The sequence below is a fragment of the Lycorma delicatula genome, chromosome 4, assembly GCF_047948215.1.
Source record: "Lycorma delicatula isolate Av1 chromosome 4, ASM4794821v1, whole genome shotgun sequence".
In the NCBI taxonomy this organism is placed as follows: Eukaryota; Metazoa; Arthropoda; class Insecta; order Hemiptera; family Fulgoridae; genus Lycorma; species Lycorma delicatula.
The window spans coordinates 113,462,913-113,584,808 of record NC_134458.1 but is presented as its reverse complement, the minus strand read 5'-3'; the positions used below and the strand labels follow the sequence as shown (position 1 = coordinate 113,584,808).

Sequence of the window (121,896 nt, the reverse complement as noted above, 5' to 3'; positions counted from 1 at the left end):
TAAACTACTACTAATTAAGATCAATATTTTTTATATTACACAAAAAAAATAATCAGGTATATTTTTTTATTAAAAAAAGGAGTAAAAAAATTTAACATAAAAAATGTCTGTAGAAATATTATCAACATTTTTTTAAAACTAAGTGACACAATTAAATCTTTGATTATTGTCTATATTGCATAACATATGTTTCTTTAAATGAAACAAAAATACATTTAAACTACAAAATAGTAAATTATTATAATATTTAACTGATACAATAATTTATTGAAAATAGTATAATTTTACAATACAATTAATGACTATTGTTCAATTTCAGATGAACATAGTTTATAAAAAAAAAAAAAAACAATTCAAAGTTAAACAATTACACTAAATATTTATAATGCATATATATGTTGTTAAAAGTAAATTTACAATATACTTGTATGTTACGAATATATTTAATATATAAATAAAATAAAAATTACCAGAAGAGTCAAAAAAAGTAAAGCTTTCATAATTTTTAATATAGGGGTTCTTCTGACATTATAATCTGATCAATAAATTACTATTATGAGATTGCAAACTACTGTGAACATTCTTCTTTCACCTTCTTTCAAGTTTTTATTCTGGCCTAACCTGTTTCTACTATAACCACAGCCAAATGCAGTGTGTAAAATCAAAATATATAATACAGTACAGAGAAAAAAGTTATTTATAATCTATGCAAGAATCAGGTGATATTTACATGAGTAGAAATGAAGAAAAGTGACGATTATATAATGTTTAACAATGTAATATGTATTATTTTGACCATGAAAATATACAATGATAAAAGCTAAACAGTAACTACATGCAAAACAAATTGTAAATGAATACATTCTATAAATTTTGGACTTTCATTACAGTTTTTAAAAAATAATTATTATTATTTTTTCAGTAAAGCCTTTCAAAAGGATCATTTAATGTTCAGGAGCAATTTAGTAAAAAATGATAACTAAAATCTATTACCATGTAAAATACTGAGCACCATATTTGTTGTACAAAACATAAGCTGGAGTGCAGTTAGTACTAGCTTGCAGTTAACTTAATTTATTCTGTTTTCAGTTTACAACCATAATGTTATAATGCAAGTAATATCTAATACGGCTGATACATAATTATCTTTTTATCCAGAAAAAAATAATATGAACAATTTGAAACCACCACTACTTTAATATTAAATAATACAATTGTGTCATTTGTATAGTAATTTATTCCAGAATGAAAGAGTGCAATATGTTTTTCAGTTATGTTTTAAAGATTTAGAATATAGTTTAGTTAAAACTGCACCCTTCAAAAGGTCTTACTGATCAAATAAATTCTATAAAAAATTAAATAAAAAAAAGTATTTTTTTAAAATAAATAAACTAATTCAATAAGAAACTGCAATAAAAAGTCTAAAAGAAACCACAGTTTTTTTAACAATATTAAAGAATTACTAATTAAGACAAAATGATATAAGTGTAGTATTTAAATCATAAATAATAAGTGTAGTCTATCTGTAATCAAGAAACTAAATTTTTAGGAAATAAGATACTGAATGTTACATCTGGTCTTACCTAAAATGATTTTTATCTAATGTAGCAAACAATGCAAAAGTATATCTAAAAAAGAAAAGCTAATTATGTATAATTTATATAATTACATGCACAAGAACAAATTTAAAATTAGAATAAAAAAAGTATATATTTTAATTACACAGCTAATTGTAAATCATTTGCACTTATTGTTAGAAAAAAAAAATAATAAAATAAAGGAAAGTTATTCATTACAACCCTGTATTTTTGTAATAACTATATTAGGCTAGACAGCTTTGTACAGAAAGGAAATCAACTACGCAAGTAGCTCATCAGATATTTACAATGAAAACACATCTCTTTTTTTATAATCTTAAGTAAACGTTTGATTTTATTTAATATCTGATTAGACACTACAATAACACACATATTTATACTATATTATATAATTATACTTAAAAATAAAAATATTGTTCTCTGTGGAACATATAATCGTGTGGTCACAGCGTTTTATAGTGAAGTGGCTAGAGCAATGGTGTGTAGTCAGATCTAGCGTAATAAGAAATTTTTTATGTAAAAGTAACACCTGCTAAATGTGAACCAATAGTCAGAAATAGTAATCTTTTTTCTTTCAAAAGTCATATTGTAAGTAATACATTCATCTTACCAAAATAATGATATCTACAATAAAGGTAATAGTAAATTATTGAAAGAAATCCAATGAATAAATAAAGTGGCTCAGTTCAAATGTCACCTGCTCATAACATTGAATACTGTTTATTGTAAGTTATTTGCTAACATGTCAATAGACATGGTCATGTTTGCACTTCTTTTTGACACCTGGAATATTTTTATTTTTAGAAATACAAATTGTATTAATGTCAGAGAAATATAGCAGAAAAAGATCTCAGGGTACGTTTAAAAAAAAATTAATATAGTAACAATTTTTTTTTAAACTTTACAGACAATACCTATCATTATACATGAATTTATCTATAATATACCATTATAATAATAATAATAATAGCACTACTTTATAAAATATTCTGTAATGAGCTTATATAAATATTGTATACTGATGCTGGTTAATAATTTTATGCACATCACACAATGAAAACAGCAGGCATTAATTCTTTTATAAGTAGATTATAATGAACCCTTTGTTAATTGAAATGGTAGGCTAACAATTGCCAGTAGATATAGATACAATTCTGTAGTAACATTTTTATCTGTTTAATATTTTAGTAATTAGCTTTTAGTGTAGGCTACTATCAGTAAAGTAATGCTGGTAAATTTTAACCTTTTATATCTCTTCAGTAATATTTAAATTAACAGGTAATATACTGCCAAAGGTAAAATCTTCATTCAGCCTCATAACTACACACAACAAATTAGATACAGTTTATAGTGAGAAGCCAATAGGTACCACCTAGAATGGTAGTACAGTATCCCTCACCAGTAGGTGTTACATAAATAAATAAATAATACTATTTTGATGAGATTTTGTTTATTAAATCAACACTTTACATCTGTACTTTTTAAATTTTATTAATTAACAGAACAATATAGATATACCCGATTTTCTATTACATAAGCAGTAGTTAAGTAGGATTAGCATAATAGCATGAAGGATTTTATGGTTCTGCAACATCTGGTATGTCTCTTAGCGTACTGGAACGGAAAATGAAAGCCATGAAGGAAGTAAAAGAAACTAAAACGCCAAAGCTTAATTACGCGGTTTCTGTAGTGACCAAAGTTAAATAATGCCAGATATATTTGTTAGCGGCTATTGACCATATTAGTCAGTTAATAACATTGAAAAGCAAAATAAGACTTAAAAACAAATAATTAATTGAAACAGTACATACAATAAAATATAAGGGAGGTTGTTAAAATAAAAACAGGAATTCTCTTATTCTGTTTTTCAAATAGTAAACTTACTGGACAATATGAAGAACGTTTGCGTGTGAATTTTTCATCAGTAGTATTAACTTCCTTTTCTTTCCTTTCCTATTATCTGTAACTATAATTTCTCTGAGCAAGTACTATTGAGTAACAAATTAAAATAATTTCTCAAAATTATTCAATTTTTGATTAATTAATTAGTTATTTCACCCTAAATTTATATCGGATTTAAAAATCAGTTTGAGGATAAGTAGTATCTTTCTCAGCCAAGAGTAAATGGTGTAAATCATGCAAAGAGGATAGGAAGATAATTGAAGTGAACTGCATGCTTGTCAGTCTCAGTCACTGAAGATAAATAAATCTAAACTGCATTTATTTGAGAAAAATCTGTTTATATTATGGAAATCACTAAAAAAAACAAAAATAGTCATAAAAATGGGAATGTAGAAACAATAGTATGAGATTATCTCAAATTTAGCAAAGTGAATGCTGGGCGAGTTCCCTGCGTGTCATGGCCTGAACGTACAAAAAGATCAGTTGTTATACAACTTCTGAAGAAATATGAAATACATTGAAATGAATTTTTACATATAGTGAAACATGGTTCACTATTTCACACCAAATTCAAAAAAAGCAGTTATGCAGTGTTGACAATCAAGCTCTCACCATTGGAGAAACCAAAAAACATACTTTCACCTATGAAAACAATGGAAATCTTCTTTTGATATTATTGGGAAATGACTATACCTGTCTTCTTAAGAACAAAGAACTATCACTGTTTTACTGTTCTATTCCATTTTCTAAAAAATAAAATGATGCTTTTAATTTATTTCAAGAGCAGTTACTAAGTCTTTTATTTATTTATTTCAGAAGAATGGTTACTCATATCTACTGCTTTATCTACAATAAAACATCATGGAGCTCAAGCAGGATATACTACTCCAATCTCCATACAGCCCAGATTTAGTAGCAGCATCAGACTATCTACTGTTTAACTATTCAAGGTTCTGTTGAAGAAGGTTCATACAAGTTCTGGTAAAAGAAATATATAAACTGTATCTTCTCTAATAAAAGCTGTTCAAAATGGACATATATCAAAATAAAAATATAATTTATTGCATTTTTCTTATACGTTAAAGCCTTCATTTTGAAATAAAAGACAGCTATTATATTAATTGAAAATTAATTAATAATTTTAAAAACACTATTTTTTACACAAATATTCCATTTTTAATTTCTAAAGAATACGTTATAAACAATTCATAATTGTGTTGAAGCAAAATTTATATATCAGGTAAATACCTCTTCTTTGTTGGAAAAACCAAAGTGAATTAAAAAAAAAATGCTGAATAGAATGAATTTATTTCTAGGAGAGAAATTTTTTTAAATAAAAAAGTATAAAACAAAAGAAAAAAAATTGAATTAATTATTATATACAGGAACACAACGTACCAGAAGATGCAACATTTTGTTATAAAGACAGTAAATTAATAATGGATAAAGTAGATAGGGCAAAAACTTTCATGCAAAGAATAAGCTAGCTAGTGTAAAATATATATCTATAATCAGAAAGAATTCCTTGAAAATGTTTATGGAGCACAGCATCTTAAGGCAATGAAAACATTGATAATAAAAAAATAAAAAGGGAAATCAGAAATTTTTTAAAGTATAGTGCTACAGATAAATAATATGATTTAAACTGACAGACAATACAAAGAGTTGGTGGACCAATTTCAAATGATGTTTAACTATTGAGAAACTGTGAGATACAATAAACATCATGGAGAACTAAACATACTGAGTGTGGAATATACATAATGTATTTGGTCATTGACTTCTATATCAAGGAAGAATAAACACTGTCGTAAGTCAAGTCAAGTCAGGTATTTTTAATACCTCATGTAATAACAACTAATTCCAACAAGCCCATACTTGTTAGAACAGTTCAGTCTACAAAGAGCAACGTAGGCTGTATTCATTTCACATTTGGTCTTAACTGCCCTCTCTAAAGGATACTCTAATAGACCAAACAATATGAAGGAAAAATCTTTTTTTTATTATTATTGAACTAGTGTAAAAATAATCAAAATTCTAGCAAAAGTGACAGCTATTAAATGAATAATTTAAAAATTACTATTAAGAACATTATTTTATTACTTTTTTGAACTGACATTCTATCAGTAGTGCATTCAGCCAATCAGAATAATGATATTTATAATGTAAATATCATTACTATTACTGTTACTCTTAACAGTATTTTATATAACACCTCTGGATAAATAAAGAAAATAGTTGAACTAAAATTCTAATTACTCATAACATTGGATATTATGCACAGAATATTACACAATTCCTCAGCCATGTACTGTGTGAAACAGACCACGTATACATGCTTGCAGTTTTTGACAACTGGTATGTTATTATTTATGAAAAAATAAATTATAGTTTCAGCAAAAACAATATTAGCTGAAAAGAATAAATTAATGTTTGCGTTAACTTCTTTGACTCTACACCAACAGTCAATGTGTGAATGCGAATGTGTACTTGACAGTCTACTCAGAATCACACACTATTCAATTGTAATTAAAAACTCATTGTATGTCAAAATGAATTTGTGTGTTAATGTATCTAATTGTATACAGTGTTAACTAATATAAAATAGAATAGGAAATACACTAAATAAGAATAAAAACCTTTCATTTTATGTAATTTTGTTAAGACAGAAATCACAGTCAATCCATAATGTTGATAAATCAGTTACAAATAGATGGGAGTAAGTTGTAATAATTAAATACATAAATCATAAAATCAGAATTAAAAAAAAAAAGTTCAATTGAAGAATAAACCACATTACACTTTATTAAAACATATGCATTTATTTTACATTTCATCAAAAAGTAACTTGCTGTTACTGTTTAGTTTAAACAGAATCCTAAAAATGGATCATTGACAACCTCACACTCAGTAAATCTACCAGATATTTATTTGTTCCAGTACAGGTTGTGCCCAATTACAGCAACCTTCTCCCGCTTTTATTTATGATAAATATTTTTGCATGAAAAAACTAACCTTCCAGATAAAAAACAAAGATGATATTGCTCTACCATAAGTCACAGTACAGTCAGTTATTGAATTAAATTTATATCACACCATAATTATACAGTATGATATAAATGCAGTGAGTAACGTAAGCTAAATTAAACTTAATGGCAGTTAAATCTTTATATATATAAAAAAAAAAATCTGTAAATATTATAATCATTGAGAAGGGTGGCAGTCCATAGTTATCCTTTATGTTATACTATATATACATATATATATATATATATATATATATATTAATATGTAGTGTAACATTTACAATATTTTTTAAAAAATTTATATATCCATTTATTTTCATTTCACCAAACATTATTTGTTTTGTTAATATTCTTATATCCGTTAAAAATATTTGATTATAATACAAATCACCACTCTTAATTGAAATTAGAGCTGAACATCCTAAAAAGATATGATGTTTTTGTATTTAATAGAAATTTAACTTACATGAATACATTGATATGCATGTGATTTTGAATGAATTTCAATTAACAGTTGCTATAAATTATAATCACCTTCACGAGACAGAAATCATCTTAAAAAAAGAAATTGAAAATAGATAATGCACCCAACAGTTAGGAACATAGCCAAAAGGGAAATTCATGGGGGTGGGGTGGTCATGACCACCACTCAAATATAAAGACAGAAAATGAAAAATAATTCATTTTTACTATTTTTAGAATAAATTACCGCACATTTATATGAATAAAATTGAGAGTAAAGGAGAAAGTTTAGGTAAAATATGTCAACCATGAGTACATTTAGACAAGGAAATATAATATAAGAACAAATTATTAAGATAACAAATAAATCACAAAAAAATGAACTTAAAAAACATTTTTGTATAATGGTGATTTAATAAAAAGCAGCACAGAAGGCTTTTTTAAACATCAAATTAATGAAATTTATTTACAATTAATCCTTATCACTAACAACAGTAGTTAAAAACTATAAAATGGTATGATAATATTTAGGTATATAATATATTTGATAATTTTTTAATACAACACTTAATAATATATTTACATCAGCAACAAGTAACGTAAGCTAAAGTAACCTTAATGACAATTATATAAAAAAACAAAAAAAAACTGAATATTATTATCAATGGATAGGGCTGCCAGTCTACAGTTATCCCTAATTATGACTATTGATATTAAATACTACTAATACTTTTGTACTATTGAATGCAAGGCAAAATTATATTTTATCTATTATTACCTCAGACATATTACACAAGAATTTTAACAAGGAAGATGAGACGGATGAAATGACGGGGAAAAATGTCAGGGTACCAGTAACTGAACTCGAAACAGATTAACCTAAAAAGTAGTTTGCTAACTAACTACACCAACAGGTTCTGGCCAGTGATTATCTGGTAAATACAAAATTCAAATAATAATTCTCTGATATACTGAAATTATAGTATCGCTTTTCCGAGTTAAAGAAAATATTTTTACTTCAATTTTACCTAAAAGATTCATTAATTTGTCAAGGGAAGGTTTGTTATAAAGTTTTTTTTATAATTATCTGAAAATCCTTTCAAAAGTAATTAATGGATTTTGCATATGGGTTGCTAATTATTATTTAAAATGAATTTTAATACAAATATAATACAGTACATAATTCTTTTCATTCCAACTTTTAAAAATGTTTCCGTTATTATTTGGAAATATATGTTTTCCTTTTCATGTGCAACACAATCTTTTTTTTTAAAACCAGAAAAACAAAGATTTCTATCAATTTTCACTTAAATAATAATTTAAATCGGATTATGTTTTAGCTTAGATTTCTTCAGAGTAATGAAAATTAATTATTATTTATAATTCTATAATAAATCTATATTATTTATAGATTGACACAAGATAAAATGTAAGTATACTCTGGCTATCTTTTTTCCTTTAAAAAAAAAAAAAAATGACCAATACAATTCCATCCCAATTAATCTAATTAACTGGATGCCACTCTATTGTTTATTTAACAAAAAATGACTGGCAGAAAATTGATCCCTAACACCTCCAAATTCCATAATCTGGTATCAGCACCATTAATTATAAAACAAAGCAATAAAACTAAGTTGAATAATATGCTTAGCATTTCTGTACTTTTTTTTCTTTTAGATTATATTTCTCAGAACTTATTAAGCATGTGTAGAAACTAATATTTACAGAAATAAGTGGTAAATAGTATATACAGTGCTACTTGAAGTACACAGGGTCTATGCTCAGTTAAAATAAAATATGTTTCTTTTAAGGGTGTCATGTTTTTTTTATGATAAAACTCATGAAAGAAGCATTTTGTACAGTTAATTGGTTTTTGGTTCAATTTAATATAAAATAGCACAATAACATCAAAACGTAACATACATAAGAGCCAATAATCTATCAACTTTAAGATAAATTTTGCACCAATATTTTCTACTACTGTTATAAAATCTAAATAAAAAAAAATTTTTATATTAATAATTACTTTATAAAGTAAAATATATAACTAGCTGTTATTACTTAAATTTTCAAAAACCTAATCTTAAACTACAAACTACTTAAGGCACCATTATGAAATGTTTGAAACTGTCAAATATAATTTCAAATAAACAACACATTCAAAAGAATATTAACAAATATAAACATATATATGATACAAAATATAAAAATATACAATAATTATTTTCTTTTTTAATAAATGTAATTATTAATTTTAAATGTAAAAATACAAACTGATATACATAATAAATAAATTACATATAGAAAATAATGAAAAGATAAATAACAAACTATCTTTTAGTTGTGTTAAAAAATTTTAGAACAACAAATCCAACAGTTGCAAGTAAAGTTATACCTAATCCAGCTTTCCAAAGAACAGAATCTCCAGCCAATAAGTTTACATCTTTTAAGTGGCTAAAAAAGAGAGTAGAAAAAAATTAAAATAAATATTAATTCTTATAAAAGCAACTACACAATGATAACAATATTAAATAAAATACATAATTATTAACAAATCAAAATTAATGTAAACATTTAATTATATTAAAATAAGTATAAATATCAGTATCGCAATAAAAAGAAATATGGTGTATATTACATGACAATAGTATGGGTCATGAAAGAAAAATGTTATCTTTTTATTTTAAAATTTATATGCAAGCAATCTAATGAAAGTAGTTTAATTTTATACTACATTGAACCTTGTTAATTTTGCTGTACTGTTGTAAGTTGGAATTCATTTGAGGAAAACTTAAATTAAATAAATTATGGGTAAAAGATCTCTATTTTTCAATACTTCAATATTCTATTTTGTTAAAAAATTAAATGAATAATTAGCATTAAAGTATTTGTAAAAACAGAGAATTATCTGTTGGAGTATTGAAAAAATGTTTTCTGAAAGTCAGTTCCAAATTGGCAGTTAATAAAAAAAATTGCTTTTTTGGATCTCATTAAAGAAAGAATTCTTTTTTTACTGAACTGTCTTTTAACAACATTATTATAATAAATACATAGTATGATGATTTCAATCGTCATCAGAATGGAAATAAAAAGTACCTCTATTAAAACAAAATAGATATGAAACTTCAGTGTCAATTAGAAATAAGGGCAGTCAATTCATATAAGTTTTTTACAATACAAACTTCATACCTATTCAAATATCTGACTCACAAACAATAACAATGACTGTACGCTTTTATAAACTGGTAAGCTTAGATTCCCATCTACTTTAATGGAATTCTTTTTTCACAACTGTTCATCTACCCTACTGTTAATTAAAATTATAAACGTATACATCCTATAATAATGTAGTTAAAACATACTGTTCACTACAAAAGACAATTTTCTGTTAACTAAATACATAAATATTTGTTCTGATAGGAAAGGAATAGTATATTATATAAATCACATCAATTTAAGACAAATTACAAATATAAATACAAATTTTAAGAAAAAAAATGGTTGTATTTACAGTCAATATTAATTATTTAAATACAAACACATGAAATAATGTTAGGTAAGTACATTAAATATAAAAAAGTATTATAAAATAATTCACAATTCAGAAGCCACCATTGAAAATTATTTTGAGCACATGTTTATGTTCATGCTGAACAGGATGCAGATAAGTTGTGTTTGTTTTTAGTTTTTAATTAGTATTATTTAAAGTCATCAACAATGTAATACTGATTCCATAAAATAAAATCTTTTAATTTTATTATAAATAACTAGTGGGGGGGATTTTCCAAACAGTTCAATACTTTATTAAAAATAAAACTCCCCTTCTCATAAACTGAACTACTGCGTTGAGGTATAAGAAAACAGTTTGTCACCTGGCTACATAAAGGTGAATATTTGTTATTTTTTAAAAATAAGTGACCATTCTTTTTAGCAAAGATTATATATTCATAAATATAAACACAAAGATAAGTTAACATATTTAACTTTCTAAACATAGATCTCAACAATTCATAGTTATGGGCACTAGATAATAAGACAGCTCATTTCTGTATCTAAAAACTTGTTCTGACCTTTATACGTAGGTGTAATAAATATTTAATAATGTCAAGCTTAGCGCTTTATTAAGATGCATTAGAGCAAAACAGTATGGTTTGATTTTATTATAAATAAAATCAACTTTATCATCCCACAAGAACATATCTAATAAAACTCCCAGAAGTTTCACTTTGTGGGCAGTACTATCATTATCATTATCATTATATCCATGCGATCAGCAATGTTACAGCTACCTGAAAATCACAATGGTTTTATGCATACTTCAAGTTGATGGTTACAGTCTAGTGAACAATTTCTTTGAGCAGCTATCGTACAATTTTCAATTCTGTTTAAATAAATATCTTCAAATATAAATACAGTTAAATCATCTGTGAAAAAGATAATGAGTGGCTCAAGATTTTGAAGCAGATCTTAAACCCTCTTCCGTCACATTGTATTACCAAGAGTGCAATGTTTTGAAGATGTAAATGTTCAAATTGTCCATGGACCAGAGCAAAGCAAATTACTTCCGGATTAAAAAGAAAACCATTGCATATAAAGAATTTTCCAATGCATGTGAGTGATTTGTAAACAAATGTGTATTATAAATAAAGCATGCCAAGAACAGTAAAATAAAAAAAATTTAAACACATTAAAAAATCTAACACATGAAAGGTGTTAGATTACAATCTAACATATTAAACATAAAATGCAAAATGCATTTTAATGAAAGAAATTGACAATAATAGCTTTCTAAACCTCAGTGTATTTTTTTGTTCAAAAGGCTTTATTACTAGTTTATGAATAATTTTCTATAACTCCTACAGGGCTTTCTTAAGAAGAATTTCAACTCACAACAATAACATAGAGAACAAGCTCTAACAGCATTATTCCAGAACGTTTTGCCTTTATATTTTTATAGTAATCTACAGAATTTTACACACAGACATACTCACAGAAGCAGTTTCTGGTAAATGCATGAACATTAAAATATAAAAAATACATAGAATTTGTTCAGTTTTCTCTTCTATGTAACTGCATTATTAAAAATTTTATGCACTCCATAAAAAAATTTTAATTAATGACAACAATTACAAGGTAACTACTGCAAAAATCTAGAATTACATAAATAAAAACTGATGTAAAAAAGTTCATAAATATATATTTAATTAATTCAAAAGTAAGGCTATGTATTTAGCACAACTTTTACTTGCCAAAAAAAAAACAGACAGTAGGGCTGATTTACAACAGTTAAAAGAAGAATATAGTTAATAAAAATGTTGGTTTATGGTACCCATATCACATTAGAAATAAAAAATTCACAGTACTTTATCTGTCATGTGACTTCATTGATGCATAATTAAAATAAATCTTAAAATGCACTTTCCATTAGATTTAACAGAAAACTATTATGCACAATAATAAATTTTAAATCTAATAATTTAAATTATTTTTAATAACTAGGTTTAAAGTTCTGATATTTAAATTAGGTTATTTTTTACATAATCTTGTGTTAAAAAAATAAATAAAACACAAACATAAATGGTATATATGTACATACACAAATTAGCATAATTTCACACTCTCAGAAAAAACCACTTTAATTATACCTTAAATTCTTTACGTGATTGCAGGTATATTAAAGACTGTGATAGAGAGTTTAATGAAACAAATAAATGCACCTCTCTGAGTTGGGAAAACATAGATACACATATGGGATTTAAAAAAAAAAAATTATATATATATATGTAGGTACATAAAAGCTAATTGTAATTATAAGCTTAAGCTAATTATACAATTAACCCCAGTGGCTTAAATGAAGTTTAACATATATATATATAAATACACGCACACATGCAGATTGTATCATGAAGTTCTTCCACGACTTTCATAATCTATACTACTTGAGAAAATTATGAAAAAATATCTTATAAACATGTGTTTTAAAATGCTTTGTTTGCGAGTTATGGCTAGTGAAAGATTTCACTCAGATTTTAGCTACTCCAGTGAAATGAGGTCATACTGAAATTTTTAAGATGTTAATTACGGGGCAGAATTTGTGATTTCTTACGTTCTTTGACCTGAAAAATAAAATGAAATAGGTCCCCGAACCCTATCTGCAGTAACTTTAAAGAAAGCTGAGGTGAAAAACAGCAAATTGGGGTAAAAACAGTTTTTTATGTTTGACATAAAATAACTTTGTTAAATGGGTAAGAATATAAAACCTTCAAGCAAAACTTGTATATAATTTAATTCTGAACAAAATGATGTAAGATAAGTTGAATAAAACAGAGAAAAGTTAGAAAAATACAAATTTTATTAAGAAACAATGCATAACTACATTTGTTGGAAATGTACTTATTTAATGTAAACAAAAGCCAAATTATTTTTTTTGGTGATGTGAAAAATTTGTAAAAACAAAATTTTCTGTTAAAACACTTAAAATTACACAATTGTAAAATAAAAATTACTTTGATAATATTTATTAATGACAGAAATACAACACATTATTTGAAAAATTATTATTTCAAAGTTGGCAATAAAATAACAACAGCTGACCAACAATGCGCGATTACTGTGTTAGTGTTTAAATCATTTCATAAGGCAAAGTGTATCAAGTATGTGAACTATGCTGTTGTTACCAAAAGTTTTCTGTGAATTTTAGTTTGAATGTGATAGATTTGACATTGAAGTAATGCTGTACTTATTTACAACAGAAGAATACACTGTTATGGTATTTATTTTGGGTGCGTGTTGGTAATGCTACAGTTGCTGCAGTAGAATATGAAATACATTTTCTGAATCGCAGGATTCCAAATCCCAAAACAATTAGCGTAACTTTTCGCAATCTTTTGGAAATAGGTTCACTACCTAGTATTTGTAACAGCTACGAACGATCTGCCCAACACGATGTTGTTATTGATGCAGTTCAGCACAGTGCAGGCATCAGTATATGTCGTCTTTCTAAGCGGATCGAAGTTTCACATTCAATGGTTTGGAGAATGCTTAAACAAAACAAGTTTTACCCTTATCATAAACATCCAGTTCAACATCTACACCAAGGAGATGGTCCACTTCGCTTGGAGTTCTGCAACTAGTGGAATACAAATCGAAAACTCAACAAGTATTTTTTGTTTACTGACAAGGCAAATTTCCCTTGAGATGGTGTCAACAATTTACTCAATGAGCATACATGGGCAGAAGTAAATCCTCATGAAATAGTGGAAGGCAATTTTCAATAGATTTAGCGTCAACATATGGAGCAGCCAGCTTTCTTCACAATCAGTGTTTGAACCGTTCATATTACCTGGCAGCTTAAATATTGAGATCTACTTATCACTTTCTTCAAAAAGAATTGCCACAGCTGCTTGAAGATATTCCTCTATAGTGCTGAGATGATAAAGTTTACTTCCACCTAGATGATGCACCTCCCCACTTCTGTTGGGCTGTTTCCATTCACTTAAATTATCATTTCCCTAAGAAATGGATCGGTCATGGTGAACCACATTCCTGGTTACCAAGAGGGGCTGTCTAACACCTTTAGATTTTTGCATCTGGGGATGGATGAAAAATATTGTATACAAAATAAAAATACATTCTCTTGAGAAATTAATTGTCCACATTATGAATGTAGCTGAACAATTTATTTGTTTAAAATTAAATTTTTGTCATATCCTTTGTGATGTGGAGGACCATAAAACCTTTGCGGTAGGTTTTAGAGCGAGTATGAACTGTAGATGTATAGGTGATAAATTGAAACAACACCTTGTTGCGTATTGAATTATTTAATTTCTTGTTGTCTTGACATTTTGATAACATATAATTGAACATCTAACATATAACGTAACACATATAATTTAACTTAATAACATATACGTATACAAATAAAATAAGCATTCATCCGACATTAGTATGCATATCCATCTGGACTGAATGTACAACACAACCACTCTGGGTCAGATTCTGGCGCCGAATGAATAGAAATTGCTACATCATAATGACCACTCCTTGCGGTATTATGACATAGGACATTGTATGACCATAGCTTGCTGGAGAGCTCTAGCCCTTGTTAGGTAGCAGCACCCAACGGCAAAAGTGGAACATAACACATCGCCTACCAATTATAATTTTATAACATTATAAATTGACTTAACATACAAATAAAGCATGATACATAAAATTATTTTCATATAAGTTTTATATTAACGTTAGTTCAACAATACAATGTTGATAGAGCAAAAATTAAAAGGAAAATAAATTAACGAATGAACAATTAAATTAAGATGAAGTTTAAGTATTATTGATTGCATTGAGAATGACTCATGTCATCACAATCATTTAAATTTGGAAGGACAATCAATTTGTTAATGGTTCTTTTTATTATGGTATTACTGGTTTTTACATCTGCTAATTTAACGAGTCCATCCTTACCTTGATGTACTTGAATAATTACTCCTAATTTCCACATCAGTGGAGGAAGGTTATTTTCCTTAATTATAACTACATTACCAACACAAATGTTAGTATTTGAAATTTTGCACTTATTTCTCTGTTGCAGAGAATTTAAGTAATCATTAGACCATGCTTTCCAAAAACCCTTCAGTAATTTTTGTATAAGCTGCCACCTAGTGAGCTTATTTACATTAATACCTGAGAAATCAGGATCAGGCAGGGAAGTTAAAGGAGCGAAAATTAAAAAAATGTCCAGGAGTAAGTGGAGCTGGATCAGATGAAGGTAAATATAATGGTCTGGAATTTAAACATGGTTCTATCTGGATTAACAAGGTGGATAACTCTTCGCAATTTAGAACAGAATTTTTCATGACTCTTCGCAGGTGAAATTTCATGCTCTTCACAGCAGCTTCCCATAAACCAACCCAACTAGGAGAGTAAGGAGGAATGAAAGACCATTTTATGTTATTTGAGGTGCAGAAAAATTTAATTTTGGAACTAGCAGTATCGATTTTAAGAAAATCATACATTTCTTGAAGATAACGATTTGCACCGCAGAAGTTTTTCCATTATCAGAAAAAATATGAGAGGGCAATCCTCGGCGTCCTACAAATCTTTGTAGGGCAGCTATAAATCTTTCTGTAGATAAATCAGTCACAAGTTCAAGGTGTACTGCTTTGGTGCTGAGTGAGACATACAAATAATGCAATGTAAGCCTAATAGTCAAAGGATTGGTAGATCGAGTACGCCACCCACCATCACGGATAAGTATTGGGCCAGCATAATCAACACCAGTTTACTGGAATGTTATGGAAATTGTAACTCTTTCTTTTGGCAGTTGACCAAGTAACTGACTCTGAGGTTGAGCTCTAAAACGAAAACAAGTTAAACATTTATGTATGACAGACCAAACTATGATTTTGGAATTGACGATCCAATATTTCTGCCTAAGTGAAGAATGAATTAACTGTAAGTTAAACTACTAACTGTAATCTTAAACTCCATGGAATAATCTTAAATGTTCATGAGAAATAATTAATCGAGTGAGATGACTATGAGGACTTAAAATCATAGGACTTTTAGCAATTAAAGACAAGTTTGAAAAACTTAAACGACCTCCAACGTGAATAATACCATTTTGATCTAAAAATGGGTTAAGAGAAACTAATTTACTTTTCCTTAATACAGCAGAATTTTTCCTTAAATCGCTTAATTCTTTAGTAAAATATAATTCTTGTGCTTGACGAACAAGAACTTCTAACGTGGAATTGATTTCTTCCAGAGAAAGATCTGACAATATACAATTATTTTTATTTCTTAAATTATAAATGAAATGACGACAATATGAAAATACGTTTACTGTTTGTACAAATGAAGAAAATGGTTTTGAAAGTTCTAAAGTTTCTGTTGTTTGAAGAGCAACTGAAAACACATTAGTTTTGCTAGACTTCTTCTCTTCCTTCAGCGAATCTGGCGGAATCATAGAAATGGTAGATTGATTGGATGGCCAGATGTTCTCATCTTATTTCAGAAAAGACGGACCATTCCACCAAAGTTATAATGAAGTTAATGCATCCGGCATACAACCACGTGATGAGATGTCTGCGGGCTTATCCCTTGAAGAAACGTGCTTCCATAAGTATTCCTTAGTTAACTCTTGAATTTCGCAAACCCTATTTGCGACGAATATCTTCCACCTATCAGGAAGCGATGACAACATGAATGACAATGATAAAGTACTACTTTATTGGATTCCAACCAAAAATGGATTGAATGAAATCTTATACCTAAAATACATTTAACCTTATTGAACAAATGAGATAAAAGAAGAGCAGCGTTCAACTCAAGCCTTGGAATAGAGATTTGCTTGACAGGAGCAACTCTAGATTTTGAACACAGTAAGTGAATTTCAACATGCTCATTACTATCAACAGATCTGATAAAAAGACAAGCACCATATGCGCTACTACTTGCATCACAAAATCCGTGTAATTGATAACTCTTACTTAAATTAATTTTAACTAATCTAGGAATCTTAAATTACTTGACAATTGAGTTGAGAATACAGAGAATTCCATTTTTCAGCTAGTGAAGCAGGAAGAACTTCATCCCATTGAAGGTTGGCGCACCATAACTCTTGTATGAACACTTTAAATGGAACGATTGCAGGAGCAAGTAGACCTAAGGGATCGAACAATGAGGAAATAATTGACAAAACAGAACATTTGGTGTAAGAAGCATTATTATCGTTTGGTTTGATTTGATAAATGAAATTATCCTCTTGAGGATTCCAATATAACCCAAGTGTCTTGATATTTTCATCTTTGTCTAATCTGATGAAGGAATCAGAATTGTCAAACATATCAGGCACGCTTGAATGACATTTATGCAGCAAAAGTCTGTATTTGTTAAGCAATAATGAAATATCATTGTATAATTGTTTTAACTGATCGATGCTGTCACAACCAGTAAGCAAATCATCAACGTAAAAATCTTGCTTGATTGATTGGCAAGCTTGAGGAAAGGAGGCTTCATTTTTATTTGAAATTTCAATCAAACATCTAGTTGCTAGAAAATTTGAAGGTGCTAAACCATAAGTAACTGTTTGTAAATTGTATGGAATGATTGATGAGTTGTCATTATCATACCAGAGGATTCTTTTCAATGGGAAATCTTGAGGATTAATGTGAATTTGTCTGTACATTTTAGGAATGTCTCCTGAGAGCACATAACTGTGAGTTTTAAAACTAATTATAATCAAAAATAAATCCTGTTGTACTACTGGACCTGTAGGAAGAACTGAATTGAGCGATTGGCCATCTGAAGTTTTTGCACTACCGTCAAATACTACTCTAGTTTTGGTAATGGTGGAAGATTCACGAAATACTGCGTGGAGGCAAATAAAAGGTTTCAGATGGAACCTTAAACTGAGATGAACCTACAGGTTGCATGTGATCTAATTCTTGATATTCCTTCATGAAATGGAAGTAATCTTCCTTAAGTTTAGCGTTTTCTGAAATCTACGATGTAACAAATTGAAACAATGCCTTGCATTCGCATACGCATCTCATAAGACACAGTTTTCGTTATGAGGAAGAGACAAAACAAATTTGCCTTGTTGATCACAAAAGGTATTTTCAACAAAATGTTTTTCGCAGAAGGATTCCTCTTTAGTCGGTAAGTGATCATCGATCTCTTCAGATTTCCAAAATGACTCTAATTGAGGGGAAAGTTGTTCGTTACTTACAAAAAGTGATACTGAATTTTAATTATTTTTCCGTTTACTAGATTTAGTAGGAATTTGACCAGAGACTATGAAACCAAGACGAGTTTCTTGAAGTATGGTATGACTGGAATTATGAGTCAATTGAACAGGCTTAAGTAGAGAAAGATAGTATTGAGCGCCAAAGAGAATATCGATTTGCCCAGGAATATTAAAATGAGGTTTGGTGAGAAAAAGGTGAGAAGGAATTTCCCAGTTAGTTATGTTTACAAAATCATTAGGTAACAGACCTGAAGTAGATGGCAATACATGACAATTAAAATTAAAGTTTTCATAGCTAGAATTAATGTTTAAATCAACATTTAGCTTAGATTTAGTAACAACATTACTAATACCTGTGACTGGCATTAAAACAAATTTGGTTTGAAGCCCAAGTTAAGCAGCAAACCTTTCAGTACAAAATGAAATCACAAAGCAGTATCAAGTAAGACCCTGGCTTAGATGACATTACCTTTTTTATGTTTTACATTAACTACAGCTGTTGCAAGTAAACCAGACTTGCTAGGTTCTGATTTTAAAGTACAGTATGAACTATTAGCCGGAGGAGCTTGATTCGGCTTAGAAGATTTAATGGATGCCTCTTGCAACTTTATCTAAATGAATTAGCGTATGATGCTTTTGTGAGCATTTTTTATATTTACAATTTTTCACAATATGCTGTTTACTTAAACAATTAAGACATAATTTTTCTTGAAATAAAACATTTTTCCTTTCATTAACATTATAACTTAAAAATTTATCACATTGATACAATTTATGGTTGTTAATTTTATATAATGGGTACATAAAATTATTAGAATTACTTACATAAAATACATTTTTACCAGAACTAGGTTTCCAATAGTCATATTTTTTTACCGCTAAATCCTACATTAGATAGCTGAGCCTTTTCATTACTTTGAATCGTGTCAGTGGATTCAAGTAATTTATGCTTACATTCTAAAAAAACATAAGTTGTTCTAACTTAGGGAATTCATTACCTTGTAATGTTTTTTCCCAGTCTCTTAAAGTATTTAAATTTAAATTTTAAGTAATTAACTGTATTATAATAAATTCTAAATAATTAATATTTAAATTCTTCAGTGCATTAATGTTTGAATTAATTTGGTCAATGAATTTAGGTAAATTTTTCCTTTTTAATGGTTTTAAATTAATAATTCAAAGCATGTTTAGCTGCAATAAGCCTTTTGTTATCATAATGAATTTTAAGTAATTTTACTGCAGTTTCATAATTACTGTTCAGTCCATTTATTATTATACATTATATACCATTTATTATACATTAATGTTCAGTTTATTACAGTTTCAGACATTACTGATAAATTTTTTCTTAGATCTAAAGCATTACCCGTTAAGAAGTTTGTAAGGTAGTAAAATTTTTCAACCTCAGAAAATTCTTCTCAGTTGTGAACTAAACTATTAAAAAGATCAAAGAATTTATGCCAAGCTCTCACATCACTGTGAAAGGGCTCAGTTTGTATAGGTTTTAACATAACTGGATTAGGTTTATTAATCATTTTATTATTTAACTCAGTTACCTCTGAAATTTTGAAACAATTTTCTCATTTTTATGTTTTAATTTAAGTTTGTCAAAAATATTACCATATGTGTGCCTATCCTGTAGGTTTTTATCTGTTACATCTTTGTGCAATTCTATTTCAGATTGAGCTTCAAAAAATGCTTTTTCGTATTCTAATAGTTTGTTGAATTTAATAGTAAACAGATTGTAATCGTCTGATTTGGGGTTTAAGTTGTCAATGAATGTTTTTAATCTTGTTATGATATTTTTTTATAATGCCTCTTTTCGTAATTAAATATTTAAATTCCATTTTGCTAGAATAATATTAACAGAGATAATATTGAATCTGTATGAAATGAAATTATCATAAAGTAATATTAGAAAAGATAAAGTTGTATACCGCTAAATTATTGACTATGTGTAAAGTTGAATGAACAAAATAACTTGTACATATATTTAATACGATTTATATCAGCTAACATCTATCTGTCCAGGTCATCGAACAATGTGAAATTTGAACTGTGAGTGTGAGCGTGCATGCTCGGTACAGCTTTAACACAACAAATCTTACCAAAACTGGTATGGAAGTTTACTTCGTACACCTGCTATCTTCATAGCCACAAACTTAACTGTATTGCAAACCATTGAAATATTTAATCTGAATATTTCACTAATGTTAATTGTATCATTAATGCACTTTTAATGTACACTTTTATGTTTTAAATACACTGCTTATAAATAAATTATAAATACCACTTAATCCAGTGGCTTGATTTGACCTTACAAAACTTGCATTGAATCTTGTTCTTCGATCCAACTACTTGACTGTCCGGTGACTTGACCATGGGTAATGCTGTAGCGGCAAAATCCGGCTCTTGAATCCGGTGACTTGACTATCAGACTGTATGGTCCAGGAGGACCATAAAAAGTATGTTATATCCTTTGCAATGTGGAGGATCATAAAACCTTTGTGGTAGGTTTTAGAGCGAGTATGAACTGTAGGTGCATAGGTGATGAATTGAAACAATGCCTTATCTTATTGAATTATTTAATTTCTTGTCGTCTTAGCATTTTGATAACATATAATTGAACACCTAATATATAACGTAACACATATAATTGAACTTAATAACATCTAAGTATACAAATAAAATAAGCGTTCATCTGAACATTAGTATTTGTGTGCATCTGGAGTGAAAGTACAACACGACCGCTCTGGGTCAGATTCTGGCGCCAAATGAATAGAAGTTGCTACATCATAATGACCACTCCTTGCCGTATTATGACGTAGGACACTGTATGACCATAGCTTGCCGGAGAACTCTAGTCCTCACTAAGTAGCAGCACCTGATGGTAAAAGTGGACCATAACAATTCTCTACAAGTTTTGTTTAAAAACTTTTATGTGATTATTTCTTATTTAACAATGTTATTGTACATCAAGGCGCAAGTATAAGGCTGAGAGATGCCTTTTGCTGAGGGTCTGAAGATGACCTCTGGTAAAGCCCATAAGGGCTAGGTATGGAGGGGTGGTGTGGTGACCACAACTGTCACATGATGGGCATCTTCCCCTATGGGATCAGGATGTATGTCAAACATAAAAAAAAGGGTTTTTACCCCTATATTTCTCAAAAGCTACATCAGATAACGTTCTGGGACCTATTTTATTCTATTTTCAGGTCAAAGGCCCATAAAATATCACTAATTCTGCCTCTTAATTAACATCCTAAAAATTTCAGTATGACCTCATTTCACTAGGGTAGTTGAAATCTGAGTGAAGTCTTTCAGTACAAAAACTTGCAAACAAAGTATTTTAGGACATATGTTTATATTAACTTATTCCATTATTTTTATGAGTATAACAGGTCATGAAATTCCTGGGAGAACTTCATGATACACTCTTTATACAGAATACATTAGCATTTCTTAAATCCACCACCAAGTAAATAACTATGATTTAAACAAATAATGTAAATACAACAAAAACAGAAATCTTAAGCAATATATAATTAAAAACACAGGTGAAAAAATTAAGAAGTGTTAGTATACTATGCAAGAACAAAAAGAAGCTGAAAGAAAGAAAGAAAAGTAAATTATTTAAGAAGAAACCTACTTAAATGATAATAACTGTACCAAAGTATAAGCTTGATAAAAAGGTACATGGATAAAGGAAGCAGTATCAATTTCACTTCATAGTTCATAGGTCACAATATGTAGTTTGGTTCACAATAAACGTGACTATTCCATTTTCTGCATTAATGAATATGAAATTTCATTACAGCTAAATTAAATGGACTTCTTCTAAAACATTATAAATTTTAGCCAGAGTTGGAATCTAACCATAAAAAGTTTATATTTTTAAAGTAATAATAGAAATAACAGTTACTCCCTTTAATGATATAAAAATATTGACCAAATAACTGTATAGTGGTTAGGAAATGAGCAAGTTCTACGATTGATTCAGGATATGATTGTACAGCATTCTTATTAGATAATTAATTTTTATTATTAATACACAAGATTTCAAAGTAAGGAATTTTCAGTTTTTTGTTGGTAGTTATTTTTATTTATTTTATAAAATAAAAATTGAAAAAGTATTATTTTTTAGTTTTTAGATCAGTTTTTATTTAATTCTACATTTTTTTTTACTATTTTTATTTAAAATATGGACAGGCCTACAAAAAATGCAGCCCATATAAAATCAGATCATTCAAAACATAAAGGAGGGAAACCTACACTTGGATAAAAATAAGACAGGGATGCAAAAAAACAAAGTTAAACAAGTGCTACTAAGTGTGAAGCTATAGGAAGTTTGACAAGATGTGTAATTTTTTTACTTTAACTTTTAAAACTAATTTTCTTAAATGTTTGGAAAAAAGTATTTTGAACATCAGATGACAACAGCCTGTACATCAAAAAATCTTAATAATACAATCTTATAGATGTCAAAAAAATAAATTTTGAAACTGTATATAAACAGCGTAATTTTTCATTTAAAAAAAAATTCACATTTAGTTATCTGGAGAAAATTATAAAAGGCCACAACAAAGTAAAATTATTCCATTAAAATTTTATATCTAAGATTAGCAAATTAATATAACTAAATAGGAAAAATTACACACCTTCTTGGCTGCTTCGCGTGACAAGATTTCTTACAAAGAAATTTTACACTGAAAAAAATTAAGTAATTTTTAAATACTTATAAAAAGGTTAATGTTATTAAAAAACAATTTTAGAAACTTTGTAAAGAAAATATGCAATGAAAAAACATTGTTATAACAAAAAACCTATTAACATTTTCAGCACGTCATATGAAATAAATTAAAAAAATATTAAATATGAAATAAACTGACAATGAATTTGTTACATGAGATTCATAAAAAAATCTAAAACTACCATTCAGTTCAATTTTTTATTACAGAAAACTATAAAGAATAAGAAGAATCAAACAAAAAGAAATTGCACACTATTTATACACAAAAAATTTACAATACAGACAAAATCCTCGTAAGAAAAAAAAAGAAAAGAAAAGTTATTTAAAAGACTTATCACAAAAACTAGATATGTATAAATAAATAAATAAAATGTAGGGCAAAAGATGTCATAATAAGGTTCAGTTTGAATAAGTGAGATTATAAAAGAGAATTTTAACATTCAGATTAATCTTGAAAGGGTGAAGAAAAACTAAACTGCATTTACAGATTTAGAGAAGGAAGGCATTCTATTATATGAAAAGTTAAATTTTTTATGGAGAATATTGAAGATTATTTATTAAAATATAGCAAGAAAAGATAATACCTGCATAAAAATCATGTAGCTATAATGAGTTGGCAACCAGGAATGGCAAATTCTAGAGCAGAGTGTAATGATCCAATTTTAATTTTGAATAATAGTATAGTTAACAAAGAATTCAAAAGAATCATTAGTCAGTAATAAAAATCCAAGATGAAAAAATTAACATGTTAGGATGGAATATTACAATAGAAGACAATGTATCAAAGAAAAGTCCTGGGTAAGACTGTAAACTTGCCCAGATAAACACCTGATAGTTTTGCAATACGTAATAGATCTCAAGGGTAACGTTCTGAAAATCGAGAGAAATAAAATAATGTATAATGCCAACAGTCAAACCCACATTTAATAAGCGTTCTGTACAGGACTAAACAAATCGTTAGGTGCAATTTGACATAATAACACATAATTCATAATGTAAAGAAAAGATAAAAAGCAAGTCCTTATGAACAAGGAGAATAAAAAGGTACTTATTAGATTTATTAGTATTTAACATAAATATTAGAATAAGAAATGCCATTTTTATCAATATTATTATGAAAAAAGTTACTTTATGGCAGTGAAACATAAATGATAAGAAATAAAAGGGAAAAAGTAATTTAGAAAAAGAGCAAAGTTCAAGAAATAGTGGTATAGAAAGAAGTTAAAAATCAAATGGCTTAATAGTACAAAATGAACAGATTCTGGAATTAATCAAGAAAAAACCACAGAAAAATTCAAATTAGTAAAAACATATGTCAGGAGATCATAAATTAAGATAATAGGGTTCATCCATTTAGTAAAGAAAGGAAGCTTACAAAATAAAAAATGTAAAAGGAAAAATATTGAAATGTATAAAAATAAAGAGGAGCAAATAAAGATTAACATAAAATACTACGTTCTGTAGAAATGAAAACAGTCATATCATAGATGACATCAAAAAGATTTACTTTTAAAAGCTAGAACACAATAATACAATTCTAATAAAAAAAGTGGAGTAAAGTTTAGACACACAGTTAGAACAAGTGAGTAAATTAATAGAACAGGAATTAAACATGCAAAGTACATATACTAAACAAAGAAAAATAAAATAAAAAATACTGAAGTTAAAAAGGAAACTACAAGAAGAAACATTTAATAAAGTGTTTCAAACAGTGCAAGTGACAAACAATTACAGACCTGGTATGACGATAAAACAACATCCAAGCTGCATGGAATCGACTGAAGAAAAAAATAAAAATAAAAATTAACTTTAAAATCCAAATAAAATAATTATTTAAATCATTATCATACAATAAGTACCACACACACAGACATGGATGAGAATATTAAGTATTTATTACATTTATTACGTAAAATAATGAAAACAAAACACCAACTGATTTGAGATTTACCTTCCCATTTGTAATTTTTTAGAGGAATATCCAGAGCTCGACCTATAACTATGAATCAAGTTGCAGGATAGTGTAAAACCAATTAAGAAATAATAAGGTAACTATAATAAGGTAACTGTGTCAAGAAAGCTTGACAGAGATTTTATTAGAAATATATATTTTGTTACAATACTGTACTATATAACACAACCATATTTCGTAAACAAGTAAACAACTAACTGATGTTGACAGTTTTTTGGTTTCATGATCAGTAGAAACCATATTGTAATAAATGTTGGCAACCATACTCATCTCAACTGTTATGCTCAGTAAAGAATAATTTGGTCAATAAGAAGAGTTGACAATGTATTAGATAGAACATTTGTATCAGGTCATGTGATAAGCAGGTATATATTTTTGGAAAAAAAAAAAATACCAATTCCTTTAGCTAATGTTGGGCCATGTTTTCTACTTAGTTTATAATATAGGCTTTATAGCATGAAGTTTTTTTGAATTAATAAGTCTGTATTTAATTAATAGGTCTTCTGAGAATTGTATATATTTTTTTATATTTTATTCATTTTTTGATTTTTGCAATAATTTGTTCTAAAACATATTAACATTACGATGATTGCCCAAAACGTAACAAACGTTTTGATACAGAAAAATCAACATAAAAATTAATCAAAAATTTTTATTTTATACTTACTGCAACCCTTCAACTACGTTTCAAAATAGTCATCACACAGATTCACACTTGTCATAGCATGGTTCCATTTTTGCTAAACCTTCATTGTACACTTCTGCTGCCAAGTTCTTCAACCATTCACTGACAACTTCTTTCAACTCAACATTGTTTTGAAAGTGCCTACCTCTAAAAAACTCTTTCAACTTGGGGAATAAATGATAGTCGCTAGATGCCAAGTCACTGCGTAAGGTGAATGTTGAAAAACATTCCACTGAAAACGCTGAAGCAAAGCTCAAGTTGCTGCAGCTAAGTGTGGGCAAGCATTATCATAGATGAAGATGACACCGCTGGACAACCTACTGCTGTTTTGTATGATAGCGCATTGGAGTGGTGGATCATCTGACAGCATGACTCTTGAGTTTATTGTCTGTTCTCTGGACAAGAAATCAACCAACAGGATGCTCTTTCAATCCCCAAATATAGTTGACATCAGCTTATGTATGCTGAAACTTGTTTTGCTTTGTTAGTAATTTGGAATAATACCATTCCACTGACTGAATATATTCTCCAGGTATTTTGTGACAGGCCATTTCTCATCACTGATAACAAAGTGATCCAAAAGTCTCATCATCTTGAGCATAACAACTGAGAAATGTCAAAGCAGCTTTCCTTCTTTGATTTTTGTGAACATCAAACAATTTGCCGATCTCTATGGTGATGGTGGAGTGGGAGCCGTCTTGGCCTTTCATCTGGAGGTCACAGGTTCAAATGCTGGTCAGGAACGGCAGTTTTCATATGCTACAAAATTTCCATTTCATATTCTCATTCACAAGCTTCCAGCTTATATGGTGAATTAATCATAAAAAAAATCACTCATTTGGCACACATTTTTTGTATCAAGATGGATTGTTACAATTTCATGAAATAAAACTGTTGAAATTTCAGTAAAGAAAGTGTGTAAACTATCAATGTGAAACGTCTATCCTCCTGCAGTCATCAACTTTTTTTTGAGTTCTTCAGTAATGAGGGATGGTTGACCAGAATGTTCATATCATGAACATTAGTTTGTTTCTCTTAATGCAGCATTTCCTAACTGATGCTTCATTCATTACGTTATCACCAGAAAATTATGTTTATTTGTCACTAAATTTCAATGGGCCAAAATTTTTTTGCATTAAAAAAAATAAATTACACTATGCACTTTACATTTGGCAAGATTTCTATTTTGTTACACATTTTGAAAGAATGTAAAAAAATACAAACATTCATAAAACGTCGCAGTTTAGCTCATACTAAATGTTCTGTGAAGGGAGTTCAATGACATGCCCATAATGGCCAGTGGATTAGAGACATGTGCCAAGGTCAAATGATCTTTACTTTCTGAACAACACTTGTATTTTAACACATGTTTCTCTAGAAAAATGCCATTCAGTCTCTTTCTCTCTTTTTTAACTTTTCTCTATTTCCAAATCTTTTTACTGTCTGAATTTTTATGATTACTTTTAGACTGATTTATTCACATTAAGTAATTACAAATCAATGCCACAATACCTAATATTTAAAAAATATTTCTAAAGATTAATTCTGCCAAATTGATAATCATTCTGTTCAGTTTCTCATTCTGATAATTTCTATTTCCATTGCTTGGTCTTCTGTATATTTATATAAATCAGAAACACATTTTTTTGATTATTTTCATGGAAAATATTTACCTAAAAATATTAATGAACTAATATTCAATTCTAATACTACACACATTTACTTAAATTGCTTCAGACTTACACTAGTTTAAGAATAAATTAGTTATTAATTTAAAAACCTACGTTTTTGTTATATACACATTACTGAAGATTCATGAGGTTGAAATGCCTTATATGCAGGATACACACCTGCCAAAGAGTGAACATTCTATTCTAACAAACAAATATAAACATTGTTTATCATTTTTTGCCACGAATAACATATTCTTTTCTTTTTCATGCCTTTTCTGGGCTGGAAATAATTGTTTACATCAAATGGTAATATACCATTCAATTTGATTATGAGAAACTAATACTTTACATGGTATACAGAATAAATAAAAAAGAGTTATAGTCTCCTTATCTTGTAATTAAAAATTTTAAGAAGAAACAAAAACTTAATAAAGAGGTGATCAGAAAACAAATGATATTCCCATAAAATGATGTCAAGTGAATAATTTCATAATGAAAATAATCATGCAGGAGCCAAATTAAATAACACAAATCACATAAAACTGCTGTTTGATAAGTAAATTACTCCCTCCCCCCCATATTCAAAACACGTATTCACATGTACTCAACGTATTCACGTATTAAAAAATTAAATGAACAGCTTGTTAAAACAAACAATAAATACAATAATCTGTTTATGTTTAATAAACAAAATAAAATTTAGATTAACATTCAGTTCTAAAGGATGTAAGAATTACTTTCTCTACTATTAATAATGTAAACTTTATATATCAACACACATAAGTAAAATAATTAAAAAAAAAACATAAATAAAGTTGATAATAACCCAACATAAAAAATGACATAAAATTATACCAATAAATTTACTTACGGAAAAGAAGACATGGTAGCTAACTTGACAAAAAGTTCTTTTTGCCTTTGAGGTTGATGTGAAAATAAATGTGGTGGTGCAAGGCATTTTTTATCACAGAATACATTTGGTTGTACTTTATAATCCTGAGTAACTACAACCTTGTCAACTTTATTACCAACAACCAATACAGGAATTTTGTTCTTTGAATAATACTTCTGAAAAATTAAATGAAAAATTAATTAAAAACTAAACTGAACAAATATTTAACCCATAACTGGATCTCAGCTCATTCAACTACAACAGGTTTTCTTCTTCATTGACAAAAGGAATTAAAAATAATTATGGGGTGTGGTTTTATTCATATCAATCTTTATGTAGTTATGAAAAAAGTAGGTCTATTGGTTTTTAAACATATGCTAATACTTAAATATAATTATCTAACAAGATATTAAAGAGTGACAAAAAACCTTTCAAAACAGTCTAGCAAACTAAGTAAACTCAACTATAAAAAAATAAAATATATAATTTGTATGAAAATTAAGTGATTTCAAATAGCAGGATTCCTTATAATATTGGAAATAACTATAAGATTTATTAATTTAAAATTATACATCTGAAGATTTTTAAACTTTAACATCATAAATGTTAGTTTAACTTATAAAATGTGATTTTTATTCAGTACCAATTTTCAACATCTCCATAAGCTTTAATGATTCAATTAAAATGCTATTTTAAATAAATTAGTCATATTAATTTTCATAAATATAATTTATTAAATAATTTCCAAATTTATTTTAATTATTTTTGTTAATAGTTTCTTGACTATTTCAATTATTTTTTATTTTGGGAATTACAAATCACTGGATTGGATTGTTGCTACTTTTCTATTCTGTTCTAATATTTTAAACTCGCATAACAACTACATGGTACATTCTCATCTGTTTTACACATCCTAATCTATGTCTTATTGAATAATCTTATAAAAAAACAATTTAATCTTAAAAAACTTACAGAAATTTTACTTCCATAAATCTTTAAAAATTACTTTCACTAAAATTAAAAAATCAAAACTTCACACTTCAATCTATAATATGAATAATATTAAACGATTTTTATGAAAAAGTAGTCTAAGTAAAAAAATATTACAAATAAAAATCTAAAACCAACCTTATATATGGAAGCAATATAACTAAAAGATTTACGATTTGAACAATCATAAACTAAGCAGACTACATCACAATTAATATCATTATTCAATAATGAACTGTGAACATTCTGCACATCCATATCCTTGAGTACTAAAAATTTTTCTTGCCCGTAAACACTAACCACATTAACTGTGCACGGAGACAATGAACGGGTATCACTGCTAATCCATTCAGCCTGAAATAAAAATAAATTAACATTTAAATGTATAGTAGACTCTAGTTTAAACTGACTGTTTTGTAAATAAACTTCTGTCTATTAAGATTTAAATAAATTTGTTAATGAATAAATATCTTGGTAACAGTGACAAAGTATTCAAATATTTTAATGATAAAACAATAGATAAAAAGAAATGTCTGACCACTGACTGAAGGGAATTGAAAACCAAAGGCCAGCACACTAATCATCAAACCACTTGATACCCAGTTATGAGAATATAAAATATACCTTTTAAAAGAGGATTGATTTATCTTTCATTCTGTAAAGTTACTTTTTTATATATTTTATGGTTTTTCAGATATAACAGCATTAACCCTAAAAAAGCAGCCTGAAAACTGCTGAATCTCTCAATACAAAATTTGTTTATATTAATCTACACAAAAAAGGGCTTCTATGAAAAAAAATCAGCTGGTTTAGAAATTTTGAGAATTTTATTACTTGCTTTTCTTTAACTCACAATGGTTTTTTTTTTCGTTTGTCCTTAAATCTTGCATCCTTAATTTAACATACTCCCTGAAACTGCCTATGGATGAAATTTTGCAGTTACTAAGGCCGGGTGACAATACAATATTCCACCAATACTTTTGCAAACATCCTCCATATGGGGATAAATTAAGGATATGGGTGAAAAAAATTGCAAACTCTACAAAATGGCTATGCAGGGTTTTTGAAATTGCAGATGACAAACCCGATAGCCGTGACATAAAAAAAAAGACAAAAACTAGGTATGGGAGTTTTTGCGGTTTTGAATTTGACATTTCATCACACACGCACATGCGCGCACACACACACACACACACACATTGTTTTTGATGTTCTCTACTGTTCCAAAATGGTGTCCTTTGAGGAGCTTTTTTAAAGTCTGGAACAGGAAAAGTCACAGGGACTCAAAGTCATATGAATAAGGTGATTGAGGAACTACAAGAATGTTTTTCTTTGCCAGAAACTGATTAATTGAAAGTACAGTTTGACAAGGTGCATTGTCATGATGCAGCATCCAATTGTCTTTGATGGCTGGTCTCATGTGGGTAACTCTTTTCCGCAGTCTTTCAAGAATTTCTTCGTAAACATATTGATCTACAGTCTGTTCTGTAGGCAAAAACTCCTTATGGGCAATTCCATTACTGTCAAAGAAACAAATTAGCATAGTTTTGATTTTTGATTTGCCCATTTTTGCTTTTTTGGGACGTGGTGACTTTGAAGTGTGCCACTCCTTGCTCTGGTATTTATTTCTGGGTCATACTCAAATATACAAGATTCATCACCAGTAATAAGATTTTTTAGAGAAACAGGATCAGTTTCAATTCGCCCTAGAAGATCGCGGCACACCTCCACCCTGTTGTTTTTCTGTTCAACAGTGAGGTTTTTTGGGACTAATTTTGCACAAACTTTTTTCACGTCCAATTCACTTGTCAAAATTTGATGGACAATGGTATGATTCATACTCAATTGTACTGCAATTATTCTCATAGTTAATCGCCGGTTGTACCGTATCAAGTCTCTGATTTGTTCAACACTGTCATCACTTTTTGATGTTAAGTCTTCCAGAGTGTGGATTGTCTGCAACTGATTCCCAGCCATCTGAAAATGCTTTAAACTACCTAAAAACTTGGGCTCGTGACAGAGTGTCATCTCCATAAGCTCTTTTTAATTTTGAAAAAGTTTCAGTAGCATTCTCACAAAGTTTTACACAAAACTTGATTACACAATGTTGCTCATAATTAGTATCACTCATTTTTGTAACACAACAAAATCTTATTTCATGAAAAGCTTGTTTACGTCTCACAACAATAGACTATAAAATTAATTAATGTAAGCAATCTAATTTAAGTAAATTAAAAGTTAAAGTAAGTAAATTTAAGTAATTTAATTAAGTAATGAAATAAAAACTTCACCTTTTTGTAACTTTGTACAGTAAATGTCTGATTAAAACTTTGTTTGATATTTTATAAATATATTACAAATTTCAATATATGATATCTTTTGAAATCCAAATTTTTAACCTACTAATTAAACTCATGCAATGTATAATAATAATTTTATTAAAGGATGACTAAAAAGTATAAAGCAAGTTTTTAAAAATTTTGAAAACTTTTTTTAATATTATTTTGCAACTTAACATTTTATCTTAACATCTTTATTACAAATGAGGTGTGTAATACTGAATTACAGAAAATACAGCAATATATATTTTATTTTTTAAATTTACGTGTCTTATTAAAAAATAAATAAATCTAATTTTCTGAAAATACAAAATACAAATAAAACTCTCCTCCTTAAAGAAAAAAACGTTATTTATTTATTAATAACCTTGACATGCATTTAAAACATATTTTAATAAAGAAGCATGAATAAGAATAGGCTAAATTAATACATCAGAATATATTAATATTATCGTATCTAATGGCATATAACACACTTCAAAATATTTTTACAACAAAAATAAAGTAAATAAACACATATGAAATAACATGAAATCAATGGCGAGACAACTAAACACAAATCTATGTTAATAAATTTCATTTAAATAAATATCACACATCATTAATATTTAAAGATATAAAAACATTCAAGCATGTTAACGTATATTTCTTTTCAACATGCAGATCATTTTAAAATGAAAAATCAAAAATTTACAATAAAATATGGAATAGAAAAAAAATTATTTAAACAAAAATTATTATTCTGCATATGAAGTGAAACGTAAGTAAAAATCAGTTGCTGCAGTAAAAAGTAAAAGAAAGAAAAAGCATTCACATGGTTTACAGAGATAAAGCCTATACATAATAAGAAATAGAGGTCTATGTTACATTGTTATATTAATGCTAATAAATTTCTGTAATCTGCTTAATAATCAATCAAAGAAAATAGGAAGTTAGAAAACGTTTTCAAGAAAAAGGAAACAGATCAGATGACAACAGATGAATTTTATTTTTTAAATCAATTATAAACTAATTAACATTTTTTAACAGCTCTGAGGAAAAATTATATAATTTTAATTCAATTAATTAATAAAATATTCAAAACGTTTTTTGATACAGTAAATATTACATAAATTTTTCTTAAATGAAGACTAAATACAACTAGAACGATACAGGATACATAAAAGAACAAAGTAGTTTATTAATGTAGAAAAATGAACAATGTATTAATTAATTAACAATGTATCCTTAACAAGGTGCAGATAATTATAAGAAAAATACACATATAATTTGTGTTTAAGTTGATCAGATTTCAGAAGTTTCAGTTGAACTCAACTTATCTAAAATCTGATCAACTAAAACTCAGATAATACGTGTGTGTATGTTATGTACTGCAACTGTTATGATTAGGGCACGTGCACACAAATATGCAATATTTGTGAAATAAATATTATGAAAAATAATCTCACTGAAGATTTATGGCTGCAGGGTTAACAGCTTTTCTTTACAAAGAACACAATAATTTATAAGTACAAAAATAAAACTAATGCATCTGTACAAAAGTAATATCTGTAGTTAAGAGATTACATTAAAAAATGTTCACTTCTTTTTGCCAACTGCCACAACATGTAACTTTGTTTACATCATTGATCCACATATTACATTAGATTGTAAAAAAAAATTACACAATACAAGTTTATGTAGAAGAATTGTTTAAGTTAAAATATGAAACTGTATTTCATTAAATCTTTATACAGTCTGTCAAATATTTCACAAAATACTTAAAAAAATGCAAAATTACAGGCAGTTATTAATATCCAAAATGATACTGAAAAATAAAACTGCGATCAAATGCCTACAATCCTTCGTAATTAATGACACAATCCTGTTTTCTAATGATAAAATCCAACTGTTAACAGAGATCTATCACATAGTCAAAGCTAAAGTTAATAATGACTGTGAAAAAAAAATTTACGAGTACAAACATGAAAATTAAATTAATTCTTTGAGATGGGAGCTCTCCTGTGTCTTTTCTGCTCCCCTATTACATTTAATGTTGTTTCTTATCTTTTTTATAATGTATGTTTACTGGTAAACATTTTTATTGAGCACTGAAAACCTCTGATGTTTTAACTGCTCATACTTCCACAGACTATGCTGTTATGTTGCTTTATTCCTATTGCCTGTATGCAGCTGTCATCCTTTTAAGATTAAAAATAATTATCATATAACTGATAAATGTTTTTGATAAATGCTGATACAATTTCAACCTGTTTTAATTTCAATATTTATTATTATAGTTTTTATTTCAATATTGTTTATTATTTAAAATGAAATTTGGTGTAAATTATGAATACTGTCTGTAATTCTTTAAATAACTTTTAAAACCTTTTTTAATTGGAAATTTGATTTTAGTAATTCTGAAATTTACGATAATTTCAATTTTCTTTAAATTACATTTTTTCACTAAAATTCAAAATGTTTTGTATTTTATTTGAGCTTTTGTCTATATAACACTTCACATGATACTGAAAGAGATAAAATAATAAACTAAAAAAAAATATATATTAGCAGATACCACAAAATAATCAGTAGTTTTGTTAATATGAATTTATATGAATAAAAATTATTGAATAATTTATTGATAGTAAGCAAAGTAAATTATTACTGCTATAAAATAATTAAGCAGTTTCATTAAAAAAAAAAAGCAAAAACAACAAAAATTACATCACAGTATCACAATTAAATTACTATAGAAAGCAAAACAGACCTGTTGCATAATCACACTACAAAGTCGATGAATATATATTATCTTCTTTTGCAATTACTCTAAGATTAATTATCAAGTAAAATCACCCAAAATAAATCATATATCAAATTAATAACATTTTTATTAATATGGCCAAATTTAGCTTTGTATCTTCTAAAGTAAACAATTAGAACTCATTAAAAATTATTTTTCCTTTTTAACTTAATTAGATTTATATAGAAACAGAATGTAGTAGTAGTAATTTTATATTGTAAAATATAAGATATAACTATCAAAGAATAAAAAGAAATAAAGAGATTTAAGTTTAATATTTGCATTGGTTATACAAAACACTATAAAAACTGTCCATCCATATATCTACACTCTGCCATATTTTAACTGATTACAGTTTTTATTTTATTTCTAAATTACATAGTCTTTGATCTTTTTTTTAATTATAAATTAACAATCTGAAGTTAGGGGTAGCTTCATCTGTTCTATTTTATAAAAAGAACTCACTTTATGCAAAATTAATTAGTTTGTATAAATGATTTATTCATAATTTTAAGATATAACAAGAGGAGTAAACAAATACAATCTAAAAATGATGTGTAGTCAATAGCTTAAGGGGAAATTATAACTATAACAGGTTTTATTGCCATATTTAAAACAACAAAAAATTAAATATTACTTATATAAATGTAATATATCTAATTAGTTACCTCTGCACTTGTACGCCCAATTAGACTTTGACAAATAGTTGTTTTTCCAACACCTTTAGCACCAAAAACATGACATTCGTACACATTACGTGTTGACTGCTTTTTAATTAAATCGACATGTTTTTCTCTCGTTACTGTTAAAATAAAATAAAAAATATCAATAGTACTTAATTATTTTACTGAAATTTAAGATTCACATTATTCCTCTGTATTGTTGAATTGCATATTTAAATACTATTAAATAAACCACCTAGTACAAAATATTGAGATAAGATAATCTTACCTTAATTTTTCCATGAAGGTACTTTTTCAGGATCCCACATTCTCAGTCATGACTGAAGTAATTTCATTACTTAATAATACAAATTTTTAAATAAAAATACTAAAACAATGAAAATTGCATATCTTATACGAGTGCTTTATACTACAACAGATAGAAGCACTTGTATAAATTAATACACAATTTTCAGTGGTATTTTTATTTTTAAATTTTTATTACGTATAATGAAATTATTACAATCATGACTGAAGATGTGGGATTCTGTGAAAGTACTTTCATGAAAAATTTAGGTAAGATAAGTCTTATCTCAATATTTTGTACTAGGTGGTTTATTTAATAGAATTTATATATTAATACTTAATATCTTAAATAAAAGAAAGCAGATATTTTTTTAATAAAATTCCTATAGAATAATACAAAATCATTCATGATACTAAAATCAATATCCAAATAAAAAAAGGATCATAAAAAGAAATTCTAATTAAAATAAGAACTAGAGTAAAATAAACTGTAACACATAAAAACTTAAGAGTAACTATGAATAAAAACAAAACAAATAACAAAAAGCGGGAATATTTTTGTAAACACTTAGAAAGAAAAGTGGGAAAAGAGTAAAAGAAAAATGAAACAGAAGAGCAAAGAAATGTTTCTTGTATTTATGAGGAAATATTACAAGAGTTTAACATACAGTGATACAATGAAGAGTGTAACTTACAGTGATAAGGGGGAAAAGAACAGAAAATAATTTAGAAATTACAGTAATTAAGAAAGAGAACAATACGACTGTTATTATGGTAATGTAAATAATAATTTTAAAAAGAATATATATACACACACACACAGACAGAGGTTATTTTAACATAAGTATTATACCTTGTATAGCACTTGTTTGATTTTCACTTTCTGTGATAACATAACCTAAATGCGCTAAATATTCTAATGTAGTATTTGGATCATGGAGTGTAGTTAGAATCCAAAAACAAAGAAATCCCTGGGCAGTGATCCATCCCTGTACAAAAAAAAGGTCATACAAATAATGATAAGACCAAAGTGTAACAAAAAAAATTACGATATAAGAAATATTTTGGTAGATATCCACAAAATACTTATAACATGAAAATTAATAATGTTAACTTATCTGTGTGAAAAATATCAGTTATTCTTAAAAAAAAAATTAATTTCTATCACACCATTCAAAAGTCTTCATCTTCCTACAAATTTATTTTTAAAATATAACATTTTATATTTCAAAACAATATTATTCTGTTAATGAGTTTTTATAATAGCATTAAAAACTTGAATTTTCTGCAGATTTGTATAAAAGTATCAAGAAAAAATGTCAATATATCATTTGATATAAATGAAATAAAACTCTCATTACAAGTATGTAAGTATGGCCAGAAGCTGCCACACCCGATGCACATATTATTTATGCTTAGTCTGTAGCTACCAGATGCTGATGATGAAAATGAAATTTTTAATCAATCCAAAGCCAACCTTTCCCCTACCAGACAACATTAATGATATACTGGCACTATCAAAATCACAGTATTCTCAGCCTGAAAGATCTAGCAGGGCCTAAAGAACTGATACTGGGGAATAAGATATCAAGCGTAAGGAAACTAAGTGGTGATGAAATATTTAACAGTCTTTTCCAGGAATCAAAATTTAAAGACTTCAAAACTTAAGTTTTTTAAAATACTTTTTTTGGAAATGAGTCATCTTTTTTACTCCCTTTATTGAACATTATAAACTGATTCAATAAATAAGTAATCATTAAATAGTTCCATTAAGTATTTTGATTCAGTTAATTTAAAAAATTTAAAAACTGCAGCATTGAAGTCTTAAGTGTTACGCTCAAAAAAAAATTATTTTTTACATTGAGATTACATAATCTGTATATATAAATAGTGAAATATGAAGGTGGGGTGAAAAGTTATAAGCCTCACAAAGAGATGGCATTAGTATGCTAAATTTCTTGATTGTGTTGCAAGATTCCATTCTTCATTAGTTAACTATAAGTGTTTCAAGTCCCTGTATCTCTTAGTATAGTATTTACAGTTCCTCAAAGTGGAGAATTAGGGTGTTTTTTAAAAATTGGAAAACTGGAAATGCAGTGATTAAATACTTTTTTCTGAAAGGCTAAGTGCAAAGGAAATTAAAGAAGAGCTTGATACAATACTGGGAGACTCTTTTCCACCAAAAACAGTTAAACATTGGGTCGCAGAGTTTAAAATGGATCGAACATAGACTAACAATGAACCTTGCAGTGGATGCCCTACTGAAGTGACTACACCAGAAATGATAAAAAAAGTGCATAGAATCGTTTTGATAGACTGATAAGTGACAGTGAATGAGTTAGCAGAATCTGCAAGCATGTCACAATGCTTATGCAATATTTTGCACCCACATTTGGGCATCAACAAGCTGTGCGCTAGATGGGTGCCGCGTTTGCTCATGCCCAATCAAAAACAGTACCAAAAAAAAACCACTTCAAGTGGTTATCTCGAGCTCTTTTGGCACAATCCAGAGGAATTTTTACATTGATTTGTGACAGTTCATGAGACTTGGGTTCATCACTACACTTCTGAGACAAACAGCAGTCAAAACAATGGGTTGAAAAAGGTCAACCTGATCCATAAAAAAATGAAAACAACTTTGTTCTTTAACAAAGTTATGGCAACTTTTTACTGGGATGCATAAGGAATAATTTTCAATGATGAGTGAAACAATAAATGGCAAATATTATGTAACCCTACTGCAGAGTACCAGCAATGAAATTAAGGAAAAACTGCATTTGGCAAAATAAAGTGCTTTTTCATCAAGACAATGCTCCAGCTCACACTTCAGTCATTGGAATGGCAAAAATCCATGAATTACGGTTCAAATTGCTCAACACCCTCCATATTCACCTGATCTGGCTCCCAGTGACTATCACTTGTTTCCTAACCTAAAAAAAAATGGCTTGGAGGGAAGAGATTTTCGATCAATAGTGAAGTTATTGCCACCATAGATGGTTATTTTAAGGAGTTGAATAAATCGACGTACTGAACTGGCATAAGCTCTCTTGTGCTGGGCTAAGTGTGCAGAACTTAATGGTGACTAAGTTGAAAAATAAATTAAAATATACCCAGAACAATTTTGTTTCCTTATCCAGATCAAGAACTTTTCACCCTACCCTCATAAGTGATTATCATTATCTGGAGATAGAATAAACAAATTAGGGTTGAATTAAAGGATTATATAATTCAAAAAAATCCTTCACAGCAGAGATTTCTATTTTCACAAAATATCATGAAGTCTTTAATTTAACAAAATATGGTACACAACTTAGAAGAGTTGGTTTTTAAAATTTTATTAACCCTTTCAGTGCCAGGATATTTTCTTATATACTACCTTAAAGTGCTATTATACAACTGTTATTAAATAATATTATAGCTATTATATAACTATATAATAGCTATATATAACTATATATAGTTATATAATAGCTACCATATGCATATGGTAACTTTATGTAACTATATGCATATGGGTATGCATATAGTGCTAACCCATATTTTTACAATATGCAACTTTTTGAAATTGTTAATTTATGTCAGAGTTGCATAGTTTTTTATTTCATCAATAATAAAATGCAATAAATTAAAAAATAAAAATATATTTTCATTCAATTTAAAAAAAAAATGCAAAAATCTTTACTTACCAAAAATATATTTTTTTTCAAATTTTTCAATTTTCTATCGTTAAAAAAAAATTTACCTTTTTTTTGGTCACAGTATGCTGAACTACATTTAATTTTCTGAACAGTAACAAATTTTTGGACCCCCTTTTCCACAAATAACAAATTTTTCTAAAATTGTGCAGTTTATAAATTTTAACACTATTTTCAAGCAAATAGTATTGTAATGAGTTAAAAAAAAAAAAAGTATAAAGAATATTACTTTCTCCCCTGATAAAACGCTAGCGATGTAGTCAGTAGACTGTTCTTGTCAATACAGATCATCTAATAAAACAGACTTGTCATGGGATTAAAATCCAAAAGAAACACAATATAGCAAGGGTGTAAATGGTCCTTGCCACTTAAAAACAAACCATTTCTAACGAAATGTTGTCAAATATTCAATTCACTTCAAATAAGCACTATAAAAAATAACATTACAATATATTCACTCATATAAAAAATATTTAACACAATGACAAAAGTGTAGTGGCCCTTGCCACTTAACAACACACAGATCACTTCAATCAAAGTTATTATAAATTCTTCATGTCATGCAAAAATTAAAATATTCATACTTTCATTAAAATTTGTCAAAACACTTATAAATAAACATCAACTTTTATTTTTTGTTTAACCTCCAGGTTTGCAGTCAAGCAATTCTTTCCGCAGAGGATGAGATGAATGTTGTGTAGCATGTAAAAAATGCCATGCATGACTGGGATTCGACCTTCAGGTAAAAGGCTGAGACACCGGCTAATGCCTATCGCCTAGGTTTTCCCTTAGGCCACCCTTTTTTGTTCTTCTTCTCCATCTTTCTAAAGGCCTCGATGTCAAATTCTGAGGTATCTGAGGCCATGGAGATGGAACCTTCAGTTCCCCTGTCGGAAATCACAGAGGATCTCCTGCTGCCAGCATCAGATGACACTAGCTTCTGTGGCACGATGAGAAGTACAACCCAGTCCAGACTAGATGCACTCACCACTAGAACGGCTGGAGTGGCCGAAGTCCTCACCCTCTCTGCTAAAGACCTCTTTGCTTTTGGGGACTCCATTTTTGTTTTTTCTAAGTCTTCTTTTTCTAAGATTTTCAGATCTATATTCTCAGTTACCTACGTGTGGATTTTGGTAATCTCAACTGTGGGCTCAGGTTTCTTCTCTTGGGAGTATTCACTGTCTTTTGCCTTGGAGCTGGTCGAAGGTTCATTTCTCAAAGGAGACAAACTCTTTTGCTTAAAAGCTCCCATTTTCCTCTCCAGTTTTAGGCTATCTTCTCCGGTTGGACAATCTCTAAGTTTGTTGTTCAACCATACTTGCTAATGCCAGTGCTAGTTCTGCAATCACATCCTTTGCATTGAAAGAAAATAGAAGAAATGATATAGCTTTTGCGTATGACAATAACTTTGACAATCTATTTCTAACGATTTTCTTTGCTTCGAAGTAGCTCACCTTTTGAATGGTCTTAATCTCTTGGACTGCTACCTCTTCTTTATATATTGGACAATTTCTAGATCATGCTAAATGATTTCCCTGACAATTGACGCAAACAGGTGGATCCCTGTATGGTTCATCAGGATAGAGCGGTTCACCACAAACACAATCTGTTTCCTAATGCAACGCGCTGCTGTGTGACCATTCCTCTGACATACAAAGCATCGCAATGGAGTTGGGATGAATGAACAGAGATCTAATCTGTGAAAGCCAGCCTTAATTTTTTCTGGGCACTTTGGCTTGTTGAATGTCAATATATGCAATGCATAGGGTTGAACTTCTCCATTGCGTCAGGTGTTCAATCATCGACAAGCTATGACTTCTTGTTCACAGAGTTCCTCGACGATTTCCTCTTCGGTGCAGTTCAGAAAGTCCCTGCACACAACTACACCCTTCGACATATTTAGAGTTCCATGTGGTGATACTTCAACATCTAATGGCCCAATCTTCTTTGCCTTTAACAACAGTAAGGACTGTAAATCGTTGACAGTTTCAACGAGCAGTCCTACTGCAGTCTTCGTTACATCCTTTACCGGTCCACCAACAGCTTCTGTGATGCCTCAGGCTATCACGAAAGAAGTTGTCTTGCTAAAATATCCTTCTTTTCTTTTGATTACCAAATATTTTGGTGTCATTAAACTACCTTTTGGTCGAAACTTGGTTCGATCAGTCTTCTCGATTCCCAAAAACTCAACACTCTTCCTACTCTTCGCTTACAAAGACAGAGGCTCTCCAGGACGAGAGTTTTTACGTGGATCCTCTGTCATGGATGTTGATAAATTCATAGCCTATATTTTATCAGTTGATATGTCACAAGGTGTGACACATCAACAGACAGTTGGGCGTGCCCTGGATCATAGATCCTGCCTGGGTTTCCCCAATCAGCTGCCTAATTTAACTCAGGCCAGGGAGTCAGGTACTGCATGACCCATGATACTGACATCCTAGGGATTGCAGATAGCAGTAAAAGGCCTCTGATACCCTTACCCATGGGACAATCCCTGCCAAGTACCAAAGTGACTGACACACGCAGAGTGGCGCAAGACTTCGGCAGAGCTCGGCTCACAGCAGCCCACCATAGACCAAGCCCCACAACTGGAAAGGGGATGGGCACTCCCCATCCGCATTCCACATAGCGGAGGTAAAAAACAGATCACGGTCATGCCTCCTGCCGTGGCTGGAAACAGCGAAACCAAGAAGCACAACAGCAATCAGTTCAAACAGTCCTCTCATACTCCACAGGGGAGCTCCTGAGCAAGACCATTGCCAATTTGCCAACATAAGTGAAGGCACCATGTCATTGCTGGTCCCCGACATGTGCATAGATGTTATTGCATGGACATGGGCTTGGATTTGTCCATAGCTTTATTGTTATTGTTATAGTATTATATTATTATTGTTGTTATAAACATTATTATTGTTTATATTATTATATTGACAGAAATAATAATTTATAATTAAAATTTATTGTTTGATAAATTCCTAAGCTAATATTACTATTTTACACAATAAATAAACACACAAATTCTTCCTAACATGTATGCAAAGAGTAGCATTTGGTGTAAATTCCTTTTTTGCATTTTTTGCACATGCAGATTTGTTTCTTTTTTTTCACTTTTAGTACTTGCTGCCACTCCTGACATAGCAATTCTTTGTTTGTCTTGTGGAATTTTTTCAAAGAATTTATTGGACCTGCAACATCACCACCACCATGTCTAGCTACTTGGTTGGCAGGAAAAGAACACATGCATTACGTCTGTATTCTTTATTTTGGAGCCACTCTTTGGATAATTTCTCAACTAATGAGACAGTAGTAAAGTCCAGTCTGGAAAGAGGTTTTGTAGAATTACACTTATATAGAATATATGAATTCAGCAGCATGTGACAAAATATGTTAATGTCAATGTTTTTTCTAAAACGTCATTGTTTTATGGTCATCTAAGTATTGATATAGTATTTGACCATTAGCATCTACTACCTCTATAAAAGCATTACAGTCCCTTATTATTTTAGGTTTATCTGTAACACAAATATGGTTTCCCCTTTGCTTATTTTACATTCACTCACTGCAATGGAATTCATCAATAACCACAGTATTTGTTTCCTCTGGGTTTTTTCTTTGCACTTTTCTTTGTACCCCAATATTAGCAAGACATATTTTCTTTTATACTTTGTTGTACCAATTGCAAATGTTTGTTTATCTGGTGTAGTACCTTTTTCATTTATATACAGTGAACTAGTTACAGAAATGGACTTTACAAATACTCAGCCAAATTGATGGAATTAAAAAAATTATCTACAAAGACATGGTATACTTTATTTAAAAGATCTGGTAATTCCAATAATTTAACTATAAATTCCAATCTTTTTCTTGCAATTTATTGTTTTTTAGACCCTTGAGACAATTAAACACAAAAATTTTAAACAATAGTGTGATACAGTAACACATAACATCGAAAGTTTTACATTAAACCTGTGGTGTTTCTTCAGCATGTATTGGAGCATTTGACTGTCTTCTTGTCCCAATTGTGGTCTCATCAGTAAAAACAAACTTGTCTGGAGTAAAATAATATTTGGATGTACGATCAATATGGTCTGTAAGAGGCTGCAACAGAAGGATTATAGTTTGCTTGCCCTGGAGTAGGCATGCCAGCTGTATACATCATTTAAAAGAACCAATGCAGCTTCAAACAGATTCCTAGAAAACATATCCCCAAACCAGGATATGGCACTGACTGTTGCTGGCACCAGCAACTGAAAATTGTGGGCTTTCTATTTAGATTCTTGTTTAATAACCGCAACAAAACTTACATTTCAAGAGCAATAATAGGCTTCCATTGTTTTATGCAACTTTGTGCCTTCACGTGATGTGCAATGGCCGCAATAAATTTTTCAGCAAATAAATAGGTGTATTTTAGAAATACTACAAACAGGGCAGTGGTAAAAAAACAGCCTGAAATATGGTATTGGTGCTGAATCAAGTGGTGGATAATGTTTTACACCAGACAATTCCAAAAATGAAAAATTACGATTGTAAGCAGTAGCCTACCAAGTCATTACTATCACTTTCATCACTAGTGTTACTGATATGATAGACAAAATATTGCCATAGTCAGCCACTACCCTTAGGAGCAGTTAGGCCTATATTTGCTGTACTACTACTGTCAGTAACACCAGTATCACTTCCTTCATCAGAGTCAGAATCACTGTAAATAATATTCTGTGATGTACCTGATGTTGAGGATGCACTGATATCAATAAGGGGATCGAATATAGGATCAGAATCAGTATCGTTAATATCAAAAGGATCAGATCAGAACCCTCAGAATCGATTTTGATGTCAGAAACTAAACTATCACTCAAACAGTCATCAATTTTAAAACTCTCAGTAACATATTATCACTCATAGGCAATTGTGCTCGCTTCATTCTATTTAAACATATTTTAGAAGAATTGCACTAATAACCAAAGACATTGACAACACAAAAAAACAATAACCTAATACAGCTGATGAACATAAACAACATGTGTGCCAGCATACAAGCGGAAAAATATAACAAACCTAAATCAGTTAACTGTACCTGAAACAGTGTAATGATGTTATATTTGTGTTTAAAACAATGAGAAAAGTATTTTTTATATGACTAAAGTATTAATAAATATGACTAAAGAAAAGTATTTCTAATCAGATGTTTTAAAAACATTTTCCTTGTATCCTGTTTTCAGGATGGTGGCTCTTTAGCAAGAATTAAAAATGTCTTATTTTCAGGACACTGGCACTATAAGAGTTAGTTAAACTAATACCACTAAATTTACTTCTTCGTTACAAAATAAAAAATCAAATTTTTGTAGCACATGACATCAACTCTTTTTACTTCCTTGTATGAAGTAAAGGAAGTATTGTGATCGTGAAAAATTTTGGTTTTCAGATTTCAATGGAAATATTCATTTTGACCATCCCTGAATCCATTTTAAATAGTTTAGCTTGATGTCTAAGTATGTATGTATGCACATATGTATGTATCTCTCACAACTCAAAAACGATTAGCCGTAGGATGTTGAAATTTCGGATTTAGGACTGTTGTAACATCTAGATGTGCATATCCCCTTTTGATTGCAATTGACTGAACCAAAAAAGCCCAAAATCCAAGAAAATCTGGATTTTGAACTATTTCTTAACTGCAGTAATAAGCCCTCATTGAGAGCTTTTCAACGATATGTCATACGTTGTATTTATTTTCATTGGTTCCAAAGTTATAGTGGTGTCCGATTGTGTGAGCGAGCATTTCCCCCTTCCTGAAGTAATAGTGCATAAGCAGTTTCCAGAAGGGGTGGAGGATTTAGTCGGTAGTGCGCAGGAACACATATACACCTAATAATATCTTGTGGAACCTGTTAGCGAGCCCGACACTGCCTAGGCACCTGTAAATGGGGTACCTCCAGTATCTCCTTTAGTATTTTCTTGTGTTTTATTTCTTTGTGTTGAGTATGTGATGGTATTTGTGTTCCTTGATTGCAGTATCCGATTGTGTAAGCGGGTGTTTCCCCCTTCCTGAAGTAATGCTGCATAAGCGGTTTCCAGGAGGGGCGGATAGCCAGGGGTGGCGGTTTAGTCGGTAGTGCGCAGGAACACATACGCACCTAATATCTTGCGGAACCTGTTAGCGAGCCCGACACTGCCTAGGCACCTGTAAATGGGGTACCTCCACCTTTATATAAAAAAAAAAGTTATAGCCAAATGAAATTCTAATTAATGAAACATATGGATCTTATGAGGACACATTGGTTCAAATCAGACTTCATCTTCTTTTTTAATTTTTAATTTATATATTGATTTATTACTTATTATTAACCTCCAATTGTAAACAAAATTTTACAATAAATAATTCAATAATAACAATAAAAATAAATAACAAAAATATGAAAAAATATCAGAGGTTATTAATGAAATAACATTTTACGTACTTTTCATTTAAAAAAATAAATGTTTATGTGTAATTTAATAAGTGTAGAAGGAAGTTATGTGGTGTACACATCCGATTTTTTTATTTACTAACAGCAGATATTCCAAAAAGTATAATCACAGAAACACAAATATCTTTATTTTACTTCTTATTGGCACAAACTTATTACCATTAAGATAACAAAAATAAAATAATTACAGGTACGAAAAAAACAAACCTGAGAATTGGTAGGTACAATATGAACAATTTCAGAGCCCCATGGTTGAGAAGGGCAAATAGAAAATAAATGTTCTTGTTCACACGGTGATAAAGCACCATCTTTGTCTCTATCAAATCTTTCAAACAAACTTGTAAAAAATTGTTGACCTTTATAATTTAGCTCAGTTGTACAACCAGAAGGCACATGTAATCTACAAGAAAAAAAAATTTTTTTATCATGAAAATAAAAATTTATTTTTAATTATAATCTTGCTAAAATACATTGCATAATTGAAAAATGAGTCTTTTACCTAGGTAATAAATAATTACATCTGCACACTACTAAATTAAGTAAATGCAAAAAAAAATTGCCTTAAAAAAGTCAACATTAAAAAACATTTGTCAAAAGAAAAGATTATCAAAAAAATATTTTACAAGTAACACACCTGTATGTTACAAGTATATAAGTATGGCCAGAGGCTGGCAAAACTAAGTGATAGTTTGAAGGTACTTAAACTACTGAGTACTTTAATGCTTGTTAATAATTTAACTATTTATTAACAAGAATAAATGTTTTAAAAAATATATTAAAAACAATAATTCATTCAAAATAAAAACTACTTCTTAGGATAAAGAAATAAATATGTGATAAAAGAAGTCTCAAGTCATATTAAAAAAAAAAAAAAATTAGCAACACTAAAAATTCCATTTCAAAATACACAAACAGTTCTCTTCAATAAATAAAAGAAAATCATTAATATCTAAAAACAAATAATAAAACTTAAACTGTACAGTATATTATTTGGAACTACAAATATGTAAGTAAAATAGGCAATAAAATTGTATAGCAATTGATAAATTGTAATTTAATCCTAATACTGACAAATGTTGTAACATTAGTAACTATGACCAAATTGTATAACTATTTTGCATGTAAATGAAAAAACTAATTTGACATTAATGTAATTCTTACATTAATGGCAAGTTTTGATTCAAACACATTTTTTTATTTTTAATATTAATTCCTACAGCCAACACTTGTTTTTATATGATGCTGTTATTCTAATTTATCTTTAATAACAATCCACCACAGTTTTGTCTTTAAATTTCAAAAAAAAAGAAAAAAGTATTATATTTAACCACATATCCATGATTTCTTTAATTGTTTGTTCATTGCTTAATTTCTTTCAGAGTTTCTCCATTGTTTACACTTATTTCAGAGTGTTTCACACGTAATTTTTCATAGTTACAAATAATTTAATATTTCTTTGCTAAGTATAAAAATAGTGCATGTAAGAATTAATATAAAATGACTTAATTATGTTAATCAGAAATATTAGGATAATATTGTGCATGCACAACATTAACATTATGTATTACTAATAATAACATCCTTAACTCTTTTCTTATCTAAGATAGTGCTTTTTATTTACTTTGAGTAATTATATGAGGGTCATTCAATAATAAAATAGAAAAATGACTATGGATTATTCATTTAATGACAATAAAACTGTTAACATAATCTCTGGCTGTATTTAGGCACTTGACCCATCTTTTTGTGAGCTTTTCTAATTCCAATAGTAAAGAGAATTGTTCTCCGTTGTATCTCAAACACTCTTGTGTACTGCATTTTTGACTGTTCATCATTACCACATAAAAAAACTTTGAGAGATCCAAACAAAAAAAATTTGATGGTGTGAGATTGGGAATATAAGGTGAATGTGGTAACACCTCCCAACCCAATTTTTAAACCGCTTCCCATGTCTTTTGAGTGGTACAGGAGTATGCATTATCACACAGAAGAATTACGCCCTTTGAGAAAGAACTAGGACATTTCCTTTTTTGGTGAGTTTCACTTTATTTTCTAGCAGGTTACAATAATGTTTTCTGTTGATTATACATTGTTGTTCTACATAATCACAATAAATTGGGCTTTTATAGTTCCAAAACACCATTACAATTACTGATGCAAAGGTTTTGAATATTCAAAACCTTTGAATATTCAAAAAAATATTTCCTTTGAATTTTCTTGTTTTCATTTCATATGCTGATGTTTCAGCTCAAAATGATGAATTCAAGTTTCATCACAAGCAATTATGTGATCTAAATAAAAAAAAAAAAAAAAAAAAAGGTAACCTTTCCCTAAAAACTGCCATTTAAGTTCTAGAGAAATGAGAATTCAGGTGTCTGTGATTTTAAATCAACAATCTTTGAATTCACCTCAAACACATATTGCAATACACTAGCTTATCATGATACGGGAAATAGACAGTGCTGATACTTGCACTACAAATTTCACCCATTTCACAATTTTAATGTATCTGCCCTTGCAAATAAGATTACTAATGCAATTTTGTAAAGCATCAGTCAAAATTGCAATTGGTTTTTTGATGTGCTGAAAAACAGTGACACTTGTTCTGCACAATTTAAACTCCTCAATCCACTTATAAAAAATTGCTTGATTAATAATACGCTTTCTACTTTTTACCATCCACTATGAATTTCAGCTGATTTTTACATTTTCAGAAAAAAAACCTGATCACAGCTTGCTGTTCTTCCACAGTATACGTTTCAAGTGAAGCCAACATTTTAAAATAAACAAAATAGGTTGTAATAATGGAAATTCTTTTCAAACAGCTGATACTTTTTACATCAGGAGATGGCCAACTTGAATGTCAGACAATTTTAGTTTATTCTATTAAATAATTTTTTCACTGTTGAGATTTGTGTCTTGGATTAATGAGCAATCCTCACGTAAAGCAACAGTCAAATTAAGTGATTTTCATTCTATATCACATTCAGAATATGACTTTAATAAACAAAATGCTATATATAAATTTTCTGTGATTTTTTTTTAAATAAAAAAAAAACTTGCATGAAGCTAAAAATAATACTTGCCAGTTGAAGGCAATACGATTGCCACTAACAAGGTTAATTCTTCAGTTATTAATTATATCATAAGTAGTAAACTAAAATTAATAATTTTTAAATTTATTTATAAGGTACCACTGCAATATGCTTTTCAGGTAGTCATACCATTGCTCCATATTGTGTTGGATATGTATAAGAACTGTAGTATTTTAATAAGTAGGCTAGTTAATCCTGCTTTAAGAAACAAGCATACAAGCCTGGATGCAATTCAAACAGAAGATTTAATTATTTCTAAAATAAATTCTTACTAATAGAAATGTAGGATGTATGATAAGGCTAAGAGGGTGCATTTGATTAGTCACTTAAGTCACCTCCACTACAAAAGATTCAAGATTAAATAATTACAGTAAAATTGGTTATTTTTTGTAAACTCTAAAAGCCTGGAAAACTTCACAATATAAAATTGAAAATGTTAAAATGAGGTCAGAATAAAGATATACAAATTTTAGAAAAGCTACAAATGAGCAGGATCAAACTGAGATCTGAGATTGATAGTCCTTTGTTTATATCCTTTAACGCATTTTTAACTTATTTTAAATACTATTTATAAAAATAACTCTATATACGTACTTTGGATATAAATAACGGCTATCCATTCGCAGATGATCATTGTAACCAAAATTCCGTAACACAGCCCACGTAGTATTACTACGGCCTCTTTGTAAGAATAAACAATGAAGGAATAAAAAACCTGTAAAGAATAATAATATGTTAATGCTTTTTATAACTTCACAAAATATCCAAAATTAATCATAGAATAAATTGTTATTACTTAGCATTAGATAAGGATAAAACCACTGTAATAGCTTTTCAGGTAGTCATAGCATTGCCCCATTAATGATAATAATAGTCATCTGTTGCTCATAATGTACAATTTCTATGCATCTTGTTAGATGATAAATTTTCATGAGCTGGTTCAATCATATAGTTTGCAGCAAGATCATACCATATTGTTTTCCTCTGAAGCATCTTAATAAATTTCTAAATTTTATAATATTTTTTAGGCTTATTGATTTTGCCACATAAGCTTGAAGCTTGTGCGTAGGAAATGGCATTTTGTAGCGTATGAAAAACACCAAGCCTGACTGGGATTTGAACCTGGGACCTCCAAACAAAAGGCTGAAACACTACCACTCTGGCATAAAGATTGGCATTTGTCATCAATGTTAAAAATTATGTCCTGTACACTCCCTGCCAGAATATAATTTTATATAGTGGAGCTATTTAAAAATGTCAAAACAAATTTCCATCATAAAAAATAGGCTGTCAGATCTTTACTTGTAGGCAGTAAATATAAGATAGACCAAATTTTACTAAAAATAAAGCTGTATTAACATTTACATTCTACAACTATTTTCACATAACACAGCATAATAGTTTAGTTTTGAAAAAGTTTTAAATTTTAACTAACTGAACAAACATTAAAATTATTTTATTTAAAATTAAATGAATTCCTTTATAGATACAATATTACTAAATTTATTTTTAAATAAAGTGAAACACCAATTATTCAAACTGACCTTTGCAAGGCCAAATCCAGATAACTGGAAAATTAAAAGGTTTATCACACATACTGGACATATAATTATAATGTTTGATGGGAATCATACTTGATATAAAAAATAAATGTATTTAAGTAAAATTTAAAAAAATTCTCAGAACATATATTACAATATAATAAAAAACAGATACAGTAATATACATTATAAAAAATCCAATGAGTAGTAATTTGCTAATAAAATAATCAGAATTTACAAAAATTATCTGAAAGAAATCAAAATTTATTACCTTACTGTTTTATAAAAAATTTCATTTAAAAAACTTACACAAAATATATTAAAGAGAAGTTGAGTTAAAATAGTGTGATAGAATCTTTGTTTATGAGCTGTAAAATCATGTAATCATTTTAAATAAAGAATCTGTATAAAAATCGCATTCTTTTTGTAGCTCCAATCAGCCCATAGCGATAGATAAACATTCATGAGCTTTTTCATGTGACAGCCCTGGATGCAAGTCATTACATCACAGTCCATGCCTAACCAATAAATGTGTTTCTATCAATCTTTTCAAAAGTTTAGATTTTATACTTAGTTTAACACAAGCCTAAATTTCAATATATTTTGTACTATACAAATTACAAAACAGTCAATTAAAACCCAGTAAAAAGATAGACAAAATTAAATTTCATGTTGAAACAAAGTTTTACTTGAAAAGTAATTTAGATTTTTTAAATGGTGTATTAATTTCTATAAATTATCTATTGTGGATGTAAACAGTCCAGATAGTTGGATATCCAGTAAACTGGTGTCCCACTGTAATATTAATTACTTTAACTTGATTTTTTTTTAAAGGCTGATACAGATTTTTACACATGCTTAAACGTTTTTTAATCCTTCAAAATTGTTTTACTCTGTGCAAATTTCATTTATTAACTGTAATCACATACTAGAATCACTATTTCATAAAATCATTGTTTTAATACATTAATACAAACTAAAAACCTCTATTTTTATCAAATAAATATGTTGGATGATCAAGGGTTCCTAAGAGGGTTTTGAAATGAGTGCCCGAGAGAAAGAGCATCATGACCTAGACACAGCTGGAAGGACAAAATGTAAGAGGCAGTGAAGGATGTAGAAGATTGACAGAACTGGAAACTGGATGCAGAGAATTGGCATCAGCTGTAGAAATCCACTAAAAGTAAAGATGGATACATAGTTTGTAATACCACTCTGATAAAGTTTTTTCTCCAGTTTCCTTTGGTCCTTCCAGAAATATAGTAGTCAGTTGCTTTTGTTATATGTGGAATAGCATACCTATCATTCTTGATTTAATCAGTATAATTTATACATTTTGATTTGAATAAAATACTTTATTATTTACTGCTCTCATAGACTGGCCCACCACATCAATAAATTTTTTAAAAAGTTACAATTTAGACTAAAAGCACAATCCAGCAAGTAAATAGTAAAAAGATTTTGTAGTACTTAGGTTTTAAAATTTATAAACAACATAAAATTACTTTCATAAAACAAAATGTACGCAATTTAGAAAATTCAAAAACGTTACAAAAATTTACGAACTCTGGTTCAAACAAAGGAAAATATGTTTATAAATACTTTTATAAAATATAAAATTTCTAATTGATTACAGAGTGTTTATGAAGTATGGCAACCCTTAAATAACCTTTTGACCACTAAACATAGAAAAAAGAAATTTAGCAAATGCTTCTACATGAAAAAAATTATCAATTTTTTTGTATGAGACTACCACATCCCAAGCACTTAGGAAACTCTTACGTGGACAATCAAGAATTTTAAATGAAAAGGGTAAGGATATGACAAATCACTCTAAATACATTAAAAAACAAAAACCACTACTTAAGTGTTAGTAGGCCACTTTTGAAATAACCTGTTAATCATATTAAACAACCACCAAATCAGTTATGTTGGCTAGTACAAAGTTTCCCTTAAATCAAAACTTCTGTTTTTCAAAAGGCTCTATCACAACCCAATTATTTCCATTTAAAACTTTTTAGTTTCTTCACTCATGCAGGATTGGGGGTATGGAGGTCTCGTGCCAAAGAATAGATTATTTTGAGGTAAAAACATTTCCTAAATTGCATTTCTTTGTTTTTTTTTTTTTTTACTGTTAAGCAATTATTTAAGAATTACTGTAGACTATTTTTAAAACTAGCTGGGAAAAATACTAAATGGCTACCATTTAATTAAGGTTGTCACAGCTCAATGTATTTTACTCAAAAATTTTGTTTAACAATGTAATTTTAAAATTCTGTATCACAATCCTATTCTTTCAATTTAAAATTATTGAGTTACCCTCTCTGAAAGCCCCATTGATGCTTGGGCTATGGTGGCCTCATGTCAAAATAAAAATACTTTACTTGAAATTAAAGCAACTGCTGAATTTAATTTTTCTATGTTTAATGGTTGAACAGTTATTTATGGATTGCCATACTTTATGAATAAGTACAATTAAGTAAGTATGTTTAAATTTAAAGTTTTTTAAATAAAGAACTTACCTGTAAGAGTGATACAATTATTTGGTGAAACACCACCAGAGATATTCTTTTTAAGAAGTGCTTTAATATCCTCCATAGCTTCTGGCCTTAAAGGTGCATCAAAACAACGTTTTTGAAAATAATTTAACTCAGTATCATTTAATAATCCATCATTATCCAGATCACATATCTATAAAAAAAATAATGCCTTTTATCAATTAGTTGTATGTATTGACCAGGAAGGCTGGATTTACCCAATAACCTCAGCACAAATTAGGGTTGTGGTACAGTAGTGGATAAAACAGATTACCCGGATGGGTTTCTTCCAACTAAACCAAAAAAAAAAATACTTAAGACAAAAACTTAAACAAGTTACAATGTTCACATAAATCTAGGGGGTGTCTTGGAAAGATTCACAGAACACCCATGAAGAGAGAGAGACCAAGAGAAAAGAGAGAATGGCGAGAGACAATCAACACAGCGGGGAACAAGAAACAAGATAAAAGCCAATCAACATAACGTACGATTTCCTCTTCACAATGTTAATCATTCCATAAGCAATTTTTAATGGAGATCAATAAATAGTAACTACAATAGAAGGAAGCAGCATATTACAGATTTTATATTTTTTTTTTATTTACTTAAAAAAAAGTCAATGATACTTATTATATTGCTGACTTATTGTCAACAATACAATAAGTTGTTTCTTCACTGACTTCAATAAGTCAGTGATTTGATTCACTGAATGCTATTCATCATTCTTTTTTAATCTGAAATAATTTTTTATCTCAATATAATTACTATGCTAGTTATCTGTCTTATATACATGCTTATCTTCGCTTTCCATGCCAGCTTTTACCTTTTATACATCTCTTTATCAATAAATTAACTGTTTATAATTTCTTCCCTCTCCTACTGTCTTGGATTTCATTTTATACACTATTGACCCATCTAATTTTCAAAATTCTCCTATAACACACTGGCTAATCTTCTTTTCCATTCTATCTAAACTTATGTTTAGCTAACATGAAATGTTACACTAGAGAGTGTCCAAAAAATGGCTTTGGGATTTTGTTCATGTATAAAAATCAAACTATACAAAATATTTTGGGTTTCTTTATTTAAAATTAAAGTACTGTTGATTACAATTAAACATGAAAGATAATATCATTTAAATGTCCATCATGGTTACATTGGCAGGCATTAATGTGAAGATTGAAATTTTGTAGGATATTTTCAAGCTTTAATTTCCTTTATGATGGCTTGGATGTTATCTTTCAGATCTGGAATGATTGTTGAATTATTAGCGTAAACTTTACTGTTTATATAACTTCAAAGAAAAAAAATTCTATGGATTCATCACCTTTAACTCTCATCAAGTCAACTGAATTTTATATGCATGTAACTGCAAGTCCTTGTGTAAAATTCTCCATAAGCAGGTTTGAGGAATGTTGTAATTCTTGATTGATGTGAAATTGATGATGATGGCTCATTTTCAACACTTTCTCATACAAGAGCAGTTTTCAACAGAACGTGCAATTTTTGGCCTCTCTGAATGTGGTTTGTTGCAAACCAACCCAGTGTTTTTAGATTTTTTCACTAAATCTCAAACTGCTTATTCAGAAGGATGATTGAAATCTCTGAAAGAGTTATGAATTTTACAATGCGTTTTTTTATAAGCTGACCATTTTCATAATAACTTTTTATGATTTCAAGAAGTTGATCTTGCGAAAGCAGAGCCTTTTACACTACTCAACTTGGTGTATATAAGTTTATCTCAAACAAAGAAAACATTTTGTAGTTATAGTCATTTAAAATCCTAAATCCATTTTTGGAACACCCATTACTTACAAATACTTTTTAAGAAAATCTTTCTGACTCAAAGATCCATATTTAATGTTAACAGATTTCTTTTTTTACGTGAGAAATGTTTGCTTATGCCTCTAATGATCTCTCTAGTTTATTTTGCAATCTTTTGTAATTTTACTCACAAAATAATAAACTTCAACAACTGGTATATTCCATTTCCATTTCAATTCCTACAATATATTCCTGTAAATTAGGTTTTAATTCTTCAGTCTCGTTTTTGTCACATTTCATTAATTTAATCACATCACCAGATGTTTCTAACTGTGGGCTTTTCAAAAATAGTGTGTAATATTATACCTAATAATCTTTATAACACTAAAGAACTGAAGACCAACATAAAGAATTAAACTGAAACAATTAAAGGAGTTGCATAACAAAAGGTATCCATGAATATGATAAAAATAAAACCTTGTCTGGAGGTAGATGGAAACCACTTTTAACAAATGTTGAAATAAGTTTCTTGCTAACATCAAGCAAAAAGATGTCTTTTGCTTAGTTTTTTAGGAATTAATTTTAAATATTTGATTTTCACTTTTATTTTTAATTTATGCTCTCTATTATCTACATTATCTCTATATTATATATATTACCTATTTTATCTATAAAATAAAAAAATATAATTAATTCATTTTTTACCTTAAATATCCTGGTCAATGCATTTCTGCATGTTTCTGTCAACTGGAAAAATAATAAACAAAAAATTAACTTTAATTCTAAAATTAAAATTATAAATCTACTAGCATAATGGCAGCAACATCATGATAATCTTTTAATGTATTCGTTGTAGTAATTTCTTCATTTATTAAATCCATCAACCTAAATAAATTTTATTCAAAAGCTGAACAAAGAATTATAATTAATGAAAAAAAAAAATGTTTAAATAATTTTTCAATAATGAGAACCCTCATAAAAGGAAATTATATAGATCTGTGTAATCCATTCCTCTTGAGTGCCCTAATAACTTCATCAGTAATTTATTTATTTTTTAAGCTGTTATAATTAACTCCCAAAATAATCAAGTATGAATATGATTATTCAAATAAAAAATAATTATATACACAAATTTTTTCTTTTTTTATAAAAAGCTTTTCTTATAGAACTGTGTTTGTCATTTGTAGATAATATCAGAAGACCAAAAAATATAACAGAAATGCAGTCAAACATAGAATTAAAAAAAAAGTACAGAATTATAGAAAATGGATAACTGTAATAATTATCAATTTGGAGAAATAAATTTATAAAAACATTCACAAAAGGTTAAAAAATTAGTGTGATATATATATATATTAATCAAGAATTATTTAAAAAGTAGAAAAGTTAAGAAAATATTCTGAAAGAAGAGAAGATAAGAGTGATAAAAGAATTTCTTTTTAAAGAGAAAAAAGTTTTTTTTTAAATTATTTTAATTCTTCAAAAGAAATTAGTACAGAACTGAAAAATACTTTATTAATTTAAGAGTTTAAAAATAAAACATGCAAAAATATAAACTTAAGATTGTAAAAAATATAGTGAAATCTTTTAATTTAAATTCAGTAAAAACAGTAATATACAGCATAAACTAGAAATTACCTTATCATTGTATACTGATGATCTTACAACAGTCCTTCCATAATATTATAAAATAATCATATTATAGTAATCTTATCATAAAGCGGTATTATATATTGTCTGTAGTATATCTAGTGCATTACATTATTAAACAAAAAACACTAAATATTATGAAAAAGAGAAAGTGAATGTTAGTGACATTTATTGCCACTGTCTATACAGTGATGAAACTGTTGATCAAAGTACTGTGAGTAAAGGTGGATAGTAAGAAGTTCTACATCAGAAGCTGGTAAAGTGAATATTGAGAATGAAACTCGCAGTGGTCAACCAGTTTCTGCGACTGATGAGAAGCACCAAAAGGAAGTCAATGAATTAATTAAAAATCATCACATCACACAATACACCCAAATTAGGCACATTGAAAGAAGAAATAGAACACATTATTGCACGACTTGGTTACCATAACATTTGTTTGCATTGGGTCCATGAAAATTCACAGAAAAGAACAAACAAAAGGAATGTCGTGAAGAGCTTCTGAAGTGTTATTGTGATGAGGGAGATGACTTCCTTTTCAATAGTGTGATGGGGGAGACAAAACTTGGGTGCATGATTACATCTTGAAAGAAAAATGACAAAGCATAGAATGATAGAACTATTGTAATGAACAATTCAGTACAATAAAATAAAACAAAAAAAAAAAAACACCACAATCAAAAAATTTCAAAATATAACCCTCTGCAAAAAACTCTTGAGGATGTTCTAGGATCCTAAATACATGTATGTAACTGACTACATGTAACCTGGGACAATGGTAAATTCTGTGTGGTACAGACATAATACCATATGAGATGTGTTGTGCTTAAAAATCCATGGAACCAATAATTCTGTAACATGATTATGCTTGGCCACACACATTGAGTGCAACCATCCGTTCTTGTGAAAATGAAATTTTTCAATTAATCCACATCCTTCAGACTTGGTACTCTGCAATTTTCAACTTTATTCAGCAATTAATGGTATTCATTTTACCACAGATGATGAACTGAAGAATGCAGCGAGGTCGTGGATCAAGGAAAAACCGCCATCATTCTTCACTGACAGTGACAGATGAGGAAACTGGTTCATCATTGGAAGAAATGTATACCAATAAACTGTGACTAAGTAGAAAAATAGTTGTGTTATTACACCAAATAAAATGTAATTTTACGCCATATTTGTTATTTGACAATATTTTTTCATCTGCGAATTATGAGCAAATGTACATTATCATTTTGGCCACCCCTTCTAGTTTCTGTTGTTTGATAAGTCATTACTACGAGTGATTTAAGTAATAATTTTAAGTTGTAACTGCCATCACTTGTTCATATTAGCATACAAAGTATGTGTGTAAAGTTTCCGAACTAAATTAAATAAAAATACAGATTTAAAGATAAACAAATTACTCACATCAGCCCTCTACATAGAACCCTTCTCTAGTTATACACTCATTACAGCATTGGTAGAGCCTGTCAAACGCTCTGGAGAAATCACTTTGTGGGATCGCCTTCAATTGCTTGGTGCAAGTAATTTGGATGGCCAGGATGTTGTCGAAAAAGCGCACTTTCATCTTCAACTTTAGTTTTGGGAACAGAACTTAGTCTGCTGGAGCCAAGTCGGGTGAATAGGGTTAGTGGAATAAGACGATGATTTGATTTGTGGTGTAATAACAATTAAAACTGTTGCCATGTGAGCCAGGGCATTGTCATGCAAGAGAGTCCAACTGCCCGGATCCTGGTACTTGAGCCGGATTCGACGCATCAGGCGTTTCATTACTTCAAAATAGAATTTAGAATTCATGGTTTGACCAGGTGGGACAAACTCATGATGAATCAGGCCCTTTGAGTCGAAGAATGCAATCAACCATCATTTTCACTGTTGATTTTTGCTGCCTGACTTTCACCCGTCTTTGTGCTCCAGGACTCAACCAAGCAGCATATTGACGCTTCATTTGCGGATCATACATGAAGCACCAGCTTTCATCCCCAGTTACAATTGTTTGCAAAAAATTCAGGTTGCTATCGGCAGTTTCAACGAAGTCTTGGGCACAAGAAAGACGTACCTGTTTTTTTTCTTCACTCAAGAAGTGTGGAACGAAATGAGAGCATACCTTTTAGCAGTTCATATTTTCTATTAAAATTACATACATACTGTGTGTACATACTGCGTCTTTACTAATGTTTAGCTCTTCTGCTATGGCCCGAAGGGTAAAATGAAGTTGTTTGAGGAGTGCGTGCACTCTCGCAATGTTTTTGTAGTGAAGAGTTCCTGATGGCCTCCTGCTTCGTTTGTCGTCATCCAACAACTGTCTACTGAGTTTAAACCACTTCCACCACGTGTATGTTGTAGTACGAGATGTGGCTTCATCACCGAATGCTTGCTGTATCATATAATAAGTTTCAATGAAATATTTTTAAGGTCGAACACAAAATTTTATTGCACTTCTCTGTTCCATGTCGCAGGCCTGTAGCTAGCAAATAGTAGAAGACAAAAGCTGAGTTTATAAATCACTTATGTAAATGTCTACCGAGGCATTTACATCAGTGGCATCCCAATGAGGCTGGCTTATTACTATGAGATGTAAAACATTACAGAGCAAAAGATGACTCCCGTTAAAACCCATCAGGGCAAGGAACAAGTGGGTGTGTGGCAACTGGAAGCATCATAAGGTGGGTGTCTTCTCCAACGGGGTTGGGATGTTCCATGTCGTAAGCTCGCACAAGGTTACATGAATACAATGTACATAGACAAATATAACTCGAGACTGGAATGATGAAATGTGTTGAAATTTTGTACACACACACTCGTCAGACGTCGTACTACACAGTTCCTTATTTGTCTGAGAGATGGAACTACTTGTATAGACTACAGAAATTCAGTTTGGGAACTTTTTAGTCCTACTGTGTAGCCATCTCAAATTATTTACAATCTTTACCATCTAAACAATGATCATTACTATTTACTGTGCATAGTTAAAATATAAAAATAGCAATAAGATTTATCAGGTCAATCATTCAGTCATTCTTACTGTCTAGTACTTTCTCTTCCAGGCTGTCGTGCTCTATTGCAATTTATGAATTGGCAACTCCATACATTTATTTATGTCTTCTTAAACAATAATCACTTTCTTAAATTTTAATAAGATTTAAACATGAATTTTGGCTTGTATCCTGACTTTAAAAAAAATTAAAATAAGTGTTTTTCAAAATAAAAAACATTGTAATTGTAATAAAATAATAAAGAATATACAAAATATAATAAATATTAGGCTGTTGATGTTAGTTTAGAGTGCTTCATAACTTACTTTAAAAACAACCAAATGCATTGAATGACATAAATCATATTATGCTTCTGAGCAATTAGAATACTGATAAGTGACAAATTTAAATAAATCTGAATGGTAAGTCAATAATTTTTCTATGTTTTAAGCTGAGAATGTCTTAGCTGAGGTCTAGAACATTAACTGCTAAAGAATTTTGATGTATTATGTAATTAATTATAAAGGTATTTTTCACTTCTTAGAAGAATTTCTTCTTTTATCATTGGTCATGATTATAAAATCATTTGTATAATTTTGTTTTAAAATACTTAAAAAATATATAGATAATGATCATTAAATAAAATGCCTTTCTGATAATTACTATTAGAAAGTTAAAAAAAAAAAAAACATTTTTATGAAAAAGGAAAAAAAACAACTTTTTTCCGAAGTAAGGATTCTTTAGAATAGAAATTAGGCATTTATATTTAAAAGCACATCCATACAAAAATATAATATATTGTTTGATTATATGAATACTAAATACTTGAAAGGTTAAAAAATTCTATCACACACTCAAAGATGACTGCCAAAAATGTGAATGGAGTTTGATATCTATTTTGTGAAAACTGGTGCCAACCATTTGGCATTGCAATGCCAAACAACATACATATAAGCAAGTCCTTTAAAGACAAAGCCTTTTTTTTGGAATTGGATAGAAAATAAACAAAGCAATAGGAAATTAAATTGTACTTACATCTTGTTCATCAGCAACATAAAGAGGTCCTGTAGGATGCAACACAGCTTTTTGAGCATAATAGAACATTTCACTGATGTTATTCAATGTTTTTGCAGAACACTGAAAATAAATATTAATATAAATTAATAAAGTAACAATATCTTATGGTAGATAAAATAATACAAAAGATGATAATATAAACACAGTGAACAACTTAAAGACTGTGAATAAGAAAACACAAAAATTTTTATTATCTTACCTCAACAAAACTTTCCACTTCTTTAAAATCATTCATAATATCCATAGCAGCCTATGACAGAAATAAAATATATAAGCAAATAAAATAATAGTAATAATAATAATAATATAAAGCTCAACCCAACCAAAAATGTTGTTTGTTTGTTGACATATAATTAGCCCCCAAAAAATTATATGGTTTAAAATGTACTGAATCTCTCCAATAAGTGTAAGAACCTTCCGAGATATAACCCAGAAGTTTCAAACAATTTACTTTTTCATTTTACTTACTTTCTTCTATCCTATATGCAAGTGATATTGTTTCAAAATTATTACGAGTGGGAGCAAACGTTACAGATCTGTAAATAAAACAGATTAGGCAGGCTGAAGACATAACAGATTACTGACTTTATAGTAATGTTGACTTTATAACTTTATAATTAATTTAATACATTAATATTTAAAGGCATGAATATTAACTTATACCTATATTTTTTATATAGGTATAAAAATACCTATAAAAAATTATTTTATAGGTATGAATAAACCAAGTTTACAAAGCAGCCAAACAAAATCTAATTAAGAAATTTTTAATAATAATAATTATTATTATAAAAAATATGTAGGTAAAAAAAAGAAAAGAACTGATGAAATAAACACCACAACAACAAAATACTTATTTTTATAACATACTGTAAATTTAGTACATAATTCTAATAAGTAAATGAAAATTCATACATGTTTCAAACAGAGAATTACATTAAGAATGATGTTAGAATGGCTAACTTCATAACTTTATATGCACATGTCAACTTTAGTAGCACCAGTTGTAAAATTTCCCAAAAAATTGTTATCACCTTTTTACTTGACCCACCAATTTTCATTTTCTAAGGTAAAAAAAATGTGAATTATTTTATTGGGACACATCTTTTAATCTCTCAGTAAAACAATACTTTCTTTTCTTTGCCAAAAATAAGAAACAACAAGAAAAAAAGCATTACAATAATATTCTCAAGAACCACCTGCAAAATTATGTGCTTGTAAATTTCCTGAGTTGCTACTACTATGAAAACTAAATAATTTTAAATTCATTACGTTTTTTTAAACAATTTTTAGTCTACAGTAGTCAAATTTCCCAAAAAATCATTATCACCTTTTTACTTGACCCACCTGTAAATTATGGTTAGTAAAATTTCCATTTTCAAAGGTAAAGAAATGGGAATTATTTTATTGAGCCACATCTTTTAATCTCTCAGTAATACAATACTTTCTTTTCTTTGCCAAAAATAAGAAACAATAAGAAAAAAAAGCATCACAATAATATTCTCAAGAACTACCTGCAAAAATTAATTATGTGCTTGTAGATTTCCTGAGTTGCTACTATTATGAAAACTAGATAATTTGAAATTCATTACGTTTTTTTAATATAATTTTTAGTCTATAGTGTTCAGGATGTGCAAACTGTAGGAGGGATTCTACTGTATTTATTAATTATATAACATACAAATTAAAGCATATCCATACAGAAGTATAAAATTAAAACAGTAATCATGTAATAACATAAATGTTTATTAGATTAATATTGCTGCATTATAATACATTGTATCAGTCAACATTATTATACAGTACATAAAAAAATCTATTAATTCTTGTTATAATATGATACATGCAGAACAGTTGGTGGTAAATTTAGTAATGAGAGACACACAGAAATAGGCACTGGTTTAAAATATGGCTATTAGAGTGCTTCAGAAACCTTTGTTGTATGCTTGCTGAGTTCCTTCATATATAAGCATGCTAGAGATGCAAATGCAGAAGGGCAGTTTTTGTTTATGTTTGTTTTGTGCACTTTTTAAATATTTAAGACAAAAGAAGGCCTCGCCAACTGTAAAATTAAGACTGTTAACCATTCTTTGAGTACAGGAAATGTGAAGTAGTATTTAAATTTATTGGTAGATTTAGTGATGAATTAGGCAATTTATTGAAAAATAAGAAAATATGCACAATATATACTATTTGTTTTATGTTGTTTAGATTCACTTGACTCAATTTTTCAGAAGAGTCTATACAACAGTATACCTAACACAGATGCAACAAAAAAATTCATCTACAAAAGATAGAATCGGCACAGATAAAAACAAATATCATCTAATAAGTTTTTTATGTGAAACATTTAACTACTTTTAAAAAAACAAATTTCCAGTAATGCCTTGCTACCATCACACACACTTCCTATTTTAATTCTATGTCATTATTAGAAACTGTCTCGACTAAGTATGTATGTGTATGGTGCACACCAGTACATAAATAAACATTAGAGAAAAATATTTAAGTGAAATCCCTAAAATGTTAGGAATTTTTACTGTTAATGAATAAATAATTAATAAATCACAATCTGATGAACAATATCAAAAAACAGGAATAATTTTCGATTTTTAATATTATATAAAAAGTTATTAGTAATACCATAACATATTGAAGAATTACTGAAATTAAAATATGACACAGTTTACCTTTTACGATAAATAACAATAAAAAATATTTATAAGAACGTTTCACTTAAGCATAATAAAAGAAAAAATAATTAAGTATGCAGTTTCAAAGATTATAATTTTATCACAATATGACAGTTAAGAATGAATGAGTTTAAGAAGAAAATAAAATTACAATACATTAAAATAAATAAAATAATCTTACATCAACAGTACTATAATCAACTAAATCATTTTTATTTCCAACCAATATCACTGGACATCTATTAGAATGATTCAATGTTTCTCTTATGAAAGGTAACCAATATGACGTAACCCTACCCATAGACTCATCATCTTCTACTGAATACACAACACATATAACATTCGCTCTTTGTATTTCTTCAACCAACTGTAAATCTGACTGTTCAGCAGCTGAAAAAAAAAACAAAAATGAAGTACACTGTTTACAAATCTATTATACATATAGTTACTTCATATTAATTTACAAAATTAACTAATACTTGTGTTTGTATTCCATAATTTTGCGTTTGGTACATAATAAAAATAAATTAAATTAATGAGCACAAATATGAGAACGTGTTTTCATGTGCATAAACAAAATCTGTTTTCTGTTAGAAGTAAAAATCAGATGAACTATTCCTCAATGAAAGTTTAATTATCATGAGAATAGAGATAAGTAAAAAAGAACAAGTTTAAATAATTAAAAAATTGAAAAAATCAATCCAAATAAATATAAATTTTCAGTAATTTCAAATTCAGATAAATATTTTTAAAATCCTTAACATAAAATATTTCTTTGATATAGAATAAACCACAATCCAATCAAGGAATTCATTGGACACATTAACGTAAAGAAAGCAGTTTTGAATTTTGAAATACCCTATTTCAAACATAAATAAATTAAACAAAATAAACAATTTTATCAAACAACCCAATTTTAAAAGTTTAAGTCTGGCTTTGCAAACCAATGCTGTAATTTTTTGTTAATTTTTAGATGGTTAATTCGCCACATAAGCTTTAAACTTGTGCATGGGAAAAACGAATGGGAATTCTTGTGTGTGTAAAAAATACCATGTCTGATTGGGATTCAAACCTTGTATTTACTGGATGAAAAGCTGAAATGTTACAACTCTGCCACAGAAATCAACATTTAATTTAAATTCCATGACAAGCTTAATCATTTTAAACACTAATAATAATATTTTCAGTAATGTGTACATAAAATGTTGAAATGATTCGCAACTTCATTTAAAATTTGTATACATCAAGATAAAATCAAACAACCATAAAGCAGGATCAAAATATAGAATTTGTAAGAAAAAACTTATTTGTGAACAATAGAAATAAAAAAATCACTTTCATTTAAAATATGTTATGAAATCAAAACAAGCTTATCTTGAATTAGAGAACAATATAGAAAAATGCATACATGAAAAAATTGTTGATGACAAAATTGTTATAAGTTATGCTACCCATTTATAAATGCTGAAATGGATAAGAAATATTATTTAACCCAGAAAACGTTCTGTAAAAACTAACAACTTTTACTGATAAAAACATTAGTGAACAAATTATTTTCAGCAATTCATACTCTTTTACCTTTTAGTAGAATATTCATTTTTATAATATTTACTTTAATAAATTAACCTAGAAAAATACAAAATTTTAATTAAAGCTCTGTAAAATAACCGTTGTTTTTTAATTATATTTTTTGTTTTAAAATTTACTTCACTAAGATTTTTGGAAGTGGTAATTTTTGAGATGAATAAAATTCTACAGTTAGTAAAGTTTTTATCATTCAGATAAACAAACAAATAAGTTTTAATTTTAATGTACTTAAAAAAATAAATTTTACAATAAAAAATTGTCTGGAAAATTCTTTTTTATTAATTGAAGTAGTGGATAAATAATAAAAAAATTATAATGAAATTATTATGCAAGCTGATCATTAATCAAGATAATATATTATATTAATTCTAACTTATTAATGAAAGGTGAATCAAATTTTAATAAATATTAAAATATTTAATATAACATTTATATTATTTATAATGTAAGAAATATTTTTATTTTTTTAGTATACAATATTTTATTAAATTCCATTACACTGACAAACTCAGTTGTAATTTTAACTACTTTTTGGAAAAATCATAAAATACATGCAGGAATAAGTTTTAAAAATTACATTTAAATCAAATATGACAACGAGCATCATTCTTCCTTCTTTTGTCATAACTTTTAATTTTTTTAATACTTTAATTATATGCACATGTTTGGTAGTTTGTCTGCAGATGCAATAGTATGTTATAAAAGTGTCCACATTAACAGTAAGAATATACGTCACAGAAAAAATGAAACTATTAATGAATACTGAAATTAATGGTATTAAATAATAACATTTTTATTTAATGGGTAAAAATAACTATTGCAAGAAAATTAAAAGGCATAATAATTATGAAATATTTAAAAATTACGTTCAGTTTTGTAGTTTATGATCCTTACAAGATTATTAAATATTCATTTCATTTGCAGATCTCCATGGTGGAGTGATAGTGTCTTTCATCTAGAGGTCCCAGGTTCAAATCCTGGTCAGAGATGGCATTCTTCATACGTTACAAAATTTTCATTTTGTATTTCCATGTACACGCTTCCAGATAATATGGTGAATTAATCATAAAAGAAACTCTACAGATGTACCAATAATATTTTTCAAAATACATCTTTTTTATCCAGCTATTCTAGAAAGAGAATAATGCGTTACAGGAGTGTGTTTGTAAATGATCCAATTAACATCAAAAAACAGTTTCACTAACCCATCTTAATAATGTGGGTGACGATTCCATGAGATCTGTTCAGAAAATAACTGAACTTTATTTTTGTTAATCTTTATTATTCATTTTACTGATTATTGGTCCTTGTCCCCTTAAAGTACTCCCCTTCCCTAATCACACACTTTTCACAATGTCATCAATAATCTTAAACGGCATCATCACTGATTTTAATTTTGGAAATAAGAAAAAATTGCAAGGAGTCAGGTCTGGCGAGTATGAAGGCTGAGGGAGGGATTTTTGCCACAAATTGACAAAGCTGATTGTGCAGGTGCATTATCATGACGAAGGAACCATGAGTTGTCTTGCCACAACTCTGGTCTCTTTTTGTGGATTTTTTCATATAACTGTTGTAAAATGCCTTGATAGTTTGCACGGTTCACTGTTTCCCCTTGAGGCAAGAATTCAAAATGCACAATTCCAGTAAGATAAAAAAAAAACAGAGAGCATCACTTAGACATGGGATCAAGACAGATGCTTTTTCGGGGCGTGGAGATCCTTTTGCCGATCCATTGTGATGATTGAACTTTTGTCTCAATGTCATAGCCGTAAACCAAGCTTTCATTTGCTGTTATGATCCTTTGCATGAATGTTTCATCGTCACTGGCTTCAAGAAGTTTGTAGACAAATGTCCACTCGATGTTCTTTCTGCTGTTCGGTCATCAAATGAGGAAAAAACTTTGCTGTAACTCAATGCATCTTCAATTTTTCAGTCAAGAGGTCATGGCATGATCGAATTGAGATGCTAACCTCTTCTGCAAGTTCTCTGACGGCAATTTGCACACACCAGATCGTTGATTTTCTGAATGTGAATGTCATCAGTTGAAGTTGAAGACTTTCCTGATTGAAGGTCATCTTCAATTGACTGATGACCACTTTTAAATCAAGAAAACTATTCATAACATTGCATATGACTCAGAGCATCATCTCCATAAGCTTGTTTCAAAAGTTGAAATGCTTCTATGAAATTTTTCCAGTTTCACGCAAACTTTTACGTAGTATTGTTGATCCCAAAAATTGTACATAACAAAAATCGCTACAAACATTTAAACACATTGCACTCAAATAACAATAACACAAAAACTAAACAAGATATCAACAATCCAATAACATGTGGTTACAGAGGAGGTTATGCAAAAAAAAATGTCATCCACACGTTACTAAATATCTGCGTTGGTATATAATTAAAAAAGTTTGGTATTTTCTGAACAGACTTCATATAAGAGACATTAAAGAAAATAAAATTGGGATAGTTACCATTTCTCACGTTGAAGAACTAAAATGTTTTGGGCATTTCCACTCACTGAGCTAATTTATAAGGAATTAGATAATAAGCGACAGAAAGTAGATTCCCAACAATATACATAAAAAACAATTTCATCCAAGAAAATAAAAACATAAGTATATAATTTATAAGAAATGATCATAATATTATCAAAAATAATTTTTTACATTCGATAAGAAATTTGATTTCAACTAAATTATTGGAATCTTTCAGAGACCATTTGAAAGCAATACTAAAAATACAACATGGTATAGAAGCAATTAATGATGTAGTTTAATATAGTTTTTATACAAATTTCCAAAAAGAGGGTCCTCTAACTTCGACCACATCTTTTTCCTTTACATTTTGCATTTAACATTACCCATTTTGTATAGCCAATACTGCTTGTATGGGTTATGGGAGGGGGTCACTTGCAGCGAGGCTGGATTCTATGGGACTTAGCGAACAATGGAACATTGGTCTGTGCAGCAGTAAATATTTTGTGTGGAACAATAAACAAATTGGTTGTATCAGTGCAGTGAGTTTTGACAAATGTTGGGTGATGATCAGCAATGTGGGACTGAATCTTCAAAAAATAATATTCAATCAATGGTTGCATCATTGGTTTGAGTCTGGATCCACACAGGATAAAACCTGTACTTGTCAAAACACTGTCTCTTCACCTAAACATTTTGAGCATGTGAGAACTGCCTTGGAAAAGCATCCACGTTAATCAACGCAGTGACATTCAAAACACTTCAATTGTTCAGACAGAGGTATACCACAAATTTTACACCAGAACTTGCATTATTACATGTATAAGTAGCAAACTGTCCAGGAATTAACTGCTGCAAACAGATAGTACAGTTGTTATCATACATAAACAATGACCCTGAGAGATGTCTCATCATGAGAGAAGCAATATTTTCACTTAACGACTATCTAAACAAAAAAATCTGCCAAATACTAGGCATCTAAAAATTCATGCCAACTCCACAAGTGGCCAAAGCACAGCCCTAAGGCCACTGTGTCATATGTATTTCAGCACAAGAAATTACTGAGCTCTACTTTTTTTGAGTGTAATGATGGTGTCTCTGTAACTGTGAATACTGACTGCTATAACAAATGTTGAGATACTGTGAGAATGTGGTCTCAGCAGGAAACCACATCTGTATGGTTCTACAACCCATATGTCATAAATCTCAATGAACATTTTATATGCTACATTTTCCCCAAATGACTTCTCTCTTGGTTTTTTGGTGTTTGTTGGTGTGGCCCCGTCCCATCCACTAGACCTTATAGCTGCAGACTTTTTTTATGAGGGTATTTGAAAGCTCAAGTTTTCACTCACACTCTACATGACATTAAAAACCTTAAAAATTTACTGAATCAGGATGGTGTTAATGTTATATAGGAGGCTCTATGTCATGTCATGGCAAGTATATTTGGAGAAGGCAGCAATGCCTTGTCATGGAAGACATTTCCATGATGTTATATTCAAAATGTACAGCCTGTTTTGTGAATCCAAGATACTGTCTTACTTAAATGTGTTCAGTTTTATTTGTTACTGTATATAATAAATGTTTTATCCTCCTTTCAAAATGTTATCCTTCTTTCAAAACAAGTAAAGTTAAATACTGCATCCTGTATATACCTAACTTTTTATTAACAGTATGATTACAATTCTTTTTTTTTTTATTCTGTAGAGGAAATTCCTAAGAATTTTTCAAATTTACTTTGTATCTCTAAGTACATCTCTTCCAAATAAATTAAATGGATGATTTTATTTTCAATTTTAATGTAGTCTTTGTAGGCAAGATATTCATTAATTTTCTGACATCATCATTGCTTTATATGTATTTTTGTAGTGTAATTATATTTAGCTTGACAGTACTGTCAACAATCAGAATATCTTCTTACAAAAATTTAAGATTGTGGTAGGAAAATTTAAAATAACACATACTCCCAATATAATGAGAGTATGTACTTGTTGTATTACCACAAGGTTAGAGAATTTCAATTCACACTCAGCATTGGTTTCTTTACATCTTTTCTTGGCATACATAGGTTCCTTGTGATACCCAATTTTTTGATAAAGGCAACATTTTTTGGACCTGCTCACATTTAAAATAAACCAAGAAATGTATAATAATGTAAAATTAAATAAACAAGTGTAAAATAATCTTTTTAACTTAAAGTAACTTCAAAGTAAAAACAATAATTTTGAGTCAATCAATTTGAAGTGACCCCAAGGAAGGTTTTGCTTGATCAATTAAAAAAAAAATTGAAACTTACCCATTTGTTTCCTACGTCTCAGGACCTTAAAATTATTATTTTTTTAAATTTTTATTTAAGCAGTTTACCTGTGGCAGCCATTTTTGTTATGGTGTGCACATCTGTATTTTGTGATTGTAAGGGTTTACAAAAAAATATTATGCTTGTTGCATCATTTAGCTTTGCCAGTTACAGACTGGTCAACCTGACATTAGTTAGTGACCTGTTCACATCTTTGCAAAGTGTCTCAAATTTCATCCTGTTTGGAAGTGTTTATTAAAGAAATAAGTTTTACTTAAAAATATTATATTCAAAAATGTTAAAATCAGTTAAATTTTTACATTATTTTCAAGTAATTTCACATAAAACAATGGAAGAATAATGTTCCACAGGAATTTATATGAATGAAAAGTGTCATAAAACAGTGTATGGTTCAGTGCCAAAAGAACTCATTTAAATTTGTGAATTTAGTGATAATAACCTACATCTTATTTTTTTTACTTCGACCTTGAAGCCGAATGGCACTTCTTTGGTTCACCCCATGGGAAAAATGCTGTGATGATGTGGGAGAACAACAAAATGAAAGGTGGCAAAGGAAAGCCTGTAAAGGCCATTAAACAGTCAGATACTAAATGTTGATGAAATGTATTCATTTTGTAATTACAAGCTGCAAAACATCAAGTGTTTTTTGATTAAATCAGATGTGATAGCTAAGATATCAGAAACTCTAACAGCCGTTTTAACTGTTGTGAAAGAGTTGTTGCTACTAGAAGCTACCAAAATGTATGTTCCTGTGTCAGAAAGATGTTACTTTAATTCAAACTCCAAGGAATATGAGATCATCCTGTGTCAAGTATTGTACCACTTTCATTTAAAGAAAAAGACTCTATTGCCTGTGTGTTTGACAATCAGTGGTGGATAGAAGGAGTGGTAAATATTAGTCTTGAAAATTACAATGTGCAGGTTCATTTTTCCACCCAGCTGGACCAAGCACATCTTTTCAAAAGTCTTAACAAGACAGTGTGGATACCGATCTGCAAAGTCCTAAGAAAGTTAACGCCACTTGAACTAACTACAGTGATGGGTCATTCTCACACAATTTCAAGAGAATTATCAGAAGACACATCACAACTGTTGGTTAAACACACCAAATAATAAACTTTAATTGCTACAAAAACAGGCTATTTAATTGAAGAATAATTAAAATTTTGCTAAAATTTATTTTTTCTTCAATAGTCTTTACAAAAATAAACCAATATAAAAATAAAAATTAATTCTTGAAAAAAGATGCTTATTAAAATCTCAGTTTGGGTAAGTTTTACAAGCATTTTTGAATCAAAATTGAATTAGGTTACTGGTATTGGTTAAGTAATTAAATTACGACCTACCATTAATAATTAAAAAAAAAAAACATTTTACAAATATTGAAAACATCAACTTCAACAATATAGGGGCTAAATATATAAAAAATGTAAAGTGCAAAGAAGACAAGAAACCCCCTTGGAGCACTTATTTAGCGAGTCAAAATTGTATCACTTTTAACACGTTTTTCTTGATTTTTGAGAGGTTATAACTTTTTTATTAGTGCAATACACAAGAAAAGCTTTTATTTGCCATAAACATCAACAAAAAGACTGCAAGTTGTGCAAATTTGAGATTTTTATCACCAGCCCCATCAGAGTTATCTGAAGCCAAAATTTGAATTAAAAAAAAATTAGTTTTCAAAAATTCATAAAACTTTAGGGGTAAGTATACCACCATTAATACGATTTATGGTAAAACTACTAACATATACCTGCACATAAAAAAATAATACAAATTGTGTATACCATCCCTGCCTCTTGAAAAAAAAGACCAAAAGTGAAATTTCCCCATTTTTCATGTTCAACTTTATTAGTCAATTTCTCAAAGAAAGAAGAGATATATGATTAAACTGCTTTTTATTTCATTATTCCAGGACCAATAGTTATTTAGTTGCTTATTTTTTTTTGGGACACTTCAAATGGATTGACCCTTTTGCAAGAATAAACATGACATCAAAAAGTAAAAATTTTCAACAATTTTTTAAGCTTTCTTTTATAATACATGTACAGAATAGTTATAAAAGAACTGTATGTATCGTTTAGTCAAAATAATTGTTAAAAAACTAACAAAATAAAATTAACAATCACAATAAATAAATCTAAGCATTAAAATGAAGAACTAATTACTGAACCATCAGATGTTTTGAAATTTAAGACTGTGGTGGGGGAGGGTTAAGATAAAAAAGACCACTTTATTTTGACTAAAACTCTATATCACCTATAATTTTTATTTGTGGCAAAATTTATATAATAAGGTCTACATCTCTTATTACAAGATAGTGAAATTACAACCAGATAAATTGATAATAAAATTCTACCAGACAGGATAATACTGCCAGAAAAATATGAAAACAGAATATTACATTAATTCTAACTATGAAAAACTTTTACAAAAAAAAGGCTATAAAAACACAAATAGCAAAATAAATTTTAAAAACATATACTAAAAAAAATTTAAATACATAATAGAGTGTAACACATGCACAAGACTAAACACAGACCGCATACGAGTTGCAAACGAACCCAAATTTATATTTCTTTTTTAAGACAACTATTTCACACATTAGCCATCAAAACAGGTTAGGGTTAACCTGTCTTAAAATCTGTAGATCTCGGTAATCACTTTTAAAATCTGTAATCAAGTATGTAGTGTGAAATAAGTTAAAATTTAACGTTCACAAGAGCTGTGGCAGTTTCATGTGATGTGTGTGGTGCCGTGTTGCAGAATTGACTCTGTGGATTATATATAGCACACACTCCTAAGGTGTTTTAACGTCTATATATCACACAGAATTTACAGTCAACCTGGCTTCTGGTTAGTCAATCACATACATGTGTTTGGAATCTCAGAACACCTCAAGAGAATTTTTTTTTGCAGAGGGTTGCTCTATAATTTTTCACTACGATGCACTCAATTTTTTTATCTCCCCATCACAAAATTGAAAAGGATATCATCTCCCTAGTCACAATAACAATCCAGAACCTATTTACAACATTCCTTTCATTGTTGTTTGTTCTTTTCTGTAAGTTTGCATGGCACTACTGTAAACAGATTTTACAGTAGCCCAGTCGTGAAATAATGTACCCTAATTGTTTTTTAAGTATGTTTATCCGGGTGGTGATGCACTGATAAAACACATCATTTTGAATCAATTCATCCACCTCCTTTTGGTGCTTCTTAACAGTCACAGTGACCACCACTGTTCATCCTCAATATTCATTTAACAGCTTCCGATGCAAAAAATTTTATAGCCCTCATACTCACAGTATTTCAATCAATAATTTTATCACCATAAACAGCATTTAGATGATGAATGTCATTGGCATTCACGTTTTCCGCTGTTATGAATTCAATCACTGCACATTGAGTAAACACAGCAGGCACACTTGATGCCATATTAATAGCAACTGACATAAAATGAGAGGGCGCAGGTCAATAAGTTTCGGAATGTTAGTAAAAGAGGACTGAAACTACAAGATGGGTAGCACCTGTTGCTTTGCGCAACTTTTGTTCTTCCATTATATTCCAGTATGTTCATATGTCAGTTGCTCCTCAACTATTCTACTAATTGGGTCAAGACACTGTCCTGCTTGTAAAATGACAGGTTTCTGCTAGGAATATGGTGCCTTGAATCAGTTACTAATGAACCTGAAATATAAATAACTAAAAACTACAAGAAAATTGGAGCAGAAAAACTTGAGAACTACTGACTAAAATTTATGGACTATGGAATGTAGACAGTAGTATTAGTAGGTTTATTACAGAAACTATTGGTTGTAGACGGTTACTTTGACAAGAAGAAATGATTAAGTAAGAAAAAAAATTATAACTGTGGTCTAACATAAAAACATCAGTAACACACAAACAACAATATTTCAAGTTGCCAAGTGAAACAAAAAATTAAGTTATAAAAATAAAACGGCCTAACTCAAATAAATACGGGAATTTATAAAAATATCTGCCATAAAAGAATCTAATATTACATTATAAAAACATGCTTAATATGACAAATATAACAAAAATACCATGTTTTACAAACATCAAACCCAAACCCTACTAAAATATGAGTCAAAATCCTGGGATTTCCTGTAATAGATTCAAAATAAATTTAAAAAATCAAATAAAAGTTATACATCAACATTGTTTAAGTTTAAATCTATTTACATATGAACAGAACAAATGTGTTACTGAAAAATATAAGTAATGACCAAACTGATGTGTTGATAAGACTGCTACTATAATGCTATCTTTCCAGAAAGATTAAATATAGTGTAACTCGTGACAAAGAAGTATCAGCCTATTATTTTAAACAACTTGACAATTTCTGAAAAACAATGTAAATACAACAATGAAATTTAGGAAGAGAATTGGACTTAAACCTAAGCAAGTTATTTATCGATTTTGTCACCATATGCTTCTAATCATACATTTACTTAAAACAAATATATATCACCTGAATAATCCACTATATGTGTAGGAACCAGTTCTGGTGTAACATCTGCTGGTATTGTAATTTCTTCAGACTTTGGTGGTACATCTTCAGGAAATTCTTCACTCACTAATGATAATATTAAAGACGTTTTACCAACACCTCTATCTCCAACTAACAGAATTCTTACATTCTTATGCAAACTATGACGTACTACCATTTTCTAAAAATAGACATAAAAATGGATATTGAAATATGAATATGAAAATATAATAATGGATCATTTAGAGTTTAGTTTTTAATGTATTGTACTGGATTATTATTTTTCAAATATACACCACAATTATTGAATGTTCATGTTATTTAATGATTGTTGTTCAGAACTTACCCAACTTGATATTGCTACATTCTTTTTAGAATGAAACAGAGTTAAACAAATATTTTATTCAGAGTACATAATTATATGTGATAAAGATCACATCAGGAATGGGTATGTATGTTAGTTCATGGAGAAAAAATCAATAAAATAATAATTATTACAACAAATGATTAGAAGGATGAAGGGGTATTGCATTTTAATTCAATATATTTTCAAAAATTTTATTGGATCACTATTTTTGATTTTGATGATATTTGGTGTATGATAACTATCCACCTTGTAGTGGGCAAAAAATATTTTTTTTATATTTAAAAAAATTTTTTTTCTAAGTAATAGAATATTTTCTAACTTGCCAACAGGTAAAAACAGCCATTTTTGTAACATTTTCCATGAGCTTTAGCATTCTAATTTTACATCATACAGAGGTCAAAAAGTGCGCTTTGGAAAGAGTAAAAATGGAAATTCATCTTAGTATAATCAAAATTCATTTTATTGCATAACCAAATCTTATAATGTTTACCGAAGTTACGTTTACAAATTGTTGTTTTTTCAAATTTTGGGCCTAAAATAAATAATGAAGGGCTTAGGATAACAGACCTGTTTTTTACCTTTTAACTCTTAGGTGCTAGTAGTACCTTTAAAAATAAAAAATTGGACTGTTACCAAGTGTCCTTCATTAAAAAAAAATGGCCGCCAAATCCTAAGATTTTGAAAATGTCTTATTTTTGGGACAAAAAGCCATATGTGGGACAGGTGGCAAAAATCTGAAATGTTTACAACAGTAAGTACTTTTTATATAATTTAAAACCATATAAAATTTATTTTGTTACTCAAAAGGGTTGACGAGTAATGAAGCCATCAAAACCGCTAAAATCACCGTTCCTTCTAACCATTAACAATGTATCCAAAAAATTCACAGCATGTATTTTTTCAAATAATGTAAGCCTAGTATATAAAATATTTTATACATTAATGATATAGCTTATATGCTAGATTTACTGATTCCAATGTGTATTGCTACTAGTATTAATACTGTGGTTAGGTAATGTACATTAGTAATTTTATTAGTAATGAACTTTTCTTTTATGCGATATCTTTTATTTTTAATTTTATTAATTAAAAAAGTTATTTTTTGGCTGTAGAGAAACTGGGATAAGACAAAGTGAGGTGCAATTGGTAGTTTTATAATTTATACTAACTGTAATGTTACTGTAAGAACCCTTGCATTTTATAAAAACGAATTATGGAGTGTTCAATTGGCATTCACACTAAAACAGTATGTCACAAATTGACTTAGATCTTAAAGTATTATTAAGATCGATCTTCAATAGATCTTCAGTATTGCACAGTATTTTAGAGTTTATAGCAAATAACATTGATATCACATGATATACACTGATATCACTGATATAACACGGATGTACTGAGACAAAGAATATCTGTACTTTTAATAAAACCGAATGTTTAGATAAATATTTTCATATTAATGGGAAACGTTGCTCTGAGCTATTTAGCTGTCACACTTAACTGGATAAGAAATTTCTTAGAGAAATATCTTTGACACTTTCAACAAGCAATCCAAATTTAAAATTAATATCAGGCACAGCAGTGTGTACAAAATGCTTAAACAAAATACACAAAATTATACAAAAAGCAATTTAGAATGTCAAGATATATTTGAGCCTCAATATGTTATAGTCATATCAGTGAATAAAGCTTGTTCAGCACATGGCATTTCCCCCACTAAAGTTCAAAGATATTAAGCAGCGCAAAGGAACCAATTTAAAAAAATAAAGTTACAGGAATAGCAGAGTCAGTCACCAGTAAATTAAATGATTCCTTTGATTTAAATATTTCTAAGAAGAAACCAGTTTAGTACTCAAAACTATGCTGATTTTGGTAGGGAATATGAAGAATTAACAATTAAAATAAAGGATAAATGAAAACAGTTACATAACCCACGAAAAAATTAATATTTTAAGTTTATTACCAAGCAGCTGGAGCATTTATGCAATGAGTTTAGTGTTAGTCTGTATTTAGCCTGTCAATCCAAACAATTAGTTAAAACTAGTGGAATTTTGCCACGAATCGGCAAAAAGAAACCCAGTTACATAATTGATGAAAATGTTACTAAATGTGTCCAAGATTTTACCAGAATGATGACCACAGCCGAATGATGCCAGGTGAGAAGGATTGTGTCTCTGTTAAACAAGCTGACGGGAAGAAAATTAATATTCAAAAAAGGCTTATCTTAAGTAACTTAAAAGAACTGTAAACAGCCTTCAAAGAAAAACATAATTTAAAAATTGGTGTTTCAAGATTTTCTGATTTAAGACCTAAATTTTGTGTTCTGGTTGGTGGGTCAGGTAATGTAAAACACATTTTATCTGCTCTAAAAATGAAATTTGATTATAAAATTCCCCTTTCAACCATGATATGTGATATAAAAAACGAAATGTGCATGCTGTCACAGTGTGGAAAATGTCCAGGCACTAATGAAGTGCTCAGATTACTGCAAGACAGCTGGGATGATTTTGATTCTGAAATTATTTTCAAACGGTGGGTTTCTGTTGACCGTTGTGAAGTAACTCTCAAATTCTTCCATTTCAAGAGTACTTAGATAAACTTACTGAAAATTTAAATATTCTAAAACGGCATCATTTTGTTACAAAGAAACAAGCTAATTTCCTCAACATTAAAAAGGAAAACTTGTTGGAAAGTGAATGTATTGTAATGGGAGACTTCTCTCAAAATTTTCCTTTTGTGATACAGGATGAAGAGTCTAGTAATATCACTGGTCAAAAACTTATGCCACAGAACATCCATTTCTCATATATTTTAAAAGAAGGAAAATTAAAAGCCAAAGCTACTGTGTGAAAAGTGAATACTTGAAACACAATACTACATTGTTCTTTCACTTCCAAAAGCAAGTTATAAATAAAGAATACTGTTATCTCAAGTTAAACAATTTTTTTTTTTTTTTTGATGGCTCAGCTCAGTATAAAAACAAAAAAATTCATAAATTTGTGCTACCATCAAGAAGATTTTGAAATTGCAACTGAATGACATTTTTTGCCTCATACCATGGAAAAGGACCATGTGATGGTATCGGTGGAACTGTAAAAAGGACAGTGACTAAAGCAAGCCCTCAAAGAACAGTCAACAATCAAATTGTACACCTTCTAAAATGTACAATTATTGCAAAAGCAATATTAAAAATATAAAATTTATTTTCTGCTCTAATAAAGATGTTTATGAGACTAAAGAACACCTCAGTTCTCATTATCAGGTAATCACAACAGTCACAAAAACAAGAACCTTTCTCAGTTTGTATTCTGAAAGTCAGGGCGACCTCTGAATGAGAAACATCTATGTTAGTATTGGTGCACAAGAACATTAGTGTTTCTGATTGTTTTATAGGTTTACCAAAGCCAAAATGTAAAAATTATGTCTGTTGCGTATACGATGGTAAATGGTGGTAAGGCGAAGTCATTGAAGTCAAAATATATGAAAATGAAGAGGAATATCAAATACACCACTTTTTCCATCCGCAGGGTCTTGACACTTCATTCAAATCATTGAGGGATAATCAAACATGGGTTCAACTGGAATATACTTTAGATTCTCACACCTTCAGAGCTTTTTCTATCAACTACTGGAAGATGACACTACATTACACCAAAGACAAATGAGGATTTATCAGTTTTACTCAATTAAAAAATGGCAGCAGGACTAAGTTATGTTAGTTAAGTTTGTTATCAAAAAGTGTAAGATTTATTCATAACTTCGATTAGCAGGAGTGAAATAAGGTAAAAGTGAATTGAACAACTTAATGAATTTGAATTGTCCATCATTTTGTAATAATTACTTATCATTCTGTAACAGAGTATTTATTCATTCTAATGAGTTTAGTTGTAATTTTTATAATCTGAAAAAAATACATAATATCAGTATTTTTGGATATCTTGTTTACAGTTAGAAGGAATGGTGTTTTTAGAGGTTTTATTGGCTTAATTACTTGTCAACCCTTTTGAGTAACAAAATAAATGTATATGTTTTTAAAGTACATAAAAAGTACTTAATGATGTAAACATTTCAGATTTTTGCCACCTGACACATGTGGTTTTTTGGCCCCAAAAATGAGACATTTTCAAATCTTACAATTACGCGGCCATTTTTTTAACAAAGGACACTCTGTAACAGTCCAATCTTTTTTATAAGTACCACTAGTACCTAAGAGTTAAAAGGTTAAAAACAGGCCTGTTATCCTAAGCCCTTCATTATTTATTTCGGGCCCAAAATTTGAAAAAAACAATTTGTAATTGTAACTTCAGTAAACATTATAAGATTTGGTTATGTAATAAAATGAATTTCCATCTTTACCCTTTTTGACCTATGTAGGATGTAAAATAAGGATACTACAGCTCATGGAAAAAGTGATGAAAATGACTGATTTTACCAGTTGGCGAGTTAGAAAATAGTCTATTACTCAAGAAATTTTTTTTTTAAATATAAAAAAATATTTTTTTGCCACTACAAGGTGGGTAGTTATCATATATCAAACATTATCAAAATCAAAAATTGTGATGCCCTGATCATTTGTTGAAATAAAATGGAATACCCGTGAAATAAAACCATTGCAAATCATTAAAGAGGAACATCAGAAAATTCTAAATAAAGCATTGATCAATTATATCCATATTTAAATTTAATTAGTTACAATCTACTGTGATTTTTTTTCTACCAACATAAAAATTATTAATCCTGTTCAGTAATTATCTCTGAAAAACAAACAGTGGTATCTCTTCTATAACAATGAATAGTCAAAGATTCTGCAAAAGGTTGATAGATAAGAACAAAGGGACCAAGAACAGGTCCTCATGATGTAGAATACAGCATTCAACATTCAATCTTCAAATGAGGTTCTTCATTTTTACTGATGTTCTTATAAAAAAGAAAGAAATTTCAGTCGTTCATTAGTTTTTCAGTTAAAATTTTAACCAGCTGTAAGCATCTCTGCAGATGTAATAGCTGCTAGTTAGTAATTAGCTACTAAGCTTTGGAACTATGCTACTAAATCAAACACTTTACCAAAATTGAAAAAATAGTACACAAACAAATTTTTTTCAAAATTTTGTAAAGATCGAAGTAACTGTATCAGGAATCAAATTTTTCAAAAACCAACTTTGAGATTTGTCAAAATACTATGTTTTTCAAAAACAAAAATCTCTACTGAAACTAATTTCAGTAATTTTTCAAATAATTTATTTAGGAAATATGAATATCAGTGAAACAGGATTTATATGCTTGTAAATGATTGCAGAGATTCTCTTATGGATGGAAACAAGAAAGGCAGTTTTAGAGTAACTAATCCTACTATTTATTTTCAGTTCTATCATGATATAAATAATGACATTAAACATTTTCTAATCAGCTCATCAAACAGTAGTAAATGAATAAGAACTTGTACAATAAAAGCAGTTACACTCACATTCCAGGAATACTGCTAGTGGTGTCAAAGTAATTCTATGTCATTATAAAAAGCCGTATGCGATTGTAAAAAGTTGTATCACAAACAACAAGGATCTAGTAGCCAATATCTATATACACATGTGTACATAAAAGAACAAGTCGTACGTGATTCATAATCAATGCCAGGCACGTACAGAAAATAAATTGATGAAAATTTATAAACACGTTCTTTTTATAATGCAAGTGCACATTTTGAATGCAATTTTTTGAAATTCTAAGTTTGAAGGGTAAAAATGGAAAAAAAAAGAAAATTATTAATTTTTGAATTTCTTGGTAGCAAATGAAAATATCAGCTTGATTTTTGGTGTGTGTAATCTTTATGCGAATATCTAAAAACACCAATTTCTACATTTTTTGAAATTATATCGTGAAAGGAGTGAAAAAAGATAAAAATATTTTCAACAATGATGGAAAATTTTCCCCATTTCCAACTATATTAAATGTAATATTCACTAGATTTAGGCTTGAATATTCTTCAGATAAATCTAAAAATCATTTTCGGGTTTTTCTGAATTTCAATTTTTTAAGGGGTGGGACACTGTATGGCGCAACTGCTCAACCAACATAGCCACTGCCGCTGTTACTATACGTGCGATACAACTGGCTGCACCTGCCTTCAGTTATTTGACTAAAAAAACATAAAATTGAAAAAACAGACTGTGACAGGAAATGCAAGTAAGCATATAGTGTGGGAAAAGCTGTGATGGGGATGCTAGTATATATATATATATATATATATATATATAAAATATTTTAATTTTTTTTTAGTCATTAACTAAATTTGTAAAGGGACAATAACTGCAACTATAAAATAGGTAAATTACCAATTAAAATCATATGGAAGAACCTAATCAATATCAACTTTATTTTTATTCTTTACATTCAAAAAAGAAGTTTTAACTTCTTGGGTATCAACAAGAATTTGAAATACTACATCAATAAAATTAATTAAAGTGATAACATGAAAGATTCACTTATGGCTCTATCCACCTGTTTCATGTTCTCTATTTGTTGATGATTTTGCTATATATGTCACGACTTGTTCAAAAGCCACAGCTGGGAAACTTCTACAGAATATGATATCTCGCCTTGAAACTTGGTACAAAGTCACCGGCTTTACGCTCTCACCCTGCATTTAATTTACCTTTTACATTTTAACCCGTCTTCTATTTTCCCAACCTATCCCTGTATCCTCCATGGAGACTCGACCCCATTAATTTTAATTACAACCTCACCGGATATAATAAAAAATTAACAACACTTCACATCTTTCAAACAATTTACTATTTTCTAACAGAGACAAACCCAGACACAGTGTTATTCACAGATGAGTTGAAGCAGAATAATACTGCTACATGCACTTTTGTTGCAAACGACAAAACTTATGTGCTTGGTCTATCTGGTACTACACTGCTAAACTATATGCCAGCAAGATGGCCTTGAATATCATTAAATGAAAATACTGTCACATCCTTATCTGCAGCAATATGTATAGCGCTCTCCAAGCTTTAGAGGATTTGTATTCCAAACATGCTATTGTCACTGAAATACATAACACAATTGCTGAATTAAATCATCATAACACATTAGTGAATTTCTGCTGCATCTCTAGCCATGTGGGATTCTTGGGTAATGAATGTGCAAATTCCGCTGCTAAAGATGCATATAGCCAACCATCTTTCACCACTCAAGTTACAACTACAGATTTTACTAATTCCATTAAAAATACACTTTGAAGCAGGTGGCAAGGTGATTGGACTGCTACAGCAGATAATAAACTCCAACAGATCAAAGATACAGTGTTACCATGGAACTCTTCATGCAGAAAGACTTGCCGAGAGGAAGTGGTCCTGTGGCAATTGCAATTAGGACATACTGGAACTACACACGGATACCTGATGTCGGCGGAGAGCACACCACTCTGTGTACAATGCGACTGCCGCATGACTGTGCGCCAACCACATCCTGTGGACTGCGTATGTTATGCGGCCTTATGTTGCAAATTTAAATTGCCAAGGGCCATATGAAGTGTCCTATGAAATGACAAGAATATACTAGATGGATATTGTTACTACTAAGAAGAATTAATATACTTAATAAGATTTAACCTGTCATAAAATTTTGATATTATTTTGCTATTCGCATTATAGGTATTATCCTAATTGTTGCGTTTCTTTCACTATTTCAATTTTATTCCTATTATTGTCTTAGTTTTCATCATAGTTTTAACTATATTTCACTAATATTTTGATATCCAAGGAGGAGCCTCTTGTTATTATTTTGACCTGGGCAATGATAATGCAACAGCATTTTTCGCAAAAAAAAAAAAAAATTAAAATAATGGCTCTATCTAAATGTTCTGCACATAGTAACAAATCAATTCTATAGTGCAAAACTTATCTATTCATCCTATCCCATGATCTTAATTTTTAACTACCTCTATTGTTGATACATTTAGCACTTTTAAAAAAATTTTATCCCATCATTTTACCTCATCTGTAATACCCACACCTAAAGATTTTATCAAAGGACCACTGTAAATAATTGTTTGTACATTTCTTCTGGTTAATTCGTGATGAAAATCTTTCCGACTTTTTGAACATTATGAATTAAAAATTGGGGTTTACAATCAGTATAAGCAATAAATATTCTAACTTTCTTTAAATAGCTCACTCAAACTATTTATACAATAGTAATTAGCAAAGTACAGAAAATATTTTTTTAAAGATTTTAATCAATTCTAAAAATTTTTAATTAATTCTAGTTCAGATACTTGCTTGATCCTTAATAAAATGATAGTAAATTTGCCTGTTCTAGTGCTGTTGTGATAAAATTTGTAAAAATCATAAAAATGCCACTTTTCTCACAAACAAAATAAGTAAGTGAGTGATATTGACATTATTAATATGCACTTATATTACTGATGGCCTGATCTTTTTAAATTGCAATGAACATAAATTCTTCACGTACATGTAAAATAAATAAATAATTCTCTTCTTTTAATAAAAAAACAAATTTGATTTAATTGCAACAGGCTACAACTAACTATTTATTCACATATATTATATATTTATGTAAACATACATTTATATATTATACAGTAAATTTATTAAACAAACTGAATTCAATTTCTAATTAATTAATCAAATATTAATTATTTAAACCTCCAAGATGGTAAAATATGATGCTTAATTAAACAGCCCTTTCATTGTTATTCTTAACACATCAGTCTAATTTTTAAAAATACATAATGAAATAATTCTATAAAAACCATGTCAAAAATAAAATACTGATACCATTCCCCGAGAGACGGAACTGCTAATTAAAATATGCCTCCTATATAATGGTATTCTGGTTTACATATATCATCATAATCAAATTTTTTTTATGTTAGTAAAACTTTAAATATATGAAATACTTTGATAGACAATTAATGTCTATTATTTTTGTTTATTCCTATGATCTTAACATTATTTTCTATACTAGTTATTTGATGTTTTTTCTATTTTTTTTTTAACTGTTTTTTTAAATGGTTAACCTTGTTTGAAATTGTTTATTCAGTTCTCCATTCTTATATATTTTATGCTGTTTTAAAGATATTTCTCAAACCATCTGTTTGTTTCCCTTTGTATATCACATTATAATAATCACATTTTATTATATATATATTTATATATAGCAATTTATGTGGCCTACATATATAGATATATATAGGCCACATAAATTGTTATGTCTTTCGTTTTTCTTCAGAAATTTAACTATTTTTATGGTGTTTTTAACCTTAAGGTATTATGTTTAGTTCAAAAGTAATTTTTTAAAATTTTTAAACATTGTTGATTTTTCAATTATCTCAATACGGTAATTATAATATATCTGTTTTTTTGTGCCCTCTTTAACTGTTTTGTAGATAACAGTCTTTTGATGTAAATAAAGTTTATAAATTTGGTTTATATAATTAATATTTATTAAATTATAATATTACAAATATGAATGATCTAAAGACCTACCTGAAATTATGTCAAATATGAACATAATCAAATATACAGAAAAGAAGTATTATTATTTTAAAAACAAGCCAATCCATGATTAAATCACGAGTTTTAATTTAACTAAAGCATTCAATGCACTAGGATGTTTTTTTTTTATTAATGAAGACCATTGTTGCTTATAGAAAGAAAAAAACAGGTAAAATATCTGTAATAAATAACCGATGTAAAATATGTTTTAATTTCAAAGTTATAATTAATCTTAACACTAACGTTTTTGAAAAAACAAATTTTTTTTTTAAATTTCAAAATACTTAAAAATACTGTGCTTGTAGCTATTATGAACATTGCTGATCATTACAACACTGTTCTTACTTTGGTTGTTGGTTGTTGTTAGTAATAATTAAATGCCTACCACCAAACACTATTATAAAATCACTGCCAATAAAAAAATCAGTGCTCCAATTTGAACAGAGCAAACATCATATTAAATCAAGATTAGTAATACTATTATATATCTAATATGTTTCTATGATAAATTATCACATCAATATCAACCCCAATTAAACAAATAACTGTTTGGAAAAAAGCAGTGACAGAGTGTACAATAGCAAAAACTGGTTACAAACGAAGAAATACTGAAATTAAATGAGATTAATGAGAAACATGAGCTGTAATTTTATGACTGATTAAGATGAATATGATTCCTTACCACACTTTTATATAATTAGATATATCATAATTTTAAATCTGTAATAATAAGATTTTCCTGCTTTTAAGTTATTAAAAATCACTAAACTGAATAAAAATCATTACTTGTTTCATTAGGTCACATTAATATTCCTGTAAACATAACTGAAGAAGGGTAGTGATTAATATTACTTGGCAAGCAACTGTATACTCAAACTTAAAAGTTTATCAGAAATTTCTGTTTGCATAAACAGTGGGTTAATTCAGAGAAAATTTAATAGGATACATTTACTTCATTATTTTAATCTTGCTAGACCACAATATAGGTAAATTTATTGTTATTCAACCATTATCTCAAGAAAATACATTTAAAATCTAATGCTAATCAAGTAAACATCAGCACCCCTATTTTATTAATATCTACAATTGACTTATCAATCAAATGCTGCAATCATCAACAGAGTTAAAAAGTAAATTAATCAGCTTTGTAAGATAATTTAATTCGTAATGTTTTATGGCAATATAAAAATATTATCGGCAACGATAATTTCATTCAGATAAGAATAACATTAATTTCATTACACATAACACTTTCTCTACAAGAAAATTAAACATTAAGAGTAATAATTACGAAGCTTAAATTCTCAAATTGCATTAACTTACTTACGTTTAAAAATTAAAATTGACTTTATCAATAACACTCAATAAATTTTGTAGTTTATAAATTGATAAATATGCATTGTACACTCATTGGTGAATTTATATTGATAGAGGGAGGTAAAAAATAATAATGTCACAGGCAGCTCGACCTCCCAAAAAGAGACCACCTTTGAGAGAAATAAAATAAGATAAAAGCAAACTCTTATAACATTATTCCCAACACCACACACTAGCAAGAAACTGAACTAACCTTCCCGACAGCGACCAACGCGATTTTTATACACCTTATCACCTGATTCTAATGACTTCCGAAGATCTAGTAAATATTGAACTACTAATCAATTTTATTTGGAACTAATAGTTCAAAAAGAGTTTTATATTGTAGAATATTGTGAAGAAAATATTATCTCCCAAAATACATAAATAAAATTGTTATAGTAAAAAAAATAGTGTTCTTCAAGCCATTGATATTAAAAAATGAAATAATTGCTTAAGTATAAATTATTATATTGTTGAGTCACTTCTACTAATTGTCAAATTTAATTCTCGATGACTGAAAATTATAAATTTGATTAAAATCGAATATAGAATAGAAATTTTCAAATTAAGAATAATTTTTGTAACATCAGTAGTTTTAAAATTCATTTAAATTATAATTCTTACAGAATATTAATCAATATAAAATTTCTGAATTCCATCCGTGAATTTATTTGGTTATAGCAGAATACAGTTTCTGGAATACACTCTCTTTAAATTATATTTCTATAGCCTACAAAATTACCATAATAAAAATTTGTTATAATTCATCTACAAAAAACACTTCGTCAGGGCATGGCTAGTTACTCTTTTGGCAAATTCTGGTTTTGAAAATATCAACATCGTATAATTTAATTCCAATACATTTCCCTACTTGAGTTTAGCTGTCTGTGACCGTTCTAATGGAGGATAACTTTCAAATGAGGCAAAATTATATTCTACTCCGTCGTACAGGGGCTTCATCGTTCCCTTCCACTCTTCTTAAAATAATTTGGGAATTAGGTAATCTAATTCGCCCTGATTCCTGAAATACATTCTGGTAGGCAGCAGACCGAATGCTTCAACACTGCGGTAAACGGGGTCGTGAGATTCTGTGGCAGTTTGGTTGATCTTAGCTAACTTCGTGGCGCAAGTGGTAACGTCTCGGGCTTTCATCCAGAGGTTCCGGATTCGAATCCCAGTCAGGCATGGAATTTTCACACGCTACAAAAATTGTCATTCATCTAATCCTCTGAAGTAATACCTAACGGTGGTCCCAGAGGTTAAAAAAAACTTCAACTGGTTTAAGGTGCAAGCTAGTACCTAAAATCTTCTCGGGCAAAGTTGAATCTCCTCTCCTAAAATTTAATTTAATTTAATTCTGGAAATTATCGCCCCAGTAATAATAAAGGAGCCGTAAAGCAACATTAGGTCAAAGGTCTCTACTTTACAAATACCTACAATTTGTCTTACCGGCAACCCAACTAGAGTAATTTTAATTTCAGCCAGCAGGAGTTGTTGAGTACACAGGTTACTTCGCATAACAGCCAATAGGATTTCTTTTTAGAGTTTCTTTTGTTTCTATTGTTAGATATAATTAATTAATTTCCTTTAATGGTCAGTGTGACAACGGCCTTCTTAAATACCTAAATTGGATCATACATCTGAAAAATTATGTTTAATAGTTTGCTGAAATATTTATCTTAGAAATATAAAATAATAAGTAAGGTAACAAATTCAGTAGAATTTATATCGTTATTTACACTTGGTTTTCGCCATTTAGAAGTGGTAGAATAAATTCAAAATCAGGTATGTATAATTCTTAAAATTAAGCATATTAAAAGTTTTAAAGGTTTTAAGTACAGTTTTATTGTAATTAATTATAGTAGTTAATGCATTAACCTTTTTTTTATTTTTAAAAGGATTTTTTCAAATTTATGTAGAGGTTTATTAAAATCAATAATTTCATTTCATTTTTAGTTTGTAAGTACTGTTGTTGGTCAGAATGCAACAATATGGAACTTCCTTTATTTGTCGGTCGTGGCTAAAGCGTGTATGTGCGTTCCGGTAAATCTTAATCGGAGGTAATCTGAAAAAATATATTTTATTTTATAACTTAATTTTTCTTATAATATCGAAGGCGACACAGTTGTCTGTTTGAATTCATTATATTACAGGGGAATTGGGGAAAAGAATTATCACTTTTAAATGTATTCTTAGTATTCGTGTCGATGATAGTTTTCTTATTATTGCCATGTTTTACCAGATTTATTATTTTTTAATGATAGAGTCGACCAAATTTTTGATATTTTACTCTGACGTTAAGTTTTTTGAAACTGAAATTGTATGTAATAGATTGCGTTTAATGTGTTCTTTGAATTTTACAACTTGTTGATAGTTACTTTCCAAAAGCAGCAACGATTCTCATGTTTTTGTGTGATTTATTCTTAAGTTAACTTAACACCTAAAATTGTAAGGATTAAGGTTTGAATTTTGGGCTAAATATTTTTGTTGGATAATAAGTACTACTATACTAGTGCATAATATAATAGTATGCTGATAAGGTTAGGTTTGTGAAGGTACTGAAATTAGTTTTGTAAAATATTTAGTTCAGTGTGTTTTACCCTAGTATAGAGGTACTGGAAGGTATTTTTTAAGTTTATATGTGTAGGAGCTAAGTTATGCTCTTGATTGCAAAAGTGTTAACTTTTTTATTTAATTAGATTATTATTTTTGCTGGGGTTTAAAAGCCTTTATTGTGGATATTTATTTTGTTAACTTGTAAAATTAATCGTAATTTGTTTTGAGACAATGTTGTATATAAATTTAGTGAATTCAGTTAGTTTATTTAATTACATTATTATATTCAGTGGGTGCGAAAGCCTTTAGAGTAGATAATTGACTACTATAATTAATTTTAATTTTTTTTTTTTTAGAAAATGGTGCGTATGAATGTATTGAGCTGTGCTCTTAAATCTATCAATAATGCTGAGAAAAGAGGCAAACGACAGGTCCTTATCAGGCCTTCTTCAAAGGTTATAATTAAATTTTTAACTGTAATGATGAAACATGGTAAGTTAAATAATGTTTATTATTCAGAAACAGTAGATTAGTTTAAATGCAGATCAGTTATTAGTTAGAATATCAAATGAATGAAAATTTATGTATTTTAGTTGTATCTCTTCATTATTTTTTTATTTTACATGATTTTATGGCCAAAATGTAACTAGTAGGATTGTAGAAAAGGTTGTAGCTGCTGTATTTATTCCAGTTATGTTGTTTGTATTGCGCACTAATTTAAAGTGAGGTGTTAAAAAATGGGATTATGATGTCTTAAAATGTAATTTTTTTCATTTTTGAAAGATTTGCTAGCTGTTTTGTTAGCACCCCAAAGATAAAGTATTTGATATTTAATTATGTAATAATTACTTTCACAGCGAATATAACTAAAATATTAAAGGGGAAAGTATAATGATCATTGGGTTTGTTTGCAAATCATAACATTTTAGGGTTATCTAGTTATCTAGGCAAAAAAAAAAATTTGTGTACAAATGTACACATTTGTGTAGTACTGCTTTTGGCCATTTGCTTCAGGATTGACCAAATTGATTTTCTAACCATCGCAACAGAGTTTCTGTTGGATTCCTAGTCACATGAGAATTCTGGTAATGACTGTGCAGATTCTGCTGCTAAAAACGCATGCAATCAACCTACTTTCACCACTTGTGTTGCTGCTTCTTACTTTATTAATTGTATAAAACTGTTTCTTCGAACAAAGTGGCAAGGTGACTGGATGGCTAACAAACTCCAGCACATTAAAGATTCTGTGTTGCCATGGGACTGCTAATGCAGAAAAACTCACGAGGAAGTGGTCCTCTGTTGATTGCAGGACATACCAATCACACGAGTACCTCATGTCAGCGGGACACGCACACTATGCCTAAGATGCAACTGCTGTTTAACTGTGCGCCACATCCTGTTAGATTGTGTATGTTATGCGGCCATAGTCACAAATTTAAATTATCCCAAAAATTCAGCCTATCCTAGGCAATGACAGACAAATGGTAGATTAGTACCTACTTTTATTCCTACGGAAAGTAAATGTTTAATAAAATATAATATATACCTATGTTTAGTGTTTGTAGATTAGTTGTAGTTTTTCAGAGCATTCCTTTGTTATCCATGAAGGGCCCCTTTACACCCTTTAGCATTTTTTATATTTTAGATTTTTGTTTTAAATAATTTTATTTTACTGTTAGATTCTGACTGTGATGTTAGTTGCAAAGTTTATGTGATATTAGTTTTAAGTTTTTAGTGATCTTTTCTGTTATATTAGTTTAGAAAAATGATTTTCTCCACATTTCGCCCTATATTTCTATATATATTGAGCATTTATAGTATTAATTTATTTTTTCAAATATGTTAGGGGGGTTGGATGAAATCGTAAGTCATTTTAGAGAAAACTTTATCAAAGCAAATTTGTTACCTACAATGTATGTAAAAAAAAAATTAAAAATTAACCACCTATAATTGAAATATGTTTTTGTTCTTTTACCTGATTATATCCATTTAGTTTGAATATTTTTCAAAATAATTTTGAAAGTTTATACTTCATTTTAAAATTTTTGCAACTTTGCAATTTTTTTAAATTGCAGACTCTGGACTTAAAATGCAGAAAAATATTTTACTATAGTAAAGCTGTGCAATTTATTGTATGATATGATCAGCGTAATGCAATAAAAAGTCATGCAATACTTTGCCAGCTTTTTTTTATGTTATCTAGACCAAATTTTGAACCTCTTTATATGGTATTTTAAAAACTACTTTACTTCTCTAAAAAGATAATTGCACAAATTACATTTTAGGAGTTTATGTAATGTGATTGAGTCGTGAACTGATTTTGCAGCTTGAATGAAAGAACTTAATACAAACATATCTTTAAGATGCTTTGTCATCAAGTTACGGCTAGTGAAAATTTTTTTTTCAGATTTCAGTTTCTCCAGTAAAATAAAGACATTGACATTTTTAAGGTGTTATATAATGAATAAACTTCATGGTTTCTTATATTTTTCTTCTTTTTTTTTACCTGAAAAATTGAATAAAATAGTACCAGAACTGTATCTTCTGTAGTTTTTATGATATCAAACAAAAAATACAAATTTAATGATGAAAAGCTTTTAAGTTTGAAATAAAATGACTTTGTTAAATGACTATTCTTTAAATTCCAGCTTCATAACATTCCCTTTTTAAAAAGCATGATATGAAAGCTGATCTCTGTTGTGTAGTCTGAACAGATTGCCTTAAGTCATAAAACTGATTGCTAATTGACAAATTGATAACGCAGCATAGACTTCAAACATGGCAAGTCATCCGCATTTAAACTTGCTTTCCGACAGTTACATTTTTTGTTAGATCTATCTCAGTTAGATCCTAAGAATATCTACCGCGATATATTAATGTATGAAAAAGATTGAAGTTAATCAAGTAATTGTCAGAATTGCAAAAAAAAGTGGCGATTTATTAATTCATTGTTCTTGCAAACAGTGTTGTGTAACTACAGCTAGTCCGCCTAAGAGGCATTATTTATATCTTAGCTTGTACATTTCAAAATGTGATTGTTTTAAGTGAGTAAATTTATTAGCTGTGTTGGATATTCATTTCTATGTTGAATTTATAGGTTACTTCCGAAAAAATTCCAGGTATGTTAAATATGAATGGTCCTTGATTTGCTGTCAACAAAAAATTGAAGGTTTTCTTAAAAACTGTATGATGGTGTAGTGTGATTTGTAATCATCTAATGCTTGTAAATTTTAAATATAATTCACATTTAATTTAATGCAGTATTACTACTGTTAAAGTTGTTTGTTACATAAGTACTAATAGATGATGATTTTTATGTTTTAATTTTATTTGATGTGGAAAAAATACTCACTAAATTTTTTCTTTTCTTATTTCTAGGTTATATTGGAGAATTTGAAATAGTAGATGATCACAGATCAGGAAAAATAGTTGTTAATCTTACAGGCAGATTAAACAAATGTGGTGTTATCTCGCCAAGATTTGATGTTCCCATTAGACACATTGAAAAATGGACAAATAATCTTCTACCTTCTCGACAGTTTGGGTAAATATATATATTTTAATTCATTTAAAAGTTATATAATTCAACTCCAGTTTTGTATGGTTTATTTTTCTAATACAGCCTGTCAGAGTTTTGCCTCCCACAGTAGCTTTCTGTACTTAAATTTCTTGCAACATTCTTTGTGTTTTCTCATACAACCAACTCTCAATATCACATTGATATTGTGATTTCATTTGGCTTCTAATCATGTGGGTAGTAAATCTCATTTAAGCGCGGTTATTATACTAGTGATAAATGAGTATTATCTTAATGTAGTGAATAGAAGTTTTCATGGGATCTTACTTTCCAGTTATTTGAAGTAATTGATTTTTGGGCCAAGCATCTGTTACTACAATGTAAACTCCTTCCTTGTTAAGGGTCATACACCAGGTTTTAACAACCATATAATGCACATTATGCCAGAAAAGTTCCCAAACTAAATAAAATAAAAAAAAAAGATTTAAAGATAAACAATTTTACTCATATCAGTTCTCTACATAGAACTCTTCTCTAGTTATACACTGCATTGCTGGTAGAACCCTTCAAATGCTCTGGAGAAATCACTTTGTGGGATTGCCTTCAACTGCTTGGTGCAAGCCTTTTGGATGGCCATTTTTTCTATTAGAATTGTACATACTGTGTCTTTACTGTACTGATGTGTAGCTCTTCTGCTTTGGCCCTAAGGGTAAAATGAGGTTGTTTGAGCAGGAGTGTGCGCACTTTTGCAAAGTTTTTGTCATGAACAGTTGTTGTTGGCCTTGTGCTTTGTCCATCATAATCCAACGACTTGTCTACTGACTAAACCACTTCCACACGTGTATGTAGTAAAAGATGCGGCTTCATCACTGAGTGTTTGCTGTATCATAGAATAAGTTTCAACGAAAGGTTTTTGAAGTCTTAACACAAAATTTTATTGTGCTTCTCTGTTCCATGTCACGAGCTCCACAAGGTCACATGAACAAAACGTACGCAGCCAAATATGACGAGTGATGAAACAATGAAATTTTGTAAACACACTCGTCAGACATCATATTACATTGTTGCTTGTTTGTCTAAGAGATAGCACTACTTATATTGGCTATAGAAATTTTGTTCTTGAACTTTTCAGACCTACTGTTTATAATGAGGGTTTTTACATAGTGCTTTGTTGTACACTTGCAGCTTTAGACTTCTTGACATAGGCTGATTGTTGGAATCTGTACTGCACCCAAACCTTATTTCTGCTATTATTTTTAGCACCAGTCTGTCACCTATCATTCATAGATGTCATATATAAATATTTAAAATTTTAGCTTTTACTGTTAAACGAGGCTCGGCTGATAAATTTTGCAGATGTATGTGTAGCATAGGAATGAAAATAGATATTGGAATGAAATAAAAAATGAATAAAAGTACAATACCTTAGCTACGAAACTCAGTATTTATTTTTCAGTATAATCCCTGTTTACACTAATAACACTTTACCCAACATGTGAAGTTTTTGCATTCCGGCACTGAATAATTCAAGTGATCTTTCTCGGATCCAAGTGGCCACATCTTCCTTCACCTCACTGTCGGTAGTCTAATGATTACCTTTGAGATCCCTCTTGAGATGAGGGAAGAAGTAGAAGTCGCATGGAGCCAAATACAGTGAGTATGGAGAGTGCAGAATAGGCTCAAACTTCAGTTGCAGAGAGCCATCAGAGTTTGCGCGGTACCTATCATGCACAGATTGTATGGTAACCCAGTTGCTTAATAATATGGCCTACTCATTCTTTAGTGAATCTTTCATTTGTGAAATTTCAACGCCCACCTATTCACAGAACTGTCAGTATTTTCATGATCGTAAACCGCTTTTAAACTATGAAAAATATTCATAGGATTCACATTTTCTGGTAAAAATTTGATCACTGTGCGCTGTTTTAATCGTGTTGACATATGGGCCATTTCAACACATCCCAGGTTTGTAGAGGGAGATTTTAGCTATCATGTGCTGCCATGCCCAACTCCATAGTACTTTTTGCCTCCATGTAGCATGCCAGTGTGCAAAATTTTTAGCTAAGCCTTGTATATGCTGTTTTATTGCTACCCCTCCATATACTTGGTAATGAGGTTAATGATAGTAATTCAAGCAAGAATTACTATCATTAATTCTTTTTGAATTAGACAAGTTTTTGTCAGTTTCAAACTGGCATTTCACTCCATAAATGTTTGCTGTAGATTATTGTATAATTGATTGAAATCTATAAATTGTATATATATTTAGAATATTCCCAGCTGGTTTCCAAAGTTGTCTGATATTGAGAAAATTTGGTGTGTTGTGCCTTTTTTTTTCTACATCCATGTTGCTGCTTTTAGTGTTTTAAGATATGTGGGTGTTGTTTGACCGCCTTAGAATTCTGTCTATTATTTAACTTCTGCTCCTGTCACCTTTGCATTTTGGTAGTATCTCTGCTTAGGGCCATTCATGTGGGTTACCTTCTCCAAAATTAGAATAACTAAAGAAGTTTTAACATTAACACCCTACCCTCATTTTTCAAATATTGAGCTGATTTGTTGTCAATGCCCAAGTTACTACTACAGTTTGTCTTAATTCTTAAAAAACTTTTGCAGGCTGTGGCATTACTTCAGCCGTGTTTATTCATCAGAACTGCTTTTGCTTGCAGATGGTATTACTTTCATATAAAAATACAGATTTCTCTGAAGAAATACTGTATCACCTTTTATTATTTTTCAATCTTGCTCAAGCCAATTTTGTACTTCACTCGTTTTTATATAAACTTTAAATTCTTTAACATTCTGCTATAAGTACTGAAGTCCTCAAACAGTTTTTTTTTTTTGTTAATATTTTAATAAATTCTTCAGTATGGATCTTTTTTAATATCACTGAATTTCTCTTTGTTTTGAATTTTACTGATATTGCAATATTGAACAATTTATAGATGTAGTATTGATCACCTTGGATGGTAACTGCCACCTTCTGTGACATGTCCAATTGTCTCATTTGTTTTTCATCTGATTCTTGTATAAAAATTGTTTTTAAGTTTTCTTAAGGATGCATCTCTAATGGAATTGAATGGGTTGGTGTAACTTATGTAATACAAAGTTGCACATTTCAGTATCAAAATTAGTTTAGTATGAAATTCCACAATTATTAAATAATTGATTTACTTATTAACATTCTATAAGTCTCCAGATATTCCATTCAGCTTTCTGGTTTTGAGACCTGTTAGGAAGCCGTATTCCTTGTTCATTGGTGTAGTCTTGTACAGACACAGGCCGACCATATGTGAGATGTGGTTGATTGATACCCAACCACCAAAAAACACTGGTATCCACAATCTAGTATTCAAATCTGAATAATAGTAACTGCCTTTATTAGGATTCAAACCTGATCAAACTCTTGACTTCCAAAATCAGTTGATTTACGACTACGAGTTTTATCGCTAGACCAACCTGGTGGATTAAGTACAAATAAAATAGTGTTGTGGTAGAACAGCCATTAAATAAAATAAAAGGTCATTTCAGAAATGTTTTTCTACCAATAAATATGCAATTGTAATATGCATCAATTTATTTTTAATAAAAAAATCTATAATAAGTCTATGATTATCTAAAAATGTTAATAGTAATTTTTAGTCTTATTATATTTATTTTATTAATGCTGATTAACCTGATGCATTACTTGATAACTATAGAAGCATATTTTTTTTTAAACATGGCTGAAAACTGAAATAGGTTGCTATCCATCTAAATACACAGTTTAATTTGTCGTCTTTTAAATTAATTTGAAAACAATCAGTTTGTAGACAAAACAAGAAAAACCTCTTGGTGAACTTCTATATTATCTCTATCTAATATTGTGTGTAAGATATCTTCAAGTGTTAGAAGACTTCTAGAGGAAAAAGTTGATTTCACGCAAGACTAGGAAGAAGTTGCTAATAAAGTATTGTGAATTTTAGGGATTAGGTTATGCTCTTCAGTTAATTATGGCTAATGTTTGTTATCTATAGATTACCATTTACCAACTTTTAGTATGGAAGTGTTTTAGACTTGAGATTTAATTTTTTATTTTGAAATTTGTCAACTGTTTTAATGAATTTTAAATATATAACAGTATTATTAAGTCCCATTTTTCAGAATTAAGAACCCCTTTCACTTAATGTAATTTATCTGTTAGTTGAAAATTTTATTCAAAGTGACTGTGAGCAGAGCAGCTGTGTACAATTCTATAATTCCTGCCGATGTGTAATATAATGTCTTAATGAAGTTAAGACACAATATCATTATTTGTTAAATCATGTCATGTTTAATACGTACATTATTATAACATAATAATCATTTTAAGTTTATTTAAACTGATTGTGATACAAATATATATGTATATAATATATATATGTATTTTCATACCTATGAATAAGTAACTATTATCTTTTCAAAAGATACAAGGATTGTATAGAAGTTCCATAATTATTTAATCATTGTTCTATTTGATTTTAATTTATATATACCTACCAGTACTCTTAATTTATACTGTTATATGATTAACTTTTAGTGCTCAGCATTGTAATTTACTTGTAAGTAATTCTGTAATTATATTCCTGTATCCAGTTGTTTTATATTCCTTCACATTATTATTGTTGCTATTTATAATTTTTTTTTAGTTACGTTGTTCTTACCACCAGTGGAGGAATTATGGATCATGAAGAGGCAAGACGGAAGCATTTAGGAGGGAAGATTCTTGGGTTTTTCTTTTAAAATTATGATATAAAATAAAACCATTAAAAGGACTCATTTTTTTGTAGTAGTTTGTTACTTCATTTCATTAATCTATTACCAACCGCAAACCTTAAAACTGGTGCTCTGACTTTTTCTCTTAAATTAATGCTTTATGGGAAAGACATATCTTATGCTTATCCTATTGACTGTCTTGTATTTTTATTTTTTTTGCAAACTTTCTGGCTGAACCAAGTTTCTTTTTAAAAACATTTTCCTCTTAATTCACTATATTATAAATACTGTTGTAATGTACCATTACAACAGATATTTTAATAACACTATTTTAAAGAAATTAAAATAGTGTTAAAGTTATTAACTTGCATGCCAAAAATTTAATTGCGAGTGGTAAATTCTGAAGTATAGCTTTACATAGTGTCCCATATTGCAGTCATTACACATATGTCTTAAGTTTTCTGTGGTTCTACCTCCTTTAAAGGTTTCCTTTAAAAACTGGGAATTTTTCCCATTTTTTTGTTATAAAGAGAAAATTAATTAAAGAAAACGGATTAAATAAATGGAAAGCAAATTTCTTATACCACTGATGGATTTTCTTAGATATTTTGGACTTTTAAGAAGCATGTATCAGTCCCCATATCACATTATATTCATGAATGCAAATTGGCTTGTGATAATTTTGGATTTCTTTTATTTTCAATTTCAGTACAGGTTTCATTGTGGTCAGCCTCCGAATTTCTTTTTTTCCCCATCCATTTCACACTTGAATGAATTTCACCAGTATGCAATTTTTTTGTTTAGATTTTGTGTGTATTTTCTTTTCCAGTTGACCATGTCACAAGCATTGTCTGTATCCCATAAAGCTTATTTATAATAGTGTAGGACTGATGCATCAGTTATTAAAAAATACTGAATGCCCTTTAGCAAAATAATGTAGTCACTACTACTGACCCTGACATACCAACGTCATATTCAACTGTTATTTCAGTACCCAGTACCAATGTAAACAAATACATCCAAGTATATAATCAGTTTCCTCATCATAAAGAAAAAACAGTTTGGTTCCAAATTCTGCTTCTTTTCTTTGGTTTAAATTGTTTAAACCCTATCTTCACTTTAAAAAAAATTAAATTTTCACCTTTACAGAAATTTTGTAAGTCTTACAGATAAGATCAATGGTCTTATTGTGTGTGCTTAATAAATGAAACTCTCAAAATGTTTGATCTCATCATGTTGTGCCAATCTATAAAAATATTCTTGTTGAATTATATTCATTTATTGTACGTTTTTTTTTCATGAGCATAGTAAGGGAAAAACATTATTTTGCAGTTTCATTAGTCCACTGCCATAATCTTGATTGAGGATGTATTGCAATTTCAGATGTAATGTTTGTATAACAAATATTTGTTCTATTAGCAAAAAATTCTAATTGTAATAATTTTAGAAAGTGTATTTAAAATCATCCAAAATAATCAAATCAAAACCCTAAAAAAATGGAGTAAATTTGTCAGTTGACCATTTGAAAGCAACAGAACTGTTGCTTTCAAAAGAACTGAAGAACTGAAAGTATCAGTGGTACTATGAGTTTGTACTTGTAAAACTTTTACAAGTTTATATTTCTTCATCAGTATCACCACTACCTTCATTAATGGTAAACTTAATTCGATATCACTTTCATCTAATTCCATATTAAAAGAACAAAAATGCATGACTTTCACTTTCTGAGTAAAATTTACTGCAGCTGGAATGATTTGATGCCAAACAACACAATTATGGTTACATAAACAATGGCTACCATGGAAAACATTAGAACATCTATTCACTTGATTTCTTTTTATAAAATATTTGACAAAATAACTCAAAGTAACATTTTATAAGGCACACATTCTAACCATTAATAAGCAAAACCTATTTATGGGATGGTGCAGTTGGTTTGAAATTATAACTAAAATATGTGGGTTTGGTCAAATATGAGGACATAGTATCTGCAGCAATACAGGTTTGACACTTAATAGGTTAACTATTATTTATTTCTGCCTTGGGAGATCCATAAATTTTTTAAATTTAGCTGTTTATGTATAAATTGTGGTAGTTATTAGTATAAATACAGCTGTTCAAAGAGTAATATGCAGCCTTATGAGAAAATTACAATATTTATTGAAAGTTCCCTCCATTATGCAATTCACGTAATTGAATATGATGTTGCATGCTCTTAAACACATGTATTGCTGTGACACTGTTAAATCTTGCTCTGCAATTCAGGAATAGTGTAAGGAGTTTAGTAAGCAGCATCCTTAAGATATCTCTGCAAGAAAAAATGAGGTGGTCACATACCTTCAAAATCTGTCCACGAGACAGATGCTAAACCAAGAGTCTTAATGTTGTTGGCTGTATGAGCTGTAGCATTGTACGCTAGCAGGTATAGTGTTTTGCACCATCTGTACACATCGCATGCTATTCACTGTGCCATGAGTGTATATGTTGTAAATTGTGTAGTGGGAAGAAAAGCTGTAGAGACTAGACTTGTAGCTTTTCTTCCCACTACACTATTTCTTCTTTCACTTATACTCTGTGGTGTTGTACACCTTACAAAATGCAACCATAACCCAAGGTGGAAACCATTGTGCTGGGGTACATGGCTCTACATAGTAATTGTTGAACGATGTCCTGTGGGTGAACACAGTTGTATTTAGCTCTAGCAGCTTTTATGCATGGGCTTTTAAGTTCCCTTGTACTTGTAGGAGCTCCTGTTAAAGCCAAACAGGGCTTGGAATGGGAGGGGAGGTGGTGACCAGAACATCATTAGGCAGGTGACTTTCCCTACGGGCTTGTGATGGACCAAAATTAGTAACTCCCATGCTGGTTGCTGGTCCATCTAAAAAAAACCGCATGTCATGTGAAGAGATCTCACTCAACTTTGTCTGATTATAAACAATCTGAAAAGTGGTGATAAATCCTGTCCACAGTTTAACATCAGGTTTATAGTTCTGAAACTTATCAGGAAGGTGGCTCCCTACAGAAGGTTCACCATTTTTGATAAAGTAATACGAATTTGTGGTTCACAAAAAAAAATGCACAAGAAATTAAGAGATTGAATGATACTAGTTAAGATAATTAATGATGAAACAATCTATCACTGTTCTGTCTCACCATGAATGGTATCAGTATAAAAGCAGTACGCCAGTAATCTTAAAATACAAGCCGCGGGTGTAATCTACAGAGACCTTTTGGACATCAATTTGACAGATTGCCAATTTTTCCACAAGGTGAAATATGAGTGGAGTGGAAGAGCCTACTCCCTCTATTATACTAACATTCAGTCTTCTCATACCACTGGAGAAAATAAGAGAAGGTTACCTGTCAGTTTGTGTATGACCATTGTTCCCCAACCGAAAGCCATGTTTCTAGTGTTAAGAATATGGCCAACTACACCTTGCTTGAAAACTACAGTATGTGCTAAGCAGGGTCACAATGATATTAACTGAAAGGAAGAAAAATCTGCTAACTGGGGTTGATCACGTTCACAAGATTGTTCAACATTCAAAGAAGAGAAGGCAATTCTCAAAATTTGTACAGAACAAAAGTTATCTCTTCCGGCCGTATTTAGAGAATCTAAAAGAAGGGCTCTGCAAAAAATCATAGCCTGGTACTGTATCTCTGGCTTCAAAATCCCCACCTCTTCATATTCTTGAAGAGACCTCTGAAGAAGCAAAGCACTTCTTAAAAATCATTAATACCAAAAAGAAAAACCAGATAATTGTTGACAAGTAATCCGCATGTAGTTTTTATGTATGAAAAGTAATTCCTATGGCTATGAAAATTGTTCAGTAGAATGTTTGCAGTCTCCATTCCTTCCATGAGGATATTTAAATCCTCTTAAGGAAGAAAATCCTTTAATACTGTGCAGGAGACTCCATCCTCAGGATGTGTCCATTCACAGATGTGACTTGTCAAACTGAGGACAGAGGACGTGAGGGTGTAGCTCTCTTCCTGAAGGAAATCATAATAACCACCCATATTCTGCTAGCGACAAACATCCTGCAGTTGCAGTGAAGATAATGGCACCATTCTAAATGACTATCTGCAACTTGTGTCTTCCTCCAAATTCTGATATTGATGAGTATGATCTATCCAGTCTATTTTCTCAAATTCCCATACCCTGCCTAAAAACTGGTGATTTCAACACCCATCACCATTCTTGGAGCTCACCATCATTTTCATCATGAGGCAGAACTTAGATCTCTGCTTATTGAACGATGGATTGTGCACATTTGTATTATCTTCGTGCATCAATCTGTCCTGTTCAGCTACCTTATTCTCATGTCTTACCTGGTGCATTTCCCAAAACTTCTTTGCAGGCAAACAAAAACTGGTTGTGATTTCAGTTTGTAATAATGATTTGCCTCAAGAGTCAGCCAGGCAGATGGGTGATTTAGAAAGCGGACTGGATTGTGTACAGAGATTCCTTTGGCGGTTTGACAAAAGCAGTACTGTGATCCACCATCTTGCCAAGTTTGTACACCAAATTATCGATAGCACCAATGAATTCATCCCATTAACATTGGGAAGCCAAGGCAACCTGCTGTTCTTGAGTAGGATGAGGATTGCAGGCGCGCACTAATGGATCAGTATAGGGCTTTACATAATTTTGAGTGAAGACTGAATTGCTCTACACCTTCCACAACATGAGGGCTGTTTGCTGTTGAGTGTTTAGGTATGCTAAACGGAATTCTTGGATAAATTACGTTGAATCCATTTATCGTACAACGCCCATCATCTGTAGTATGAAGTAAGATTGAACAATGTGCGGATCAGTACAATCACCGCAGTGAAGTGGTGAAAACTTATTACCGCACCAGTTGATATAGCGAACACATTTGAAAGGTTGTTTAGTGCAGTTTCACTTACATCATTGTACTGCCTTGAGAGGTCAGATATAAGTTGCAGGTAGAAAATATCCTGTTGGTGATTCACAATAAGTCATGTCGGAGACTCACAAAAGCGAATTAAATGTACCCTTTTGTTATAATGAAATAAGGTATGCCCTGAATAATTCTTGAGACACTTCCCCTAGATATGATAACAACAGGTTCAATATGTTGTCACATCTTCCAGGTAGTGTACTACATCTTTTGTGTATCTATAATAAAATTTTCTCTGACCAGTTGTTTCCAGATTCTTGGTCAGAGGCATTGGTTATCCTCATAATGAAACCTGGTAAGGATAAATCATGCCCAACAAGTTATCATTATATCTCCTTGACTAGTACCCAGTGTAAGATGATGGAAGAAATGGGCAGCTGTCGTCTAGTTAGTACCTTGAGAGAAACTTCCTGATTGCCTCAGAACAATGTGGTTTTCACCAGGGCAGGTCGTCTATTGATCACATAGTTTCCCTGGAATCTGCTATTCAAAATGTCTTCCTACTTTGCCAACGTCTGGTTTCTGTATTTTTTGATTTACAAAAGGTGTATGACACAACATTGAGGAGAGGAATCCTAAATACACTTTATGGATGGGGTGTGCAAGATAATTTCCTTGCATTTATCAGAGGTTTTCTCAGGAATTGGTCCTTCCGAGAACAACAGTATTTGAAGGTTTCGTGCTAGAAAACAAATTGCCTCGGAGACCTAAGTGTTACTTTGTTTGCCGTAGCTATAAATAATATAACAAACTGCGTGTGAAAACCGGTTGTGTCTTTATTTTTAGATGATTTTTCTATTTACGTAGCATGCACAACGTTAGCTACTCATGAGAGGTTGCTTCAAAACAATAACCTGCTTAGAATCATGGTGTAAATCTACTGGATTCACATTTTCCCAGTTGAGGGGACATGTTGACCCTCAACTGTATTTACATGGTGAACTAGTTGAGGCATGCATGCGGATTAGATTTTTCTAGAAATGTGGTAAGGCCAACGGCTAAAGTGGGTAACACATTTGAAGGTAATATACTAAAAATGTTGGACACGCTGAGTGTTCTATCTAATAGCTGATTGTATATGCATGTTGCGCTTCTACCGAACTGGTCCGTTCCCAATTAGAATGTGACTTTGTTGGCGCAAGCCACTGCACTAAAAATGCTCCATGCAATTCATCCGTCTTGCCACGAGTGCTTTTCGTTTGAACCCAGTGTTAAGTGTGCTGGTGGACAGTGGTGACCCATCTCTTTGTAGCAGATGGAAGCAAATGATATGCTCCTACATAGCTTGCATTAAAGTGCAACCAACTTGCCCAACCTCTGAGGTGGTATTTTTGATCCAGCTTGTTAATCAATACCAGGAACAGCTGAGATCTACTGCTTCACTAGACATTAGAGATCAACGCCATTCTCAGCTCTAAATATACAATTACCTCTAGCCCTTAATATTACTCCATGTTATTACCCTCCTTGGCAGCCTTCTCTCATTAATTACTGCTTTGATCTTTATCAGTACAATAAAAAGAATACTACAAATCCGGTTATCTAACAAAATTAATTTTATGTATTATAAATAGCATGAATCCTGATATTACAGTTTGTACGGATTATTCTAGAAATATTAATTGTGTTGGTTGTGATTGGCAACAGAACATACATGTTTGGTATTCCCAGTATAACCAGTAATTTCATTGCAGAACTATGTGCCATTAATAAGGCCTTACATTTGGTTAGCCTAGAATTTTGACATTGTCTTGTTTGCTAAGTTTCCATGAGTGCCTTAGAGGTAATTAGTGATGAACACTTCTTTTTCCTGTTTTAGCCTCCTGTAACTACCATTCAGATAATACTGCAGAGGATGATATGCGAGTGTAAATGAAGTGTAGTCTTGTACAGTCTCAGTTCGACCATTCCTGAGATGTGTAGTTAATTGAAACCCAACCACCAAAGAACTTCTGTGTCCATGATCTAGTATTTAAATCCTTGTAAAAATAACTGACTTTACTAGGACTTGAATGCTGGAACTCTTGACTTCCAAATCAGCAGATTTGGGAAGATGCGTTCACCACTAGACCAACCCGGTGGGTTAAATTTGTAATACTAATTGTAATAAAGAATACTCGTTATGATGTAGTTCATGATGAGTGGCAAAGTGAGTAGGATGCTACTATGAACAATAAACTTCGCCCAATTAAGAACAGTGTTTCACCATGGAGCTCCTCATGCAGAAATAACAGTCAAGAGGAGGTTATTATCTGCCATTTGCAAATGGCGCATGCTAGGCTCACTCACTGATATCTGATGCCTCAAAAGATGCACCAGTTTGTGTCTGCCAAATAACAGTGCACCACATTCTTGTGCATTGTGTCATAAATTTAAACTAGGGGCTAACATAGAAACTATTATGGGGGAAAATTAAACAAAGCTATCCTGTGTTTTAAGATTCCTTGCTGCCATCTGTTTATATTAAAATAATTGAATTACTATGTTTCAACTACTTATGCCATTTGCTGTAAAGTAGATTGTAATTTTATTATCTTAATCAGATATACAGTGTGATTTATCGTTTGTTTTTATTTTAATATTAGCATATGCAACAGGTCCTTTCATTTTAAGGTGTATTTTAATTGCTTTTAAAGATGTTTTTGTTTTTAATTATGAATTTTTAACATTTAGTTAAAATTTTATTTTTTAAAACATATACAACGTGTTCAGGCAACAACACTGAAGCATTTTTCACCCAGAAAAATCCAAACATTATTATCATCATTCTATGATGAGAATTTGAAATTCTATGAAATCATTGAACTATGAAATCCCATGTTCACAATGCCTAATGACCATGCATACCAAATGCCCACTATTTGTCTGTGCAGAGGAGACTCGTGCATCTTATGTGTACTTCCATTCACCAAATGCGTGAATTCTGTGCTTTCATGTATCAATCAAGGTGGAACTGTGCTTGTCAGATCAAAACCAATCATGAAGTTCTTCCCCATGTGGTATTGCAAATGACATGAACCGCTGATTAAAAGCTACACATGTTTTCCAGTGTCTGCAGGTAACAACATGAATTTCGTATGGATGCATCTTCAAACACTTGAGCATTGCCATGGGAGCACTACCAATGGAGAGACCAGACTGGTTAGATAGGTGTCACACAGTCTTCTTGGGACTGACAGAATATGCAGCTTGCACATCGATCAACTTTTCTGGTGTCAGCACTTTCGACTGCATCTGCCATATTCCTTGTATCTTGGAACATGTACAGCTGCTTAATGGAGGACTTGTTTGGTGCATCCACACCATACTTTTTTCTGGGTCTGGACATAACTGGCACAACTAATATATTGGGAGAAATGAATATTCTTTGCTGCATTGTGTAACTTATTTTTTCATCAATTAAACCTAGAACAAAAGAAGGAAACATTCTTCCATAAGGTTGTGTCACTTTTTGAACACTATAATAACATGACAGATGATATCTTTGAGCCTTTACATTGACATAAGGAAAAAAATTAACTTCTCCAAATGCTAGTACAACCTGTTTACCCATTATAATATTGTTTTCTTTGAATTATGTTAATGGATTAATTATGGAGTATTAAAACAGTTATAAGTAATTAAGAATGGCTTTATTGCAGTATTTCTGTAGATTTTATAAATTTGAATTTGTAGTAGTTAAATGGTAATTAGGTATGAACAAAATTTACTGTAATACCAATCATAAAATTACTGACTGAAAGAGTGGTTATATAACTTTGCAATTTATAATGTAAATTGAATGAATGCAATAAACATCTTTCTCTTTCATTTTACAACATTAAATTTCAGTAGTATTTGTTTTTGGAATTGTTTATGTTCCATTACAGTATCTTGGTTATTCAGGAAAATAATTGTTGTAGAATACTTTTATAGATAATAAAACCTTATAATTTATGTGATAAAATATTCCTGTCATTTAGCAAATTTATAAATTATTTCCTGAAAAATTTATATTTCTTGCTCATAAATACAGTTTAGTAGCTTAATAGCATTATTGCAAAGTAAAAATGTTTCAAATTTTATAATCTTGTGATATTAGAAATACAGTAGATTATTTTAAATGCTGGTAATGCAGAGACAAACAGATACATTGTAACTGCCTTTGCCTCAATAAAAAAAAGCACGAGATTTCTGGAATATTAAAATATCTTGTAAGTTATATAATCGTATCTACTAATTTATTGTAGATGATTTTTTGATTTAGTTAAGGAGGGTCAGATAAATTTATCAAACTTACTTAATGAATGTCTTTAAATGCCCAAAATGTTATTATTGTACATTATAACCATTAAATTTTAAATAATCTGATAATGAAAGGGTTATTACCCTTTCATTGTTGCTGTTTCATACAGATTTTTAGGGTGTATTCCAAGCCAGTCAACACACACATTGTTCAGTCTTTTCATTACTTTAAAATTGTTGACCTCCAGTACTTCAAACAATAAATTGATAAAATACCAAAGCAAGGATGACTAATGTATTTAATTTTTGTTTTTAGCAGTTGTTAGCATGAGTTTTCACACTTAAACAGATTGCCTTGACCTTAACTTGTAGTTTACTAAGTATGCAGTATTTATTGCCCTCTTTTCATGAAGTAAATCATAATCACTTTACAATTTCAGAACAGCGTGTTAAGAACCTTGCCCACAGGCAATTATGGCTTTGCTTTCCTAAACCTGTTTTCTTATTGTCTTGGCCTTGTAGTGTTAAACAATGGTGCACCCAGTAAGAATACGTTGAAACTTTCCGCTCTACTTCCATACTGTTCCAACAAATTTTGAATAATTTGAACGGAACAATTTTCGTATTTCTTTTCTGCAGTTAAAACTGATTTTCATTATTCATTGTACATGCAAGAGTGTACCAGATGTGAAGTGATTAAGAAAAGGGGGTATAGAAATGGGCATTAATACGCAAATAATCCATCTTAGCCAGGTATGTTCATTTTTTGCAAAGCTAAAAAAAGTTCGGGTAAAGTCTGTGAATTTTGTATAAATTTTTCATGTGTCTATTACTCATTTAACAAAATTATCTTATGCTAAATGTAAAATTGTGTGTTTTTTTTATCCCAATCTTTTGTCTTTTACCTTGGATTTCTCGAAAACTACTAAAAATACAGTTCTGGGACCAATGTTTTCAGGTCAGATGTCATGTAAAACCATTAAATTTACTTTTTAATTAGAGTCCCAAGAATTACAGTCTGGCATAATTTTACCAAAGGCACAGAAATGAGGTAAAATCTTTTGCCAACAGTTGCTAAAGAAACATTTTTTAACTTATGTTTATATGAACTGTCTGTCTTCTTTATTTTCATTAGCAGAACATACTCTGAAAGTTTATGTATTTCTGAATCACTGTATGTATATATATATACATTTCGGTTATATATATATATATATATATATATATATATATAAAGTTAACTAGACATTTTTGTTTGTTTATAGTTAAATTAACAAAGTTATTTTATTCTAAACCTAAAAAAGTGTATTTTCTGACAAAACCTTTTTTCTCCATTTTTCCTAAAGCCTAAATAAGATAGAGGTCTTGGACCACATTTATTCAATTTATTAGGTCAAAAACCATAAGGCAGCACCAGAACTTTTATTTTCTTATTTTTGGCTGTAGAATCTCCCTGGAGATTACCTAGCAATTTGGAATCACTCTATACATATCTAAATCAGTAGAAAACACGAGCCACATAGTAAAAAATGGAGTTTAAATATACAAAATTTAGAATTTTTCTGCATAAAATGTTAATAAAAGATCACCTTAATTTATGTTATCTTTAGTGTAACCTTCAAGGTATATGCTTGATGAAAAAACAATCTTTTTTTCTTAAAGTTCAATTTTAACTTGCATGACATAATTTCGTACTTTTGAAATCCCTATAATAACTGGTAAAAGAATCAAAATCATACTGTTTTTGATTCTTTTTACTTCCTTGTACGAAGTAAATGAAGCATTGTGATCAAGAAAAATTTCGGTTTTCAGATTTCAACGGAAATATCCATTTTGACTAGTTTAGGCGTGACGTCTGTATGTATGTATGTCGTGTAACTGAAAAACGACTAGCCATAGGATGTTGAAGTTTGGGATTTAGGACTGTTATAACATTTAGTTGTGCTCCTCCCCTTTTGATTGCAGTCGACTGGACCAAAAGTGTCCAAAAAGCCCAAAATACAAAAACAAAATTGGAGTTTGGACCTTTGCTTAACTGCATTAATAAGTCCTAATTGAGAGCTTTTTAACGATATATCATAAGTGGTACATATTTTTATTGGTTCCAGAGTTAAAGCCAAATAAAATTTTAATTAAGAAGTATTTGGATCTTTCTTACAAGGGGAAGGCATATCGGTTCAAATCCGAATTCATCCTTTTTTTAAATTTAAATATATTGATTTATTAATAATTATTAACCTCTGATGGTAAAAAAATTCTTACAATAAATAATATTCAATATTAACAATAAAAAAAAATAGGAAAAAAATATCAAAAGTTTTTAATGAAATAAAATTTTATGAAATTTTCATTTAAAAAAAAAAATGTGTATATGCAATTTAATAGGCGTACAACAAAGTCATGTGGTGTCTACATCAGATTTCTTTTCTGTTATAAAATTACTGTGTTGATAATTGTTTATTAAAAATTATGCTGTAATTTCAGTTTTTAGTTGAGTTTTATGTAAAATGTTTGTAATTGTTTCTACAAAATTCCTTATTTTAAGATAAATCTTTTAATGCTATTGTAAATTCTTGTATACTATCTATAATATAACTTACAGATTATGAACAATATCAGATTGACAATTTTTTAACAAAAACAATTAAGATTCAGTTTTCAAGTACCTTTTGAAAAGTTTCAAACAATTTTTTTTTCATGTTGGGAGAAAATGGTTTTCAATGTCCCACGTTACTTCATTTAAATTGATATGTATCAATATATCAAATCATTTAACTGTTTGATGAAAATCTGTATTCATTCTGATGTTACAAAAAATAAAAGACATTATACATTATTCTTCTCATGCATACATCATCACTAACAATTGAATCAAGTTTTTAAAAAGCGACAATGCAAAATTGTTTCTTTTGTAGGTTATGCTTCATTACCTTAGCACATCTGTTCAGTAAATGAAGAACATAGATTAATTATTCTACATGTCTAAAACAATGTAACAATTCCTTATTGCAATTGCAGTAGAAAAGATCAGTTATAAAGAGGATAATATAGTAGTGGATGATACAACAAAATTTTTTTTGAAAAGAGAAGCACTTTTGCTTCTGCATACTGAGAGAGGAAAAATAAGTCTTATTTTAAATGACTGCAAACAAAGTTGACAATCTGATGGTATAAAGGCTGTACTTTGATTACTGAGTATCTTGCTACATTAAGAATGCAGAGTATTTTTCAGGGTGCAAACAAATTCATCATTTAAAAATGCAATATAATGTTTTTTGGCTAAAAAAAGGATGCTGAGTTTATAAATTAAATAAAAAATTATGTACCCCCATACGGTCAAAAAATTTCACTTGTTTCTGATTGTCACTGAGCAAAATTAAAATTGACGTGTTTGGAGGTGCATTGGTTACCTGCAATTTTTTATTGTAAGGATTTGTTACAATTTTATAAATAAGTAGAGATCAAAAGTATTGCTAATCCTTAATTCACTCTATTGCAGTTCCATATATCATGTGTTCATTAATAGAAAAATTTTTCATTGATTGTATTGTAGCAGTTTCCTTACAGAAGTGAATTATCTTTTATGTAACAGAGTAAGACATGTTGTGAAAGGGGTATTCCATTTTAATTCAGCATATTTTCAAAAATTTTATTGCATCACTATTTTTGATTTTGATGATATTTGGTTTATGATAACTACACACCTTGCAGTGGCAAAAAAATATTTTTTTTTACTTGTCAACAGGTAAAAACAGTCATTTATGTCACTTTTTCCATGAGCTGTATCATTCTTATTTTATATCATACAGGGATAAAAAAGTATTTAAGTTTTTGTAAAGAGTAAAGATGGAACTTCATCTTAGTATACTCAAAATTTATATTGTTACATAACCAAATCTTGTAATGTTTACTGAAGTTACGTTTAAAAATTGTTGTTTTTTTCAAATTTTGGGCCCAAAATAAATAAAGAAGGGCTCAGGCTAACAGGTCTGTTTTTTATCATTTAACTCTTAGGTACGAGTAGTACTTATTAAAAAAAAATTGTTTTGTTCCTGAGTGTCCTTCATTAAAAAGATGGCTGCCAAATCATACGATTTTGAAAATGTCTTATTTTTGGGACCCAAAAACCACATGTGGGATGTCACAAAAATCTGAAATGTTTACAGCAGTAAGTGCTTTTTATGTACTTTGAAAACATATAAAATTTATTTTGTTACTCAAAAGGGTTGATGAAAAAGATAAAACTTAAATTGTTCGACCCTTAATAGAGTCGCACAAGGTTGTTTTAAGAATATCATATGAATTAATCAATTTGTCTACCCAGTAAGTACAAAAGAATATGATTGTAGCTCTTTCAACGCAGGGAAATCTACGCATTAAAAATTCTCCTTTTTATATGTAAAATTTTCTGTTTAATGTTTTCTTATTCAATAGTTTAAAACAGCTGTAATCTCTTGATAGTCGCATAACTTGTTTTGTAATTTGTAAGCATAATTCACAAATGATTTAATATAAAAATATCGGAGTTTAGCAGCAGATTAGGCGGACGGAAAGTAATTTGTGGACAAAATGAAAGATAGTCTATAACACTAAGTTATAAATGAAGAGCGGCAATATCAGTTACCGTTAAAAAACCGATTATCGATTGTCGAAAAGCCATTAAAATTAAGTGATGGTCGATAAATTTTATCAAGATGTAATTTGACGAACGATAAATGAAATGTATATCACAAAAAGTAAAACCAACTTTATAAAATATTACAAAATACTTTGTATTATTACAAAAGGTAGTTGCAGACAAATTTCAAAGGAAGAAAGTCATTTTTTTACACTCTTGTAAAGAACGTGGGCTTCAAAAAGTGGAAGACTAGAAATAATAGATGTTACGAGAGGTTATATCTAAAGTAAAGACCGTTTTATTGTAAAAAAAATTATTCTGAAACTTAATAAATTTTTTTAATTTCTCTTAAACTACATATCTTATACTACTTCTCTATATAATCGCCACATGAATAAAACATTTATCGTAGCGATACACCAGCTTCAATATACCCTCGTCGTATTCTTCTGCCGCCAGTCCATTTAGCAACAGATAAACAGCATTTTTAGGTTCATCATCACCCACGAATTGCTTACCACCCAAAGATTCTCTCAATTTCCCAAACAAATGATAATCAGAAGGATCTAAGTCCGGACTGTATGGTAGGTGATCATACGTTTCCTATACAAATGTTCTCAGTATATTACGTGTCGGACCCGCAACATGTGGACATGCATTATCATGCAGCAGGACGACGCCGTCGGTCAGCCGTCACGTCAACAATTTTGAATGGCGCGCCGTAACTTATGTAGAGTTTCGCAGTAGGCTTCTCCATTTATAGTAGTTCCACGTGTTCTGAAATCAATTAGCAGTATGTCAAACCGATCCCTAAAGACTGTGGCCATCAGTTTGCGTCCAAATGGCTGTGGCTTGACCTTTGTTGGTCTGGTTGGTGATTGAGGATGACGCCATTCACTTGAATGCCGTTTTATTTCTGGCGTGTAATATGAAATCCATGTTTCATCGCCGGTAACAATTGAATTAAGGAACTCATCACCTTTTTCTGTGTAGTGCATAAAAAATTCCAAAGGAGATCCCATTCAGATTTTTTTGTGACGTTCTGTTAAGACGTGCGGCACCCAACGTGCACAAATCTTTCTGAAGCCTAAATGGTCATGAACAATGCGCCAATAACAGCTCTTGAAACGTCAGGAAAAAGAAGGGCCAGGTCGGAAATCGTTGAGCGACGATCTTTTCTGATTTCATCATCAACGCGTTTTAACAAGTCCTCGGTGATTATCGAGAGCCTCCCCGAAAGTTCTTCATCATGCACATTCATTTTGTTATTTCTAAACCTTTCACGCCATTTCTTTCATTCATTACATTATCACCGTACATAGCAACCAACTGCCTATGAATTTCAGCCGGCTTAACGTTTTGATGGTTTAAAAAACGTATGACTCCACGTATTTCGCATTCGACGGCAACATCGATTTTCCTATTAATTTTATAACGTAATAACTCACATGTAATCAAAGATAGTACAACGCGACAACTTACAGACAACAATGCAGTGTGTAAATTACTAGCGTGAACTAGCCATGAACGACACAGGTTAGCCAACCTTAAGGACAGAAATCTCCCAGCGGTCTTTCCTTTAGAGATATTCCTCGTATTTGTTTGAAAGGCATGATATTCGGATTAAAATAATTAATTATTTACGTCGTATAATGCAGTACCAAGGTGATATTCTGAATTTAGTTTATGTTGACGAAACTTACGTGCACACTAATTATACTACAAGTTGTCTACCAGGCTGGTCTAGTGGTTAACTCGTCATCACAAATCAGCTGATTTCGAAGTCGAGAGTTCTAAGTTTCAAATCATAGTAAAGGCAGTTACTTTTATACGGATTTGCATACTAGATCGTGGATACCGGTATTCTTTGGTGGTTGGGTTTCAATTAATCACATCTCAGGAATGGTCGATCTGAATCTGTAAAAGACTACACTTCATTTACATTCATACATATCATCTTCTGAAGTAATACCTTATGGTGGTTGAGGCTAAACAGAAAAAAATCGGGTGGGGCTGTGTCGGGGCATACGGGCTGAGGCTGACATATTGAATTTTTTTACTTTTTTACATGTTTACTTTAATTTTTTACACATAAATATTGTCCAAAATACACTTATTATTACTTAAATCGATGTACCTCGACAAACTCTAAACACAAACACACGAATCACCGCGCTATCACGTCCAGGTTGTGAGCTACACTGAATGGAAATGAGCGAGAGCGCCAGTTTTGGCCAATCTGCACTGTGCCCCCTCCCCGCTAGTAACGCAAACTCAAAGTCGTATCGGCGAGCTGATCATGTATAAGTTATAAAATGACACCGCATTTACCTCTCTGAGACTAATCGTTAGGGAGTTATTAAGGCAGGACGATATAGACCTTTTCGTTACGGTACAAATTTCTGTTCTGGTACCCGTAAATTTCGGTGTGATTTTACAGACGTTTCACGTCAAAAGAGAGAGTTGTATACTACAAGTAAAGGCTGGTCATATGAGAGGAAAATCATGTTCCATTTTCGAAGGTAAACCTACTGATTATTGTCAATGCTGGTGGCGAAGCCGAATTTGTTTCAAACCATTTACTTATTTTTAAATCGAGCCGTAAATCCGGGGATTACCAAGATATGAATTTCTAAATTTTCAAAAGATGGGTCGAAGAATATCTTATTGCGAACCTACTAGATAATTCAGCAGCCGTTCTTGAAAATGCTCCTTATCACATTGTAGTAGAAAACACCTGTCTAAATTCTAATTCGAGAAAAGCTGAAATGAAAGAGTGGTTGAATAATCACGAAACTCCGTTTTCATAATCGACGTTGAAACCCAAATTGTACGACCTACTTAAAAATCAAAACCGAAAATGTTTACATACAAAATTGATAAAATCTTAGGATGTGGACGTTCAGTACTTAGACTACCTTATCCGCAATTAAACCCCATTGAAGAGATATGGTTGGTCATTTTAAAACGGTATCTGCCAGTCGTAATGTTGAAAATGTGTTGAAATCCATCCAGAAGAGTTCTATAATCTATATGATGAATTAGTAACTACGGATGCATTTAAGTGGGACCATATCTAAAATGAATGTTTATTAGATAATGCGGTAGGGCAATGTATTTTTAACTTAACAAAAGATAAAAATTAATTCTATTTTAGTTTGTCAGTAAAATATACTTATTCAAAATGAATGAGATTTCAATACAAAATTTATTTCAATTTACATTTAAAATAGTTAAAACTATATTGTTAATTTGATGCAATGTTTTTTGTTTTGTTTAATAAATAAATCGTTTTTTGGTTTGTAAATTGGTTCAATTATTACAAAAATAATATGGAAACGTCTTCTTCATTGTTTAACAGCAATTATTAAAAAAAATATAAAATTGTACATTGCTCAACAACCGCACTAAGGAAATTTTAGGATCATAACAACAACCAAATTTCCCTCAGTGGTAGTATTGCTTGTTGAAAAAATTAAAAAAAATTCCGTCTACTTGTCCTCCACTTAACTAACATTATCATGCTATTTTGTATGCAGAGCACTATTGTGTTTCTGTGTATTGTATTCTTTTCATTATTTATATTCTAGCAATGAGCAATAGAATTTAGCACTTCCTACTATTCATGTTCAGCTAATGCATTTAGGTACTGTTTGATAGATGAAAAACTGTTTTGAAGTGGATAATAAGGGGATTTTTTACTTTGTTGGTGTATGTAATTAGTATGAAATAATTATGTATAGATAAAATAAAATTGTAGATATCTTCTGTGACATTTGATTATGAGAAGGCTATATGCATTGCAAGATTTTTTTGTTGACAATTTTTAAATAATATACATGCTCTAAAAGTGATTTATTTCAAAATAAGTTAAGAATTGAAACCTTTAAAAACTTTTTGGCTTTTTTTTGTTGTATAAGATTGAAATTTTATTCAATTTAGACATAAACCTCATATTATTTTTTTTTTTTTTTTACAAAAAATACATAAGTTGTATGCTATTGTGACAATAGCTTGTGAAAGCTATCACAAGCTTGTGTTATTATCACAAGAAAGTGATAATTTTCTTCCTAACTAAACATGTAACATAACATTTATATAAAATTTGTTTAAGTCAATGTAATTATGATCTATTCTTGGCTAAAAAATAACCACATGTTTTTTTGTTTACTTTCAAGATAAATATTTTGTTTTATTATTAACTTACAATTTCGGAAGATAATGTTCAGTTCAGTTACAGTACAAAATAAATTGTTATATTTTAATGATATAGAGAATAATTTGGCTGTCATCCAAAAGATCTTGAAATAGGGAGGGCTTTTTGTATAATGCTAAACTTGACGTCGTAAAGTAAACTGGTGCTGGAAATAGCCAAATGGGCTCTGCAGTGTCATCTGGCAATAGAAATCAGGTGAGTAAAATAATAAAATTATCAGTATAACAAAAACTGAACAGCCATCTTTAAATGATTTAAATTAATGCTGCGGAACTATTAAATTTGTTTTCATGTAGTAATTAATTTTACATCTTAATCAGATTTAGTACTTGTTATTGCACTGAACATACTTGTATGTGTTTTTATCTTCATTCATTTTATAAAAAAAGAATTATTTTATTTACATGTTATCTGTTTTTTTTTAAATCACAGACTGTAAATAAGAACTTCCAGTGATGCTAGTAACAGCTATATTAGTAAAAAGCAATTTAAAAAAACACAAATGTAAATATTTGTATTTAATTAATAACAAATTTTAAGAATTAATTAAAATAAAATTCCAGCCAAATGTTTTAGGTTTAGTATTGAAGAGTTAACAAAGGATTTTTTCTAATTATATTAAAATAAACACATTCCATTTATTTAAAAAATCATATTTTATATAGTAGAAATGTCATTCATACATATCCAGTTAGCTTTTTCTTTCTGCTGTATATTATGTGGAGCATGCCCCATTAAAAGAAACCTATAGCTGAAAGGAGTGCCTTTAAATAAATAATATTTACTGTTATTTTAATGAAATTGATCTTTTTTAATATTCATGTTATTCCTTTGTACTGTTAAATTATATTTAAATTCTATTAATTAAACCTCCTAGTACAGAATATTGAGATAAGTCATATCTCAATTTTTTATGAAAGTATTTTGCGAGATCCTGGATTCTCTGTCCTGATTAAAATTCTGTATGCACATGTACCTCAATAGTCTAGTAGGTGGTTTATTTAATAGAATTTAAATATTTATTGTGTAAATTATGTTTTGTAATGCTTATAGATGAATGTTATTATCAAAAGAAAAAAAAAAAAAATGAAAGCAGCACATTTCCTAAAAGCTGATGAATATAAAAGTTAATTACTGTTTTGTTTTCAGTAATGTTATTGACAGTAACAGTGATAATTAAATAATGAATGACAATAATGAAAATTTAATTTAATAAATATTACTTGCCAGAAACCAAGTGATATTCAGCTTTATAAAAAAAAATCTATTTACAACATGCAATGGTTATTCCTTAGGAGAATTCAACCCTTAGTGGTGTCTCTTCTATCTCAAATGCTTCACATGCATCAGAACCATAAAAAAAGATAGGGACAGAAATGTAAAGCAACAGATTAATCCTTTGGCTCCCAAAAATGTTTTACAGCTATCTTGCATAAAATTCCAGCCCTAATTTAGCACCTTTGCAGTGTTTTGCTAAAAAAATCATAACTCATTTATTTATAAATCAATCTTATGATTTTTTTTTTTATTAACTACTAAAACATTAGTATGAGATAATAATGCAAAAAAAAAATATTGTACAGAAAGTTAATTACAAAAAAAAAATTGAAATATATTTCTTTAAGTGCAGAGGAAGGTAGTTCCAAAAAATTCCTGGTGCCATTATATACACATATTATAATAGTACACACCAAATTCATTAAATTATTTCAATAAATAACAGTCACAAATGTTTTTGTACATAACACTTTTGGTTTTGCCTTCATAAAATTAGGTAAAAATGGAATTTATAACCCAACACAGTTTTTAGCATTATTGACAAATACCTACACAAAACATAATTTTTCAACAATAATATCCGTTTTATTTTAATGCAAAAACACCTAACCTAAATATTATCTACAATAAATATACGGCATAAATATTTGAGGAAGAGCCTAATTCTAGTATTTGTGTTGTGGATAACACTGTATGTAGATCTTTCTTGTACTTAGCACATATAAAAGGTGGATTTTTTCTTTTTCCACCCGTTCTGGTGCTGACTGCATTGCAAACACAGCAATTCTTTTCCTTCTTATTGGGATCACCTTTTTATTGTAATATGTCTTGAAATTGATTTCAGCTGAATATTTTACTGTACCACACACAATACTATCAGCTGTCCACCAATAACTGGCAGTGGTCGGCTACAGCCAACATGGGTTATTCAGACCTATGTTCATCAGCATACAAATAAAAGCCTGAAACTTGGCAACTGTACACGTTTCCACATTTACTAGCTACTGTTCAGCCCTAATTTTGCATTAAAAGCTGACACTACTTGTTCAGCATATTTGTTTGAATACTTCACAAACATTTCAAGTAATGAAGTAGTGAAAAAAGGCTTAAAATAATCTAAGACAGGTGAGTTGGTAGTGGACAGTGCTTCACACCGGGCAATTCATTTAATGAAAATGCCCAGAGTTGTTATTTTCATTCACTTCAGCCCAACCATCCTCTTTTTCCCCACTTGAGGAATCTGTGCTAATAGTAGGCATTAGGCCCACGAGATCTACCCACATGTTGAACATCCCAACCCAGTAGGGGTAGACCCCCCACCGCCGTTCATACCCCTAGCCATATGTCGAACATAAACAATAGCGCAAACCATGAGCAAAGTTGGTTATAAACATAGAACAGCTCTCTTTTTTTGTTAAGCCTCCGGAACCACCGTATGGTATCATTTCAGAGGATGATATGTAAAACTGTAAATGAAGTGTAGTTTTACACAGTCGACCATTCCTGAGATGTGCGATTACTTGAAACCCAACCACCAAAGAACACCGGTATCCACGTCTAGTAATTTTTTTTAAACCTCCAGGTCTACCGTTAGGTATTGCTTCAGAGGACGAGATGAATTATTTTACGATCTATTATTCAAATTCGTATAAAAATAGCAACTAGAACATCTGACAACAGCGTTACAAAGAAAAACAAGCGTATAGACAAAGCCAACATAATTACATTTTCACATTCAACTAAATTCCGATCAAATTGCTGCATCGAATATGTAACATTTTAACATATTTGGAAAGATAGTTTTTCCTGATAATTTTTATACCTAATAAGTATATCATTTTTTTCTATTATACACAAAAGAAAAACTGGTACATGATGTAAAGCAACAAATTAATGCACTACTTTTTTTGTTGTAAAACAGTAAATTAAAAACACTGTGTCTATTCACTTTGGGATTTTTATTCTTATCATATCTAAAAATAAATAAGTCATATAAATTCTTTTTGTTTGTTCAAAATAAACAAATTTTTAAATTGTTTCTTTATTGATTTACAGTTACTTTAGCTAGTAAATTAAATTTTGTTAACTTGTAACATTCTTATAGAATAAAATCTATCTTTAATAAATTTTATTTTAAGTTTCAGTATAATCTTAAAAAATGGAAGATGACACATCAGAACAAAGGATGAGTGCTCAAAAAACAATAGCCTGGTCTGTTGTGGCAATAGTTTTATTACTTGCTATGTGTACTGTAATAGCATATGCTGGGGTACAGTTTCTTACATTAATTATTTTAGCAACAATGTCTGTTTTAACAATTACATACCTTGCAGCACATTTCAGTAAAAAAGATAATCAACAGGTAAGTTTTTCATGTAAAAAATTATCCCATTAATTCAATTATTATGTTATTTGTAAACATTTAAAATCTATACTACAGTTTTGCTAGTCAGTTCTGTTGACAATTTGATTCTTGTCTCCTTCCAAGAGTTTTTGAATGCAGGTGTACAAAATATTAATTTAATCAGTGTCAATTTATTTACATGTTGCATAGGTAGAATATATAAAATAATGATCAATTTTATATACAAATAATAGCTTTACAGAGAAACACAAGTTATAAAACTTAATAGGTCATATTCTGTTCTTTTTTAAATTGTTGTCCAGAATTTATATTTTGCATAACAATTAAATGACTAACTCATAGCCTTTCTATTTAAAGAAAAATACAGGATTTCATCACTTCAAACACTTCCTTATATAGAATACTTTTTCTCCACAGATTTTCCATTTGAAATTGTACCCGTATAACAAACTAGTTGCATTGTTTTATTTTACATTAAACCAACTGCTATAATTAGTTAATGCTATTAAATAATTCCAACATGCATGTAGTACAGTTTTGTTTAACTTCAATTTTCTATTGGAACTGGTTTATTTAATGTGCCTTCCATTTTCAGAAAACTACTCAAAGAGATATTTCAGATGTTGAAGAACTAATAGTTACAAAAAGGGATTGCTAACACAGATTTTTTTCCATATATTAAACTATTTAGTTTAAATATTCAGTTACTATTTCTTCATTTACAAATACTTTCTTTGATTTTATCTTTTTGTTACAGAACATTATATTCAGTGAAGATGGTGGTGAAACAGTTTAAAGTTTAATAAGTCATTATTTTTTTAAGAGTTAAAGACTGATTTTAAAAAAAAACCAGAATTACAGCTTTCTATGGTTATTACGTAAATAATATATTTTATAGTATATTTGTATTTATTTATAATTTTTATGATGTAAACTTTATATTCTTATAAGTAAACTAACTGTATTTAATCTTTTATAAATGAGTATTATAATATGAACAGAATTTTTTAATATTATACAAATAAAAACTGTAATTTCATATTTAAGGGTTTTATCAAAAGGTATTAATTGGTATTGTACTGTACTAAGTTCTCTGTATTTGTTCATGCTTTGTCAGAATATTTCCTATGTTGTTTATGGAAAACAAAAATTCTTGTCAAATATATATATTAGCAACTCTTTAAGGCAATAGAGAAGTATTACTTGTCAAAGTTTAGAAAGCTCAGTTGACATGCAGCATAGGAATGTATTACTAGACTGCTGCATTCTTACTAGCAATGTCCTGTCACAGTACATAATTAGGCAGTGGCAACATTGCTTCAGACACCCTAGATAAAACTATTACATATCTTTGTTTATGCTTTCTTAACTTTGACAAATAAAATTCAGATTTTTCAAAATGTTTTAGAATAAAGTGAGATTATATAAAAAGTAACATAAAAAAAATGAAATAAATCTTGTGTTTCATTTAATGTTGCTCTTGAAATTATTTAATATATATCATTTACTTCTTTGTGTTAAGTATGTATAGTTTTTTAAATTGTGGCTTGTTAAATAAGATGACAAAATTCATTTAGAATCATTTTAACATTACATCTTAAAAATAATTACTTTATCTTTCTTTAAGTGAATAACCAACTGTAAAAATTATTTATATTGACTTTTTCAGCATTCTAGATACTATTAACAAGTAAAACCAGTTAAAAGAAATATCTTTCAGAAATTCATTCTTTCTGTGCATCAATTACTGGCTGAAGCGCAGTTACAACTATTGACCTCTTCTTTTTTCATAATGAATTTTGTAGTGTGTGGAAAATCCAACAGGAAATCAAACTTAGTATCCTACAAATGAAAAAAAAAAAAAAAAACAGACTACCATTCTGCAACAGAGGCTGGCATTATTTTTTATCTATATGAGAACTTCAGAAAATAAGTTTCCTTTTTTTATTGTTGCTAATGCATTAGAGTTAGATGAAACTATGTTTAGATGTCATTTGGTAGGTAGGGCAACTAATTAATTTAAAGAGTTCCTTTCTTCTGTTGTATGTAGTTCAATAACAGTAACCTATCTATACACAAGAAGCAATTTTTGATTTTTACAGGCAAAAGGGACATTATCAACTGATATTTATAATGAAATTGACAGTTTTTGGCCTTAATGTAGTGAGTGTACTCATATAGCAGGGGTGACAACAGTGTTATGAATTCTGTTATGAGTAAGTAAAAAAGATAAATAACAAAGGAAAAGGGCACAAAAGGGTACATATCAGTACTTCTTTCAATGAAAATGGGCATAAAAAACCTTCATATTAAAACAATGATCAGTAAATTTTTCTAGGGTAGACAACACAAGTAAAACACTTAAATTAAAAATTACATAGATTAGCTTGAGTAACTACAGTTTACTTTCTAAGTCATTCCTTTATTTTTTAAAACTTCTTTACATTCTGCCAATCTCCTCTATTTCCTTACTCTTATTATTTTTATATAATCCTATCACTTACTAGGTGATCTATCTTTTTATGTCTCCTTTCCTTATTGTCTAACTTTCTAAGCAAACTCAATTATATATATATATTTGTTGTATCTATAGTTAAAAATGAACTGTATACTTAAATGTGTTTTTAGATACATGATTAATTCACCACATAAGCTCAAGTTTGTGTATGGAAATATGATAAGTAAAATTTACATTACATGCGAAATGTCATCATTACTGGGGTTAAAGTATGGATGAAAATGCTACAATTCACCCACAGAGGACAGCAAGTTGGTTCTATGACTTTTATTTGCTTTACAGTATTGGGGTGTAAACGCTAATTTGGAGGACCAGGAACTCTTTTATAAGCTTTTTTACTTTAGCCAAAATTAACTCCTTTAAGGTGTCAGAGAATTGTTTTTAACTATTATCATCTACCAGTGATACAATGTATCTGGACTAAGAAAGTAACACTTGCTAGGAAGGGTTTTAAGTAGCTCCTAACTTGGTAGAAATCAGTAAATTTTAACTAGCATTTTACATTATCTAATTTGTAATCATAATATACCAGTGTGCCTAAATCAGAATTTGATCAACATTTAGAGTATATTGAAGACTGTTCTTTGATTTTCTATTTATATATAACAATTTCTCAAAAATACTCTTGATTTTTAAACTTATATTACTTATAAAGAGTAAGAAAATAATAGAAATAATCAATAGCGACAAATATTTGTTGTTAATTTATTAGCTTAGAGCTAATACATTTTAAATGCCAATGATGCTACTTGGCAACACATATTAACTTCAGTAGAATGACCATAACATCACGACTTGACTGAACGATAAGTATTGTCTACCTAATACAATATAAAAACAATTGAACTGTTTAATAAAACAAAGTTGTACTGTTTAGTACAACTTTAATAAAACATAAATGATGCCTACTAAACACGACAACCCAAGAGAACAAAACTGCGATAAAAACATTTATTTAATAAAAAACTACACCAGATATTTAGTTTTCTATTCAATGACATGACTGAATCAAACTTTGCAAACTAAAAGTTATAGAAACAGTACACAGATAAAACAATTTCAACTACAATATGCGGATTTTACAAACACCACATAAAAATACACTGAGTTTGAAACCTACAAATGCATTAAATAAAAAATAAAATTAAAAAAAGAAGCAAATGAAACACATTATACTACTACACACAAAATATGTTTCTAAACAATTCTACATGGGTTCTATTAAGAAAATCATTACCAGAGTTCAATTAAGAGGAATCTCTTAAGGATCATTTGGAATACAAACATTAATCAATTTGTTAAAGTTAAATGTTTTATCATGCTAATCAAACAATAAAAAAATGGATTGTTTAGCAAGTTACAACATATAATTAATTAAAACTGGAATTTTCATAATATCATGGCATATTTTTATCTTCTAACTCCACCACCAAATAGATCAAAGTAGAAGGACATACTGTCCTTTTTGGCAATGTAACTAATTGATGACAAGTTCAATTTTTTTTGT

The 121,896-nt window shown here is 29.6% G+C and overlaps 2 protein-coding genes across 7 annotated transcripts; one reads left to right on the top strand and one right to left on the bottom strand.

Moving 5' to 3' along the window:
* Nucleotides 1–6,893: 6,893 nt before the first annotated feature.
* Nucleotides 6,894–85,692, bottom strand: LOC142323765 (mitochondrial Rho GTPase-like). Of its 6 annotated transcripts, none has more exons than XM_075363947.1 (16): nucleotides 85,403–85,692; nucleotides 74,177–74,375; nucleotides 63,476–63,684; nucleotides 60,801–60,851; nucleotides 60,560–60,661; nucleotides 55,599–55,640; nucleotides 53,115–53,283; nucleotides 49,646–49,766; nucleotides 46,164–46,356; nucleotides 36,645–36,780; nucleotides 35,492–35,625; nucleotides 29,841–30,056; nucleotides 28,692–28,888; nucleotides 25,227–25,268; nucleotides 23,399–23,446; nucleotides 6,894–9,442 (listed from the first exon to the last, which is right to left on the bottom strand). In XM_075363947.1, exons 2-16 carry the CDS (start codon nucleotides 74,370–74,372, stop codon nucleotides 9,319–9,321), a joined length of 1,980 nt encoding a protein of 659 aa, XP_075220062.1. In that variant the 5' UTR covers nucleotides 74,373–74,375; nucleotides 85,403–85,692; the 3' UTR covers nucleotides 6,894–9,318. The 6 variants fall into 6 exon arrangements, with proteins under 6 accessions (XP_075220062.1, XP_075220063.1, XP_075220061.1 ...); XM_075363948.1 differs by having other exon boundaries at nucleotides 85,650–85,688; XM_075363946.1 differs by having other exon boundaries at nucleotides 6,895–9,442; nucleotides 85,407–85,692.
* A 1,691-nt stretch (nucleotides 85,693–87,383) lies between these two features.
* LOC142323763 (small ribosomal subunit protein uS8A) lies at nucleotides 87,384–96,318 on the top strand. The gene is made up of 4 exons (XM_075363945.1): nucleotides 87,384–87,498; nucleotides 88,351–88,486; nucleotides 91,373–91,538; nucleotides 96,179–96,318. The coding sequence occupies exons 2-4, from the start codon at nucleotides 88,354–88,356 to the stop codon at nucleotides 96,270–96,272; spliced, it is 393 nt and encodes a 130-aa protein (XP_075220060.1). The 5' UTR covers nucleotides 87,384–87,498; nucleotides 88,351–88,353; the 3' UTR covers nucleotides 96,273–96,318.
* The last annotated feature ends 25,578 nt before the right edge of the window (nucleotides 96,319–121,896 follow it).

Coding starts and splice junctions, on each gene's coding strand:
- LOC142323765 (XM_075363947.1), bottom strand. CDS start 74,372: ATGGTAGTACGTCATAGTTTGCATAAGAATGTAAGAATTCTGTTAGTT. Junction 55,641..60,559: donor ATGTTGCTGATGAACAAGAT/GTAAGTACAATT, acceptor TTATTTTTCCAG/TTGACAGAAACATGCAGAAA. Junction 23,447..25,226: donor TTGTTTTATCGTCATACCAG/GTCTGTAATTGT, acceptor AATTTTTTTCAG/TGTAAAATTTCTTTGTAAGA.
- LOC142323763 (XM_075363945.1), top strand. CDS start 88,354: ATGGTGCGTATGAATGTATTGAGCTGTGCTCTTAAATCTATCAATAAT. Junction 88,487..91,372: donor AACTGTAATGATGAAACATG/GTAAGTTAAATA, acceptor TCTTATTTCTAG/GTTATATTGGAGAATTTGAA. Junction 91,539..96,178: donor CTACCTTCTCGACAGTTTGG/GTAAATATATAT, acceptor ATTTTTTTTTAG/TTACGTTGTTCTTACCACCA.